Below are 144,179 nucleotides of genomic sequence, written 5' to 3' on the forward strand. Positions count from 1 at the left end.
AGGAACTTTCTTCAAAAATTTTGAGAAAATTCTAGCGAACATACGTAGAAAATTTAGTAGTGTAGTTATCTGCGGAGATATAAATACAGATTGGTTAAAGAATTCAACTGATAAATCTAAATTTCAAGATATGTTAAATTTATATGAACTACAAACTATTATTAACGTACCTACTCGTCAAGGAAACAAGCTATCGAGCAAATTATTATTCCAAAAAGTAATCTTAAATGTTTGTTTGAAGTTACTGAACTTGGATTTTCTGATCATGAAGCCATTATGATATGAACTAATATCTAAAGAAATAGAGAAATGTGAAAAGGTTAATGATAAATGTGAGAAAATATGGGGAAAAACAGTTCAGAATTACCAAGAACTTGAGGACATTAAGGTCGATTTGGGTAAATGTGAAGAAAAGGCGGACCGAGCTTTTGAGAAAATTGAAGCAATCGAGGGGTCAGTAAATAAAATTGAAGGTAATTTAAAAAATAAAGAAAAAATGCTAGTGGGATTAAGTGATACGACCCACAAGTTAGAAAGAAATGTAGCAGTATTGCATAGTAGGGTTGATACTTTGTCACACAACACTATCCCTCCTGGTATTTATATCATCAACATGAACCAAAATATTGCTTTAATAGGTGACAGGTTGTCAAGTTTAGAAATCAAAGTAGATGAAACCCAAACGAAGTTAACCTCATTAGCGGAGAGCGCTAGTAGAGAAGGGAGTGAGCGTAATTGGCGTAGATTAAGTATATCCGTTGATGATAGGAGTAGCCATAAGTTAAAATGCAGCAGTAAGGAAGAAACTAGTAGTACCAACCAAACAGATTGTAGTTCTTCGACAGCTAGTGAGACAACAAAACTAAAAAAGCGTATTAAAGTGAGAAAATCAGAGAGGGGTGACGTAAAAAGGGCTAAACGACGAATATTGCGTCATGGTGACATTGAAATGTTCCCCAAGTTTTCTGGTTTAGAGGATGATGAGTCACCAACTTCGTTTTTAGAGCAGTTTAAGATTGCAGCGCACGCTGTAGACGTACCTGAGTCCCAATATTTAGACGTACTAGGGTTTATTTTTACCGGTAACGCTCGTGAGTGGTACAAGTCAAAATTAGGTACATTTCGTTCATTTAAAGATTTCACTAAAGAATTTAAAGCTCAATTTGGTTCTGAACAAGTCATCGCAAGTAAACTTTCAGTGTTGCAATCGCAAGCGTTCAACCCAAAAACTGATGGTACCGTTACCGACTTTGTTCACAAAAGGTTTAATAAGATACGTGGTTTGTCACCTAGCATACCGGACACTTTCATTGTGAATACGATTAAACAGTTGATCCCTATTTCTTACCGACGACAATTAGCGTTGTTCCCAAATTTAGATTTCAGTTCATTTTTAACAGCCATACAAAATCTTGAAGCACTGTATTATGACAGCAGAAATATTAACGATAGGAGCAACTTTCATGGTAGAACTGTACGTGTCAACCAGGTAGATGAAGTGCAAGGGAATTATGAGAATTTTAATAAAAGGGGAAATTATGGTAATGAAAACCGCAAAAATTCAGGTAAAGGTAAGTTTGACGGACCCAGAAGGAAGGGAACTCCGAATAAGAGAAAGATCCATTGGAACAAAGGTAAGAATAATTATAGAAGAGATAATGATCGCAATGAAGGTCAAGGTAGTAATCGTAGTAATTACAAAGATGATCACGAGTATGAGAATTCAAACCAAAGCGAAAGGGTGAACTTTGTAAATAGTAACCATGATGAAGGTATGAATCGAACACAGCCAATGCCTACATATACTCAATCTGCACCACAATTTCCGTTTTATAGTCCAAGAGTTGTTTCCTCAAAACAAAGATCAAACTTTAAACTAAATGTGAACTCCAGCGCGAGTGCGGTTGGTAGAGTTGGTAATGTAAATGGTAATTTTGGTACTGAAAGTCAGAATGGACTCAAAAATGATTCGCAATGCGAGCTTGTTGTAATTGGAAAGAACGTAATGAATGTTGTAAGTTGGGACACTGATTCATCTGAAAGTAGTGATGAAGAACAGAAATTTAATAGTCAAGCTAGGTCAGCTGGAATAAAAGTACAGATTTTAAATCAACCAGTAGTAGCCTTGTGTGACTCTGGAGCTTCTGTTAGTATTTTGTCTTTAGAGACATGGAAACGTATAGCGTCAATCATTTCCCACCCTCACTTGCGACCAGCTCCACATATTTTGTTGGTGGATTTTTCAGGTAAGAAAAAGAAACAGGTGCAAGGTGAAACAATATTGTGTATTGAAATAGGGAAAGTTAGTTTTGACGTACGTGTGCTAGTTGTCTCTGACTTGAATACTGAATGCTTGTTGGGTAGAAATTTTCTCACACAATCCAAGGCAAAGATAGATTTTGGTGATAATTCCATTACGGTTGAAAAAGGAGAAATCGTTAACGTACCTATGCTAGGTAGTCAAGCTGACAATACGAAAGTCACAAAAATTCTAACTAAAGGTGATGTACAAAAAAAGGTAAATTTTGTATCCCAAGTTGGTATTGATTCTAAAATGAATGCTACTAACGACAGTGATGATGAATCAGAAATTCTATTTGAGATTGGAAAGGTGAACGTAGAGTGTCCCATAGTAAATAATTTGGTAAGTGAAAAGCAAAAATTAGAAAAGGAATGGGTTAACCATGTTGTTCTTTCTGATCAAGCTTATAATAAAATTCGTAATTCTTGTAGTAATGAAAAGGAAATGAAAGTGTTAAATTTAGAAGTTGCTAATGAAGATAAATTTTTGTTTGATTACTATTCACAGCAAATGTCAGAAATAGATTGTGAAATCGAAAAATCGCATTGTAAATCGTTAGATAGAGTTGCAGTCTGTAACACATTTAATAGTAAAATAGAAAGTGAATTTGTGCCAATTTCAGAAATACGAGAAAAGGTTAGGGAAGCTCAATTGTCTGATTTTGAGAAAGAGAAATTGTTCAAATTGTTGTTGAAACATAGGAAAATTTTTAAAAATATTCCCGGACGTTGTACCAAATTTGAATATGAAATTGAGGTAGACACTGATCAACCTTTGGTTAAAAGGCAATATACGTTACCATATAAATTCAAAGAGCATATTGATTCGCAAATCGATGAGTGGGTACAATGTGGCGTAATAGAATCTTGTGTATCAATCCATTCACACCCAATCTTCTGCGTACCAAAGAAAAATACTAGTAAAATGCGAGTAGTAGTCGATTTAACTGTTTTGAACAAGCATGTAAAAATAAAACAATTAAAGGTGAATAAAATTGATGCTTTGTTGTTAAAGTTTCAGGGTGCAGAGTACGTATCAAATATTGATTTGTTAGGAAGTTATACACAAGTTCCAATTTCTGAAAATTGTAGAGATTACACAGCATTCTCATGGAATGGAAAAATGTATAGATTTACATCTATACCTTTTGGATACGCAAACGGAGGCGTAGGATTAATGGCTTGTCTTTTGGTTGTGTTAGGTCTTGCATTGTTTGATAAATTAGTTACGTACATCGATGACATTTCTGTACCAACATTTTCTTTTGATGAACAGTTAGAAATTTTAAACCTATTGTTTGCAAAATTAGAAGAAGCCAATATGACTGTAAATTTAAAGAAATCCTCATTTTGCAATACGAGTTTTCAATTTCTTGGTTTCGTATTCAGACCTGAAGGCGTGAAAAAGGATCCGTCGTATGTAGAAACAATTCGAACATTGCCTCGTCCGAAAAATGTAAAGGAACTTAAGCGAGTGTTAGGTTTGTTCGAGTGGTGTTCAAAATTTGTGTATCATTTCGCTCATTTAGCCAATCCATTGTTTGAACTTCTGAAAAAGAATAAAAAATGGGTTTGGACTGACGAATGTGAGCAAAGTTTTGCCCAGTTAAAAGCATCGTTAGCTGAAGAAGTGTTATTAAATCATCCGCTGTTAGATAACGATTTTTGTTTAGTGACAGACAGTTCCTTGGTAGCAGTGGGAAGTATATTATTCCAAGAAGTTAACGGTGAAAAACACATACTTGGTTTTTACAGTAAAACTTTGAATAGTGCACAGCGAAATTTCACTATCACGGAATTAGAGGCGTATGCAATCGTTACAGCCGTACGTAAATGGGGACATTTATTATTTAGCCATCACGTGAAAGTTTACACGGACCATAACTCGTTAGTGTTTTTGAATAAAATTCGCCATTGGAACTCTCGTTTGGCACGGTGGAGTCTCTAACTACAGGGATTTAATCTAGAAATAATGCACATTTCAGGGAGTGAGAATGTTGCCAGTGATGCATTGTCCAGGATAGTTTTAGCCCCTCCTAGTGAAATTCTAGACATAAATAATTTAGAAGTACTTCCATCGTTCTTTAGAAACCTCACACCAGGAGAGTTAACCGAAAAACAAAAGAAACATCCTGAGTATAGTAAAATCATCAAATTTCTAGAGAAACCAAACGATCCCTACAGTAAGATGCAAAATAGAAATGTAGTGAAATTCTACAAACTAGAAAACGGTGTATTGTTGTATAAGAACTTTCACTTTCCCAATAGTTGGAAAATTTGCATCCCACCATCTTCAGTAAATCTGGTAATTGAAGAAATGCACAACAACCGTGGACATTTCGGGTGCGAAAGAAATGTGAACTTCATCAGCGAGATCTGTTATTGGAAATCTATGCGGCGAGACGTGATAAACTATATTAACAATTGTCTCGAGTATAAACGAACTAAAGTTGATACTCGACCCCCAGCTAGACCTTTAGAAACCATACAGGTGAAAGGCCCTAGGAAATTAATTTCGATTAATATCATCGGACCTCTTGTGCCATCTCCCTCAAAGTGTAAATTTATACTCTCTGTTTTGGATGTTTTTACTCGCTACCTTGTTCTTTATCCAATCCGGAGCGCTACTACGAAGTGCGTAGTTAAATGTTTGGAGACATTGTACTTTGTGCACTTAGGAATACCTTCAGCTATATTGGCGGACAATGGTAGTTGCTTTATCTCTAAAAATTTCAAACAAAAAATGGAAGAATATGGTGTTAAGATATTTTATTCAACGCCCTACCATCCGGCGTCGAACGCGGTGGAAAAAATCCATCGGGAGACGAACAGGTTGTTCAGATTGTTTTGTAAAAATGATCATGGTTCTTGGAAAAAATTTATACCACAAGAAGTTGTATTGCTGAACTATTCTATATCTAGCAGTCTGGGCGCGAGTCCAGCCAGTTTACATTTAAACATTCAGGCTGAAAAACCAATCTTCGAACATTTTGGCATTTTTACGAATGATACGAACGAACACAATAATGAAAGCTGGGACAATAAATTGGTAATGGCAAATTTAAAAAAAAATGATCCAAAAGCAAAATAAAAGGTATAACTCACAACAGGAGAGTAAACACAAAATACAGGTGAACGATCTGGTTTTTTTAAAACAGACAAACTTAAGTTCCGCAACAGACAAGAAAATTTCAAAATTTTTCAATGTGTTCAAAGGAGCCTATCTTTGTGCTAACAAACCATCCAATTCAGAAAAGGTGTTCAAATTGTTAGATCCTTTAACTGGTAAATTAATTGGGTCACATTCAATGGATAGACTTAAGGTGTAAAAACCTACGAAACAAACTCGTAAAATCTGGTTAGACCTAGCAGTAAAACATAGTTCTCAAAAGTACCATTATATGATTTCAAGCAAATTTAAAAATTCAGATTTAAAAAGTAGTGTTGAAACTGTTCTTTGCAATGCATTAACTACAACACCAGTATGTTTGTCTCAAAGTGTTCAATCAAGAAGTAATAACCAACGAATACATAAAATTTTAGAGAAATTGCTAGATGTTGACAAGTATTTAAATTTTCTGTACTGTAAAAATCTGTGTTCATCTGATGTGTTAAAACTTCCGTTGGTAAACTTACAAAACCCTTATGTGTTATTGAATAAAAGAGTACAAGGAGTATAAAAAGAAAAAAAAAAGGTTGTTTCATATGATTTCTGCAGGCATCTGTGACCCGCTATGCGGCTTCCAGATGGCCGTTGATATTTTCTTTTCCGAAGTAATGAAAAAACTAGCAAAAATATATGCCAAGTCATAAAAATGAGGTCCCCCCCTATGTGTATCGGGTAATGTAACATGTTTTTAATGCTTGGAGTAAGCTATTTTAATAAATCCCATTCTTTATTATTTTAAAATTTTAACCTTGTATTCTATAATTCGGCCTCATCTCGGGGTGGAAAAAACAAATAATTCATTGTGGGTAGGTTCCTTCAAAATTTAGCCAGGCAGATCCTGTCAAGTGATCAAAGAGAGTCATAACTAAATTATTACGTTGTAAAACTTTAGCTGTAAATCTTTAAGGCGCCAATAAATTTTATTAAATCTCAACAAAAACATATATTACTCAATATTGTATGAAAATAAAGTTTTTAATATATAGTATGTTTTAAAAAATTATTTACTAATGAAAAAATTCATTCCGTATACTCATGTCACTATATTATTGCATTATATTTAAAAATTAACTCGTAAGTTGATATATTGTTGCTTAAATGTTGTGTTTTAAATGTTTGAATAATAAAAATATTACATTATTAAAAGTTATTTTGAAAAATTAGTTATAAGTGAGTATATACGTATAAAAAAAGTTATTTTTGCATTTTATACTACATTCTGTTTAAAATATTGAAAATTTCATGTGTTTAGTATAATAAGCATATTTAGTATAAGATGTAATTACACGAGTCAGATACTTACAAACAAAAAAAAAGAAGGAGTGAAAGTTGAAATTTTATGATTTGTGTAGTGGTGTAAGAGATATATTAGTTATTTAATATAAATAAGTAAAATATGAAAGCTAAATATATATATAATATATAAAATGAAAATATAATATGTAATCAACATATTATTCAACTTATATTGAAATATTGTATTATAAGGATAAATGTAATCTTAAATTTACGTATTCAAAAAAAAAGAGCCTATTTAAAGTGAATAGCCCTTGAAAATAAAATAGCCCCTCTACGTTTGTATAAAGTATTAGTAAACCATTGTGAATCAAATATTAATACTGCAAGAAAGATGAGGAATAATAACCGGAGAAATAAACTTTTGGAAAGAGGATAATTTCAAGGTTCCAGGATTCTGATCATCTTCAAAGAAGATCATCGTCCACGTTCGCACGCCATTTGTGAGCGTGTGGATGTGTTGTGGTGATGTTACGAAATACAGTGCCTTAGTTTCAAAAGTAATCCTAAGACGTTTTTATTAATTTCAATATTTTAATTATGATATGTTAATGGCAAAATCATTTAACGCCTCATGATATATATATTTCTTGTAAACAATACTGCTTATGGATATTTTTTAAAATAATCCTCTGGTGTGACTGGAGCAAGCTTACCGACGCTAGAGAGAAAGAAGGCGGGAATGTGTGTGTGTGTTAAAAGACGCCATCAGAAAGAAATGATGTAAATGACTCAGAAAAGAAATCCGTCGTTTATTTGGTCATCACTTATGATATTGTGTTCAAATATGTACGAGTGAAGGGTAAAACTTATATTATTTCGACACATACATATGTCAATGAATTTTTAATAAAAACGCTTAAAAACAACTTAATTTGTCTACGAGTGAAGATGCCACGTCGTATAAGTTTCTTGTAAATCTTACTCTTTTAGAGCAAATACCAAATCCACTGCTGAGTTTTACTCATATTAACAATGAAGTTACGTAAGTAAAAAAAGTGATGAATTTACTTCTTCAATTGTTAATGAGCGCACCACAAATAACTTTACTGTCGACTATCCAGCCTCACAATGGAAATTGAAGTTATTCAAGAAAATTTGAAACCTATTCCAAATTGGGAAAAAGAATCCAATAAGTTATTGCCCTCCTAAATAGTCCACCAATCCTCCTCTTCTTGTTGTTTCCCCAAAACCAAAGTGTTAAGTAAGTAGTGCTCAGCCATTTAATGTGTGTAAAATAATCATTTCTATTGTCACGCAATAAGCCGGCTTCGTCGTCATATCATATTTTAAGTTGATCTTTTAAAATTCCTTTTTTTTATATTTATATTCTTCAATTAATAAATACAAGGGCTTAAATTCACTATGTTCATACGATAAAAGAAAATCTAAAATACAAAACTTCTAAAGGTGTAACGATAATCATATTAATAAAATGCAGTAATAAGTATGTATATAAAAAGTGTAACGTTTTGTGCTTGAGTAAAACCATTTCTATGTATATTTCTTGTTTTTAGTTGTAATCCATGTTTCTCGCATCGATCACTACCAAAACGGTAAGAATTCTGTACTTAATATTACAGCACTTGAGTGTATGCGAAGAAGGCGTGTCACTGAAGGTGGGTACGCGCGTATACAACTTTGGTTCAAACTGACCTCAAGTCGCAATCTGGCGCAGTTCCAAATACAAATTCTAACCACTAAAATCACTATTATTAAGGCGTACCGAACAAGATTCGAACTCAGAAGGTCATAAAATGGCCTTCCCGAACAAGAACACGAACCACTCGTGTTATAAAAATGGCTTTGCCAAACAGGGAAAACAGGAACCGAACCCGTCCTGTTATATTTGTAGACCGCTACTAGCTCAGTGTTCTGAAAGGTTGTGTATAAACTAGGGATAGCCAATTCCGGAATTATTACTTTCCGGACTCCCGAAGGTAAAACCGGACAAATTCCGGAATTCGGAAAATTCCCATTTTGGAATAATTCTGGAATTCGGAAAAATCCGGAATTTAGAAATTTCTGATTTCGTTAACATTTCGGAATTCGGAACAATCCGGATTTTCTCGAAATCCAGAGTTTTTCTCAATTCCGGAATTTTCTAAATTCCGGATCCTTCCCGAGTTCCGGAAATTTTCTGAATTATTGAGTTTAACTGAATTCCATAATTTTCCGAAATCCGAAAAGTGAAAGTTCCGCTTCCAAAAAAATGAATTTATTTTGGTTAATATGAATTGTGGCGGAAATAAGTCTTTGACCAGGTAATGGCAACTGCTTTGAAAGAAATGGGGTGTATGAGAATTCAATCTGTCATATTTGTAGTTTCGTGTGGAGAAAAAACGAACTTGTGAACCAGCGGTTTAAGAACAACTCAAGTTATTAATGTAAACTTTTCCGACATCATAAAAGAAATACGAAAGACATTTTTAATCGAAGCAATATAACATACAAGTTTGCAAGCGGAGACAAAGAAACCTAACGTAACCAGACTAAAGACGAATCGTTTACCGCGTAGCGATCAAGGTCAAGCTGTTTTCAAGGGCAAGTTTTGAGTTGAGTCGAGTTTGATAACGGCTCGCTCGCTCGTTCAGTTCGTTTTAACTCGTTTTGAAATAATGGCCTGATTAGACTGGAAAGCGAAAGCCATGAGAAATGTAAGCAGTAATGTGGAATACTTTAGTGTTGCTCACGACAGGGGTGCGTGTCGTCTCGTAATTTTAGTGCATCTCGTGGGGCAATTTTAGTGTAGCTCGTGGGGCAATTTTAGTGTATCTCGTCTCGTCTAGATAACGAGAAGACAAGTGTTTTTTTTTTACGAGACAGCCTCGAATGTCGTAATCACCAATATAAGTATATACTGTAGTTCTTAAAATCAAGGCTAAGGCCTGCACTGTCGAATTCTTGAGTCCATCCCAACTCGGGTAGTGATATCAACCGGCTCGGCTCGTATCAACTGAGCGAACAGCTCGACTCGGCTCGGTTGGGATGAGCCGATGACCCGAGCCGGCTGTTAGAACGAGCCATCGACTCAGCTCAATTGAGCCGATGGCTCGAGCTTTCTCGGTTGGGATGGGTCCCCTGCTCGGCTCATGTGAACCAGTTCAAGCCAGCTAAGTTGAAACCAGTCCGTCGGCACGTTTCGACTCAGCTCAACTAAGCCGATGGCTCAAATCGGCTCGGTTGTTGAGCTGTTTGCTTGGCTCCCTTCTCGGTTCGGTTAGATAGTGAATGAGCTGTAAGCTGAGCCACTCGAGCCGTTGAGAAGCCTAAACCCGGTCCCACCTGTTTTGAACATGTTTGGCTGAACCCTATAACTTTTAACAATTTTTGGCTCGAGCCCGAATACTTGCCCCTTCGGAACTCAAACCCAGAACGTGCCCGATGTCCTTCCCTCCTGAAGAGTTCTCGACAACCGAGATCGACAGTCAATTGGCTTTTACTATTGAGATCAAACCGTATATCTTTTAGAAATTATACACGGTGTTGATATAATAATAATAATAATAATAATAATAATAATAATAATAATAATAATAATAATAATAATAATAATAATAATAATAATAAAAGTTTTAAACTTACCGTTGAAATTTGGCAAAATTTACTTAAAAGTAGAGATTTCGGGGAAAGGGTTCCGTACCTTCAAGACACACTTCTGCAACTACCAACATCTTAAACTACAACGTTCCGTTGAGGTTTCATGTAGAAAGTATTCTACTGTATGTTTTAAGGAAAATAACTGTAATAAATATAAGTGAATATCACGCAACAGTAACGCATATAATAAACTAATTTTAGGATATGCAGAGATAAATATAAAAGCTTTGCTACAAAATGCCTACACAGAGCATAATTCAATGAGCTGTGAAATATAATGCAACGAAATAGGCTATGAGATTCAATCTACAGAGCAATTGTTACTTAAAGAATGGACATACACTATTTCCAGAATCGAGACAAGACGGGAAATGTTTACCATACTTTTCGTCTCGTCTCGATTCTCATCTCCAAAGAGAGACGAAAATTTTGAGTTAGCCTTGACCCGTCTCGAATGTAAAATGTTAATACTCATGTTATTTTATTTGTTTTAGAAACGAGATGAGAAACTCCTTTTCTCGTATGCAACATTAAACCAAACCCAAATATTCTTTCCAAATGTCACGTATCTGCTTGTAATGGTATGACCTGAGCGATAATTAGCTCCTAGCTTTTAATCTTCTACGAGATAATAATAATTATTATTAGTTTATTATTATTACTATTATTACTCCTGAAGATTTGATAGTTCAAGTATTGAAACATCCGAGTATTCAAATATCTGAATATAATAAAACGTATGTCATCGCCGACCAATCGCCATCAAAAATCCTAAAGTAAAAAAATACAATGTGCATTCGGACAAGCACCTTGACCACAAAACAGCGATCGCTACGCGGTAAAAGATTCATTTTTAGACTGGTTACGTTAGGTTCCTTTGTCTCCGCTTGCAAAATTGTATGTTATATTTCTTCCATTCAAAATGTCTTTCGTATTTCTTTTATGATGTCGGAAAAGTTTACATTAAAAACTTGAGTTGTTCTTAAACCGCTGGTTCACAGGTTTGTTTTTTCTCCACACGAAACTACAAATATGACAGATTGAATTCTCATACTTCCCATTTCTTTCAAAGCAGTCGCCATTACCTGGTCAAAGACTTATTTCCGCCACGATTCATATTAACCAAAATAAATTCATTTTTTGGCAGCGGAACTTTCATTTTTCGGATTTCGGAAAATTATGGAATTCACTTAAACTCCCTAATTTAGAAAAATTCCAGAACTCGGGAAGAATCCGGAATTTAGAAAAACTCTGGATTTAAAAAATACGGATTACTCCGAATTCCGGAATTATTCCAAAATGGGAATTTTCCGAATTCCGGAATTTGTCCGGTTTTACCTTCGGGAGTCCGGAAAGTAATAATTCCGGAATTGGCTATTCCTAGTATATGCACAACCTTTCAGAACATTAAGCTAGTAGCTGTCTACAAACAAACAAGTAATGCAAAGCATTTTGTATCCTGCAATACGTCATGTATTAAAATCCGACAGCAGTTTCAGTATCTAACCAGAAATTGCATGTATCTAGTTACTGGAAGCTTAGGTATGAAGAATTGTATTGTGTCTTATCTTTTTGTGTCTTATACAACCCTGCAAACCACAGAATATCTAAACGGCTTTCATTAAATCCAAGTTGTAGTTCTCACAGTTACATCCATTTGTGTCTATATGATCGTGTTACTAAAGCTTACTATATGACAGCGTTAGTAAGTCTTTCTCTGCTCTCCTGTAAAGTTGTGATACGATCTACTACAGAATAAAGAACCAATTATCAATTTAAGCAAGTTGTTGTATTACTACACATCGGCTTCCGTTTGTCAACTCTGATCAATCTCGTTGACGCGACATATTTGCTTTTCTACACCCCTTTCTTCGTTTACTGAACTAAACAGTAACTATTCTGAAATATACTACTGCGCATGCCTCGTAGATAAATATTTCTGATGCCAATAGTTTCCGTTTTGTCCAAGGAATGTTCTTTTTCTTATTCCCAGCATGACCCTTTTATTACCTCATTTGAAGAGCATGTAGGTCTAAATATTTCATCTATTACATAGAATGTAGGTTTAACTCTTCCAGCAAAGAAGGAATATGTGATCATAGTATACAACCCACAGAAGTGATAGCTGGCAATACAGTGGTCGAAATCCCTAACGACACAGAGGTGAGTAGTGCCCTCCCCTCTGGTCTAGTGGCTAGCACGTGCGACTTTGGTGTCTGGTGTCCTGGGTTCGATTCCCGGCGGGAGAGCATCTATGATTTTCAACTGTTCCTTATGTTTGTGTGTTCGTGTCTCTGTCGTTATAAATTAATAGAAAAAGCAAGTTGAACGAGTGAAGCAAGTAAAATTAGCAATAAGTAAGTTACTGAAACACGTTCTGTGAGTCAGTTAAAAGAAAAGTGGACAAAGCACTGACTTTTCACGGAGTCCATGCGATTTGGAAACTATCTCGGCTTGTTTTTTTTTTTTCATTTCAGAGAACGTATTGTTTCTTTTCGCTACAGCTAATCACTCTTTTCGTATTTTTCGCTGTCTTTCACAGTTAAAGTAACTGACTATTCTTATTCTTTCTACGAATGATGGATCTTCTCTTTGGCTTCATGTCAAACATGCACACGTAATGAAAAGACGCTTTCGATGATAATAATAATAATAATAATATCAAATATTACTAGCTAACTCGTGTGTGTATTTCGACAATATAATTTTATATTATTATGTGGAAATAAGTAAGGCTGGCTGGCGCCCCCCCCCCACTAAATTTTTTCGATGAGCCTTATGGGTCTACAGTGTCCAACGTTGGTCCCATCTCACTATCACCTCCTGTTCTCTCGATATAAGTTATCGACATTTTGCCTAAAGAGGGCTCTGCCGTGGCTCCATGACTACCCATGACAATGACTCTTCGTTCATTTTGCATTGAAATCACTTATATTTCTGATTACTATGAGTGCATACTGTCCAACGTTGCTCTCATCACTCTACAATTTCCCGTTCTCTCGATATAAATTGCTAATATATTGTTTGTAAGGGAGATATGACGTTACAATTATTACGTTTGAAGAAGAATTGAGGAAGATATTGCCTTGCCATAAACAAAACCTATTATTATTATTATTATTAATAATAATTTTCACCGATCTATAGCTCATTTTTTGGGATTTAAAAGAAATATAGGAAGAATAGATTTATTCTGAACTTTATTAACCAACCCTCGTATACTTCCAAACGTTCTAGAAACTCTTCTCATCGCTTTGGAATGTCTTTTCATCTGTGTTAGTAGACCAGTGAGATTTCGTAACCAAATATAGACATACGACGCAGAAACGATGACTCTCTTTGTGAACGCTCTCAGTCCGTAAAAAACGGGAAAGTTGCAAAGACATCTTACTTCTCGTCATAACCCAACGCTGATTCGATCATTTAAAATGTACGCACTCCTTCAGCCAAAGAGTGTGAATTTGTCATCATACGTCATCACCGGAGAGCTTCAGCCCAGAGAACATATACGCACTAGCTAACTGAACAAAGCGTGCAGTCGCCGTGTGCCTCATCGACAGCAAACGTGTCGACGTTTGCTCGCGCATATCGCGCCTTTTCTAAAAGCAGCATTCAGGCTGCCTGTAATTATGGTACTACTAGATGGTTACGCACATATAAACGTTCTGTGTTAAGTGAACCTTTCTATATACAAAAGTGACAATTTGTATTTTCTCACAGTGATTTTTACATAAGTGCACTTGTCTAATAGTACGTCGATAACGACCCCATGGAACAGGACCCATACTCATAACGCCAATTTGGGACTTCAACTTCAGAAACAGCGTATATATTCGAACACAGGACATCGAAGGAGCAACTTTGACACGCTAGCCGATGAAACACGTGAGTTACCTACCATTTTAAGCCACCACGTTACATACTATTTAAGCCACCACGTCGCTACGTTACTAATACTGAATCATTAATTGTAAATGTATTTGAAGCGTAGATGCCTGTAATACTTGTGTCTCTACAGTAATATTACATTCTTTCTACGAAGAGGTCAGTTTGTCATTTGCTATATATTTAATATTTAACACTATTGTATGTGTAGCTTAACAAAAATTTCACGTTGTCTACATTTTCATCTACCATGCTCCCAGTCATCGTAAGTTGAAATTGTAGGCATGGGCAGTAATCGTAACCGTCGTAGTGCAACTGGGAATCACAACTAAGAAAAGGGGGAATATATGAGAAATAAAAGTTATTCCGAACCACGACGTAAATAACGATTACACCGGAAATGGCGAAACCGTAAACAGGACATATTTCAATCTTCGGATAGAACTGCATTTAACTATTTCAGCGTTCATTTATTAAAATATGAAAATAGTAAACATTTGAATCACGAAACATTTTTATTTTCATTGTATGTATGCGCTTCTTGCGTAAACGTTCAATATAATTATGAAAATTGTTCAATAAACAAACAAACAAAAAGCACCAGTCACAATCATCGGGAAACGTCACATATGTAATAGTCTTTGTCAGCTCCAATACATTCAACATGTGCCCAGTCTGAACACATAAGACGCATAACTCACATTTCATTATTGTCTGAACAGAACATACATGAAACATCATTTTCTGGTGAAGCAGTGTATTCAATGAGAATTTCAAGTGTTGAAAAGAGAGCTGAATTCTGAGATACTGAGCGTTCTTTCATCACATTTCCTTCGATCTCACAGCAGTTATGGCTTAGTCATTATTTCTTTTGGCCAATTGTGATAATAGTGCGTGGTTTTCTTTCCGTTTCCCTAACTAAGGCGGCTTCTTTTCGGCGCTGCAACAATGAAAAACTCCCTCAGAACTCGAACAACTCTATGTCATTTTATATAGGACTATAGCCTATAAAGATTAGAAGCTATAGGGTCTACTAATGACATATATGCCATTAAAGAGGGTGCCGGTTTAGGACTCCAAAAGGGGTGCCGGATTAGGATTTCAGCACATGGCGGAAACAAACGTAATAGTTTCGCAATTAAAGCTTATAATGCATTACTAAACACGTATTTACTAACTTTGTAGTTCCTTAATTAGCTACTATAATGAAAATTTTGCCTACTCATACTCATTTATCGTGAAACTTCAGATTTCTCTGACACTATCAAAACTTGCAAGTCACTCAAATCACAATCCCTACTGATTCTCAGCCCCCAAACTGTGTAGGATTACTTTCTAATATCAGCGCCTTTTCTTAATCGGAGTAAGTAATGTGCCCAGCACAACACTTGGCTGTTTACGCTTCACAGAGACGCTAGAGACTGGGGCGCCGGATTAGGGATAGGGGGCTGATATTGGTAACTTTCCTCTCTCTCTCTCTCTCTCTCTGTATGTACGTATGCATGTATAATCTCCAACATATTTAAATTAGAAAAATGTTTCAGAAACATTTTCGGTAAAATTCATTTTAGGTATAACAAGGAATATGTACTTTTATTGTAACTGAATCATATATTATGAGAATAATGTAAAAGTATTTCTTTGATATATAATAAAATACTATCAGCTAAAAGCACAAACTATATTTCATAAACATGATAGTAAACAGTTTCTATTCATTTTTAATATCTGTTTTAACTTTTTAAATTAAACATTAGATAAAACATTCTGAAAATAATTCTAAAATACTGTATGAAAATATTTTATTTAACCCTAGGAAGTCCAAGGGAGGGGGCTTCTCGAACCCACTCGTTTGTATTTCTTGAAAGAAACCCGTCGTAAGTCTTGATTAAAATATTGAGAATTTTATTTGTTGTCTATTATTACTTCTGTGATAAATCCACATCATTGATGTGCGTTATTTAGTAACTTGTAAATTAAAAATTATTTCTAAGTAGTGGGCTCATCGAACCCCCCTCCTTGGACTTCCATGTGACATATTTTCTACAAGTATATTTCCTGACTTAGATTTTTTCGTTTGTATTTAACAAGGATTGTGTTCTTAAGTTGGGAAAAAACATATCAGCCACGAGTAAGTTCTGAATGCTTATTCTATATTCATTTGTTGTTAGATGGCATTATGTGAATTATAGTATGTTATACTGGGGGTTCGAGGAGCCTCCCCTTGGACAAAAAACATTCTTGGACTTCCTACGATTAAGTTACAGGAGAAGGTAACAAAAACATTTTCATGCAAAATTAATAGGCATTTTAAAAATATTTCTGGAAAATATTTCTCATATTACGAACGAATTTATTTTTAAAATATTCGAAACATTTTTAAAATTATATTTCATACGTTTTCTCGTAACAATAGAAAAGATTGCAAGTAACACGTTGGACAACATTTGTAAAATCTATGAAATATATTTCCTATTTTTTTAATATATATATATATATATATATATATATATATATATATATATATATATATATATATATATATATATATCATGTATGTAAAACATTTTCAGTATTACTTTGAAAACATTTTCTCTCTCAACATTGAAAACATATTACATTACATTCAACACAATAGTAGAATTTATGAAAATTTTCCTAATATACTTATTGTAATTCATAAAATGTTTTCCAAACATTTTTAAAAAATATTTCCGGTAAATATTTGGGATATTTCTCAGATATAACAAGGAATATAGTTTCTCCAGTAACGGAAGAGTATATTGTGAAAACAATGTAAAAATATTTCTATAATATATCAGAAAATGTTGTTCACTAAAAACACAAAATATTTTCTAAAACATAACATAAAACATTTTCTGTTTATTTTTAATATGTTTTCTTTTCCCTGTTTTAAAGTTTTATATTCAAAATTCGATAAAATATTCTGGAAATAAGACTAAAATATTGTAGGAAAATATTTCGTTTATGTTATAACAGAAGGTTACCAAAATACTTTGTTAAAATCAAGTAAACCTTTTTAAAACATTTTTGAAAAATATTTCTTATATTACGAAAGAATTTATTTTTAAAACATTCTAAACGTTTTAAAAATATATGTTCAATATATTGTCTTGTAAAAATAGAAAATATTGCATATAACCTATTAGAAAACATTTTTCAAATATATGGAATATATTTCCTTTCATTGTTTCCCATATCATATATTAAAACCATTTTTATTATCATTTCGAAAATATTTTCCTTTTCAACAGTGAAAACATATTAGATTACACCCAATAAAATATTTCTAATACATTTTGTGAATATTTTCCTAGATATACTTTCCAGCTAACATTCTCAAAATGTACTTTCGGTAATTTCTAAAATGTTTTCTAAACATTTTTGGGAAAATATTTTCCGGAAATATTCGGAATACATTAGGGAAACCAGCATGGAAATCTCCAGAGAAGGAAAACCTTTTGGAAACCAAGGAAAATATTTTCTTTTGGTTGAGAAAATATTCCTTGCTGTGTGGGCAAGGGGGTACAAAGGTACCCCATGCATATGCTTCTCTGTATGCTTTATGTCACAAACATCCGATGGCGACTAGCGTTCTTTACACTGTGGACCGGGCTGTAAGGGAAGTTATTTCCTCAATAACAATTATATAGTAAGGTGATCTGCTTATCTATGTGGCTAGAACTGCACTGGGCTACATTTGTACCCTCCTTGAGTACCAAGTGATGGGTAAATTCCCGGAGAGTTATTTTTCGGGAATACTCCCAGGAAAATTTCTAAAATGGGATTTTTCCGGGAATTTATGTACAATCACAAAGAAAATTCTATTCTATTACTATATTATGATTTCAAACTTAAATTCGTTTTTTATCACATTATATTATTACAGTTGTCTCCAGAGGATTCTTTAAAATGTATATTCTGAACGACATTATGTTATTTTATTAATATTTTATTATATTTAGAGAGTACGCATAAATGTAGATTTACTTACAAAATGTTATATGACTGTAAATATGTGGAAAAATGGTATAGTAAGTCCACACTGTTAAACAGTTAAATTTTAAAAATAAGTGGATTTTGTAAACTTTACTCTACCACAGATATTATAAACACACCGCCTTATGCAGTCGTTTTGACGTATGACTAGCGTCATACTAAAGCCTGTTATAAACAAATTAGATTGGGTGTCGTGCCAGAAGATACTTTTCTCACCAATTTATCAACATTTCCGCATAGATAATTATGTTTACAAAATTTGCATGATACTTATCTTTATATTTTAGCCCATAACATTGCTACACATGACCTTTCTTCCTACTTAATTCTCGAAATTTCATGCGTTAATTCACATATAAGAGAAATCCGAGCACCTCTTCAGAAATTCTAGTCAGACACAGGATACAAACCGACGTCTATTACTAACGGTGATTCGAGCTGTATTAATAATACTTCATCTCTATTTCTACATTACTTCACAAACTGGTTCCTTTTTATCATTTGTAATTTAGTACTTTGCTACTTTTAGCTCAAATGCAAATGGAACTAATAAATCATAGGATTAGTTATATAAAATACAGTCAACAAAATTTTATTTTTTAACTTCCAATTTATTTAAAACCTAGAAGTATATCATTATAAATGAAAATAAAGTAATTAGTCATGCAGCCCTGATAATTTGGAAGATAAAGAAATGGAAGTAAATTCTTTCCCGGGAATTTATATGCCATGGAAAAACCCAGGAATGTTCGAATTTTTTATTTTCCTTTCCAGCGGGAATATTCCCACTGTCCATCACTATGGGTACCTTTGTTGCTATTTTTGTTTCAAGTATTTTATTCTTTGATATTTGTTCAACGAAATATAGAATAGAGAACAGGTTATATTAGAGCCTATTCCAAAATATCATTGCAATTTTGCATTCATATTCTAATATTGCAACTTTTACTCCCGCAGAAAGATTACGAAATTAATGTAATACTATAGCGTATAAACATATTTTCGTTTCGCGTACCTATCCTATCTAAAGTTAACCTATATTAAACTACACTAAAAAAACCACAGCCCAACATATACTAACATACCAATATTATCGATGCCACAAATAGGGTATTTCTAATTGCAAAAATTTATGTTCAGTACGCTTGTACCCCTGTTGGGAATCTGGAGTTATAAAATAAAATGGCTATACGAGGGTTAAAATAGTTACCACACATGATGATGGATATTTAAGTTATTGGCGATGTCATGATTTTTTACACACGTCTTGCTCATTATTTCTCAGTATCACATAGTTTTGTGAGATTTTGCCTGTTGCCAGTAGCATTTTAGACATTGAAAGTTTCAGAACGAAAGCTACTGAAACATATTTTGATTCTTGCTTTCTGATAAACGATTTCCTTTTAGTAAACAATCTTCCCCATAAAGAGTAGAAATTTCTTCATGACACTTGAGTTCCAAAATTAAAATGTCGGAAATAAATGAGACCATTTTCATACATAAATTATCATCGCCATTGGATTGGCACTATTATAATGTTTCCTAGTTTAATAAATACTAATTGAATGTTGTAGTAGAAACGCGCCAAAGTTGCATTTCAGAGAATTATATCAGTGACATTGTATAAGCGATTCCCCTTAAATTGGAGCATTACTTCTTCTGAGCTCTCATTTCTGAAACTCTGTTGAAATATTCCAAAATCCAAAGCAAATCTTTGTGAAAATAGCAAGGAATGTCTAGCTCCAGAATTTGTAAACTGCGAAAGGAGGGCTTCAAATTAAGCTAGCAACGGACGATTCTGAGCAATTTTTGTAGGTTTACTTTCATAAGACCTTAAAGTTAATTGTCAATTTCATGCAAAGCTTTAAATTTCCAGATTGATATTTGAAGCATTTATGATTGATTTGGGTGACATAACAATTGGAGCAAAATATATTTTGTATAGCATTCATGAAAATCATAGTACCCTGACAACAGCAGTTCCATTTAATGTCGTAACTTGTTCCCCAGTTTCTTTGTGAAAATGGTTTACTTTCCTGTGGTCACGAAAGCCCACTACTGTGTCATACATTGGCTAAATGGGCATAACCGTTCCATACTCCGAAATTTATGTAGGCAAAATATTCGTGTGGCTCCTTTACTTCCGTAAACTGTCGAAAGTATTGCCGTAGACTGAGCCTCACAGCCACAAAGAAACGAATACGGAATCACAGAAAATGACCACGTGTAGCAGTATTCGAACTCAGGTAGCTGAATTGCTAGGTAAATGCCTTACTCACTACGCTATTGCACAGCTTTCAACAAAGCAAACCGTGTGTTGTGTTAGACTTACCGTATTACTACTATTTGTTGGAATGACTACTGGAAAACCGTAAATGGATGTAAACATAAAATTGTAGATACCATTGTAGTTAATTGTTAATAAAATGAGATTATTGAAGCGGTGGTTCATTCTCGATTTCTACCTGTCCTTATTCTAAATACGAAATAGCACTGGACATTGATGAAAGATCCATGTATTCAGAATCTGTATTCAATGGCGTAGCCAGAACCTCATTATAAAAGTATATTTATAAGTACAGTGCTTGAAAATTGGAAACTGGAAATACGACTCTGGCGTCTATATAATTCAAGCTCAAATTATGTACTACTATCCAAGGAATTGGTCATAAATCGGAACATTTCAATCGTCAGGTTGCCATTGGATACTTCACATTTTGGTATGCGGTAAAGCTTTTTGGTAAATTAAAATCTGTTAGATAAAATGGGGATGAAGGTTTCTGATCTGGCAACTCCCACAATATGGAGCAGAGCAATTTATAGACCTTTACACATATTGCCTGAGAAAGTCAGAAGTATAATGGTTGAAGCCAAAAGCTGACTACGTATACAAACAAATCAGCATACTCCGGCGCCCAAAGCTATGCTTCAGGACTCTTCCGTAAGAAAATGTACCTTTCTAAAATCAATTGTGATCGACATTCGATTTATGCAATCGCAGCAACGCAAAATCTCACTATCAACTGAACGTTTATAAGCAGGATCAGTAACAAAGCGAAAAGTGTTATTGCAGTATGCAATATTGAAAAGGCCATATGGCAATTTCAAGCACACGATACTAATTTGTTCGGTAATATTCAAATAGCTTAAATGAATATGTGGCCATAGGTTGCAAGTCAGCAAGTAACATCATTTCAGGTTTTGCAATCCAGCAAGATTGCCAACCGATATGATGCTCATTTTTAGTTAGTGTATATGCACAAAATTTGATAGAACCACGTTTCTAAAATCCAGCAAGAAATTATTTCCTTTTTTCCCCAGATGTTCCGGGTCTTGCCTAGTCACTATAGAGAAATTTTCCAACAGATAGATGGCAGTACTAAATGCTCTCTCGCAGTTCATGCAGATCTATGATGTTCAGTTGGATGATGTGTGGTCAGTCCATCGTCACTAAGTCTGGTTTTCTGGATTGTAATGCATTACATCTTAAATGAGATTGCTCACCAATTGTCTCATGATGCAGAATCAGCACGAAATGAATGTTTGATCTCAACGGAAGTAAGGAACGCTACATGCCGTGTTTTTGCAGATAAACAATTGTGCTAAACAGGAATTAATATTATATATTTAAGTATCCTTTTGCTTACTTACGATATATTTGCAAACACAGCTAGTAAATTTAGATAAAGCCAAGAGAAGAAATCGAATAATTTGAAAAACGCTGTGAATAATAAACTTAGAGTTTTTCTCTTAGCATTACTATATATTTTCTTGTGTTTGAATGTAATAAATTATAAGAACAGGAACACAACCAGTAACTCGAACTCAAAAGTTTTGGTGTAGAAAACTGAGGTAAACAGCCTCTCCGAACGGAGCCTGATTATGGCTCGGCACCCAAATATAGTGATCTTCATTGGTTAGAAAGTGTGCTTCTTGCCTATTGAATTTCGTTGGGATCTGGCCACTAGTTACCAAAAGATAAAGTATATCATGTACAAGCAGAGGCGAGGCAGACGTTGCCAAACAACTTACAAATATACTCAAATCTAACAAGTAATTACTAAGAAACAGAAAAGACATATGAATAGAGACGACCTGAGGTAAGTCTGTTCCTGTCCGAGTTCAGCCATCAAAAATAAAATCTATTTCCTAGACGATGTATTTGCTTATCAAATTTAGTTCAGAACCGGCCGGTAACTATTCTTCGTACACACACATCTATCTATCTATATATATTGAGGGGTGAATTCCTTATGGACAGACAAGCAAAAAAGTACATATGACCATGTGCCAGGAAATGCACCATTGCAGAGTTACGGCAATTGAACCGTCTAATGCTGTGAAATAATCAATTTCTGGTTGCCCCTTAATGTACCTCGATTTAAACCTCAATAGCTCATTCCCTAGTTAAGTTAGGAAAATAGTTATGGTACGAATGCGTTCTGAAGGATGAAGCTTTTGACTGACATGTATGTGGAGGGTACCATGGCAGAAAGGAGGGCAAATACGTGATGTCAAAAAAAAAAAAAAAAAAAAAACAACAACAACAACAACAAAACACGTAGTTTACCTGCTTCGTAGGCCGTGATACCCCCAAAACCATCAAAGACCTATGAGTGGAAAGCTTCGTCCTTCGCGAACACATTGATACAAAAACCTAGCTTTATTAGGGGGTGAACATTTAGGGGCGAACAGAAATTGACTATTTCACATTAGGAGTTTTAACGGCTGTAACACTGTAAAAATGCATTTTCTGGCAAATGGTCATATGAGCTTTTTCGCTTGTCTACCCATAAGAAATAAAATGGATAAGTAGGATTATATTTTTTTAAAGGAACTATCTTAGATTAATACATAGTTCAGAACATGTGAAACGAAAAATTTAAATAGCACATTTATAAAGAAAACAAAGAAAATTCTGTCACATTTTGTGGAGGTCTCTGTTCAATTTGCTCTCACACGGTCATTTGAATGGGAATAAGTTGCTGGTGGTATACCTAACATATCTGATTGTGGCCGTTCATTTAAACTGTGAACTTGCTTAAGGACTGGGTACATATGGGATTTTTATAGAGCTTCATAAGTGCTTGTACGTTGTAAGAGTTCAAACTTTGGCCAAACCCTGCTGCAGCAAGACGGAAAATATGTTTTGCCTTTGGTGAGGCTGTCGTGACTCTGCGGACAGTGGAGCGCAATTTTATCAAGTTTAAGAACGGTGACGAAACTCTTGAAGGCTCAATACGTGCCGGGAGACCAAGACATGTACAACATGAAGATTTTAAAACAGCAATTGAGACGAACAGTGCCCGACGTGAGGATTTGGGATTGCGACTCAGGGGAAGCACCTCTATCAAATTGGGAAACAGAAAAACTTGGACAGATTTGTCCAATATGATTTCACTCGAAGCCAAAAGGTAACCTTTGCAGACACCAATGTTTGTTCTGTTTTGTCTAAGGAAAAAGACATAACTGGACAAAGTGTTGACATGTGATGAGAAGTAAATGCTAAGTGTGTGCCAACAAACGCCTTACCAGGTTCAAATTACGTGTTAAATACTTACCAACCTTTTGCATGTGATTCTTTTTATGAGCGTATATTAAAATGTGACTTCCCAAAAGTAAACGTTGATAAATCTCTTTGCACATTTCTGGCACGCATAATGTGTATTTACCTGTGTGACTTAACACTTGCTTTAGTAAATTTGAGATCCAGCTAAATCCTCCACACTCTTGACAGGTATTTTATCACCCGTATATATTAAATGCTGCGTTGCAAGATATGAGCGTTGCGTAAATTTTTACACTTATTCTTGGCACGTATAGATTTTTCACCAGTGTGTATTCGCATGTGTCTCGCAAGGTTTGAACTGCGACTAAATGCCTTACCACACTCTTCACACTTATGAGGCTTTACACCTGTATGTATTAGCATGTGTTTTGCCAAAGCCGACCTTCGACTAAATGCTTTCTAACACTCTCCACACGTATAAGATTTTTCACCAGTATGTATTAACATGTGACTTGCCAATAGTGACCTTCGACTAAATGTTTTACCACACTCTTCGCACGTATAAGGCATTCCAACTGTATGTGTTAACATGTGACTTGCCAAATCCGACATTTGAATAAATTCTTTGCCACACTCTTCACACGTGTGAGAATTTTCACAATTATGTATTAACATGTGTTTTGCCAAATTCCACCTTCGAGTAAATGCCCTACCGCACTCTTCGCACATATGAGGCTTCTCACCTGTATGTATTAACATGTGTCTTGTCAAATGTGAACGCAGCCTAAATAAATTTCCACACTCTATGCAAGTATAACGTTTTTCACAATTATGTATTAACATGTGTCTTGCCAAATCAGACCTTTGAGTAAATGCTTTTCCACACACTCTACACGTATGAGCCTTTTCACCTGTATGTATTAACACGTGTCTTGCCAAATGTGAACGTTGCCTAAATACTTTCCCACACTCTAGGCAAGTATGATGTTTTTCATCTGTATGTATTAACATGTGTTTTTCCAAATCCGACCTTCGACTAAATGCTTTCCAACACTCTCCACACGTATGAGATTTTTCACAAGTATGTATTAACATGTGACTTGCCAAAACCGACCTTCGCCTAAATGCTTTACCACACTCTTCACACATATGAGGCCTTGCACCTGTATGTATTAACATATGATTTGCCAAATGTGAACGTAGCCTAAATACTTTTCCACACTCTGGGCAAGTATGATGTTTTTCATTAGTATGTATTAACATGTGTTTTGCCATATCCCATTTTCGACTAAATGCTTTTCCACACTCTAGGCAAGTATGAAACTTTTCACCTGTATGTATTAACATGTGTGTTGCCAAATTCCACCTTAGACTAAAAGCCCGACCGCACTCTCCACACGTATGAGCCTTTTCACCTGTATGTATTAACATGTGATTTGCCAAATGTGAACGTTGCCTAAATACTTTCCCACACTCTAGGCAAGTATGATGTTTTTCATCTGTATGTATTAACATGTGTTTTGCCAAATTGGACTTTCGAATAAATGCTTTCCAACACTGTCCACACGTATGAGATTTTTCACCAGTATGTATTAACATGTGACTTGCCAAAAGCGACCTTCGACTAAATGTTTTACCACACTCTTCACACGTATGAGGCCTTGCACCTGTATGTTTTAACATGTGTGTTTCCAAATACGAACTTCGACTAAATCCCAGGCCACACTCATAGCATGAACGAAGTTTTTCACCTGTAAGTGTCAACATGTGTCTTGCCGAAGTCAAAAGCTGCCAACATACCTTCTCGGACTTGTCGCATGTATGAGGTTTTGCACCTTTATGCGTTAAGGTGTGCGTTGAAAAATGTGACCGAGTATATGGTTTGTTGAACTCGTTCGAAGTGTGAGGTCTCTCAACTGAATGAAGAATTAAATCTTTTTGTAGAGTAACCGTTTTCGCTTTTCTGAAAAGACTATGTCTATGGAATCTGTAACAAATTCAATAAACAAGTAAATGGAGATAAATAATACGAAACGGCAAAAAAAAAAAAAAAAAGAAAAAAAAGAAAAGAAAAAAAAGAAAAGAAAAGAAAAGAAAGAAAGAAATACCCAGCTCTTGCACGGAAAATAGAGCAACAATGGGAAAATACTAGTTTTTTCTTATTATAGTTCTTAGATCGTAATTGTGAGGCTATTAGGCCGACATGTGTTATATTTCGTGATAAACTGAAGTTCGATGCTATTGTGATGTTAAAGAAATACGATACCGAGGACAATCGAGGTGTATAATTTCTAATGTAGAAAAAGAATGTCATTTGTTTCTTGTATGTCAAATCGTATATAAATTTATACGTATAATATCAGGTTTATCTTTAGTACATACCGATTTCCATCATCTACACTTATGTCCAAAATGATTGTCGCATATCTATAACGGTTTTCTTGTAAGAATATAATTTGATAATGCTGTTGGAGGGCACGTTTAATACTGATACTGTGAGTATAATCGTGAAATGTATATTTATAGTAAATTTCATAGGGAAAGAATTATATACACAACAATTATAATCAGTAAAACAAAATCTTCCTAAATAGAGAAGAAAGTTTCATTTTCGTTTTATTGTTTTCATTAACTGCTCTTTTGACATGAAATTTGTCACATACATGTCTTTGACAATTATATACACACTAACATGATGAGTTGAGTTGATTTTGAGTTTCACGTCCCGAGGTTCAGCAGCGAGGCTATATGAGATTTGGACCTAGTGATTAACGTGGAATCCGAACCACATGAGCTCCCGCCGAAAATCGAAGCCGAGTCTCCCACGCCAAAGGCACATATGCTAACCGGGTAGCCACACTAACATTATAAAAAATACCAGGCAAATTCGTTACCAAATTATATTGCTAGAACAACATATTTATAGACATTGGACGATAATTTAGCACATGTGTATACATATCTCACACTATGGGACGAAGAGTCATTAGTATACGGTTAGTATTACAGTACGAAGTCACTGAAGATGTTTTTGCATTATATCATCAATTATTATGCTAGAAAACTCAGTAATTGCGAGAACTTGTCCCAATTACAAGAAACAGGAACTCTTAGTATAATGACAAAGGATGGCTATAATAATTTTTAAAATTTTCACAAAATACGTTATTCCTAATTTTCTCGGAATACTTAGATATTAAAATTTTTGACCTTCAACACCAAAGGGAATAACTGAAAAAATTGAACTATTTAATCTCATATTTTGGTTCATTTTGCAATGAACATTTTAAGGTAAATAGACTTTTCTCTATGTCAGTAACTTACGGAGATATAGGGGTGTGCTGAATAAGATAAGTCAGAATACGTCAAATAGTTTTTAATATAAATGAATAACCCAAACTTATTCCTTTGTAGTCATAGGTAAAGGAAAAATAACCAGAAAATGAAGTTTGCGAAAAAATAATTCAAGTTTGGTTTCTTCATATTACGCACCTACCCTTCTCTTTCAAAAAAATTGTAGCGGCATTCCTGTGATTTAAAACAAAAGTAATGTATTTTAGTACTCTTCCATTTAACAATAGGATTTCTTTATCATTTTATCGGTTGTAAGATACAAACACACACTATAAGACGCAAATAGTAGAGCATTTCATGTTTTATTTTATTTTTAGTTGTTATTCATTCTGGACGAGCGTTCCTTTTTGATAAGTAGTTTAGATTTGCAGTGAGAATATTTAACATTCTGAAAGGAAATCTGTTGAATAAATACTTTATTGTTACTAGTTAGCATGAATTATTTTCGTTCAGAATGGAAAAAAAGCAAAATTTGTAATTCTTCCTGAAGTCTCAAATAGAAGTTTTAAAGACACATCTGCATTATAATCCAGTTACCATCCTGATAACACTGACATATCACTTCAAGCTCTCCCTGAACATTTCCTGAAGTCTAAGTGCAAATTTGGAAAGGTTGCTTTTTAACAGTATGTGGTATTGATGTAAAATATCCAAATAAAAAAAATTGAACAAAAAACGATCATGTCACACAGGAATAATACCAACGTGATAAAAGAGGTTTCAAAACGCAAAGGAACATGGCAAGGAATAAAGGTAACCAAGATAGTTGTGTCGCTTTTTCAGCCACCACCTTCGAACACCGATATGTCATCTAAGACATACCTGGAAGATCAAAAGTAGTACTCGTCAGCACGGACGACCTTCTGCCAACGTTCTCGAAGACCATGGATCCCATCGGAGTAGAAATTGGTAGGCCGTGAGGCAAAGAAAGTATCAAGTGCATTTTGCACCTCTACTAGGATTCCACCTGGCGTCCTCTAAGGTGAATGTCTAAGGAATGGAAAAGGTGATAATCAGATCGGTGCATAACCGTGAGTATCGAGGATGAAATATCGTTTTCCATCCAAGACTACAATGGTGTCCCGAGTAATCCTATGTATATGAAGCTTTGTGTTGTCCTGTAACAGGAGGACCGTTTTGCGACTCAGAATTGCTGCCTCCAGAGTCTGGTTTTCTTGAACACGGCTAAACTGTTGCATTAATCGCCTAAATGCCCGGCACGATACCAAGAGTAGTAAACTAAACACACAGAAGGACCTTCTTCTGTTTCACTGTTGATTTTAGTTGTTTTGGAACCGGTTCATGGGGATGATAACCAATGATGATGGCACCGTGGATCTTCGTACAAGACCGACTTCTCATCCGATATCAACACCCTGTAAAGAAATGGCTCCTTATTCAGACGAAAAAGCAAAGAAAGAAAGGTTTCTGGCCCAGAGTTAAACCATGAGGGAGCCATCGACCCAACATCTTGTGCTTCCCAATTTGATAGAGGTGCTGCGGATGGTTGCTCCACTCACACTGGAATGTAGTTCCAGTTCTTCACATGTGTGGCCATTACTCGCCTTAATTGCTGCCTGAAGATCTCCATTTTGTAAATGTTTTGCTCTCCCGGCACGACGTGCGTCTTTGAGTGCTTCGTGACCTCCCTTAATTTTGTTAAATCACCACTGCACTGTCTGGGTAGTCATGACACCCTCACCAAAAGCCTGTCGGATCTTCAGCGTCGGGTCACCCCACTGAGAACTCCGACACCATATGACCCTCATGACAATCTGTGAAGTTCCTACGCTCACTCTGTCCTTACGCAAGCTCACGGGGTAACTGAACTGTCACAACCAGATAGTATGTTATATATACCCATAAGAGCAACCGACCTTTTCCCTATTTCCATTCGCATTCAAGTCACGGCGTGAGGACCAATTAAACACAGATCTCCCAAAAAGCGACAAAACTTTCTTGGTTACTTTTATATCATTTTTACGTTCGAAATTCCAAAAAAATACCACATGCGGATCATAATACGCTGGTCCCAAGAGCAACAAAATTTTGCTAACTTATCTAAACAAGCATACGTTGTATGAAACATACAAAAAAAATACATTAAATGGGGAAACACCAGTTAGTTATACCTGTTACGGAGAGTTTATGAAGGAAGAATTAGGACGAAAACGTATCACAACTCCCAAAGTTGGGACACGCAATATGTGTGATACATTACACATGAAAATGAAGTGTGCTGAAGAAGAGGCTTTTCGTGTTCAAAGAAATATTAAAACATCAGTTGAAAGCAGAAAGCGCTTATGATATTAAAAGAAGAAATAAGGAAACGTGTACAAGTGAAAATGCTGAAGGCTGGAAATTTGACCTTCAACAGTGTCTGCCAACACCAAACCTTCTTACGAGTGTTGCATTTTACAAACAACTTCTGTGGACTTACAGCTTGACAGTACGTAAATTTAATTATAACACCACAACATGCTATGTTTGTCATAAAGGAACTGCAGGTCGGGGCTGTGATCAGATGGCATCTTGTATGTTTATATATATCATTGATTTGCCATCTTGTTTAAAGCATTTTCGATGTATTCAGATAAATGTAATCTACAGAAAAATAACATCACTTTCGCTGAAATGTGAACATACGCATTGATTCCAAAGAAAAATTTGCAGATGACCGACCATAAATTTCTGGAGTCTGCACATGATTTATGGCAGTAATAATGGTCGTGTAGAAAAAAAGGCGAAGAAAATTTCGAATATTGAAATACGGATCTCTCAAAATCAATACCAAATGGTTAGATTGGCTCGTTGAAGAAGACCATTTCATGTTGAAAACAACTGAAAATTTTCGATTATTTCTCAAGTGTTGAAACATCACTTGTTGAGCGTCATTATCACACTGTTGCACAGTGGGACGAAATTAGGAATTTTGTGCGCATAATTAATTTTGTGTAGGTACTGTCCAATGATTGTGATTCATTTTATATGTTCAAAAATCAAAAAAAATGAAGAAATATAGTGAATTAGATTGATTTATTGAAAATGTGGCATTTCAACCTGCAGAAAATCGGAGGAGATGGGGATGAAATATGTGACAATGACGATGTGTGAAATGATATATTTGAGTCAGTACTACATGGCAAATACATCAGTGCACTCTAGGGGTACAAAAATATATTACGAAAATATAAATTGAAAAATGTTTGAAATCTATGCTTTATGTGGTCAGACATAACACAATACCTTCACACAAATACAAGTGTTATGCAGGAGAAATGTGGATATGTAATTCTACACTATAAATTTATGTAAGTTAAACTGTACGTACCATATTGAATTATGCAAAGTTAATCACACGTATCAGCATGTTCTCACTATCAGTAGGTGTTATTTCAGTCAGTACTGTCTTCACTGTCACTGTCTTATGCTGCTTGTGCTGTAATGTGAGGTTACCCCAGAAGAGCTACCATTGCTGTTGAAAGTTTGTTTCTATTGCTTTGCAGATGTTTCATTAAAGAAATGACAGGGAAAAGCAGATCTTCGTTGGTAGCATATCCAGAGAATTTTCTGCAATGATGCTGTCTGAATCGACGCATGTCTTTATATCGTGCTTCCTGAGCTTCTCCGCTCAATACTCCAATGCGAAGTAATGCGACTAAAATTATAGGACCACGAAACAAAAATTTATGCACAGACGCAGGCATATAGTACCACGGATACTTCTCGATGAACATCTTGATAGTCTGAAGAGCATACTGATCGAATGTAGGAACATTTATGTGGAATTCGCGTGAAATAACTCTCAGCACAACCACTCAATAAGTACCTCGTCAATCCCAGTAATTGCTGGTGACAAAGTTGGATCTTGAAAAAACCTTCGTGCCACATTGCCATCATTAGATGTTTTACTTAGTCAGGTGTGGGTTTGTCCAACAAAAGACCCATTTTAGTTTTGAATTTTGCAAGTATCATTTCCTTTTTTATTCTGAATTTTTGTTTATCTGCTGCTCTGACTTTCCATTTTTTTGATATCAAACCGATACTAGACATCTACAAGATACTCAAAAAAGCGAATCCATGCATGGAGAGTCGATAATCCAGACTTAAAGCTATCAATAGTAATGGGTCTCTGTGCACTGCGTTCAGGAAATATCATCGTCCTCTGGAGCGACTGTTGCTCGCTTTCCATTTCTGAAACATTTTTAGGGAAAAAAAACTTTATAATAGGCAAACTATTGTCCTTAATTTCTTTATCTGCTTCTCCTATGCCTGGTACTTTCTTCTCACGACCTTGAAGGTACTATGTTTTAGTAGACTGAGAATGACTGCTTTCTCAAAGAGTATGTTGAAGAGGTTTCCATATGTCGGCTTATATTCCATATTTACACTTCTAAATATAAGAAACAAAATTAATTCCAAAGTTACAAGTCATATTATCTTTACACAGTGCATTACCATTATGTTATTTATGTAAAACTGGTCTTTACTACTGTTCCTGATTTCTTTCAAAACCATTTATTTTAGCATCCATCACCTCATGATACATTTTTCGTTGCTATTTGGGAATACAGGGGCAGCTATAATTTACACATGTTATACCTTACACACTGTAGACTTCAACAATTCTTGTTTTTTCAGGTGTACATCGTGGTACATATAATGAAAGGCAAACATTGTAACTACTGATCTTGATTGCGAGAATTTACACAGGTTCATTTCCATCATCTAGTATTTGTTCTGCAAATTTGGAATGTACATGATTAATATATGTAATAATAATAGCAACAATCAATAATAACCCATACTGATACTATATCCAAAGCTCGACTGAATTCCTTTTGTCATTTTCTTTTTGTTAGCTACTGAATATGACCTACGATTTTACTTACGTGAATTACATTCTTCATGTCATAGAAACACTAAAAAATGATTCACTGTAAATGCATACAGACATGGCAACTGCAAACCTACTGGGGAAATTCATATTGCATTTCTAGCCTTTTGGTTTGTCAAACTATGTCACTGTTACTTATTACAAAACATTCACTTTGAAAAATTATGTTATGCGAGACCTTTTAGGTTTTCTAACCCACTGTGTGTTGGACAGAAATAAAGTAGCATGATATCCAATGGCTGAGGTATGAAAAAGTCTTCGGTGAAATTCAGTATAAATTTTCCTTAGACGGAAACGATGTCTTTCACACGCTGCACTTACGTCGCCGTCGAAATTTTTTAGAACGAGGTACAGAAACACCGTGATCCAAATCCGACAAAGCATTAGAAATTGAGAGACCTGCTTCTATTGCTCCGTCCGATTGATCATATTTATCACGGATTTTTTTTTTTATCAAAATTTGACCACAGTGCAAAATGCTCATTTTACAGAATTTCATATTTCGAGTGCAGTTCAACACAGTTGTAGAGTGTTGTAAAACTGTTCAATCAATGGTACTGGAACGTTTTTTGAATGTTCTAATCTTAAAATGAAGGCTTTAAGACGCAATTTTCTTTTAATTTCAACTAAATTATTTATTCCTTTTGATATGAAATTTCTGATTATTAAAATGTTGCACTGTTAGGTAAATGTCATATTTTCCACCTATGTTAGAAAACAAACATATAGCATCAAAGTATCGATTTGACATCAATAATGTGTCAATCACGTTACGTAGAATTTTTAACGTTACATTCGAATTAGTTTAAGAATCATGAAACGTTAAAAATTCTTTAGAAAATTGAAATCCCTATACAGCAAAGTAGGATTTTTGACTTATTCTTTCTGACGTTGCAGGGCTAGAATTCTAATCTGTATTACGGTCTTTACGTGTATTCAAATATATCTATATGATTAGATTGATACATATCCACGCACTTTTCAGAATTAGAGTCTTCTGGAAACGCCGAGCTTTCCATACCTTGTAGTTTTCTACTGTATATAAGAGATACCTAATATTATGATTGTCGAAATCGACGTAGGATACTGACGATATGCATTAACATGTTCGACCAACACGTTATTACTGTTAGAAGCTAGCAGAAATTCAAAGGTTTCAGTGCTGTAACGTCCTTCTGGAATTTTCAGAATTAAGTATTGTACGTTTTCGCTTAACACTTACAATTTAAATTTGTAACAACCTGATGGAATGGTATGCGAAGAAAAACAAAATCGTTTACTGAATTTCTAACACTATAATTACAAGGAAAGTCAAAGAATATCTCTCGGATATTATTTGCATCGTGAAAACTTGTGCTTATTCTTTATTATTTTAAAAATAGAAAAAGACGTTTGAAGGAAATGCTCCTCTGTATATTAAAAAATGAAACAAATAAAAATTACATTAGAAAAGTAAGACAGAAACTGTTAGAAATACAGGTGATTGAAGAAAATGGGGAATTTTCAAAATAAAATAATTTTAATGAAAACACTTATATCTCACACTCTAATTATATTATTTAATAGAAAAAAATATTATCATTTTGGAATACACAAAGAGAAATCAGGGGAGCTAGGAGGTCATTAAATGTCAAAATTTTTCGAAATTACACATTCCAGAACAATTAACGTATAGCAGTCAACGATATTCGTGCTGTGTGGGACGTTAATCCATCTTGTTGAAACAAGGCAATGTCAATGTTTGAAATATCTGTAGTTGTTGCACAACAAAGGTTTCAAGAATGAAGAGGTAACGAATCAATGTGACAATAATCGCATGACTATTCTCGTTCTCAAAAAACGAGGACCCATCACACCGAAAACACCTTGAGGACCACTCCAATCATCCATGATAAGTAAATAGCAGGGAGTCGTTGACAGGCTTGCGTACGTTATTCAATGTTACAAAACAATCTTGTTGCCAAAAAAAATTCATTATTTCCCGTTTCTTTGAATCACCCTGTACATTTTCTAAAATCTTTAGTGCATACCTTCAACTGGGTCTCTATCATATTACATTTACCGGAACGGATATTAAAAGGAGAAGAGGAGGTTTAAAAATGTACGACAAAATCTCCTTAAGAATTTGTTTTATTACAGAGAGAGAAAATTTACCACAAAAGATTATCATTTAAAATAAACTCTTGCATGCATCAGTGTTTTGGGAAATACAGTATTTAAGAGGAAAAATCTGCATACTATTTCTCCACACGTAAGCTTGTCATACAGCTTGTTTATCAGTAGGTCAGAAAAAAGTAAATAACTTGATAATAAATTTTGCAATGCAGTTAGCACTCTCTCGCGCCTGGTCTTTTTCTACGTTATTTTCGGTAGAATGAGGGCGCTATTAGTAAAAGAACGAGTTTAAATCTATGCTTAAAATAGGCGTATTTGGAGACTGGATTATGTAAGGAGGTGAAATTTACTACATAAAATCTTTACCTAAAAACCATGGGCAAGAATCTACGCTTTAAGGAATGAGAAAAATGTGTGTACTTTTCTTACTAGATAAGTTTACGATATAGTATAAAATCAATATAATATACATTTATCATACATCATGTGATGCAGTTTAGTGATTACTGTTTTGCTAGCACAAATTAGATTTTCATGCAAATGTCATGAAATGTTATTCTGCAGTGAACATATGCATCTTAAACACAATATATAGACAAGTTTCGATATTCCAAAATGTGTAACGTCTAAAACCGGCAGGACTTGTCACATACGACTTTAGAAATATTTTCAGGAAAATAAAGTACTTCCACAATTTTCCTTCTAATTAAAACCATTTTACGGTTCTTCAGGTGACCTTTACTTATGTGAAGTATTTCACTTCTTGGGAAAAATACGCCACGGAATCACACTTTCTTCGTGTGTAATTCATACTAATATTAAGAGTTTCGTTTCCGAGTTATAACAATACAAAATTCGCGAAACAGAACTTTGAGGACACTCTTCACTAAGTATACCTACAGCTCAAGGGTTTCAAGTTGTTTCAAAGGCATCCTTAAAGGAGTAAAAATTACAAGGTAATATATGCTTTAAATTGTGTCGAAAATCAACATTTATAAACCGTTATATCGAAGAAACTAGAGAAGGACTTCAGATTTAAAATAAAACTTTGGGAAACATCATTTTTCTCCACCTTTACGAACGCATTTTATTTATATTACCTCTGTTAACGTCCTTTTCTGTGTAACAATGCTTCCTGGAACGGATGACCACTTCACTCCAGTAATAAAAGATCCATAACCTGCACAGATCTTGATCCGGAAACAATAGGGATTAACCTATGCCTGTTGTATTTACCGTACGATCTACGAAATTTAAATTTTGAAGTTATGCATGAGTTTATTGGGCATTCTATTGCAGAGATCGCATTTCGGTTATCAGGTGTGTGTTTTATGGCTACAAGGAGATAAAGAATTTATTGTGCATATGTTAGCAAAGTATGAACGAGTATTGAAAAGTGTTAAATTTTGCAACAGCCCTGATTTTGATTTGAAGTTTTGATAGTAATTTACACAGTGTAAGTTTAGCAGCAAATGTTCAACACTGAAGAGAATAGGATATATCCTTCACCGTCAACCATTAGTACACATTACGAAATATACATAATTCATTTCATCCTGCGAACAAACGAACCCAAAGGCTTATAGACATAGAAATAAAACTTTACTCCTTAATGTCATCCTGGAGTATAAAAGCCACCCTGGATTTCTATCACCCACTTTCACAGAATCCTGTTGTATAATATCCTCTTATCGTAATTACGACAACCAAAACGCTATATACCGTTATACTGAAGAAGAATTTTAGGATTCCCACGCAAGTGACGTGGCCCACCTTTCTCAGACATCTCGGTTACAGTATTTGTTTATTAATATTTGGTCTCTTCTTATTATATAGATCATCTATACCTACACCAACGTAAATTTTCTTTCATTTCACTTCACGCTAAGTAAGTTATTCGAAACTTTCTTTTCTAAATTCGTCAGTTCTCTCCTGTGTTAATAAGCAACTGTACACTACGATAGCCTGGACTTCTGAATAATCCATGTAATCCGGCTTAATTGAAGGTGAGATAAGTTTGTACACAATATTTTTCTCAACTTGGTAATTGTTTCCATTTAAGAAGAAATCTTGTGAACCTGGTCAAAACACAGTATCTCCTTTCTTCTCGATACCAAGTAGTGTTGACAGCTAATATCTTAAAAGATATATCAATAAATGCATCATAGACCTATACAAATATCTACATTAATGGCTATGATTACAGCTAAAACTATCACTCACTTAAGTATTTATAGGTTCTAAGCAAATTTCTCCTACAACGTGACATCATTCGTAATAAGCTTCAGGATTTCACGAGCTAGTAAACTTTGGTAATAGGTATATAAATAAAAGTTTACTAAACGGGAAGCAAGGATCATTGGCATATGTGGAATTGTTTTCTAGTTTCCAGATGTGTTTCTCTGAAGGAGGAAAAATGATACACAGCACCATCCTCAGATCCTACTTCAGAAAGATTCCACGAAACCTGTTTAGTTATTGTATATTTTATTTATTAATTTATATTCCAGATAAAGCGAAGTTTCAATAATCAACGGACAGTTAACAAAAAAATTAAGGGAAAAATTTCCTTAATAATGACAATGATCTCACGAAGGTCGGTAACTGAAACTGACCTCTTGGAAGAGTATACCGAACGAACATGCCTGCCGCTGCAAAATGTATATTTAATAGGGATTGGTAAGCATAAATTCCCCTGAGTCTAGCCACATCATATCAAAATTATCGAATGCCAAGACAATCTTTCAATTAAAACAACTTATCAATTAAAAAGAAAACCAAACGTTATTAACTTCTGAAAATTCTTTCTTCGACTATAAAATTGTTTCGACGATGCTGAAGCTGTCTTATTTTTAACGGGAAGATCCTTTCTTCAGTCTATGTCCAAGCGTCTTCTATTCTAAAACAGAGTGTTGCCAAATATCAGGTAAGTTTTCATACATTGAGTTCTTATATGAGATTGCCACTATTCATGCTACGTTGGTTTTTCTGTTCAGTTGTCTCGTTTTAAAAATATAAATAAATAGAATTCAGTTCTACTAACAAGGAAAGTGGTGTGGTGATAAACTGAGATCTGCATGTCTTACAAAAGTGTTTCGAAACAAAGCTGACAACGTTTCGGAGGTGATTCATGATACCAGGATAATACAGAAAGTATAGTTCAACCTTGGTGCACAAATGTTTCCTTTCGAAGTTAAAGGCTGCCAAAAACATGAAAGAATGAGATTTAAAAAACCTATTCTCTTTTCGGGTCAAGATTTTACTTAGGAGCTAGGATGTGCCGTATCCAAATATCCATGTTTCATAATCCTGCGGTACTTCCGCAACATTTTTTTTTTAGGTAGTTGGTAAGTCCTTTCCATTTTATGCCCGTAGCCAAACTTCCTCTATGACAATTGTTTCGTGAGTACCAGATGTTTTTGAAACATGGATTTTTGCATAGGGTACACATTAGTTCTTAAGTGTCTTTTTGACCCGAATACGCTAGATCCCATAGTTTTAGAGCTATATACTTTAAGTATATAGCTCGTGATCAGAAACGTTCGTTTCTTCACAAGATTCCGCTAATTTTTGAAACTTTTGTGTCACATCCAACTGAAGTTCATAGTTCACAACCTCGAGCGCAATTTTATATTTCTCATTAATAATTGTAGATATACTGCTATCTTCAGAAACACTACTGAGCAAGGAATCGTTTCTTGATTTGAAACACTTCGTATAATCAACGTTATTGGGCTCAAATGGGAAAAGTCAGCATTTTTGAAGGCATTTTTTATGACCTTTGGTGTTGCTCTACGTGGTATTACTTTCGAGAGAAGTGGACAAAAATATTGTTTAGATAAGACCTGGTTAGGTTTCTATCCTTGCCATTCATGAACAATTCGTTTCCACTCAGTTCTCAAGTCTCTGAAAACTCCTACATCAGAAGGTTGCAATATGTGTTTAGCATTAGGGTAAAGGACATACAAGATAATACAGTTATCCAAGCAGAACTGGCTTGTGTGAAGAGTTAAGTGTATCTTATGCCCATCCAAAGAAAAAAACAAAAAACGGGAAACATGGTTTGTTGTTCTTTCAACCATGGTAGAAGTAAATTTGCAACATACTCGTAAAAAGTTCCAGACTTCATCCATCCAGAATCGAATAGACCGAATCCTGCCGACTCCACGATGTTTTAGGAGGTTTTATATATGGAAATACAACCATCGTGTGTAAAGTTTTCCCAGCAGCAGTAAAACCAGCTACTAATGTGATAGTATCTTTTTTGAACTTGGTGCAATTTCGTAAAGATTTTTTCCATCATTTATTGCCCAATACAACTCCACTCTTTGGACAGATTTGGAAGTTCGTTTTGCCAACATTTAGTATACGTGTAGGATCTCCAAGTATGTTTTCACATCCTGATTCAGTCAGATAACCTTTCAGTTCACTAAATGAGTTTCTTATTCCTGTTTCAGATAGACACGCATGCGCTTTCGACACTATCTCAGGCGATCTCTCAGACAGATCGGGATGTCTTTTCAAACACGCATTATACCAGCCAACACCAGGACGCTCGTTTTTGAAAGGGGATGATCTAGGCCTACCACCAGAAGTAATAAGTTTCTGCACCGTGTTTAGAAGATATTTTTTTTCTAGGAAACCCTAATTTCGCCACAGCAGTAGTAGGGACCGACGTTGGCGCGAATGACTCATTCTCACTCTCTTTTATGACCGGGATTTTTGAAATTCGTTCCCTTTTACGACTAAGATGAGTGCTTTGGTACCTCGATTCTGATTGGCTGAGAGAGGTCACGTGACGTTAGGCCCCGCCCACGCGGGAAATTCAAATTTTCAGGTCACGTGGTATGACGTCATGAGTCACCCTGCGGGGAAATCCCTCACCAGAGATTTTTGAAATTTGTTCCCTTTTACGGGTAAGATGAGTACTTTGATACTTGATTCTGATTGGTTGACAAATGTCACGTGATCTTAGACCCTGGGATATTTGAAATTCGTTCCCTTTTACGTGTAAGATGAATGCTTTGGTACCACGATGTTGATTGGCTGACAGAGGTCACATGATCTTAAGCCCTGTGACTTTTGAAATTCGTTCCCTTTTACGAGTAAGATGAGTGCTTTGGTATCTCGATTCTGATTGGCCGACAGAGGTCACATGATCTTAGACCCGCCACACGGTGAACAGATTACATGGTATAACGTGGGAAAACCCCTCACTCATTTGTTTCCATTTTACGGGTAAGATGATTGCTTTGGTACCACGATGTTGATTGGTTGATAGAAATCGCATAATCTTACACCCCACTCCAATGCTAGACATTCAGAGTGCTATGACGACGATCCACCCTAGACCTGGATTTTAGAATTTTGTTCCCTTTTATGGTTATCCTTAAAGTTCCCATGGAGGGTTCAACCTCCTCCTTAAATAACCCTTTTTGGTATCATGATATTGTACTGAAGTTTACCTTAAATATTATCGTTCTCTTTGACAGATAAGATGATTACCAGCTTTTTTACCTTGATGGAGATCCTGTACCTGAATTAGTAGCCTATGTCTCTGGAAGTAACAATGGTGAAAGAGGGGTCCATCCTTGTCGCTTGTAGATTTCTTATAACACATTGTTGTGAGTTTAAGCGATTTTTTAAACGCTCAGTAAGCGCTTCATTAATGGAAACAGTGTGGCCAGATTTTTTCTTACCTAAACTGCTCCGATTCTTTTCGAAACGGTTCCGCAGAGTGCAAGAAATTTTAAACTAAAATTTTTTCGAACTAAAAAAAACTGTAACAAAAATTTTAAACAAAAATTTTCAAACAAAAAATTTTCGAACTAAAAATTTTGAAACAAAAATTTCAAAAAAATTTCGAACTAAAAAATTTAAACAAATTTTTCGAAAAAAATTTTTAAACAAAACTTTCGAACTAAATTTTCAAATCAAAAAATTTTCGAACTAATTTTTTTTAAATTTTCGAACCCAAAAAAATTGAAATAAAGTTTTAAACAAAAAACTTTCGAACTAAATTTTCAAATCAAAATTTTTCGACCCAAAAATTTTTTTTAAAAAAATTTCGAACCAATTTTTAAAAACAAAAGTTTCGAACTAAAGATGTAAATCACATCTAAAAATTTTCAAATCAAAATTTTTATCGAACTAAACTTTTAGAATTTTCGAACTAGAAATTTAAACCAAGTTTTAGAAAAATCCTAAGAAATGTTTCTCCAGGAATCGAACTCAGGTCTTTCAAACCAAAGACGTGTATGCTAACCGCTTAAATGAGATCTGATTTAATCATACTTGGTGGGTTTCGAACCATGGTCCTTGAAAAGGATACACATATACTTTAAGAAAATAAATCTGACAGTGTAACGCTTCCGTTCGTGGATTAAAATAAAATGCTGATAGACTTCTTTGTGTGTTGACATAGAAGCACATATGATTGAAAATGCAAACGTCAGCCGATCGTATTACTTTAGTTTTACTACGAACGTGTCAGCATGATTCATGAAAAAAGCAAACATTGACATTCTCGTATGGAATATGAGGAAAATGAAATGTCGTCACAGTTACGACAGGTAGTGACATGATCCTGACAGAAGGCATTTGGGATGATGTCATGATCGGAATTGCGATGCTAGATGTTGTAACTATTGAGAAACGTGAATGACGTCACGATCGATTGTTACACATCGTTTTGGTTCGTGATTCATGACAAAAGCAGCGAGCGTTTTGATTGGTTCGTTGTGATGTCATTTTATAAATTTCCTCGTTTCTGATTGGTTGATGATGACATCGTTTTCACAGCGACCTAAATAAAAATCTAACTTTCATTTTTCAAATCCTACACCGCTCTCAACTGTCAAGTGAGAAGGTCTACTTTTAAAAGTGTATTCATTTAAGTTTTACTGCACCGACTTTTTGTTCATTGAATTTGAGGTAAGTTCAGTGAGATTTTATTTTTCACACAAGATTCGAAAAATCATTTTTATTTTATATTTGTGGGGGTGGATCACTCATACAATGTTTTACTTTTAGTACGAAATATTTAGACTATGAAGGAATTAGTGGAATGGGAAAGTGGGAGTACGAATCAGGAACCCCCACACATTAAAACTAAGCACGATAAATGATATGGTTTAGCGTCCCTTCAGCTTAATGTTGAATGTGAACTCCCGTCGGGAATTGAACCATGGTCAAAGATGTGTGCGCTTAGTTTTGAAAAGAATGCATTACAAAATTTCAGAAACTATGCCTGAGAATAATATTGTTCGATACCCTTTGAAACCATTGTTTTAGTTTAGCGTCCCTTCAGCTTAACGTGATATTCGAACAACCACCCGGGATTGAACCTGGGCCAGAGGTGTGTACGTCAACTATTTAGCTTAGTTTTGAAAAGAATGTATGATAACGCGTGAGAATATTACATTTCAGAAAAGGCTTGACAGCGATCCGATGTGAAAAGCAAACCCCACCGAGGATTAAACCAGGGCCTTCCACGTTAGAAGCATGTACGCTAACCACTTAAATGAAAAAGAGTGCATGAATATTTGGTTAAAAGATTTACGCTATACAGATTTTGTTTTGACAATTACGTATGTGTAACGTTAATGGTTGGTGAATCTCTTCAACTTGCAAACGCATCATTTAAAGGTCGTTGTGAGTGGAAAAAATGCTTACGCGTGCTTTATCACATCTCAGTACTGTTGAAACACTCATTCATACATTCTTTTTATCACTATAGAATGGTAGGTCAGTTACATGCTGATGCAATGGTCTCGAGTTTGGTTTCCAGTATGACAGCAATAAAACACACATTTCAGTAACAATTATTTTTTAAAAAACTGATTTCTAGTACACGTGCTTTAATAATGAGATTCTGAACGCCACCGCCAGGGAATCAAACTCAGGACCTTTACATGAATTACTTAGTTAAGAATTTATCATGAATGTTATGATTTCCTGTTTATCAGATGATTAAGATTTTTCTTTCTTCTTTTCTTTTGTAATAAATTCACGCTGCTCAATTCCTTTTTTCCCATTACATATTTGTTTTACCGTACCTGTTTGTTTGTTTTCATTTTTAACCATGGCCGAATCGGGTTTTACTGTTTGTAATGAAATCACTCGTCATTATAGACGATTTATGTACGTTTATGTATTATGAGGTGTGTAGGTCAACCATTTAGCTTAGTTTTGAAAAGAATGTATGATAACGCGTGAGAATATTAAATTTCAGAAAAGGCTTGACATGCCCCAACGTGGAAAGCAAACCCACCAAGGATTGAACCAGGGCCTTCCACGTCCGAACCATGTACGCTAACCGCTTAAATAAAAAAAAGAGTGCATGAATATTTGGTTAAAAGTTTACGCTATACAGATTTTGTTTTGACAATTACGTATGTGTATCGTTAATGCTTGGTGAATCTCTTCAACTTGCAAACGCATCATTTAAAGGTCGTTGTGAGTGGAAAAAAATGCTTACGCGTACTTTGTCACATCTCAGTACTGATGAAACATTCATTCATTTCATGCATTCTTTTTATCACTATAGAATGATAGGTCAGTTAAATGCTGATGTAATGGTCTCGAGTTTGACAGCAATAAAACACTCATTTCAGTAACATAATTATTTAAAAAAAAAACTTTGATTTCTAGTACACGTGTTTTCATAATGAGATTCTGAACGCTACCGCCAGGAATCAAACTCAGGACCTTTACATGAATTACTTAGTTAAGAATTTATCATGAATGTTATGATTTCCTGTTTATCAGATGATTAAGATTTTTCTTTCTTCTTTTCTTTTGTAGTAAATTCACGCTGCACAATTCCTTTTTTCCCATTACATATTTGTTTTACCGTACCTGTTTGTTTGTTTTCATTTTTAACCATGGCCGAATCGGGTTTTACTGTTCGCAATGAAATCACTCGTAATTATAGACGATTTAACATTGAGGGCAGAATGCTCGAAATTCAATTCAACGCATCGCCCGTAGGAACCGATATTATCCAATACGTGCATAATAGTTTCCAAGCAATGCTGGACCATTTGTTAGTCAATGTCGACGATGAGGCGATGGTTGGTTTATCAGTAATATCGCCATGCAACACGAATAAACCATTTTGTGTGAGTTTTCGCCAAGCACGAAACCTAACACTGGAAACGATGTGGGCCTCGTTCGAAAGAGTTTTACAAAGTAACAATTCATTTCTCCTGCACGAGCCATTCACCGTGCATTTTCATCGTGTGGATATTCCACGTGGCTATGGCGGTTTGCGGCAAGGAGTACTTCAAAATGAAGAATTATTACGAAGCAAGCGAGGGATTGTACGTGTAAGAAATCAAGATTCAATATGTCTAGCGTACGCCCTTGTTATTGCTATTGGCCTGAAGGCATACAAGAATGTAGATATGCAACGATATTGGCAATATCAACGCCAATCGAAATGTGTTGTGGACGATGAAGTGAATGCGTTATGTTCAAATGCAGGAGTCACTTTGGATCATGGTGCCAGTGTAAATGAAATACGACAATTCCAGTCATACCTCAAAGAATATAAAATTACAGTGTATACCAGTTTCACAGGTCATGACATCATGTACGAGGGGCCCAACGATGAAAATCGCACTCCCATAAATTTGATTTGTTTGGCTGGCCATTTTGACATCATCCAATCCTTAACTGCTTGTTTTGCAACCAATTTCTACTGTGAAGCGTGACATAAAAAGTATAGTAAACGTAACAGACATGTGAAAAATTGTCCTGTAACGTGCTCCAAATGTTTACAAAGACCACTATGCGACAAGAATCAAACGCTGGTGCTGTGCAACGACTGCAATCGTCAATTTTACGGCGAAGAATGTTTTAATAATCATCGTAATGCTCCATATCATCAAGGGGAACCTGTATGCAAAATGGTGAAGCAATGTACTAAATGTTACAGAGTATATTCTTTTGTACGAAGTGGACAACGCATTCATGATTGTAATGAGATCTTTTGCAATGTTTGTAAGAAGATTGTTCCAGGATCACATCAATGTTTTATGCTTCCCGATCGACAATGCATGAAACCTGGTGTTCCTTCACTCATGCACGCAAAGAAAGCCTTGTTGATTTTCTACGATATAGAATCTATGCAGGACACGAATATTGGCGATAATACGTATGTACACGTTCCGAATTTATTGGTTGCACAACAAGTATGTTATGCATGTGTTGAAAACGATAATATCAAGCAGTCTTGCAGTACGTGTGGTCAGCGCCAGCATATTTTCCAAGGAGACGATCCAGTTTATGATTTTCTCCAGTACTTGCGGGAACGTCGTCCCAATATAAATAGGATTTTCTGTCTCGCTCACAACTCGAAGGGCTACGATGGACATTTTATTCTAAAGACCATGGTCGAACAATGCCAATGGAGACCTGACGTCATATTAAATGGGACCAAGATACTGAGTTTAACGTTGAATAATCTGACGTTCATTGACTCGTTGAACTTCCTGCCTATGGCATTAAGCAAATTGTCAAAAGCGTTCAATTTACCCGCAACCAAAGGCTACTTCCCGCATTTCTTCAACACCAAAGAAAATCAATCATATATTGGACCACTTCCAGAAACGAAGTATTATGGTGCAAATGAAATGACCGTCGAAGACAGGAACAAGTTCATGCAGTGGTACAACGATCATCATAATGACACGTTTGATTTCCAGAAAGAAATTCTCAAGTATTGTATTCAAGATGTCAATGTACTGCGACAAGCATGTGTTTCATTTATGACGTCATTTGAAGCAGAAATCAAAGTAAATCCCTTCTTGGAGACGATCACGATTGCCAGTGTTTCCAATTTAGTATTCCGCCGGAATTTCCTCAAACCCAACACCATTGGAATTCTACCGGCACATGGCTATCGATGGAGAAGTACGCAATCGATCGCTGCAATGCAATGGCTGGCCTACATTGAAAAAACCGAAGGAAAACAAATCTTACATGCGGCCCGACAAAAAGAAGTGTTTATTGCGGGATTCCATGTTGATGGCTACTACCAAGATCCTGAGACGTTAGAGGAGCACGTCTACGAGCATGCCGGCTGTTTTTATCACGGGTGTAAAGTATGTATTACTACAGGCCGTAATCAGCCCATCTACGGCAATCCAGAAGACACCATGGAATTCCGTTATGAACGAACGCAACGAAAAAATGCAAGACTGCGTGAATTGGGGTACATTGTACATGAAATGTGGGAGTGCGAATTTAATCAGTTCTTAAAACAAAATCCAGCAATGGCGACGTATCTGAAGAATCACCCGTACATGAACCGCAGACCATTAAATCCAAGAGATAGCTTTTTTGGAGGAAGGACCAATTGTGTGAAATTGTACCACCAAGTCGACGAAAAAGCAGGAGAAAAAATAAAATATTTCGATATTGTCTCGCTTTATCCTTACATAAATAAGTGTGCTAAATACCCTGTAGGTCATCCTAGAATTTATCTACAGGGTGATGAAAATATACCACCAATAAATAAAGTCAATGGTCTGATCAAAATGACGATATTACCAAGTCGCCATCTTTATCATGGTCTCCTGCCTTACCGATGTAACAAGAAACTACTATTTCCACTGTGTGCTGCGTGTGCCGAAGAAATGAACCCAGAACCTACAGCAACGTGTACGCACAACGATCAGGAGCGATGCCTCACTGGAACTTGGGTATCATATGAAAAACAGAAGGCAGTAGAATTAGGATATCAACCGGTGGAAATTTTTGAAATTTGGGATTATGACATTGAACAATATGATCCCATCACGAAAACAGGTGGCTTGTTCACGGAATATATCAATACGTTTTTGAAATCGAAAATGGAAGCGTCTGGCTGGCCCAGTTCCTGTGTCAGCGAAGACAAAACAAAATTTATACAAACCGTCCTGGAGCGTGAAGGTATTGCATTGGATCCGTCCAAAATTGAAAATAATCCTGCACGAAGAAGTTTATCTAAGCTTTGTGTTAATTCTCTATGGGGAAAGCTTTGTCAGCGTTCAAACTTTAGCCAGACCACAATTATTGATCGGCCGGAAGAATTTTATGAGAACTCACTTCCCCCGACATTAAACTCCATCAAATTGTACCCATCAATGATACCATGTTATATGCGTTCTGGGAGTACAATGAACATGTGCCTGTTCAAAACCGAAACACCAATGTCGTGTTAGGTGCATTTACAACATGTCAGGCACGTCTGGAACTGTACAAGTACCTGGAAATGTTGCAGGAACGTGTTTTATATTTCGACACGGATTCTGTGATTTTTACAGAAAAGCCTGGGGAGCCAACCATTGAACCTTCTACGTACTTGGGATGCTTATCGGATGAGATGGAGTCTTACGGCCAACGAGCTCTACATCAAGACATTTGTTAGTGGAGGACCAAAAAATTACAGCCTAGAAATATACAATCCAGATACCAACGTCACCAGCCGCATATGTAAAATTAGAGGATTTACATTAAACTACAATGCAGGACAGCAATTAAATTTCAACACGCTAAAAGAAATGATTACAAATCAATGCCGTGGACAAGTCACCATTACCATCCCCCATAAGATATGCAGGACCAAAGACCATACCATCGTCACACGCAAAGAAGAAAAAATGTACAGCATCCAGTACACAAAACGTCGATTTAAAGAACTCAATTCTTATGATACGGTTCCGTACGGGTACGTTAAAAAACGGAAGTTGGAACTGGAAAAAGAAGATGAAGAAGAAAAAACTGTAAATACCCAATAAGGCCGCCATTTCTTTTTTCCTTTTCCTTTTTCCACTCCTTAACCACAAAGCAGCAACACCAAGAAGAAAAAAACGCAGTACCCAGAAGAGTTCATAAACCATCAACACCATCAGTGGAAGAAATGTAGTCATCTCGTACCCAAGGGGGAACTTTGACCATAAAGCAGCAACACCAAGAAAAATGCAGTACCCAGAAGAGTTCGTAAACCACCATCAGTGGTAGAAATGCTGTCATCTCGTACCCGAGGAGGAAGATGAGCCTAAACAGATCCATCTTTTACAAGTAAGTTTTATTTCTCTCTTATCAATATTGACTCGTTTTTATTGTTTCAGGAAAAAAAAAGAAATTCATAAAGTAATCCGTTGTTTCTTCTTTTTCTTTACAGGATACGTCTACAACATTCGAAGTAGATGATACGTCCAACATATTCATTAAACTAGATCCTCTATTTATTATGTTAATAAACTTGTATGAGAAGAGCACATACCTTTCGTTAAAATACAACAAGTTGAAAAAAAATATGTTTTATTATTTCTTGAAACCCTGAACACTTGTTTTCAAATAAATGGTAATCTTGAAAATTTAAGGTGGAAAATATATCCAAGATTTGGTTTAAATGATGTTTGAAATTATTTTGTTCGAAAAATTAAAGAATTTTTATTGTCCAAAATTTGGTTTTTAATTTAGTTCAAAAAATTGATTTGAAAACTTTCAAATGTGGTTTACAACTCTAGTTCGAAACTTGTTTTTAAAAATTGGTTCGAAAATTTTTTGTTTAATTTTTTTTTCGTTCGAAAAATTTTTGTTTAATTTTTTAGTTTGAAATTTTTTTGTAATTTTTGTTTCGAAATTTTTTTGTAATTTTTGTTTCGAAATTTTTGTTTGAAATTTTTGTTTCAAAATTTTTTGTTTGAAACTTTGGTTTGAAATATTTAGTAACAAACTTTTTTGGTTCGAAAATTTTTAGTTTTGAAATTTTTTTAGTTCGAAAAAATTTTAGTTTAAAATTTCTTGCACTCTGCGGAACAGTTTCGAAAAGAATCGGAGCAGTTTAGGTAAGAAAAAATCTGGCAACACTGTTTCCATTAATGAAGCGCTTACTGAGCGTTTAAAAAATCGTGTAAACTCACAACAATGTGTTATAAGAAATCTACAAGCGACAAGGATGGACCCCTCTTTCACCATTGTTACTTCCAGAGACATAGGCTACTAATTCAAGTACAGGATCTCCATCAAGGTAAGAAAGCTGGTAATCATCTTATCTGTCAAAGAGAATGATAATATTTAATGTAAACTTCAGTACAATATCATGATACCAAAAAGGGTTATTTAAGAGGAGGTTGAACCCTCCATGGGAACTTTAAGGATAACCATAAAAGGGAACAAAATTCTAAAATCCAGGTCTAGGGTGGATCGTCGTCATAGCACTCTGAATGTCTAGCATTGGAGTGGGGTGTAAGATTATGCGATTTCTATCAACCAATCAACATCGTGGTACCAAAGCAATCATCTTACCCGTAAAATGGAAACAAATGAGTGAGGGGTTTTCCCACGTTATACCATGTAATCTGTTCACCGTGTGGCGGGTCTAAGATCATGTGACCTCTGTCGGCCAATCAGAATCGAGGTACCAAAGCACTCATCTTACTCGTAAAAGGGAACGAATTTCAAAAGTCACAGGGCTTAAGATCATGTGACCTCTGTCAGCCAATCAACATCGTGGTACCAAAGCATTCATCTTACACGTAAAAGGGAACGAATTTCAAATATCCCAGGGTCTAAGATCACGTGACATTTGTCAACCAATCAGAATCAAGTATCAAAGTACTCATCTTACCCGTAAAAGGGAACAAATTTCAAAAATCTCTGGTGAGGGATTTCCCCGCAGGGTGACTCATGACGTCATACCACGTGACCTGAAAATTTGAATTTCCCGCGTGGGCGGGGCCTAACGTCACGTGACCTCTCTCAGCCAATCAGAATCGAGGTACCAAAGCACTCATCTTAGTCGTAAAAGGGAACGAATTTCAAAAATCCCGGTCATAAAAGAGAGTGAGAATGAGTCATTCGCGCCAACGTCGGTCCCTACTACTCACAGCAATCAACCAATCTGCAAGTTATTTCTCTTCTTTCTCTGACAATATAGTTTAGGGACCCACTTTTCTTCCTTCTGGCGGCCTGCTGTTTTAAATTTATGTAAAAGTGTTGTTTTTGGCACACCAAACGTTCTAGAGGCTTTCCGCGCACTCATTCCCTTTGATCTTACGACTTTCAAAGCATTCTTCATAGCATCTTCAGTGTAGTTAAAAAACATTTCTGGTTGACTGGAGCCATGGGAGCTTTGACTTATACCGTTTTGAATGAAAACAAGAGAGAGATATTGTTTTAGGTTTTCGGTCATGATAAGAGTGGTAAGTACAATTACACAGCAAGAAAACTATTAGTGTCTGTACACATCATTCGACTTTTATCGTGCGCTAATTGTCGTACTACAAGGTTATCCTACATTGATTTAAATAAGGTTGTTCCCATTCATTGCATTACGATTCGGAATCGAATGAAACTAACAAAGTAATTACTACATCTGGCTTATTAAATGTAATTCGTGTGAGTCATACGAGAAAAATCGAATGGTGTGTACAATCACTTAGGGGAAACAGGCAAGCGAACATAATGAAAAATGAATAATTTTTTTCCTGCCTAAAGAAATATGGCGAATTTTGAGCCTAACACTTAACACTTTTGAACTCAGCAACTATGCGTGATCAAACGTAAACTGAATATCGGCTTAAAGTTGGCTACGTTAGAGAGTATTGTCCCTAATTTAAATGAATGGAAAGGTAGGGTCTTTCATGAAAATGATGGGTATGAACTAAGCTACAACATCATTTAATGATGTGTTTACCGCTAAAAATACTTTCAATCTCATTACTTTCTAAGTTTATATATTAAATTGCCTTTTTTCTAAAATAAATAATTAAATCAAGACGTAAAGTGTTTAATGAAATGCCTTACGGGACAATTCATGACGATAACCAGTAACAATTGATGATTAGGAAATTATTTACCACTATTTTTCAAACCAGGCTTTCAATAATTAGCTCAAATACAGTAGTCGACCACGAAGATACAGAAGTCGACCACCCAAAGTCGATTACTGTTTTCATTCAAAAGTTAACAATATTTCCTTTATATGCTTTATTATTTCTTTCGCGGAACCTTGAGGCAAGAATTGTATCAATATCTAATGTCTATCGGAAAACACAGTAGTCGACCAGGGTGGTCGACTTCAAAATATGCATTCACATCGTCAATACAGTGGTCGACCACCCCCTAATATACATAACAAAAATGTTCTAACAATAAAACTTTAATTAATACAATCTTTAATGATTATATATTGCCGCGTCAGAAATTCAAATTGATCAGTTCATTTTAATGTAATAAAATTAAAGCATGCTTACCTGTTTCCAAGATCCTCAAAAAATATCTTGTTATTGTGCTCTCCAGCTACAATTGCATACGACTTCACGAACAATCACATTCCCGCCAAATCGCAAGGACAGTAATCTTACACAAAAACCTGAATAACCACAATACTTGGGTGCGTTCGAAAATGCAGTCCTAGACACTGAGCGGTAATAAATAGTGATCTTACGAGTAATTCTTTTTGGGGTGGCCGATTACTATAGGTAGGTCGACTATAGTCGCAACTACCCTACGTAATATACATTTCTCTACATTTCATTGATCTTGATTATTCCCGTCTATAGGTAAAAGAAATATCAAAATATAAACGTAAGCAATACGTTGTAACACGTGGAAGGTGTTCAATTCATTTCCTTTTATAGGACACGTATATTTAATGCTTTTTTTTCGAAATTTGTTGCCGTATAAAGGAATACTTCTTAATTTTGGGAGTTACAAAGTAATAAAATTCGGTAAGCTTGCTAGATTACAGCTGTTTCTGCTTATTTCCTTCCAAGGTAAACAATTGCCGGACGTTATTAGCCTAACCGATGTTTTTAGATGAGACTTTACTACAGCATATAACTACATGGTTAAACAAATGGTTAACTCAAGACTTAGGCATATTGATACACTTTGGAAGAGTTACGTAAGATTATTCATTACATTTTGGATTTGTGGTAAACAGAATTTTAGTATAAGGCGCCAAATTTGAATGATATACTTAAAGTTCAGTTTTCGATTCACATGAAACAATACTTTGAACTTTAGTCACAACTCATAACCTAAGATCATTGGTGGAAGTTATCTTTACTGAAATTGGATTGTCTGATTTTTACCTCGAGCTTCATAACTTATAGACTTGGAACATAATTAGGTGAAGCAATCTAATTGGCTGATAACTAACTTTGATGCAATCTGATTGGTTGATCAATTTAAAATCTTTGTTACATAAGTTAAAAAGTGTAGGTTAACATTTTATCGAATACTGTTTAAATATTTATTTCAAAATTTTGATTTGAAAAGTTTGTTTTTTGAGTGCATTTTAGTTGAAAATTTTGTTTTTGAACTTTCTGCTAGAAATATTACAGTTTGAAAACCTTTTGTTTCAGGAATTTGTTTGCAAATTCTTAGTTTCAAAATTTTTGTTTGATTTAATTTTAAAAAATTGATTGAAAAAAATATTTTTTAAAATTTTCTTTTCAATTTTTTTTAAAAATTCAGTTTGAAAATTTTATTTTGAAAATTTTTAATTTGTAAATTTTTTTAAATTATTTTGGTTAAAAAAATTTCGAAAGTTTTCTACTTTAATTTTTTTTAAGTTTGAAAATTTAGGATTTTTTAGTTTTCTGGGCTTTCGGCATCTAAGGCCATTTAGCCCTTTACGTTTTGAGGGATGACGTCCCTCGGTGAGCACATAATCCGGGGGAAAAAGAAGGAAGAAAGGATGGGGAAAGGAAGTAAGCGGCCTGGGAGCTATAAATTAGGTACCATCCCGGCATTTGCCTGGTGTGAATGAGGAAAACCCAGGAAAACCTCATTCAGGATGGCTGGCCTGAAAAAGCCTTTTTACACTTTTTCGGTCGAGTGTCCCCACCGGGAAACGAACCGGGACCGCTCGCACCGAAGACGAAAAGTTTGGAAATTATTCTACTCATTGGTAAAGAACCGTTTTGAAAAGAACTGTTTAGAACGAAAAGTTCTGGCGACATTCCTTCATCATGATGCAACAGTACACGACAGAACAAGTTAATGCAACGTCTTCAGTTTTGGATCACATTATTTTATATATAAATATCGATCGAGAGAGTACTCATGATAACGTCATCATGGCTACTTGTCTACAGTTTCTACAGTGTCGACTTGTCTACAAACACACGTGATTTGATGAAATCATTTAACAAGATTACTGATTTACAGCAGAATATACCTTATAGAATCTTATTTTGCCAAATAATTCCTACAAAGTTTGGATTAAGGATCGTAGTGAAGCTTGAAAATTATAAGAATATTATTCTACCAGCAAGATATTTACCCATGGAAGCTCCAAAACAAGAATTATTGCGCTTGTTAAACACTGAATATGTAATATATTTTAAAGGATTCTTGGGCCAGAGTCATAAATTTGAAAAAAAAATGAAATGAAATCTTTGAGTTTTACGTCCCACGGTTGTGATGGTTAGGCTAAAGGAGACGGTGATGATGAGTAATGAATGAAATGGTGGAATGAAGAAAGTGGGAGGAAACGGGAGAACCCCGAGAAAACCCATGCACACGGTGTTTGTCCACCACAAAGTTCACTTGGCGGGGGCTGGGATCGAACCCGGGACCCCAAGCACCAGAGGTGAACGCTCTACCACTGAGCCACCGCGGCCCCAGTCATCAATTTGAATTTAATACGCAGCGTGATCTTGATGTCTAGTAGATCTGGTTTGATCAGCGAATTACATGTCAGTATGACGGTAGGAATAGCTCAATGATGTGATAAAATCATCAATTCTATGTATCACACAATGCGATTTGTCAATTTGGTTTGGTATTCTTACGTCGGCAAATTCCATTCCAACGACGTGACAGCATGTAAGCAATAATCCTAAAATAAATTGTATCAACAATATCCAGATCCTTGTGCAGTGTAATAAAATTATCAATTTGAGTGATTTAAGTTTTTCATTTCAAGTACAACCTAAAGGAAATATCATGTTGTATTATGAACTATTGCATTATGATAAAGAAGCGTGTCCAGATGTTTCTGTTCTGAACAGTTCAGGCTGTTTTCGAAACAGTTCTTTACCAGTGAGTGCAAGACTTTGTTAACTGAAAAAAATGTCAAACCAAAAACTTTGAAAAAACTTTTCCAAACTAAAAAAGTTAAAAGAAAATTCAGAAATTAACATTTTTTAAAAGAAAATTTTGAAACTAAAAATTTTTGAAACAAAAATCTTCAAAGAAAATTTGAAAAGAAAAAAAAACTTTTCGAAATTTTCAAACAAAAAATTTCTACAAAAATTCTGAAATTATTTTTTATACAAAATCTTTAAACTAAAAAATTTCAAAGAAAAATTTTACAACTAAAATTTCATAACTAAAAATTATCAAAAAATTGAAACTATTCAAATAAAAATATCAAAACTAAAAATATGGAAAGAAAATTTTGAAGCGAAAGGTTTTCAAAAATTAATTGTTCAAACAAAAATTTCAGAAACATAATTTCCAATTAAAATGCAACAAAAATAACTAAAATTTTTCAAACCAAGTCTCTCAAATAAATATTTAAACAGCAATCGATAAAACGTGAAGCAAAATTGTGTGCAGCAAAGATTTTAAAGTGATCATCCAATGAGATTCCACCTATTCAAGTGGTCAACCAATCAGGCTGCATCAACAATAATTTTGTCAGTGACTAGCCAATCGGATTGCATCACCTTTGACAGTGAGTTGTAATTAAAGTTCAATGTGTTGTTGCACATCAGATATTGTGTGTTAAAATATTGGCTTTAGACTATGAGTCATAACTACAACTCTTAAGATTCAAAGTGTGAAATTGTTAAGGATACATATCAGATTTCAAGTCCACAATTTTAAGCTCGAGGGAAAAATCAACCAATCAAATTTCAATAAAGATAACTTTCCACCAATGATCTTAGACTATAAGTTATGACTGAAGTTTAAAGTATTGTTTCATATCAATCGAGTATTCAAAATTAAGCACATCATTGAAATTTCGCATTGAATTTTGTTTATCACAATTACCAAATTTAAGGAATGGTCCCACGTACCTGTCCTGAAGTACATCAATATACCTAAGTATAAGATTAATCATGTGTTAAACAATATAATTATGTTGTAGTTAAGTCTTATTTAATAACATCAAATACATCTGTAACCTCGGGCAATTGTTTACCTTAGAAGGAAATACGCAGAACCAGGTGGGATCTAGAAAAGTTTTATTTGGTAACTCCCAAACATAAGAAGTGTTCTTAGTTACCGGAAAAAAATGTTATAAAGGAGCATTAAAATATGCACGTCCAATAAAAGGAAATGAATCCCTGTACAGTGCATATATTCATATAACGTGTTAAACATCAGCAATGACAATAACATGACTCGAACACCTTCCAGGTGGTACAAAGTATTGCTTAATTCTATATTTTTGAATTTCTTTTATCCATAGGCAGAAAAAATCAGAATCAATGAAATGTACAGAAATGTATATTACGTAATTCCATTTTGACAATTCTCAAATTTAGGCAGAGTAATCCTAAGTACTCCTCCCAAAGTTTAAGAGAAACACATCAATGTACTAATGTCATGGACCCTTATATAACCATATAACATAATAAAGTCTCATCAAAGAAGATAAATGAAAATGAGACCAAATTAATATTTGACAATTATTTACCCAAAGAATGGGATAAGCTGAACCACTCATTTTCTACAATGATACATATTCATATTCTAAGAGAAATTACCAATTATTGACTTGAAAATTCCCAAAGTGTAATGCTGAAGGAATGTACCCTTACCAGAATTTAAGATTGGTGCAAAAATATACTTATGTCTTATGAAATGTAATAAACCAATACTCAATCATTTAATCATATAAGATAATAAAGTCGTATCCAAAAAGATAAAATAGGTCAATAACTTCGAAATTTGAATTATTGCCATTTTATACCCATAAGGGGGTACAAGATAAAGAACAAAATTTACAAAGGGGCCCAGAGAACGTTTACCGAATTTTCCAAACGTAACAAATAGTCTTACTTACCCCAACAAAATTTATAATGGAATATCAAAGTAAGCCTCTACTATATAGGATATGAAACCTTGTACAGAACTTTATAACATGTTAAATCCTTATCAAAGGAAATAAATGAGGTCAATAACTTCCGAAATTTACACTTTTGACAATTTTCTACCCATCAAGGGAAACGAAATAATTCACTGAAATTTATAATGATATTTATTAGGGCCCTATATTATTATAACAAATTTTCAAATTGGAGAAATTTTAAAATTTAAGCGGTTGGCCAAAGTACCCCCTTAAACTTAGAAAGGGCGGACTTACGTACCTATATCTTACGAAAGAAAACAGACCTCTGTACACGTCCATATAATTATATAAGGCAACTTTTTAGTCGTAAAATCGAACGAAATCGACCACCGAATAACATAGATTGTTATCATATAATACTATTCTAATGAATTTTTAAATTCAGCAATTTTCAGAATTTGAAGCGTGAGACAATGTGTCTCTCCCTAATTTTCAAAGGGATGCATCAATATACTGTCTGTCAGAAAACTGAATGCACACCTGGTTTTTGAGTTTGACATTCCTGCGCTCTAATCGTGAAGAATATGAGAATTAAATCAACCAAAAGTGTAGTGAAGGGTAAGAAGAAACGCCTAATCTGAATAAGACAGAAGAGGGGCACAAGCTGTGAACGCGAATAGTGCATGGTGTAAATAGAGAACGACATCGAAAGAGAAAGCCAGTAACAGATAGTAAACGAAGAAAAGAGTAGAAATTGTCAAAGTGGAAAAGTAAAAAAAAAAAAAAAAAGCGAAAAAATATGTCAACAACTAAGCGCTTACCAAGCAGCGATCTTGGTGTACTGATTAATTCGCTAAATTGCAAATCCAAAGCACGTCAGTCTGAATCTATTCCAACAAGTATATATATAACAAGTTTTTAAATAACGCATGCAGCAGATGGGAGGTGGTAAAGAAGAGTGTATTATCCGTTTAATATGTTAAGTGAAAACGAGTATAAAATTCCGGTAAAATTTACTAGAGAAGTGAAACAATGTAAACGAGGAAGCAGGAGCGTTAAGTTTCGCAATGGGTGGCTCAGTGTCAGAGTGTTCTCCTCTGTTGCATAGAGTCCCTGGTCGATCCCAGTTCGCGCCAAGTGAACTTTGTGGTTGACGAACACCTTGTGAGAGGGTTTTCTTGGGGTTCTGCCGTTTCCTACTATTTTCCTTCATTCCACCATTTCAGTCATTTCTCATCATCACTGTCTCCTTTAGATCAAGCGACATAAATCCAAAGTTTCCTTTTATTTTTAATGTATTATTAGAATGAGCAGACAAATGGTGTGAAATATCGCTTCGATATCCAGAACCTAATAAAATTGTTATCATGAGGTTTTTAGTTTCTGATGAAAACCTCGGAGAGAATAAAATTATAGGAGCTCTGCATTAACCATTATTTCCGAAAGGAAGATTTTCAATGTGATAATTTTCATATTTTTATAAATATATGAGAAACTCCGAACAAAATTTCGTTATAGACTTATTTTCGCGAGGTTACACTACTATATATCATATATGGAAAACTAATTTCGATAAACACATTCCTCAACGATTAAATTAAACCAGTATATTGAATTAAATTTGTTCTGACAAATCTCGGTGTATATATACTAAAAACATTGAATTAATAATTTACTTTTATGTATAATCTTCCTTTTAGCTTTCCATGATTGCTTATTCAAAAAGTAGATTCATAAATTGGCTATTTTTAAAGTTAATACTAATTTTTATATGAGAGCTTAGACATGACATTTAATAACAACTGGTGAAGTAAATCTATTTCCAATATTTGATTTGGACATAATAAATAAGTGAGTCACACCCAAATACTAACTCACCTAACGATTTTAAAAGCAACAACAAAATAGCTAACTACAAAACCTCCCAACCTCGCTCTTTCCTTTCCCATTGTTTATACACTCTGGTATTGAGATTATACAGAAGCTGAACCTAGATCGTGAAAGATTTATATGAATTACTCTATCCATAAAATTTCTTAAGGTCTTTATTAATTTGGGTTTTTGTTTACTTCAGTTTCTAAATAATTTTCCTCGAAATATGACTGAATATCTAAAAGGGAGAATGTATAGTATACTGGATTTAAAATGGTATAATAGCGCTAAGTATGGTATCACTGCTGCTGAGTGAGAAACCCGCAGGCAGATGGACGCGTCACTCTCAAGTGGATTCGTTTCAGCCGCGTTGAGACACATTTCTTGTTGTCTCGCTGCAGCGTGTTTGACGGAGATAGAACTTTTCCTCCCGTTTTGAAAACTAAAATTACTTAGAAATTTGACTCTGACACTATTGTTAATAACCATGCTATCGCTGACCCTATTATTTCTATATTTTTGTTCAACATGAAATGATATTAGCTCTTATTAATAAGGACATTCAAAAGCTTTTTTTTTTTTTAAATTTGAAAGGGTACACAGTGTCTCAATATATCATAGCACTATACGGTACCGGAAGCAGGTATATTTAATCAAGGGTACGTATCAAAGGGCGGTGGTCGGAAAAACTGGAAATTTTCCCGAATTTCACATCTGTGAGACTCTCTAATAGGCAAATTTCTTCAGAAATGTGCCTATTGCAGAGACTATCACGTTAGATATGCCGTAAAAATATCTATGCACTTTTTCTGATGATGACGCTCTGAGACGAAAATCACCATCAGGTTCAAAGTTTCTCTCTCTGCCCTCTCTCTCTCTCTCTCTCATATATATATACCCTGCTTGCGGAAGTTTAGTGGGTAAGAAAGGTATACATGGCCTATCATGTGTTCACAGTGCTGGCAGATACTCCCGACACTCCACTGTTAACGATCTCATTATGAGAGCCCTCATATCCTCTGGAACGCCTTCCGTGAGAGAGCCAATGGGGTGTAGTCGCTCTGATGGCAAGAGACCTGATGGAATGTCTTTGGTGCCTTGGAAACGATGGAAGGCTTTAATATGGGATTTCACTTGTACCGATACCCTAGCCCCCTCTAATCTTCCTTCATCTTCGACAAATCTGGGACGGTTGCAACTCGCAGAGAATATGAAAAGAGACGAAAGTATAGCAACCTGTTGGACAAATACCACTTCGTCACCATAGCCATTGAAACTTGTGGGTCCTGGGGTCAGGAAGGTCTTAACTTCATTAATGAAGTTGGACACCGTATAGCTATTAACACAGGAGACACCCGAGCTTCATCCTACCTTATACAAAGGATAAGTATGGCTGTGCAAAGAGGGAACGTAGCAGCGATGCTAGGAACTCTCCCTCCGGGAAAAGCTTTGGACGAAATTTTCCTTTTGTAATCACTCTCCTCTCACCAAACTCTCGAAAAAAAATATATTATTGTGTATTTAATGACTTTAGATTTCTGGAAACAATGTGTGCAGAATAAAGTGATTATAGTATCAAATATATATATATATATATATATTAACAACTTATTATCATGTCGTGCCTATAATGTAGAATGCTCTTCGACACGATATTAGTTGCTTCTGTCTATTATCCGGAAAAGACAGGAATTATATAGCTAACATGCGAGAGGTTGAATTATAAATCATGAGCTAAACACTTACTCTTAATTAGTCGTTTATTATCATTAATAGATGTTGAATTATGTGTATTGTGTGTTTATGAAACGTTAGTTAGATTGCTTGATCACTTCAGATAGACTGTTGGTTATTCATTCATCTGAGAGAAACCAGAGATGTAATATCACATACCTTGACGTCGATGGAGTCGAACTCATGGACTCTGAGTTAGATGTCAGCGATGAACCACAGTGGTAGGATTTCTACTGAGAACGCGAAGTAAATCCTCTTACGGGTCTCCAGGAACTGATCCTGACTAACGGATTCCCAGCTACTGATCACGAGAACTGATCTCCAGCTACTGCTCCCGATTTTCTTTGATATTACCTTTTTATATCGTTTACTAGACGATGATCTCGTGGTTTCTTTCCTTACCAAATTTCGATGTTATTACATCTCTTTGCTGAAACTGAAGTTTCTACATTGTCTCTCAGTGACCAAATCTCCAAACAGTCTACGTTTCCGATTTCCACAATTTTACCCAACTTTCAGAATGTGTTGGTGTGAACATAAAATTTACAAAGGTTTACAATTTCATCTTGCTTCAATGTTTGTTTACATGGTGTTGACACGTGCAGACTCGTGTCTGTATCGTTACTTCATTCAAAACAAACAACCATAAGCATAATGTAATCATATTATTTGTTAACTCGTCTGTCTGCATGATTTCTCATTTCTGAATGTAAGCCAATTTTAAAATATAATTTAATTTTCATCTTTAGCCAAATAAATGAAATTAACATAGAAATTTATATCTGAAATTAGCGTTCCTTGAACGCTCTTTAAACTGAGGCATCTCCGATGACGTTTAGATCTTATCCTTAAGATCGTTTTTCAGACAACATCCTGTATAAGAATTTACACATTTATTATCTTATTATTTGATAGCACTGACTACACATATAAATTTCACATATATAATTTCAAAATGAAAGCCAAAAATTTTAATGTTGAATTTGGAAAAAGAAAAATTTTAGCTATTAATTCTCTTTTCATAATACTGAAAAAATACTCTAGATAGCATTCATCTACATTCATCTGCTATTTAGCGTCAAAACACATAACTGCGTGCGTCTCTTATGATTTATCGCATTCATCTGACACTTTACAATTCTATCCAACCTAAGTATTTTCTTAGTACATTTTTAAAACGCACACACACGAAATTTTGTATTCACAAACATTTAATATGTTAAACACACTTTTCACTTTTATATTGATTTTTATGATGTAATTGATCACTTGAACACTAAACTTGCACTATTGTTTTAAAAATCTTGACTCACTTCGAGCTACCTGGTTGGCAACTCTGTGTCAACGTTTTTTGTGTCAATGATGACTTTACAGATTGAATTATTTCTTTTTTTTCGTTTCCGATTAACCTTGACTTACGTGTTCACTTCCTTTCCGCGTCTCTAAATGAGTACGTCCTTCCAATCACATTTTGTTACAGTGTATGTTAAATACAATTCCGTCACCAAGTTAAGTCGTGATAAACCGGTTTTCCAACACTTTTTGATGTTATCAATCACTACTGTGATATTACTATCCAGATTACTCTTATTATGTAACAAAAAATTTCCAATGTGATCTTAATATTAGTGCAATTATGTGTGTGTTTTCTAATAATGTGTGTGTGTGACAATGTTGAGTGCTTTTTTCCAACTATTTCTAGTATGTATACATCATCTAAAAGTTATTAGGTGAGTACCTAACACTATTTTTATAACTATTTTTATCACTATTAGTTACTATTTACTATTTACATGCTTATTTATCAGTTTACATATTTTATTACACATCTACATGTTTACGTTAATATTTTTATGTATATCCCGACACCTATCCGTTTATTTTATTATTATTATTTTAAATATTTTTCTTTTTATATATTATCACAATTAACTGTAATCAAAATACATTTACCGATTGAGGAGTTTCCACTGAAGAAGATCCGCATTTACTCAGATCTCGGATTAGGCTTTTGTTGTTCAACTGCGGCCCTGCTCGCAGTTCATCAATAAATCAATTTTTCTTACAGTTACCTAAATTTCCCTATATACTAAACATTTAATTTACTGCCATAATTATTATTATTTTTTTCAAAGTATTATTTTATTTATTGCTATATTTATTATTATTGAGATTTTTTTCGAAATCACGATCTTCTTGTTACTTCAAAATGTGTCATTTTTTTCGACAAAATCGCGTTTTTTCTTTATCAATAAGGTTGATAACCTATACCGTATAGATCTTACATTTCTAATCACTATGTAGAGTAATTAGTATATACGTCCTTATTTTCGGTATATGTCATAATCATGGTTAATCAACTTCAATGTTCTTGGTCGACGGCCTATTAACTCAAAAACGATTCAAGTTGGTGTTAAAATCTGTTCATAATTAATAATCATAATATAATCTTAATAATAAAATATATTGCCAAATGGCCTAACTTTTGAAACGGAGTCCTTGATCAGTTGCATAAACTTGATATTTTACCCGTCCCCTATTGTTCTATATTTCTTGAGGGTACCTTCGACTGGTGGTTCCCAAGTCTTATTTTTTCCCTAAACTTATTTATTTGTAAGCTTACTTAATATTCTTCATCTATAACTTATTTATACATCTCTCTATCGTTTACTTATGTTTATATATATAACATATACTAGCTAGCTTATTCTATTCTACTTAATATTCACATTTATAAAATATAATTATTGTCATAATCCAGGTATAATATATTAATTCAAAATTTGTTATATTCTTATTAGTCAAATCCTTGTTAAAATTCTCATTATACTATTTATTTCTTAAGGTGCTATCTATTGATCTATCATTGTATCTATTTGCCTACTCTCTCTTTCCAGATCTTCCCTTCTCTCCTCTTTCCGTCTCTTCTCTCATTCCTTAATTAAGCGTTTAAGATTAGCATTATATTTTTTTACTCCTTAACCTATTCCTAGGTCTTTACTAGTCTAACGTGCTGCTAGATTGAAAAACCTATTTTATATATTTCTCTTTTTATTTAACCTTTATTTTTCTTAATGTCTAAAACTCTTTTCTCAACTACTATACCTAATCTTATCATGTAAATCTAATTTTAATCAGAATTTTGTTCTTGCTAGACTTTACGCTAAACAGGCTAGATTCACAGAAAAAAATATTTCCATTGCTTTACGAAACGACAAATGGGTAACACTTTTCCTATCTTGTACCTCTTTAATGCCGCCGAAGACTTATGTGCTTTTTATTAAATAAAAATTCTCTTGAGAGGTTCGGTAATCACCAAATTCAAATTCAAGAGAATATGACTTCCTACCTACTTAGATCTAGATCTTTTGAGATGTTGGCCTAATTTCTCTATTACGTCATTAATTATACTAATTTTATATCTTACTAATCGATAAACCTTTGTTTCATCAATCATTCAATTACTTCATTTTATCCCGCCTGTTTCTGATGTTATTCTCCTGTTAGCATACTTCTTATATTGTTCATTGTTCTGCATGATCACATTTCTTAGTATTATTAATTTTACTTTCCTTAAAGCATAATGTCTTAATTATTGTTAATTAATAATTCAATGTAGTTTATGTTCTGTATGACATAAAGACATAGTAATTTCTATGTTTATCTCGAAATATTTATTTCTTTTTCTTTAACTTACCTATTTTACTACTAATCGGAAATTGTCAAATATATTTTAATACTAATAAGAAATTACCTTCACCATTACTTAACCTATAATTATATCTTAATACTAATCTTAAACTAATTAACCTATTTATCTATACTACGTACTTATATCTATAACTATTTATCTGGATGGTAGAAGTGAGATTAGTACTTTTAAAGATGTCACTAACGCGTCATTGTTGTCACCATTGTTATTTATCCAGCGAAATGCTTGGATGTTTTGATAAATATTCAACGCATTTAGATATGTAAATAAGCATGTAACAAAGTAGGCGAAAAGATCATCCAAATGTATATAATCTTTGGTAGTTATAATTTTAGATAGTAGTTAAGGGATAGGTAAATACATATATTTAAATAGTTATAGATTTAAGGACGTAGTTAAGATTAGTATTAAGATATACGATTAATAAATGGCGAAGGTAATTTATAGTAGTATTAAAATGTATAAGATAATTTTTTATTAGCATTAAAATAATTTCTTATTAGTATTAAAATATGTAAATTATAGAAAAAGAAATAAATATTTCGATATAAATATAGAAATTACTGTCTTCATGGCATACAGAACATAAACTACATTGAATTATTAATTAACAATAATTAAGACATTAAATTTTAAGGAAAGTTAAATTAATAATACTAAGAAATGTGACCATGGAGAAGAATGAACAATATAAAAAGAAGTACGCTATCAGGAAAATAACATCAGAAAGAGGAAAGATAGAATGAAGTTATTGAATGATTGATGAAATTAAGGTTTATCGATTAGTATAATATAAAATTAGTAAAATTAATGACGTAATTAGGGCAACATCTCAAAAAATCAAGATCTAACTAGGTAGGAAGTCACATTCTCTGGAAGTTGAATTGGGTGATTACCGAACCTCTCAAGAGAGTTTTTATTTATAAAAAGCACATAAGTATTCGGCGGCATTAAAGAGGTACAAGATAGGAAAAGTGTTACCCGTTTGTCGTTTCGTAAAGCAGTGGATTTTTTCTGTGAATCTAGCCTACTTAGCGTAGTCTAGCGAGAACAAAATTCTGATTAAAATTAGATTTAGATAATAAGATTAGGTATAGTAGTAAAGAAAAAAGTTTTAGACATTAAGAAAAATAAAGATTAAATAAAAAGCTGAATATATAAAATAGGTTTTTCAATCTAGCAGCACGTTAGTCTAGTAAAGACCTAGGAAAAGGTTAAGGAGTAAAAAAAATAATGCTAATCATAAACGCTTAATTAACCCATATATTCCCAAGATATTTTTTTATCGAATTTTAAATTCTTCTTTGGTTTTATCTATTCATCAGGTCTCATGTAACATGAAAAATGTTGTTATTTATTTTCCTGACCATAAACCTTTGCGCGGTAAGGCCGCCCCAAAAATGGGGCAGTGGGAACTGCAGGGTACGTGTCACCTGATACAATATAGTTCCAGAAATGGGACAGTGGGAAATGGAGGGTAGGATAAAATTAATACCAGATAGACGAATGTTTCTGTGAACTCAATTTGTTTTATGCATAATATGTGCTTTATTGAATTTAGTGTTAATATTATCCTTAAAGATCTAATGAAGTGCTTTAACAATTTTAGACATACAGGCATGGAATCTGCCTTTAAACAAACATAATTAAACATTTTTCAGGCATTCAAAAATGTCTGCAAATAAAAAAGAATATCTAAAAGTCAGACAACTCTTTGTGCTACTATCATTATGAGTGGAATGCAAGAAAACACTTAGCATGAAGTCCAACTTCAAATTTCACACATATTTTTTTGTATTCTTGTGACATTGTCCACATCTTCTCTGTTTCACTCGAACCAATACCATGTCCTTTTCCGTCCAGTCGAGCTCTTTCTGGAACACGTTTCTCTGCTGGCACTGATTGAGGTGTTCTATCCATTGGTAGGCGTACAGTATACATTGCCATTTACGATCAAACCACTATTCTAGTAAAATCCAAAAACCTCATGCAATTTTTTTGCCTACCACTCGGAGTTAGCCTATAAAGGTGATATGCATTGCACATTGATGCATTCAAAGGGTACATCAGTAGCTGCCAAAACCATTTCTTCATTCGAATAGACACCCTATATGCGGCAATATTTTCATTTAACCTGTCCACGCCACCCATATAAATATTGTATTCTGCCACGCATGCTGGTTGATCAACATCAATTTTCTTTTTCGCTGCTTCACCCGAGCGTTTAGTTTTCCCTAGCAGAGCTACGCCTACCTCGTTTGAAGGAATAGTTACAACATTATTGCCTTTGTACCTGACAATAGTTAAACCTGACGAAATGACTGTAACTTGATCATACAATCCACAAGGCAGTTTCTTCATTTCTTCCGGTTGTTTTAGAGGTGCTTTTTCCACTCTATTCATCCGCACAGTCCCTGTTCCATCATGACCTTTAATTTCCAGTGTTTCCAACAGACGCACGGATGTAAAAAAGTTATCCATTTAAATGCTGTATCCTTCTTCTGCTGGGAGCCTTTCAAATAGATTTAAAACAACTGAACCTCCCACCCGACTTCAGGATTTGTTTCCCATTGAAGCACCCTGATAAGGTTCTGCAGAAATTAAATATCCTAAACGTGTACACTTGGCCCATATTTTAAACCCAAATCTTATCGGTTTTCCTTGAAGATGTTGCTTACAACCATGGTGCCCGAAGTATGGTACCATGGATTCATCAATTCTCACATATGACTCTTTAGGAAGATACTTTAACCAACGTTCATTTAACATGGTCCATAGTGGGCGAATTTTACTGAATTTAACACTGCACTCAAGCTTAGTATTATCACAAACATGTAGATAACGCAATATTTCTTCAAATCAATGTGATGGGTATCTACACCTAGGACCCAATACAAACGATGCCTGAAAACCATACAATAACCACTAAGCAAAACAATCGCGAAAAATACTCGCATTTCGTTAGAAGTAACATCAAATTGTTTCCCATCTTTCTGAACAGCGTAAAGTCTCGAATAGTTAACGAAGAGAGAAATAGCGTCATCGTCGAAGAATAGTTCGAAAAGATCAACAGGAGACACATCTTCTTGTAATATTTCTGGCCTTTCCCAGATTCGTGAAGGTTTCGTAGGAATATCGACCCTCTCCCATTTCCTAATTGGAAGTGAATTACGTTTTACTTTTTTTAGAGCACTGTGAGCTGCTGACACTAGCAGTAGGTGGTTCAAGTTCACTTTCCTCTTCCAACCCTCTTCTGTCCATAACATTTCCGTTGCTCGTAATTCTTCTAATTTCAAGCTCAGCGCTTGCACTAAGCTGGTTACCAGATAGGTTGTTTATTGTTGCACTTTGGCAATCCTCGTCCCCGCTCTTTGTCACTCAATTGTGAGTTCTCAGGAGGAGTGATATAAATATTCGCATCTAGGAGGTTGTCCTCTGCTTCAAGGATGGAAGCAATTTCGTTAAGAGTCAATCTGAAGAAAAATAATATATAAAGGATATATTTTGGTGTGGGTAGAAAATATTGTTCAAAATTTGGAAAACCTATTTTATACACTTCAAAAAGAATATGTTCTGTAAGTTAAACTTTAAAACAAGTAAAACATCATAACAACCCATAATGTTTGCAGAGCCGAATCACAATGTGATCAATAATTCTATAATTCATATGGGATGCTGTCGTACTTGAAGAAACAAAAAGAAGGTAGTCTTTTACACATCCGGTTTTGAAATCTGCATCGTTTCATATGCTAGAACAATTACTATATGAATTACTTATTGTGCACATTACAAAAGATGAATGTTTCAACCCAAGATAGCAGAAAGAAAATACCATACTTGAAAGATTATAAATGTATTACTTTTTATGTAGAATATTTTAAAAGTTTGTATAACTAAAATGTGTTAGTTGATGAAAATATTCATTTCAGACTGTTATTGTATCATTTAAGTTTCTGTCGCATGCTTAGAAACACATAGTTTAGCTAAAAATCCTATTTCTGTTTGACTCTCCTATATTTTTCCTAAACTTATTCGTACAACCGATAATTATACATATATAATATCCTTACCACCTGTTGAAGCTGATAGAAGCAAGAGAAGGTTAGGCAGAACTACGAATAGCGATAGTTCTTTCGCTTAAATCAGTGCTACTGACAGAACTAGGAATATACCCAAAGTGTAATATGCACAAATGTTAACCATCTCTGGTGTTCCCAGTGCCCCAATAATTGGGCAGCAGGCTTCTTACAATAGGCATGCCTACAGTTCCCACTGCCCAATTTTTGGGGCACTAAAGTTTTGGTTGAAAAACAGTGGATTATAATAATAATCGCCAATTATATAATTATACCCAAATTAAAAAAGTTCGAAAACAACAAATCAATAAAAACAAATGAAAAAATCAAAATATTAGTACTTCAATATCTTACCTTTTCTGCTCTGACATCATGTCTTGTTCTTGAGGAAAGTCTTCACTATAAAACACACAAAGGAAACATAAGACATTCACCAACCGAATGTTGCAATGTAGCCAGACATTCCAACTAATCATCCATAAATAATAGAGTTTTAAAAAGTTTTTACATTTGTTATTAAAAAATCGGAAATATATCGCCCAATTTTTGGGGCAGTGGGAATATATGGGTTAAGGAATGAGAGAAAAAGATGGAAAGAGGAAAGAAGGAAAGATCTGGAAAGAAAATGAGAATAGGAGAAATAGATACAAAGATAGATGAATAGATAGCACATTAACAGACGAATAGTATAGTGTCAATTTTAACAAGGATTAGACTATTAAGAGTATAACTAATTTTGAATTAATATATTATACCTGCAAATTGACAATTATATTTTATAAATATGAATATTAACAAGAATAGAATAAGCTTGCTAGTATATGTTATATATATAAATATAAGTAAACGATAGAGATATATATAAATAAGATGTGGATGAAGAATATTAAGCTTACAAATAATAAGTTTAGGGAAAAAATAAGACTTGGGAACCTCCAGTCGATAAAGGTACCCTAAAGAAATATAGAACAATCGGAGACGGGTAAAATATCAAGTTTATAAAACTGATCAAGGACGCCGTTTCAAAAGTTGGGCCATTCGGCAATATATTTTATTATTAAAGTTTATATTATGATTATTAATAATAGAACAGATTTTGACACTAACTTGTAACGTTTTTGAGTTGATAGGCCTTCGATCAAAAACATTAAAGTATATTAACCATGATTATGACATATATACCGAAAATAAGGACGTATATACTAATTGCTCGATATAGTGATTAGAAATGTAAGATCTATACGGTACAGGTTATCAACCTTGTTGATAAAGTGAAAACCCGATTTTGTAGAAAAGCGAAAGAAAAATGACACAATTTGAAGTATTGAGAAGATCGTGATTTTGAAAATAATAATAATAATAATAATAATAATAATAATAATAATAATAATAAATATAGCAATAAATAAAATAATACTTTGAAAAAAATAATAATAATTATGGCAGTAAATCAAATAAATGTTTAGTATATAGGGAAATTTAGGTAACTGTAAACAAAATGGATTTATTGATGACCTACGAGCAGGGCCGCAGTTGAACAACAAAAGCCTAATCCGAGATCTGAGTAAATGCGGATCTTCTTCAGTGGAAACCCCTGAATCGGTAAATGTATTTAGATTACAGTTAATAGTGATAATATATAAAAAGAAAAATAATTAAAAATAATAATAATAAAATAAACGGACAAGTGTTGGGATATACATAAAAAATATTAACGTAAACATGTAGATATGTAATAAAATATGTAAACTGATAAATAAGCATATATATAGTAAATAGTAAATAGTAACTAATAGTGATAAAAATAGTTATAAAAATAGTGTTAGGTACTCACCTAATAACGTTTAGATGATGTATACCTAGTAGAAATACTTGAAAAAACACACTCAACACTGTAACACACATTATTGAAAAAAAAAACAAATAATTGCACTAAAATTTAGATCACATTGGAGATTTTTGGTTACATAATAAGAGTAATGGGGATAGTAATATATCAATAGTGATTGATAACATCAAAAAGTGTTGAAAAACCGATTTATCACGACTTAACTTGGTGACGGAATTGTATTTAACATACACTGTAAAAAATGTGATTAGAAGGACGTATTCATTTAGAGACGCGGAAAGGAAGTGAACACGTAAGTCAAGGTTAATCGGAAACGAAAAAAAATAAGTCAATCTGTAAAGTCAGCATTGACACGAAAAACGTTGACACAGAGTTGCCAACCAGGTAGCTCGAAATGAGTCAAGATTTTTAAAACAATAGTGCAACTTTAGTGTTCAAGTGATCAATTACATCATCAAAGTTTAACATATTAAATGTTTGTGAATACAAAATTTCGTGTGTGTGCGTTTTAAAAAATCTACTAAGAAAATACTCAGGTTGGATAGAATTTTAAAGTGTCAGATGAATGCGAGATATCATAACAGAGGCACGTAGTTATGTGTTTCGACGCTAGATGGCAGATGAATGTTAATTAGAATAATTCTTTTAGAAAAGACTGATTGAACTTTGAAAAAAATCAGAGAGTATTAATAACTAAAAGTTTTGCTTTTTCCAAATTCAACATTAAAATTTTTGGCTTTCGTTTTGAAATTATCTGTGAAATTTATATGTGTAATCAGTGCTATGAAATAATAAGATTATAAATATGTAGATTCTTATACAGGATGTTATCTGAAAAACGATCTTAAGGATAAGATCTAAACTTCATCGGAGATGCCTCAGTTTAAAGAGCGTTCAAGGAACGCTAATTTCAGATATAAATTTCTGTTAATTTCATTTATTTGGCTAAAAATGAAAATTAAATTTTATTTTAAAATTGGCTTACATTCAGAAATGAGAAATCATGCAGACAGACGAGTTAACAAATAATATGATTACATTATGCTTATGGTTGTTTGTTTTGAATGAAGTAACGATACAGACACGAGTCTGCACGTGTCAACACCATGTAAACAAACATTGAAGCAAGATGAAATTGTAAACCTTTGTAAATTTTATGTTCACAAAAACACATTCTGAAAGTTGGGTAAAATTGTGGAAATCGCAAACGTAGACTGTTTGGAGATTTGGTCAATGTAGAATTACGGTTTCAGCAAAGAGATGTAATAACACCAAAATTTGGTAAGGAAAGAAACCACAAGATCATCGTCTAGTGAATGACATAAAAAGGTAATGTCAAAGAGGATCAGGATCAGTTGCAGGCGATCAGTTCTCTGAATGTGTTGCTGGGGATCCGTTAGTCGGGATCAGTTCCTGGAGATCCGTAAGAGGATCTACTTCACGTTCTGAGTGGAAATCCTTCCACTGTAGTTCATCGCTGACGTCTAACTCAGAGTCCATGAGTTCGACTCCCTCAACGTCGAGGTATGTGATATTACATCTCTGGTTTCTCTCAGATGAATGAATAACCAACAGTCTATCTGATGTGATCAAGCAATCTAACTAACGTTTCACACACATCACACTTAAATCATCATCAATGTTTTACAATAAATGCCTAATTAAATAAGACGCATGTTTCATGTTTTATTTAATTCATAAACTGATAGAACTAAATATCGGGAAATCTAATATAAAGTTGTTTGGTAGAGAGACAGTGAGACTTATGTCGGGTAACGGTTCCCGGACATTCTGGAAAATTGTTCGGATGACAATCTCCTTGGGTCATCGAGCTACGCACTTGCATTAAAGGCACACTCAAGGGGCTGGCATGCTAAAATTAACAACTAATAACGATGGCGAGCCTACAATGGGATGTAGAATGCTCTTTGACACGATATTAGTTGCTTCTGTCTATTACCCGGAATAGACAGGAATTATATAACTAACATGCGAGAGAATGAATTATAAATCATGAGCTGAACACTTACTCTTAATTAGTCGTTTATTGGTATTAATAGATGTTGACTTATGTGTACTGTGTATGTTTATGAATGTTAGTTATATTGCTTGATCACATCAGATAGACTGTTGGTTATTCATTCATCTGAGAGAACTCAGAGATGTAATATCACATACCTTGACGTCGATGGAGTCGAACTCATGGACTCTGAATTAGATGTCAGCGATGAACCACAGTGGAAGGATTTCCACTGAGAACGCGAAGTAGATCCTCTTACGGGTTTCCAGGAACTGATCCCAACTAACGGATCCCCAGCAACTGATCCAGAGAACTGATCGCCAGCAACTGATCCTGATCCTCTTTGATATTACCTTTTTATGTCATTCACTAGACGATGATCTTGTGATTTCTTTCCTTACCAAATTCTTTTCGCTTCGAGTTTCCTGCTTCGAGATGAATCATATTTGATTTACAAAAATTTTCTCACTCCAGCTTGATTGGCCGTTCTTGCAACAACAATCTTGTTTACTGCATCTTTTCTTACTTCAATGTCTGGATCTGCAAGAGCTGCAAGAAGAATATTTTCACTCTGGGCAAAATAACAATTTAACTTTAGAGATCTTATTGCAGCTTCCTTCATCTCACTATCGGGTAAACTTCTAACATTCTCTAAAATAAAATAGAAGTTATGTGATCCATCAGTGCAGTTGGAATAGGTTTTTATCTCGAACCAACTTTGAGCACACACTCTAACGATGTAGGTTACTAGCTGCAATAGGTTTTTGGATGGATTTCTTGTGCTCATGAACAAACGAAGGGTTCGATTGGCGAGCGTGAACCACCTGGCGTGATTAAGGGCACCTGGAGAAGCAGTTTGTAAAAGTTTTATAAGAACAGCATCAGCGTTGTCCTTTCCCTTTTGTACTGCGATAAAAGCCTTCAAGAAACACTTTTGATAAGCGCTAAAATGTTTTGTGCTATTCACACAAAATTCCTTGACATTTCCAGTGACGGGCTGGAAATCAACTATTGGAACATCCCGTGGATCAAAACTTCGCATCTTTCCGATATGCCCCGGAAATCTCTTTGGACCAGCTCTTTTGCCATCAACATTATAAAAAATTTATCTTAGTGGAAGCTCATTCAGATCCAATATACAAATGAGCCACTGTAAAGGTCGATTTAAAGCTGTTTCCAGTCGACGTATAATTCCAGAATGTTCGCCGGTGTTTGTATTTGTTCCATCACATACCACAGCACGCAAAGTAGCTGTCGAATCCGTTTCACGTATAACAGAGAGTATTTCATTTGAAATTATCTTCTGCTTTGCCGCTTTGTGGAGCAATATGATCCTCGTATTGCTCACTAGGATATGCAATAATAACGTAGTGATCCTCCTACTTTATTAGTTGTCCTCCATCTGGTCCAAATAGTCTGATTTCATCTATGCGCCCATCAAAACCAACACAAATTAGTCTGCGCAAGTCAAACGAACGAGATTCTGCTCCCTTGTCTCTCCAATAAATTCGCTGTCTCCGCAACTTTGTTGGTTGTAATATATTTTCCGGTTTCAGGTCTTTCAGGCATGCATTAATTAATTTGCAAGCGTCTCGGTTACTAACGCCAGTTCTTTCCATCATTTGGCTTAAGTTTGGGTACTGATGCCTATTTTGTGCTGGCCGTTTCTCGGAATCTGTCTTCAGAGTCGGATGTGTGTGCTTCATAAGGTGATTCATCTTCCAAGGCCACACCACTTGCTTCATTTTCTTCCATAAAGTTCAACTGAGAGGCAGTAGTTTTAGTCGTAGTTAGGCTTTGCAAATGCTTTTTCCTAAACCGCTCTTCCTGGTCCTTCCTCTCTGCTTTTTTCTGAAGTGAACTAGAAACAATCTTGTCAATCGAACCGATTACAATTTCCGACCCGAAGTCTGATCTACCCGGAAATGCCACTCAATTTGTGGTACTTTTATGGCGCATTAACAGAACTGTCTGTCCATTATTTTGTTTCTAACACACTTGCAAGTACAGATATCAAATACTTGTTTGAAATTACTGAAGTCCGCTTTGAATGTAAGTGATGTGCACGTTGCTGGTGGATATTTTTGGAGCTGTTGGGCAAGTCGTATGAGCTTTGAAAGTTTGCCCAAAACGCTGGAATATTCAATGACTGGAATGCTAGCTTTGTTCCAGATACTGACAAGATCATTCGCCACATATTTTAAAACATATCTCGTAGAAGGTCTTTTTTTCCCCTCTTCAGGTAGCATTTTTCTGTAGAACAGGTAGCATTTAAGTACTTCTTCCTTCGTCGGGAGTTGTCTTCCAGAAAATGCTTCAGTCTGACCAAATAAAGAATGGTGAGACTCTGATTGAGTCAGTGGCCCTCTCGAAGATGAAGCCATACTCACTGTTAGTTTGCTATACTGAAATACATACAATTTCACAAAATCGTGTACTCGGTAGGGAAAATTTAAAAATAAATATGAATGTAATAGATTAAGAGATATACTTCACGCCCACTGGGGATGAGAAGTCCGTTTTTTCTGAGATGGCTCACCCTCTTAGATATTTGATGATAGCGTGATGTATTCCCACTTACAGTGAGAACCCGTTTTCTATTGAGGCGGGTGTCCTCAAATCGAAAGTATAGATGATTATTAAATTGTTCAGCTCCCACTAAAAATGAGAACCCGTTTATTAATGAGGCGGGTGTCCTCAAGTCGAATATATAAAGCTAGCTGTGACTCCCCTGTGCTCTCAATAAGAGAAAAGCATGGTGATGTCGATCTTACGATCCTTCACAGTGTAAGCTCCTTCAAAAATATAGATTTTCTTGTGGCTCCCCTGTGGTCTCAGACGAAAAACACGGTGATGTCGACCAGAGACTGATCCTCCACAAAGTGAAATTTTCATCTCATTAAAAATAACGGCGTACAGATATAAATGCAAGATTTGGTAAAACCTTCTGGCACGTCTTAGGATAAAACTGCGTTAATTACATCAAACAAACATTTACTTTAAGCAAAACAAGAGAAAAATGAAAACATGTATAAACTATAATTAAAATATGTGGTAAGCAAATTCTGCAACTAGACGCAAAACCTTTTGTTTTACAAAAATACACTGATATTTGTGGTGCAATCTAGCGAGAAATTGCAAAATTACAAAATAATAAAATTACTAAATCAAATTCCAGTTGCGACTAGTAGAAGTTTGATTCTTTTAGAAATCATACTGAAAGTGTGCTTAGCACATGCAAGAGCAGCGATCCTCATTGAATTTGCATCAATTAATTTTTTTGCCCCGCCTTAGTGTCTACCTATTAAAATTTCTGCATTTGCTTACGTTTGAGGTGTGAAATTTGGCTTTCACTTCATAACTAACAATAATTGAACGTATGTTTCCGGAAATTCCCCTCTTAAAGATGGAGAAAAGAGACGATTTCTATAATATTAAAATGTACCACTATTTATTCAGAAAATATTATGAAATGTGAAATTCGCTTAAATTCGAAATGTGAAATTTGGTATATACACTTTGAACTAAAAAGAATGGAATACGTATTTCAGTTTTCGAAATTCTCCTTTTAAGCAGAAGGAGGGGGTAATTAATTCATTTAATTCTCGACATTCAAATCGGCGTTCGCTGTCTCATCATCATAGAATGTCCGAGGAGAATTACTGAACATATTTAGAACTATTCTAGAGCATGGTTTCAGCATGTCACTTTCACTGAAATGCGTATCCTAAGGGAGAGGGGGTCAAGGTCTAAAATATTTGTTAAAAATACAGTATATTACAAATCTCTCATGAAGATGAAATTTAATATAAAAACCAAGTAGACACGCAACACAGCGTTCTAGAAAATCCCACTTCCGTCTCATCTCATGAAAAATGACTGAGAATTTTAGAACATAGCAATTGGCTGAAGCCAGGTTTTAACCGTGTCAGCTTCATCAAAATTCGTATCCTAAGAGGGGTGGAGGAGTTAATATATACGTCGAAAATTAAATATCTTCCAAGCGAAAGAGATGAAACTAGGCATATAAATTTTTTACTTAACGAAGTCACCATGTGGACATGCCTCTGAGTTTTCAAAAATTATGTTTCCAAAAAAGGTTACAGGGCCATTTCTAAAACTTTTAACTTGGAGTTTTGTATTCACAAAATGACTAACATGGCAAACTGTTTGAAACGTCTGAAAAAATTTTTAAACATATTTAGCCCGTGGGACATTTCTATTTTATCAACTCACTTTGAAAAAAAGGATCGTAAAAGCGAAAGAGAATTTAGATTTCTTGCAAAGAATAAATACTGCATTGTATGAAACACATTTTTGAACATGGTGGAGCTAGGGGTTTTATTTCACGTTTGTTCAAGTAAGTTACGTAACGGGAAAAGGGTAATCAAATATATGTTTCAAATATTTCCCATAAACCTATTCTATCCGAACGAAGAACAAGCTTGCATATAATAATAATAAATAATAATTGCCATATTCTCACAAATTTATATTTATTTCCAGCAAGACTCCTGCATAGCATTGGAGTGCAGCGGAATATTATATTTTACCAGTTTTGTCCTTAATGAAACCATAGTTCTTACGCAATAGTTATTTCGTGTTTAAATGTTATTTAATTTAATGTGTGTTACAACATTCGTAATATTTGTAATTTTGAATTTAATTCTGTCAGAGACTCGCACCCCTAGATTAGGAACCACTGCTCCAGGGACTACCTAGAAACTTTGAATTTACTCCTACATAGAATTTGTGACGTAGGGTACCACTAAGAAAAATTTTTGAAAATTCACGAAAAGAGGAAGAATTGGAGTAAGAGTTATTTTAATATGATACCCTTATCTCCGAAACGTATAGGACTGAATAAAATTTGATATTTGGATTTCCAATTTAAAATAATTCAACACGTGTTTCAGCATTCCTTTTATATCTTACTCGTTAGTAATAAAGGGGAAGGAAAAATGTGAGAATAGCAATTATTACTCATATAATAGCATGTCGGTATCTCAGAATCTGTGAAAGTTAGAAACATGAAATTTGGCTCTAGAAGTTCTCATTTAACACAAAATTTCTTAAAAACAATAAGCAAGACCACCCAATATTTTTTCAATTAAAATTGAAACCAGAAGTTGAAGTAGATATCTACAACTTAGTGTTATAGGCTAGTAATTAGAGTGGAGATCGAATATATTCTAGTGACCTTAATGGAATACAAAAACCGTGTCGCGCTATGTATTGCCGTTTGTCATATAGAGTCTTGTTCAAGAAAACAGCCACTCACCTCTTTCTGAAAAGCCTGTAGTGTTACCTACAGTTAAAATTAAATCAAATAAATGTAGAGATGCAAGGGCTCGAAAAAACCGGCTTTTTTGGAAAAAACTCGTTTTTTTCTGCTTCGCTTTTTTACTTGGGAAATTTTGGGCTTTTTTGAAAATTTTGCTTTAAACTGATAAAGCAAACTTTGTTTCGCTTCTCTACAACAAAAAAACTCATTTAAATAGTGGTTGATGCAGATAATAATATGAAACCTCGAAAATAAACCATGTATTTCAAAAAGATTTTTTAAAATTCTTAACATATTTACATTATGAATTCCAAAGGATTAACCAATATATATTATAATATTTCAACCTCTTATATACAATAAGTACTTTTAAAAATTATACACAAATAACTAGCAAAATTGTATGTAGTATTTTTACTTCAAAATATCACACACCCTCTTTTTGAAGAAAGAAAAACAAATGAGAGAAATCTGCAAATCAAGAGCTTTGTTTCGGATGGTTCTGTACATTCTTGAAATTTTTCAGTTAAGTTTTACCTTTCATATGCATTGTATGAATATTTCGAACAAATTTTTCACTGATTGATCTCATACGTAATAATCTGTTACCACCTATCAGGTGCTTCGGATCTGCAAAATCGGTAAACCCCCACATTCTGTAATGCACTGACTGCTCCTTAAGCTTGTTCAGAATCGGGAAAGTATCGAATTTTCTGTTCATGGATCATATACGTAATAGACGGTTCACCTGAGCGTATGGTTTCCTAGGCTGTAGAATATATAACCACCATCACGGTTTACCCAATGCTGAAGGTTTCTGAATTTTTAACAAGAAAATTTAACATATGGTTACGAAACTTCTTTTTTTTTATAAAAAAGAAAAATTATGGAATACATTTAAAAAGAGTGGAAGAATCAATCACTGTTCCAATTGACAAGAAAGACGACAAATTTGATTGTGATAATTATCGAGGCATTTCTCTTAACATTCTATTAATAAGATTGACCCCATACGTAGATGAAATTATTGGAGATTATCAGTGTGAATTTAGTTGAAATCGACCAGATATTTACCATTCGACAAATACTCGAAAAGAAATGGGCATATATTACCCAGTACATCAACTGTTTATTGATTTTAGAAAGGCTTACAACTCGGTAAGGAGGGAAATATTGTACAACATTCTTACAGAATTTGGAATACCGAAAAAGCTAGATTTATTAAGTGTTTAAATGAATTCCAGAGTAAAGTCCGAGTAGAAAAATGCGAGCTTCCACGTCGAGATTGGCCTGCAACAAGGATATGCGTTATCGCCGTTATTATTCAGCTTTGTTCCGGAGTACGCTATAACAAAAATCAAAGATAGGAATCAGGGCCTAGAGTTGAATGGTATTCAGCAGGTTATGGTGTATGCTAATGATGTAAATCTGATAGAAGGATCGAAAGAAATGCAGAGGCCTTATTAAACGCTTGCAGGGACATGAAATGCAGAGAAATCTAAATACAAGGAAGTTAAGGCAAATAATGAATACCTAAAATATCAATTAATACTTTCGACACATTGGATACTTTCAAATATCTTGGATCAGTATTACCAGACCAAAATCATACTCACAAAGAAATTAAATGTCGACAAAAATCAGGAAATTCTTGATATTATTCAGTTCAAAATATTTTGTAGTCGCGAATTCTGTCAAGGAATTTAAAGCTTAAAATATATAAAATGATAATCATTCTTGTTATGCTTTATGGTTGTGAAACATGGTCGCTAATGCTGAGGGAAGAACGCAGACTGGAATTATTTGAGAATAAAATTCTGAGATGAATATTTGGACCCAAGAGGAACGGGAATGGGAAATGGCGGAAACTTCATAAGGAGGAACTACATAATTTATACGGTTTACCAAACTTCGTTAGAGTCATCGAGTCTAGGAGGCTCAGGTGAGCAGGTCATGTAGCAAGAATGGAAGAAAATAGGAACGCTTTCAAAGTTTTAACTGGAAATCCAATCGGGAAACGTCCATTAGGAAAACCTAGGCCCAGATGGGAGGACAATATTAAGATGGATCTAGCAGAAATAGGAATACAGAGTAGAAACTGGATTGAATTGGATAAAGACAGAAGTCAATGAAGAGCTTTTGTGGCCATAGAGAAAGAGAGAGAGAGAATTAAGTTCAGCACAGATGCACAACAAACATGAGTGAGTGGTTATATTTCGCGCTTCTATCGTGAAGTCCAGGATTCAACTCCGCATTCGACCATTTTGACAAAAGTTTTTCTTAATTCCATCTGTGAATGTAAAGATATTGCGTGTTCTGTGAATCCTGGCCGACTTACTTTCTAATCGTTTTTAAATCTTTGTTATTATTAATTATCAGCAGTGATGGGTTTGTGAACAGGGTTAGGGTAGGGGTGTCTTTCGGATTGAAGCCACTATCCCGAAATTACGGAATTTCTAAAACAAACTAAATATTAGTTTTGCCTTTACTCATAAACTTCAAGCTGTCCTCAAATAAAAAATTGGAATTTTTAGAAAAACTAAGCATTGATAAGAAAAGCCCTTCCCAAAATACATTTCTAAATCCGCCACTGATTATCAGTATAAAATGGTCTTCAAGGTTGTATCTGGAAGACTATAGCTCAATGTATAAACGAAATGAAATATTTGTTATGCCTGTACTCATTAACTTAAGCTCCTCTTAAATAAAAGTTAGGAATTTTTAGAATAAACAAATATTATTCAAAAAAAAAAAAAAAACTCCCAAATATTTTTCTAAATCCGATACTGATTATTTCTATCAAATGGTTTTCAAGGTTGTGTCCGGAAGATAATTGTTAAATCATTGCACAGCTACAGTATAACGGAAATGCGGAAGTACGCTCTGATGGATATATTGAAAAACATAAGTTTAATTTGTGCTAGAAACTAGAGTACTAAGCTCTAAAAAGTGAAACACGAATGACTAAAAAGAAATGATCTAGAGAAGAAAAAATGTCGATAATTCAGAAGTTAAAATAAAGTTAAATAGCTTCTAAAATTACCTTCAAATACTACGTACTTTATGTTTACTTTAATTCATAAACCATGTGCTCCATCCATTATGATGGTGAATTCCAGAGCGAAATATGGCATTCAGGTCATGTAATCTTATTTAACTTTAGAGTATACTATAAGAAAGCTATTAAAACAGAAGGATCATGAAAATGAAAAAAGCCAAAATTTCCAAAATTCTCATTTTTTCCCCAAAAAGCCGGCTTTTTATGTGCAAAAAAACCATGCACATACAGGAAGTATTTTCAATATTATTATTAACATAAAAGGAATTTCGGAATAAAACTAACTATTTGATGTCGATTTAATACCTATTAGCAAAATGCCAGTACGTTATGGAGGTTCTCCTTCGGAGAACAACCTGGCCAGAGATATACAAATATGAATCTCTAGGTTTCACCCATAACATAGGAAACAGAGGATTTCTTTTTTGGGGAAATCAACATGGCCCACCGTCAGTTAGGTTTCAGCTGTTTGTAAGATAGATTATTAATGTGAATTAATTTTTTTGAAATGAAGTTGTAGTTTTGAAAAAAAAATGTTAGAAGGAAAGAATAAATAAATAAGAGAAGCTAAGCGAGCAGTCATTAATATGAGTCAATTAACGAAATGAGTTTTATTTCACAGCATACCAATTGCTTGATGATAGTAAGAACTTTTGATATATCGAAAATTCGAAAATTTAGGCCCTTCCAGTATTTTAATGACCATCTGATCTAGTCCAAAACTATATAACAATGTGTTTCAAATCAATGTCAGTAGCCGAGATTTATGATTTGTATAACAGCAATAAAGGAAGAAAATGAATGTTTTATGAAAAGGAAAAGTTAAGAAAGATCATATAAGGCAAAAAGGCAGATAATTGATAACAGATATTCATGTATGGGTTAAAAGAATTATTGCGTATATGCCCTGTTGACAACGTATGTCCGGGACGAATATATTGTGAAATGTTTAATGGTTTTAGGCTATGCTCAGATAGCTGCAACAAATAAATGTCTTTGTGAAGGCAGTGAATTCCGAGGTAGATGTTCTGCCCTCGATGTAGTTAGACCAATTCCGAGGTGGACGTTGTGCCCTCGATGTAATTGTATGTATTAATGGTATAAAGGTTTTTAAAAGAAACGTTTGTTGCGAATATTTTCTGGATACCCATATGAATGATGTTGATATTTGTGAAGCCTTGTGTAGATACTGTTGAATAATTTCAAATAATTGTCTTCCGGATTAATCTCAAAGTAATTAGATCACATGACAATAAAAATGAAATTATGCTGTAATATGAAATGATCCGTAATTTTTGGAATTGTTATGAATTTCATTGAAAGTAGTAATGATTGAAATGTTTTAAGATGAATAGTTTTAAAGTTTGAAAAAAAAACGAAATCTGTTTAATAAAATGCTCCTTATAACTCTTGTTTCAATTATATTGGTTGTTTAAAATAATAAGTAAATGACAAAAGGTTTTTCTGTCTTGCGAGATATATTATATGAAATTTATTTTGGGTATTTAATGTAAAATATATGCTATTATCATAAAGTAATGCACAAATGTTGCGATTCCGTTCCGTTCCGAAAAAAAAGAATACTTATATTCGTTCGTTTACGTATAGTTCCTTGGAATTCTAAAAACATTTGATTTTTGTTTGTTAATTACTTGATCCAATAAGATTACATACATATATATGTCGTAGTATTTTGTAATATTATTGTAAATTTCACCATTGTTATTATTTTGAAAATTTGAAGAATGGGTAAATCATGAAAAACGTATACATAGGAATACTAAGTGAGAAATAATGATAAAAAGAAGAAAACATATATATATATATATATATATATATATATATATATATATATAAAGAAAAAGAAATAATATAAATGAAAGGACATTTAAAGACAGAACAACAATTGATATATATAAAAGTGGCTTTAAATGTAAATGGCTTAACATGCAGGTGAAAAGACCAGCTGGCTAAGTGAATGGAAAAAAAAAAGCAATGGATAAGGTGTGCAATAATAGTGAATGATGTTACCAATAGTATTTTATAAAAAGTACAAAGTGAATAACTTTCCTTATATATATGTATACATTTAGATATATATTTTCAGTGCTTCTAATTCATCGTTGGTATTTCTCAAAAGTGTTTCAGTGGAGTATCCTTCAACACGCTACTATTTTATCCCAATCTTCATCAACTTGATTGAAGTGAGCTATATACAGCGTGTGCTTAAATTCATGGACGTCCAGTAACGGTCCAGGTTTTTTGACAATATCGCCAGTGCAATATTGCCAATTCTCTGTGGACGCCATTTGCTATTGACAGCGGGACGCTCATCGAAGCAAGAAAATTAAAACGTTTATTTTATTAAGTTTTCCAACTAATTTTAGTGAAAAGGACGCTGGTTCGCAACAGTGAACTCAGTCTTATCGTCGAACCCCGACTTGGAGACGACGAAATTAACTTTATTTCTATATGTGTGTGTGCGTAGAACAATAACTCTTTGTTCAAAAGGTTGCTGAGAGACTTTTTCTACTTCAGTTCCCATGATAACGAAAATCAGCAAGTCACCCCAAGTGTCTAAGTGACATCTAAGCTAATTTGTGATCGGACAATATTTGGCCATCAACCAATAGTGGACAATGGTATATTCGGTGAGTGGTTGCTATTCACGTGACCCACGCTGACCAGGAGAAGCACAAGTTTGTCTGGCGACGAACATCGAAACTCCCATCACGGCAGAGAGTCGGGTGAAGTAATTGAGGCGATACAAACTGATGTCCCCATAACGCAGTGGTTATGTGAAGAATAACCCTACAAACAATCAGCAAATAATTGGGAGTTAATCATTTCAATCGGATGGCAGGTTGTGCCTAACAATTGTGATCAGAAGAAGTTACACCCATTGGTCAGTGAACAGAAGACACTAGGTAGTAATCCTTAAGTGCAAAGAACTTTTTATACGGAGGGCACCAAAAACCGATCGGAGGACTCCTGAGTCGAAAAACTTAATGGAGTATGTCGTCTCGTGGAAGCCTATTTAGTTTGAATTGTAAGTAAAACAAATTTGTTCTGTGGCGGCGGCAGGAATATTCTAAGTGAAAATTATTTTTCGCAAAAGTTACATTTCTTTAACGACGTTGAAACCTGATATTCAGTGCATAGTCAGCACGCCTATTATGTATTTGTGTGAAAAAAAATAGTTACACAATTTTCTTGAACAAGCCACTTCCATTAAAAGAAATTAAAAGTATACATGTTTCTTTGGTCGACCTTGGAGTATTAAAGAAAAGGGGGAAACGAATTAGCTAGGTTAATAGGATCTGTTTAATGTTTTGCACGGCCGCATAATCTGTTTGCATTGTAAAGATAGTGTGATATATTTTTGTGTAGTGTTTTTATGTGCCCATAGCATCATATAATCTAAATTAACTGTAGAGACGTGTAACGTAGATATTTTTAGAGTGGAAATATGATCATTTGATCATTTAAATATATAAATAACTATCATAATTATTTAACACTAAATTTAACAATCCTTTCACATCGCGAGGACGTAGGTCGTGATATGTGCTTCCAATAGCTTACCAGAAGCAGTTGAGCTATCCCTCGCCTCGAGTCCAAAAGGTAAAGAGAGGACTTAATAGTGTTCATCATCACATGCAGATAACTCGAACACGACCGACCACGTTGCGTACCAACTTTCACTCAAATCCTCTCAAGTTTGAGTGACAGTTGGCAAAGCATGTTATGTATCTCGGTGGAGGAAGATGATTGGGAGAAATACAATGTATGTCGGTTATTGAGTACAAGGACAAATAGAAGCGACCTTCCACACCAGCAATAACAACATGATTGCCTGTTTCGTATCGTCTTGTGAAATTGTTTCATTTTAGCGACGCGAGAAAAAGCCCATGTCTAGTCTCGTGGCTATCTCTGTGTCATCTCCTGTTTCCAAAACGAGAAAGATTGTTATCTCTTCTGCTTTCGTCTACTTTTCTTTCGGGAACCTTATAATAATAGAAGTAAAATTGGAAGCCATTCGAGTTCGAAATGTAACGAAGATTATCAGTTAGAATTGATAATCAGACAAGAGATGGCTACGGAATGCTTTTGAGACATTTTAGTCGCGACAAGGAAAACGAGACGTTTCATGTTATCAAAATGTTACCTATTTCGTAAGTATATTGATATCACTAGCTGTATTACGCTTACCACAGTCGTTATGAAAAAATTTTCTTGACGCTTCGTGTGGACGGTGTGCGAATTGCAAGGGGGATAATTCGGATATCCCGTTTGGCTATAGCATACATCTAGTATTCCCAAGCGGATTTTCCCTCAACCCTCTTGCAATTCACACACTGTCCACAGATATAGACACGAAACGTGAAGAACATTTTAAAATAACGACTGTGGTAAGCGTAATACAGCTAGTGATATCAATATATTTAGGAAATTGGTAACATTTTGGTAACATGGCTAGTTAACACGAAACACTGAAAAGTTTTACAACTGATTTTAAAATTTCTATTGTTTTACGCATTATAAACATATGGGGAATTAACATTTTACTTGTAGTTACAAAAGGCTACTTTATTGGTAAAAACAAAAAAAAATAAGAAATCTTGCTCGAGCGGGAATCCAACCTTAGACCCTCCGCATGAGAGATGCTCTCCAATTTTCCACACCGCCACTTGATATTGTTAGGCGTCATATCATCTATACGGCGAGTCGAAACTTTAAGACGCTTTTTCTAGGGTATTTCTAGCTATTGCTTTCCTCCAGTTTGTAATATTAACACTTTATATACGAATACCTTGCCAAAGACGGCCTGAAGTTCTTTTAGAAAAGTCTCCTTTTCCTTGTTAGATATACTCATCTCAGATAAGTAATAGAAACAAATGCAAAAAAGGAAGAAAATAAAAAAGAAAGAAAAAATGGAGACTCTAAAAATAAAATGTAGACAAATTCACCATTGGTTAGAGGATGCTAAATACAATGCACTGAGCAAAGTGTGTTGGTGAGTCGTAGTGGGTCTGCAGGTTATGGTTGGTAACGCTGAGTGGTGTTACAGTGAGTCACGTCGTACTGACCCACAACCAACTGACCCAGTTATAAATCTTAACCCTCATGTCCCACTTGGCCCACGACTCTTCATGCCGTAAAAGTCGTTGGTGGCCATTTGCCAGTAAATGACGATCGTCGATATAGCGACGCGTGCAAGAAATCCCACTAGTGTGCCACTGGAAGCAGAGTTTCGTCGATTGGGAAGATATATCTAGAGTCGGGGTATTGGAGTTATCACCGCGTAGCAGCGAGAACTTCATTTTGATACTCGCTCCTTCCATTCGTCGCGGACAATCGCGAAGTGACCAACACAAACTATGGCCAGTCATGTGCATGCGGTTATTATTATATATTACTTTTTCCTGACGACTTGTTCCGAAAGCGAGCTCTAGGGCCAAGAGTAACTCCTGCCTCTACATCATTAAGTGAAAAACCATGAGATGAGTGCGTATAATTATATGGATTTAGATAGTAACTGTCACCGATGATTTGAGAGTGAATATTGGAAAACAATGAAATAAAGTAAATAGACAAGCATCATTTTTTATAAAATTACGTGGAGAACGCATTTTATCTGATCCCAAACAGTTACCATCGAATATACACTGCTAAAGAAGAACTCTGATAAGCGAAATTAAAAAGACCTCTAACATTTATTTATCTACAAGCGACATATTCTTCAACGCCTCCGTGGCGAGGTAGGAAGAACAAGGTCCAAGTAATTAAAAGTTTGATGGTTCGAGCCCCTACCTCTCCAAAGATTTTTTAATTTTTTTAGTGTTTTTTTAGAATCACGTTAATTTAAACAAATTACGCAGATAGACGATTTAACATATTTTGTGGTCCATTGGCCTTTCGTCGTGTTTGCACTGCTGGATGGCAGCTGGTGGTATAATTTCCAAAACGGCAGTGGGGCCACCGCTGATCATCGCTGCGGAGCCACAAATGCTTGGCGAGATATCGCTAGTTGCCCACCGGTAGTCCACCGACGCTTACGGCATGGGGCTACTTCATCTCTCCTGAGAGGTTTCAATTCAGGATAGCTGAGACAAGATAGGTTTTTGTTAAGTCCGAGACGACGCGAGACAAAGAGTCTGTCTCGTCTCGCTTTCCTTGTCTCGACTATTCGCGATTTAAATGTCTCTAAAGCATTCCATAGCCATCTCTTGTCCCATTATCAATTCTAACTGGTAAACTTCGTTACATTTTGAACCTGGATGGCTTCCAATTTTACTTCTAGTACTATGACCTTCCCGAAAGAAAAGTAGACGAAAGGAGACGCGATAACAATCTGTCTTGATTCGGAAACACGAGATGACGTATAGGAAGCCAGGAGACTAGACATGGGATTTGTCTCGCCTTCCAAAAATGAGACAAATTCACAAGACTAGACGAAACAGGCAATCATGTTGTGTCTAGTGCATCATAATAATTTCTTTTATAAAGTTCTGTTCTCATGTCATTATCAAATTACTTTTCCAAGTCCGGCATCGGATCTTCTTTCCATTCAGCGTAATAGTTTCGGAACCTTAGGTGATAATGCTTGCAATCATCCCTTTGATGTTTTATAGCTGTTTGTATTAGACATTATGTAAGCGTCTATTTGTCATCTCGTTGATTTGAAGGGAAGAATCCCACACTGTTTCGGGAGCATCTCTCTCTCTCCCTCTTTATGCATATCTATATTAACGAGAAGAAAAGTCTTATCTCCGTCAAACACGATGCATAGAGACAACAAGAAATATGTTTCAACGCGGGTGAAACAAATCCACTTGAAAGCGACAAGATCATGTGGCTGCGGACTTCTCGCTCAGCAGCAGTAATACCATACTTAGCGCTATTATACCATTTCAAATCCAGTATACTTTTCATTCTTCCTTTTAGATATTCAATTATATTTCAAGGAAAATTATTTAGAAATAGAAGGAAACTAAGACCTAAATTAATAAAGACCTTAAGAAAGTTTTATGGATAGAGTATTTCATATAAATCTTTCACGATCTAGGTTCAGCTTCTGTATAATCTCAATACCAGAGTGTATCAAGAATCGGAAAGGCAAAAGCGAGGATGGGAGATTTTGCAGTTAGCTATTTTGTTGTTGCTTTTAAAATCGTTAGGTAAGTTAGTATTTGGGTGTGACTCAGTTATTTATTATGTGCAAGTCAAATCATTGGAAATAGATTTCCTTCACCAGTTGTTATTAAATGTCATGTCTAAGCTCTCATATAAAAGTTAGTATTAACTTTAAAAAATAGCCAATTTATGAATCTACTTTTTGAAAAAGCAATCATGCAAAGCTAATAGGAAGATTATACATAAAAGTAAATAATTAATTCACGTTAATGTATTTAGTGTATATATCGAGATTTGTCACAATAAATTTATTTCAATATACTGGTTTAATTAAATCCTTAAGGAATATGTTTATCGAAATTAGTTTTCCGTACATTACATACTCACACCCACACCTACTTCCCCCCTATATATATCCTCACGGCATTGTCAAGGCTTTGTATTTTACATTTAAAATTGCAACCGGGTGTTTCTGGCTACCGTATACGGTCGCCCGATCATCATCCTTGTTCTTTGCACTCACAGTCATTCGAAGATCTAAAAACGTACTCTGTACACAAACAGTTTATGGTTGTGAACTCGGAAAGCCTGGTACTTCTGCTTGTCAAGGTCAAAAAGTAGGAGAAAATAGCATGTGTAAAATGTATACAGGGTACAACAGTGACTGATACTTGTAAGAAACATAGTAATTTGTAGTTCGTGCACATTCCGCCAGTAGCGCTACTGTGGCACAACGTATATTGTAACTGTATAACTCTTGTACACCGCTTGTAGTTCTAGCGGTGTAAGTGGCGACCGAAACTATGTTGTCAGCACTGACTGCGATAAGGCAATGCTGTGCTGTTTTTGCGTTTCTTTTTTTCCTTTGTCATTTCTGAGACGCCAAACCATTTTTTTTTTGCTTCTTGCACACGCTGAAGGGGTTCCTGTGGACGAAATGTTTAAGAATTTGACTACATATTCTTAATTACGATAGAAATATGATAAGTATTTTGAATTATAATACAGTTTTAAATTGGCTAACTGTTGAAAAATACGAAAATAAAGCTCTACTTGTATATTAGTCGAGGACATAGCTACTGACATTGTTGATTACAGATTTTCCAGTGGAAGAATTTTATTACACTAGAGATGAAAATCAGTACTGCATAAATACTTGTAATTAATATTGAGCACGATAGGAGGCAATGTTCATTTCAGATTTTCCCGGGCGGTGGGATTGAATAAACGATGGGTGAATATAGTCTTGCGAAAATTCTGGTAACTCAGATTGAGCACGCTTGGGAAATGTCCTGGAGAGAGTTTCGAATTTATATGCCCCCAAGCCACCTCTATAATCATCACTGACTGCCATTTTAAAAATGCGTTTTATAGTCTTTATGACCATGTTCCAATCCTTTTCCTCCCCCTTAAACTGGACACTTGATCCATTTTCTATGCCAAAATTTTGTGTTAGTTTTCTGCCGAAACCTTAAGTTTTGTGCTCTCATCTGTTTCGAGTTAGTTAATTATTTAAGTTTCGGATTCCATTTCTGCATCGAGATTCTATGAGACGTTGAATCAAATATTAAGAAGAAATTAGAACACAGTAATCGTTCAAATTTTGTAAGAGACTCCCACCGGAAATCGAATGTGGGATCCCGTGCACGAAAGGCGCGCGTGCTACTTACTAGAACAACGGAAAGGGCGTCACCATTATCGAGTCTCTTCAAAATTAGGTTGTCTTTACATCTTAAAAGTTGTGTGTACTTGCACTGAACGTACAGCAGACGCATAACTGAAAACGTATGTTTTATAATACGTTCAGTATGTGTTCTATGTTTACGTACTTTCTGTATGAAACAATATAGGCGGTCAGGATCTCACATACAAATGGATGTATATAACATATAGCTGATAAAGGTAACATAAATATATGCATGCGATATACGGAAAACTGTTAGATGTCAGACATCTTGCAACGGCATGATGTAACATCTAAGGGCAGTGCCTATGTAGCATACGGATAAAGGATGCTCCGTACTGATTTCTGTAGTAAGCAAGAGGATACCGTATATTTGTAAAGTATACCGCTTTCCGGAGAACGGATTTTTCTCTGTGTGCAATATAAGAAACAAACATAAATTTAAATTATAAGAAAATCTTAACAAAATCCTTATAAACGTTTAAGAACATGTTGAAAGGACAGAAATCTCTCACTCAATCTCCCTCCCATGTCATCGTGCTATTTAAAAAGTATATACTAAAAATATTTTTAAAAACTCTACAGTCGCACCTACAACTTTGGATGGCAAATAGTCTAGTTTTTCTTAAAGCACAAGTTTACATTAATAAAACTCAAAAGTTGCATTTTAACTTCTTTTTAAATGTATCAAAAGTGCTACTAATGAAAACTATGGATTAGCCATTAATACCCGTCATTTTCGATTACTTTTAAAATGTCACCCTTCTCGATTCCTCAGGGATGAACTCGAACGGCATGGAAAGTCATTATCCATATCAGCGACTGACCCGAAAACTATGGATTCAACACGAATATCGATCATTACAATTATTTTTAAAACGTCAGCTCTCCAATCCCCACTCTTTGGGATGCTAGGGGTACCTTACCCTCCCGAGTATTTCTTTCCAGATTGTAAGACATATATGTATCAAGTTTAGTTGGAATGAAACCAAGTGCTACATAATTATGTAGGGAAAAATGATTTTAAATTAATGGATTTAAATTAATTTACACCACTGAAAAAATCCTAAGATCTTTTCCAATATTTTTATAGTTGTTGGCCTTGGCAATGATTTAGCTATATCCACGTACTCTGGATTTTTCGCTATTTCTACCGGTGTTACCACAAAACCTAAGAAATTTGCCTCAGATACCATAAATGTGCATTTCTTTAATTTACTGTCATATTTGCTTCCTCTAACTTATACAAAACTTGATCTAACAACTCGATATGAGCTACTGGATCAGTCCCTGGAATTAAAATATCATCTATATACAGTAAGATCTTTTCAAGAATAGCAACTCCCAACACTCTCTGCAATGCTGCTATTAAACAACCTCCACCATTCTTGTAACCAAAGGGTACTCTGCAATACCGGTACATCTGGCCTTAAAAAGAGAATGCTATAAGATCCGCACAATCTTCAGTTAATTCGATCTGGCAGTAGGAATGCACCAGGTCAAGGGACGTTGCACAGGTCATCCCATTAAATCTTGCAAAGAGGTCATCGGGGCGTTCGATCTTCAGATTTGTTAAAGATACGAATTTATTAAGTTGGACCAAATCAAGACAGACTCTAACCTCATCCGAGTTCTTCTTTCTGACTATTACCAGGGGATGATGATGTTTTGACATCGCAGGCTCAATGATACCTTCACGCAACCATTTTTGGATCTGCTCCCTCGCCTTATCTCGATAACACAGTGGAACTAGGTAAGGTTGTTTCACAATTGCATCTTCAGTGGTAACCTGGATTGTATACTTAAACTTGTTACATTTTCCTGGGAAATGGGCGAAAACTTTTTTTCTCTTCATCAGCACATTGAACAACACTTCCTTGTGTTCCGGAGCAATAGGAGTTTTCTCCACCACTTCTCTCATTTCTTCTGGGGTAGCGTACAAACTCTTTTCAGTCGCTTTTTCCCTGACTTCCCTGACTTCCACTCTCTTTGGACAGCAAGCCGAACATTGAATCTCCTGAACATGCGGATCATACAAAGATTCCACAAGAGCTTGATCCTTTATTTGTGCCAGCGTAATTCGTCTCAGGTTCCACTCATCTCTTTGCCTTGACCTAGCTTCATCATACGAATCTTCGTGTTGCATCAATACGCTGTTCCACTGACTTAAAACTTCTTTCAGATCTTCATGATCGCATCCACATACCTGTGAGCTGCATACTTCCTGTGGATGGCATTCGCATTCACTCCATTCTTCTATGACGTTTACAGGGAGATGGTAATCCACACTCAACTCATTAATCATATTATTACACGTATTTTCTTCCTCCTTCGCTTGAACCATGGGTACTACGACTTCTTGTTTTCCAGTTTGAATGGTTACAATGCCATTTCCAAAATTCATTCTGACTTGAAACTTGCTCATGTAATCACCACCCAGTAGATCTTGGTTGAGTCCGTCGACCACAAAAGCTCGAACATTCGTTTGTATTCCACTAATTGTCACAGGAAGATATACTTCTCCTTTCACCATTTTCTTCCTGGTTCCACTATAATCGACAAGAACTACGTGGGGTGCTGGTTTCAATTTTGGAAGTGATATAATCTTCGTAACCTTTCTCCACAACTCTAGACTACACAACGTCACCTCCGCACCGCTATCAACAAGTGCTTGCACAACTTCATCCAACACACTTACTCGTATGATACCAGACCATTCTTTTACTCGTTCAAAGTAAGTCTTCACGTCATCAATATTCTCATAATCTGTGTTATACTCCCACTCTTGTCCAGCTATACACTGAAATTTAACTCGAAAAATATTCACCTCATTCCTACACTCTTACTCATGTACAAATAAAGGACTATATACACCACTATTCACTTCCTCAGGTATATCCTCACTTACACCTTTCTCATGGGTCTTCACACAACACAAATCGTACCTACCTCCGACCCGCGAGGTGGATACTTCATTTAGTTTTTTGAATCTGGACTTCCTCGAGGATCCCAACGGTGTTGAATATCCTCTTGGGAGAATCTTGGGTCATCTCTTTCATATTCTTCGTGTGTGTGCCATTTCCTTCCTGGTCGTCTACTCCCCCTCCAAGAACGTGCACGACCAACTCGTCTGCCGCCTCGATAATTCTCGCGTTCTCGTGCACCATCTCGTTCTTCGTACGGTGATTCTTCTCTTGTGTTCGCAGGCTCTGTCTTGTTATCCTCCTGGTCCTTCGATATAGTTCCTACTTTAGCTTTACGAGTAATCACCTCTTCACCGTCCTCCAATCTTTTAGCGCCATCTCTTCCTGTCTTCCGTCTTGCTTCCCATGTGTCGTGAATCAGTTCAAGTCGTCGGACTGTTTCAAGAATTTCTGCTAACCACTGGCTTCGTGACGAAACCAACTGTCTCTGATACTGAACTGGTAGCAAGGTTATGATAGTGTTGCAAATCTGGGCTTCACTGCTCTGTGAATCCAAGTCCCTAATCTGACAGAATCTATTTGTAACAAAACGTTCAACACTCCCATCAACCTTAGGATTGAATGGTACAGTCTTAAGGCGCGTTAGCCTAGCACATGTCACGTCTTCGGAATGATAATGTCTTAAGAACATTTGCTTGAAGTCGGCACACGTGAGGAATTTGTTCACATTGGAATAATACCATGATAGCACTGCGTCTCTTAGTACGAATGATAATACTTTAAGCGCCTGACTAGGTCGCACACCCATTAGAGCACACTTTCGTTCAAACTGTACGATAAACGCTTGAGCTGACAAATCACCTCTCTCTGGTGGATATTGCGTGAACAATTTTATATCCGTTAATCGCATTTTCAATTCCTCTTCGTCTTCTTCCTTTTCGATTTCCTCCCTATAGTTCTGAGCTGCTTCCGATACGCTCCGCGAAGGGTCGTTAGTCTTCTGGCGTTTTCATTCTCGTTGCCATTAGAAGGAAGCTGTCTTCTTTGTCGGTTTCTTCTTCTTCTTTCCGTCTTCGGAGACCATCGATCTTCTTCTGAATACCCACTCTCATCAGACGAACTGGTCTTGATCCGTCTCCTTCGTCTTTTTCGATAATTTGGGTGCACCTCAGGTTCCTTGCTCCGAGAAGCCGCCGTACTATTGAGGGCACTTCTTCCACAGCAGGTACCACAGGAATCACTTCTGTTGCGCCTTCCATCTAAGCTTGGAGATTGAGCACGATTGTATAGCCGCTTCACTTCTGTTTCCTCTTCTACGCCTGAACTATGTCTTCGCCATTCCTCCTCGATCCTTTGTTGAAGTGACGCGATTGCTACCTCATGACAAGCCAATTTTTGTTGTACTTTCCACAGTTCCGTAGTGTTTTGCCACATGACAGCCTTCGACTGACTCACTTCCGCGCGACACACTTGCAGTTGATTATTCATCACCGCGTTGGCTCTAATCATTCTTCCAGAAACCTCTTCTATCACCTTTCTACATTCATCAGTCTTCTGCAGGACTTTTACCTCTTCTTTGGCCAACCGATCTTCTATCTGTGCGGTAGTCATCTGTAACACCTCATCCTTCACATCTGCAATCTCATCCTGCATCCTGTCCTGAGATTGTGCCATACCTGATACACAGCTCTTCGATACCTGATCGATTCTCCTATTTACTTCTTCAAATTGTTGACTCACCTTTTCTCTGTTAGTATTGCCACTTCCTCGAGTTTACAGACAGTATTCTTCAAATCTTGAATCTCCTGCTGGGTTCCGTCCATCTTTCGTGACAATTCATTTACCTCTTGAGTTAACAAAGCGCTCGTCCTGTCACACTTCTTGCTAACTTCTTCAATCTTGTTCTCCAATTGCTCCCTACTATCCCATAAATCCTCTTGAATACCTTCATCTTCATCTGAAAATCTTCCTTGATTTTCCACCTCAACTCACATTGTCCCTTTTCATTATAGTTCTCAAACATTCGGATAAGCATCTGTTCCATCGCATCCAAAGACAGGCTTCGTTCTCCCTTCTCCATCAACTTATGTGGTTCGCACTGTCCGCACTTCCATAATGCTTCAACGGGTACATCATCCTCGAGTTCATTTTGGCCATTCCATTGTTCTTCTGTCATTTGACTACACACGCGGTGATACAAGCGATCACACAGACAACATTGTACATGATACTCATCTCTAGCTGGGTCCGCACAACACACTACTTTATCTAAGTCTGATATGGCCGCACCACCAGATGCACTTGCACTGTCTCTTTGTCGATTACGCCGATTTCCACCCATGTTCTTTCTTTTTTTTTTACGACGAAGTAAACTACAAAACTAGCAGTCAAGGAAATTCATACTCTTAATTGCAACTATTTTTCACAAGCGTGTGAGTCTCATAATCTAAAATGTAACGGTGACGGTAACGGTGGAGGGTATTAATGGTTAAAATAAGAAACAAATCTTTAATAACCTCCAGTTATCCGGAATCTCGGTAGCAGGAGCGCACGCTCCGAAAACAGTGTATCAAGAAATAGTGAACTCAAATAAGAATACCAATATTAATACTACAACACTCTTGGTTCGTAATCGACAACTTACCATTCAAGCCTTCAATATAAGTCTCCACACTGATGTTATTCACGAAGTTGTAAGACGTAGCTGGAGGTAGAGAGATGATGCAATCTAGATTCAGAATTCTCAGAATACAATTGCGTAAACTTGCTATTAAAAACCATATGTGTTTATTTACTATATTTGTTTCTATAATACCACATTATATCACAAAAAAAGTATTCATATACACAACAGATAATGCTCACCACAAACGAACAATATTTTGACGTAAACAGTCGCTTTAATAATGATTTGATAACGTCACTGATTTTAATTATTGATAGTGTTCAACATAAAACTGAGATTGACAACTACTCAAAAGAAATAAGATATATAAAACAAGGAAATATACAAAATACTAATAATACATGCAATAGGATTTCCCTACTAGATTTCTAAAAGTCTTTTCAGAATAAATGAAAGTTCAGACGACAGTAGCAAATTATGTTATTTCATAAGTCCAGAAAGAATTGTTTTAGAGAAACTTGATCTCTTATTTATTTTTATACTTATTATTTATTTATTATTTTTAATTATTTCCTTTTTACGGATGCACTAAACTATTATATTATACTTCCCACTTTGATATAATTGTTTCTATCTTCAGTTCTGTGTTTGCCTGAACAGACGATTCCTTAGTGTAATACTGCTTTACATACAAAGAGACTAACTAAATGACACTTGATGGTCGCGACTGGCAAACTTTTATTTAAATTGAATTCAACTTATTACTGATATTTCAAACATTCTTCACAGAGAAATATGTTAGCTAGCACAGTTTTCAGAAATGATACACTTATGTAACGATGTTATATCACTACTGTGGTTGTTAGATATTTTTATAGCTATAATTTGAAGTAATATTCCGCTATTATATAGGCCTATATCAAATATAGATTGAATTTCTTTCAAGCGCTTTTTGTGGATATATGTTTCAAACTTGAGCTTAAGACTAAAAGAATTCAATGCAAAGTAATGCGTTCATATTGTGCGCTCATTATATACATGACGTTTTATATTTACTAATCCTCCAGAGTGTATACAAGTTATTAACTTTTACTAATATTGACTGGCGCAAGAAACTTAATTATTTACTTTTTGTAGCACTGATATGCAGTATCCAATAAAGTAGGTTAGGTTATGAGTGAAGTATTTGAAATGAATATTATTATATCGGCTTACATAAATAATGTATCAATATTGTAGATTTACTTTTTATATGCGCATATGCTTCTACGGTTATATCAAAAGAATTCTATAAGATTACGAGTGCAAAGCATGCTTTAGTGTGTCGTATACAGTATACACATATCACTTATTTTAATTCTTTTCGTTGACATTAGTACATGACATGCGATGTTTACTTGCAGTGTTTTACTTCTTCACGAACACGGCTTACTTGTTATTTTCGAGCACATTCAGTTTTCTTACCTTTACCGGCAGGTTACAACAAAACAAGTCCTTAAACGCTTCTTATTTATTAATTCACTTAAAATCTTCATCGCTACATTCTTCTTTTATTATTCTCCTTCAACCTGCCCACTTGCTGTCGATTCACAATGCTGCTCCCTGATCATGTGTTGTCAATGTTGCCAGTCTAGTTTAGACAGCTAAGGTAGAGATCAGAAGGTTATTGAGCGGAGCGCTCAGTCACACCGCTCGAAGTGAGCGAAACGCAAAACTCGCGAAAACAACGGGTGCACAAATGCTGATGTAGTAGCGTGTCCTGTCACATTAATACATATCAGCTTAATACATATCGCATTCACTAAGGTACAGTTATACTGAATTAGTTCATCTGGTTATTCTCGTTTGGCTCTTGAGCTCCCACGTAGATGGCGTACGGCCATTGGTGTCAGAGGTTTGAGATCTAGTGCCGGTCGTATATTATATGGTTCTGATAACAGGTTAAGCTGTAGGTACAAGTGTCAAACACCCTCGCTGCTCAACCGGACGCTAGACTCGAATCTAATCCAACACAGTCTTCGTTGGACTCATTCATTGCGTTTACAGAAGGACAGTTTCTCTCAGTTAATCACACATGTTGGTATATTGTCTCATTACGCGCATGCGCAACAGATATTGAAACGAGTTTTACTAACATTATCAGATTTGTTTTGCGCATGTATTAAACATACTAATATCGGAAAAGTATTTTTGACTTAATCCGAAACAGACGAAGAATTCTTTAAACATGCAAGTGCTTCTGAAATGTCCAGAACAGAAGTGTCCTTAGTAGTACTTTAAAATGATGTACTTTTGCCTTTTGTGTGAAAGATGCTGTGTAATTACCGGCAAAAACCGTGTTTTTATTGAAAAAAACAAAAAAGCAGATTTTTGCTTTAAACTTTTTTTTTTTTTTTGTTTAAACCAGGTTTTTTGGTTTAAATAATTTCCTTTATGTATTTACATCACATACAGACAGAAATAACTTTGTGTCACCTTGGTGTTACCTTACAACAACCGGATAATGCTGGAAGGAGTCACAAACTTGGAGCGGAATCCAAACTGCTTCTCAGCTTACATCTGAGAGAAATTGTTCCTCCATTTGAACTCGAAACCGAGAATATTCGGCCACAAATGCGATATATCTGGCGACTCACTCACGAAGGACTCCTGATAAAAATACGTTGTACTGATCTTAACATACTTGTCAATATAATTGTCAAGAGTCATTTCACAAATACAAAAAATAAACAATTGCACAAGTGAAACCATTATACAGAATTACATATTGACAATTTCAAAGTACTAAAGAGTACAGAAGGACTAATTTAGTCGAAGTTAGTACACTACGACTTTTATTAGTCAAAGATAATGAAACACGACTTAATTTGCATATCAGTAAGAAGAGTGAATAAAGATACGAATTATTTGAGTCCACTTTGTTTCTGATCTATTTACACATAAATAGATAAAAAAAATACTTCCGATTTCAATAAATGCCTCTCGTGGGGTTTGTATGGTCCTCTTCCCCAAAAGTACGGCATTTCGAGGTATTTTATCAATAGTAAATATTATTTAAACGAAACAATATTTAGAATTTTCCTTTGATTGCAGTTGCATAACAGAAACAATAAACTACAAAAATCACAAAAGAAACATTCTTAAACCTATATAGAAAATAAGGTTTCTTTGACTAATGAATGGGAAATTTAGGTCTGAATATACGAATAATGTACGGGAATGAAACGTTATAACCCACAAATGTGTATCATCAAGACTTTACAAACACTTAAACTTTTACGAACATTTTTCGTTTTTTGGTTTAAACCACTTGGTTTTTTTTTTTTTTAAAAAAAAAAAGCAGCTGGTTTAAACCAAGGTTTAAAAAACCTTGGTTTAAACCAGCCAACTCTAGTAATTACTATCAGTAAAAGTGGGGAATCAAGTTGGAGAATTACAAATGAAACAGCAACGAAGATAAATTTGAAAGACATCTAATAGCTTATGTTCCACCATACATTCACACTTTAGCTTTATTACTGAAGAAGTGTGCAAACTTACTGATGAACTATAATGCCATTTTCTGTTGGTTTGGTTTGTTTGTGTGACGTAAATGTTGGTCAAATGACGGGGAACACGGTGAGTTTCTTACACAGAGATGTTTCCAATTATTTTGTCTTACTTGTTACTGTACGCAACATTGTCGCATTGTCAACAACATTGTCGCACCCAGTTCCACAAACTCAGTCATATATTTTAAGGTTTTTTTTTTTTTTTCAGAATTGGGGATCAAAATCACCCCATTTACCTTGAACTTCCTATCTAACAAGACAAAATGTTTTTCCTTACTTTCGTTTGATTGGTTAGTGTTCAGTAACTAAGAATTGTGATACTTATGAAGTGAGAAGTTTCGTGCTTCAGCTCAAATATTTGGCCTCAAGAAATTTCAATCATTTTTCTGGCGGCATGAAAAGAAATTGATCTAATAACAAACATGGTAAGTAAATGGTAACGAGTCCAGTCCAGTAACATCACAAATATCGGTGTAAAAACATTACTGCTACAAAAATCGGTGCAAACTCATATGATGAGACCCGCCATCATATGGTGCCCAACCTCCTATTGCACTTAGTATTTCGGAATACTTTTATTAAGTAGTCTTTGGACTTGGCAGCTGTTTATATCTCGTTTAAATTAATGCTGAGCGATCGTTTTACGTGCAAGCACCCGTTTATAAAAAGAATCGCTCTTGACATTACTCAAAAGCTTGTGAGTATAATCCGAACACTCAAGGTTGGAGCAAGGAGAAGGTTGATATTAATTTACCGCTACGTTAGAATACTTACTTCATGGCTACTCATTAGGTTGTTTTCCTTTATGTGTTCAAATATTTGCAATACCAATAACTCAGTTTAAGGTAAACGATAAACTTCTATTTACCCTATTATTGCAGCTGTTGAAAAAATATTTATACAAGATATTTTTGAAAAAAAAAAATTATACGTACCTTAGGGTCTGAGCATTGCTACCTGCTTCTCGATTATTTCCTTGAACGTCCTTTTCGTTATCCTTTTCACCTCCAATGGTGGCAGACTCTTCCGTATAGTGTGTACGATCGGCGGATTTTGTTTTGATATTATTATGAAAACGTTTGGCATTTAATTCAGCAGTTGAGAAAGGCTTGACCCAACATATTGCTCTTGAAGTTAGTTTCCAATCTGATACTGTTTCATCGACATTAGTTTCTGATGCGATGTTCTCTCCTTCCGTCGTTCTCTCTTCTTCCTTACAATCTGGACGTATTTTTAGAGGATCTTTAAGATCATTAGTGCTACTAGTACACAGTTTATAATTACATTCTTCAGATGACTCGATCTCTGCTTTCATTTCGACTTTAACAGGAACATTTTCTGTCTTGATTTCAACTTTATTACAAGCAAGGTCAAAATAATGTAAAGCCATTTCGCTAACAGAAAAAGTGTTCAAATTAGAAATTTGAAACCTTCAGCATTTCATGTTCAAGCGAAGCAAACAAACCTGAAAGCAATAACAAAACTATAATTCGTTTTAACTAAATTTTTAAGCTGACCTGGGGAAGAAAATTGTTAAGTGCAACTTCTTGTGAAACTGAGTTAGTGGGTGAAATGGTTTGGCATTAGACAGGGAACGTAAAAGATATTGAAACCAGTATTTTAAATATCGAAATTTTGCTACTTGTGATAATACAGAACCATACCGAAATATCGAAATATTCATACTGTAAACACATCCATGCAATATATTACAGAATTGCCATTTTGATATACCTAAGTACATTTTATCAAAGTACGATTCTTCGTTTTTTGTTCTTAAATAGTTACAAGTTCACAACGTACGATCAATGTTGCATAAGGAGAGAAAGCGCAAAACTAAGTTTTCCTCTGCTACATTACTAATTTTAATTTCATAAATAAAATGTAATAAGTAATGTTATAGGAATTTTTTACTTAAAAAGGGATAACATTTCCAAGGCGGAGTGCAATATTTTAAAGAAAAATTTACTCGTTCTTCCCAGCTTTTCGTCTTTACTTAAATACATGTAGCGCAAGCAATTTCTAGTTAAATTTATTTTGTGGTCGTTGCTGCGTATTTTCATTTGCTGGTCTTGCTTTTATAGCTTAGTTGTATTGATGTTTAGCGTCCATTTTAGTACGAATGTTATATACAACAAGGACCTACTGGCTAACGTTGGAAATGAACCGATCTCTCACACACACGGCGCTCAGGCTAACCACAGAGCAGCTAGAGAGTTATATAAGAAAGTAATGGGGAATATACCTACTTAATGTTTGATAGAGCAGCGCATATGTACCTTAAACTTAAGAATGATCAAACGTATCACTAGCAACATACGGTATATTTGACTGAAATATTTTATTATGAGATATCCGCTCTCATGGTATTTTTGTTTTGCGGTATAATGATGTTTTTCGATATTTAAAAGATGAAAATCATATCACAATATTTTAACTGTGAACAGTTTTATCGGCATATATGTTAACGACAAATTAATTTCTTTTGTAAATTAAGGTAAAATAAAAGGGTGAGAGAAGTAATTTGTCTTTTTGTTTAACCAATTTTTAAAATTAAACGCCTTCTCATATTATGCCACTTTCTCAGATCTTAAATGGTTATTTTTTTTAATTAATAGCAGAAAAAATATTTTTTTTTTTTTTTACTTTAGAAATTAACAATAGTGTATAATTTTCTCCTTCTTTTATAAATATTGGCTTGACTCAAACGTGACTATAGGTATTTATATCATAGTTGCCAAACAATCTCCTCCTAAACTGTCAAAGGAGTTTCTTCTACGACACCGAATCTCTTTTCTTGGGATTCCCCCTTACAGAATTACGAAATTCTCTCGGATTATTTTACCGATAGAACTCAAATAGGTTAACCAGTGCTTTCGTAGTAATACTTTTACTCTCCGAAATGAAATCATCTGAACCCATCTCTGCTACAGTTAATTAAACGAACCATGTATTAATACTTTGGGTGCTAACCACATGTACATACAGAGTAGCCAACTTACGGAGACTGTGATAAACTATAAAGACGTGCTTCAAATCAAAAATTATTTTGTTTTACTTCATACTTGTACGAAGTTAGGAATATTGGATTATACCCTGAGATACATAAACCAAATTTAGTTACTAGACGATGTGCAAATGTATTTGTGTTCGTTATTTTTCATACATTAAATCTAAGGCACAAGTCATTAAATTAGAAACACAAAAGTAAAAGAAAAAGTAATGATGTAAATTACATACTCTAGGTTAACAATGATGCTTTACATTCTGTATCATTATTATACCTTATTTTTTGCATGATATTATTAAAAATAAAGCTTCAATAAATAATTATTATTTGCAGTGTATGTAGAAATCTTAGCATATATATCTAACGCTAAAAACAAGTGACGATACTATTTTTGTATATATAATGTGAAATTTTATGCAGTTAGCAATTCATGTATCCCTCTACCGACTAAAAGAATTGATGTTACATATATATATTAATTTAGCAACAGGGTACTGAGTATTTATATGTTTGGGAAGTTTGTTCTCAAGTATAATACCCTCGTATTTACACCCTTTTTCATATAATATAGTTGTTTGTTCTTTACAGATTTTTTTGATTGTTTCTTGTATCATGATTACGTTCTTCTTCGATCCGATGTCTAAGTGTCTCTTTACAAGTATCAGTAAATTTAAGATATACAAACAGGGTAGTGGAAGTATAAGAAGTTTTTTTTTTTTTTTTTTTAATTTAAATATTGGCTTGCAGCGATCTTTTGCTTTAGTATTTGCCATAATTCTTATTATTCTTTTCTATATTGCAAAAAAATATTTTGGCTTTGTGCGCATTTCCCTAAAATATAATGCTATATGTTTAACTCGATTTGAATAATCCAAAGTAAATTGTTTTTAAAGCAGAATGTTTTAATACGGTCTTAACTACTTTCATTGAAAAATAAATCTGGTTTATTTTTACTAACCTTAATTATATGCACATCCCAGGAGAGATTTTTACCTATCCACATTACTAAAAATCCGGTTGAATTAACATAGTCCCAATGCACAGTCGACCGCATGTGAGTCCCCTAGACGAATCGTACCTGTGGGATACCTCAACCTTCTCCTTGACAGTGCAATATATAAAGCTTCCAAGTGATCCCTTAGCTACGGTTAACACTGAGGGCTGGTTGATGTAGCCACATATTGGGCGAGGCTAAAATGTTGTCATGAAAAAGGTGAAAGAATATTACGAAGCTAAACTTTACTGTGATAATGCATTAGCATCGAAAGTAACAACTGCATAGATAATATGTATGCCGTATCCAGAAAACGGATTAATTATTTGGAAATATGTTTTTGAAATATAAAAACGTGGGGGAGAAATAAACGGTGTAGATTAGGAATACAGTTCTTTTTTCTTTTATATTTCAGGTAAATTCGGTTAAATCGTAAAAAGTAATAAGAAAGATATCTAAGTACTAAACCTGTGAACCTGTAGCTCTTCAATAGAAATCCCAGCAGAAATAAATTTTATGTACTGAGCATTTTTTTTTTTTTTCAAAATCAGCTCTAGTATTTTGAGAATGTATTTTCTAAACAATTTCCCAATAAGCTTAACCTTGGGACGGCATAAAAGATATGATTCTAAATACAATATTTTGTTGGGAAAATTCCTGGAAACAGCGTGATCCTTCACATCTACTTTTTCCTAGAATGCCATCAACCAGGTGCGTAGTTAGCTACATACAGTGAAAGCCAAACGTCTCAAAACCACGCATCAAACATTGCAAGCTGCTCACTGCAAGTTATTTTTGCATTTATTACGGTATATGCCAATGTGAAGCTTAGGGTTATAGTCGTGGAGCGTCCGCAGGGAACACGCGAATTTAGGATGGTGTGCATACGCGTAAGAGAATAAGTACGAAAAATACGCATTATGTCTATTGTGCTGGAAAAATATCTTGCGCTGTGGTGAAAGGGAAGACTAGGTGTGGTATATTTATAGCAGGTGTTCCCTACAAAGTAGCTTTGCATAATATTATAATAATTATGATCACACCTTTCAACGCTACAATCAGATTACTTACATGAATAACGAATGTACTTTGAGCAATTGCAGTGCAAAGGAGGAGATTAATGTTTACCACACTTGTCATTCTTTATACATACACCAGTAACCAGGCAGCTTAAGCGGACCAAACCACGCGCGATCCCTCGAATTGTGGCCTGCCAGGAATCGGAATAAAAACCAACTAAGATTCTGTTGACCAATAAGCAGATTCCTGCGCGGTTTTTAGCACTTTTTGTATTTAAAACATATAAGTTTGACAACATATCACAAATGTATACGAAGGTGGTAAACAGGTAAGAAACTAAGACTGCACAAGACGTTAGAAAGTCATAGGTGGATAAACGGATATTAGAATAACATTTTCACGATGATATATGTACAACTGTGTAATAAATTTTCTCTATCAGTGAGGATTAGAGAAACTTGTTTACTGGTGGTTGGAGATTTAATATTCTGGACATGAAATATATTAGTAACGAAAATACTGGGGATCCACACTGAGCACAGTAGGATATATGATCCCGAGGAAATTTGGGGGAAAATTTCGCCCGGCCGCCATGGCTCTTGGGGAGAACCCCCCTTAGCCGACCCCTGATATAACCATTGGCCTTCGTAATTCTTATCGACAATTTAATCGCTAATCGAAAATTTAATTTAAGATATACTACCAATATTGTAACACAAAGCACCACTCGCTTATTTATTTTTTTTTAGATAGGATATATTAGTTCAGTTTTCAATCTAGTACTCAATATTTCCACTAGCGGAAGTGAAATATACTACAATCTTCTTTCCAGGATCGGTATATAATTTTAAATTGACTGCCATCAAAATATGCCGATTCAAAAAACTCATTAACATTCAAATATTTGCTTTGCACAAAGCATATGCATTTATGCAACAGGAGCTGCTAGCAAAGGATACATTGAAACATGCGAAGCCATCCGGTGAACTTACGGGGAAGTTGTGGGCTTGTTTAACCCTGCATGAGAACTCTGCAAAACAAATTATCAATTGTCCAATACGTAGCCCTTAGGAAGTTCGCAAAATAACTATGCATACGGCCTATAGTCTATTTCGTTCTTTTCAATCAAAATATTCACATGCTGTGCACAATTGTTCCGCACGCAAGTGGTGGAAGTTTACTGTGTCTTCTCAATGTTTATTTTAGACTTTTTTTCTTGAATCCAATGAGATAATTTAGAAAGAATTACATTTGCACTACCTTCAACATCCTCATTTGCTCTCTCTTTTATTATAACATTAGCATCATCTATATACAGAAATAGCTCTGCTGGAGCAATATTACTTGGTAGGTCGTTAATATTTATCAAAAATACCTGCCCTAGTAAAGATAATTGTGGCACTCCACATGATATTCCTTGTTTCTCGTATATTTGGTCTGTAGTTTGGTTTGTCTCCCTCTGTTACTGGATGTAATTTCTACTACTTGCTACCTGTTTTCGAACTACGATTTAGGGTCATATGCATAGCTATTTTGCGGGCTACTTACGGTCATGTACGGCATGCTTGATAATATGCGTTGCAGAGTTTTCCCACAAGCTCCAACTAGTCCGCAACATCCTCGTAAGTCAAGCGGATGGCAGCGAGAGCTTCAAAGTACTTCTTGCTAGCAGGTTACAGTGTGTTTTCCTATAGAAGATGGATGTGCTTGGTGTAAAAGATACATTTTATAATAATTTTGAAGATTTTATTGACTTCTCTGAACAAGCGGACGAAATATCTAAAAGATATGTTACGTCGAGAATGTTATATTTCCACTAGTACATCGATTGAGTACAAGACATGAAATGCAACTGCTATATACTCCAATTCCAGAGTACTGATAAATACCAGGTGAGTGTTATGATCATTTTCTAAAAATATTCACAATATTGTGCAGCAATCATGCAGAAACTTACGATCATTGTTAGACCAATATTACTTTTTATCATGAAAATAAGTTTTCAATACCTTTACATTGTACTATATCATTTCTTTTTAGCAGTTAGGTATTTGTAAACTTTAAAGGAAAGATATGTTTGTGAAGTGATTACAATAACATGTCGAATATAAAATATATAAATTAAAAGGAAAATGGATGCCGATAGAAACTATCAGGAATAAAAGGAAAATATCACTTCTAAAATCTGTAACCAAACTGAATAAATTTAGGTAGAAATGCGAGTGGAGATTAAGAATATGGACCCAATTTTGAAAAAGAAGAGTAAAATGTGTTAATTCACAAAGGAAGAGTGACGTTAAGCGTAAATAGGGAACATGTGAGTCATCTCCAGAGACAGAAATAGCATTAAATATGTCGTTGAGTACTATGGAATTATAATATAAATCTAGCTATATTGATCACTTAACATAAGTTGATCCTTGGTTTTCACATTTGTTTACGTTTATGCGCATATCCATCTTCACTGACGTTTGCGTTCCCAAATGTCGCAGCGCTGAGAAGGTCGTTCAAGCTCGCCTTGATCTGATCCGAAGTAGAAGAAATATTAGCTTCTACTTGGCACCTAGCATAGGTTAGTGCGTGCTTTTGCACTTGTCTTTTTTCATATAATAAGTTTGCAAGTATAGAATAAATCCGTGTGCACTTAGTGGGTAGTCGCGAAGAAAATAAAAGAGTAGAAAGTATTCGAAGGTAAGTAGTAAAAGACTCGTAAAAAAGTGGCTGCCCTTGACAGAAGTACAACAGTAAAAATAAAATTCTTATCGGTTTAGATTAAGAGAAGAAAATATACCGAATTTACTAACCACTGTATACTATACATAATCAGAACATTAGGCAAGATTGTTAAGTTGAACTCAAACGATGGAACTGTAATTTTAACCGATGTGACTTTCAAGTGTAATTTTAAGAGTTGACGGCAAACAGCGCCACTCTGTCCTCCTGAGTCCCAAAGGAAGAGTGACTACATTCTTATCATCATCTATCCAGTAGGTTAGGTAATATATCATTATTCAGGCATAGGTAGAAAAGTAAAAATGTGTACTAATATATAAAGGCATTAAAATACAAACTTTTGATAATGTACACTACCGATGTTCGGACCGTTTTCCTAATAAAAAACAATTGACATCTGGCTGATAGTTCGTTCTTGAAACTAGCAAAGAAGTTTGTCACTTAAAAACCGTATGTGAGAACAAGGTATTAAGAATATTTCAAGTAATGCCTTTTTATTAAATTTAATACGTAACCAAGCATATATATGTAAACACGTAAGGAGCTATTTTAAAAGCTAAGGAAAACTGCCCAAACCTAAGGGCAACTAACGTAATCCAATTGATAAGCATTACTGAGCAAAATGTGTAGGCAGTAGCTGTAGACATCGAAATTAAAAATGTTAGTAAGCATACTGACAAAGTAAGTTGTTTGCAATTATCAGGTTCTCTAAAAATAACGAGCCTTTGTAGGTTAGATTTGGGAGTACATCAATTGTGATTAGAAAACATGAAACCACATTTGCACCAGTTTAGTCGACGCCTTTTTGTCATTTCTCCCGTTACACCGTGATCTTGTTGCTACAGAGCTTCTGTAATTCCTGGTAAAAATTGTGACTCATAGTTTCAACAGGCTTCTTTTATAATCTAACTTAACACCGTCCAAGGGGTTCGTCAGATACCGAAACTAACAATAGTCTGAAAGTGACATGTCCGTGATATGCGGTAGATAAATCCGCATGTAGCAAGAAAGTTTTCGGCCAGTTAACACGTGCTTGGCCTTTTGGCTTTCTACGCTTGCTCTCTTAAAGCGTGACTTCAGACGATCTGTCTTTTGCTGTACTTGCGATCAATACTTAGGAAAAAATTCACAGAGCGTCATAACATCAATGGTCGTTCATAGACTATTGTCTTCAAAATAGCATAAAATGCTTGAGTCAAGGTTAAATAGTTCTGAATACAAGGTTGCCCTCACGTAACTTCATTACCGCAATCCAGTTTACAGCATGCTTGCACGCATTCCAGTCAACCCAGATGGAAGCTTGCCGACTTCGAGTGCAAGTTTACAGCAAGCATATTCCAACTTGTCTCTGCTATTAGGGTCATATCTTCTGAACCGAATTCTCTCAGTTTCTGACAGGTTGTCAAGTATGTATCAGGTCTGATGCTGTTAGCTTGGAATATCACAGTTTTTCTGTTTATAAGGTCTGCCTAGCAACAGCAGTTCGTGGAGCAAGATGCCCTTTTAGTTCCACCAAACTCACAATTTAATCTACTGGGGCACAGTGTAGATTATAGAACTTCTGGTCGACTCGACTTCAATCATTCCCGTACTTCGGTATATTTTGTCTACTTTTCAAACCAAGAGATCAACCTCTTCAGAAATGGCTACAATTTGTTAAACTTCAGTAAGATTCTCAGACGGAAATTTAATCGTGTGTATCTCTTTGAATAGGATCATATGCCACCCAAGTGTCGAGTTCCTTTTCTACCCAGATTTTTCCAAATGGTTTAATACTGTCTGTGGATGAATGTTAGGTCATTGGCGATGCCATTACTGGTTACATGCCGATCTTGTCCCGAGACGTTGAGAGACTATCATTCCCTGTCTCTGATGGTCGCTCACCCTAGTAGCATTGGGGACGTCAAAATTTCTAGAACGAAAATCGACAGAACTGTGTTATGGCTGTTTTTTTATAGCATATCTTCTTAACAAACAACAATAATTTCTTCGCAGGCCTTCCGCATTATTTACATCTTAACAGCAATAAAATCGAAAGATGTAGTGCTGATTTGCGGCTTCCTCAGTCATTTTCACGGCATAATCGTATGTCTGAATGCGAGAATTTCAATATGTCTTACATCTACTAGCTTCAGCTGTGGGCTAACGAACGATTCTAAGATTTACACGTTGAGACTCATTATGTGCAAAAGGCTCACTAGTTTTGATAGTGAGGAAACGCTACTATTGCGTCCTAGCACTTGAGATTGCTAATATCAAACTGGTTTATGTCTTCCCTTAATTTTTTTCAATGCATTTTCTACTACTATACCGCTCACTAAAACTTTTCAATGAGCTTCGTCAAACTACAAAATTATCTCGTTTAATATCAGGCTATTGTAGAGAGACATTAGATCAATTCACTTTTTATTACAATTATTTTGGTACTAGGTCACATGGAAAGTTGTTATAAAGCAGAGATTTTCTTCACACTTGAAGTAATTATTCATTCCGGTAGCCACAATGATTATAAAATGTAAAAATAAAAAAAAATGTTATTATGTACTTACAAATATATACATAACCCTTGCATTTCTGTTAGAGATAAACTCTCACTTAAAGGTAAGAAATTAACTTTGATTTTCAATGTACTGAAATCGATTTTGAGGCCACAGGTATAGGTATTAACAGTTTTAAGTTGGTTTTCGTATCACTATACAGATCCCCAAACGGTAACTCAAAAGTCTTTCTAGTTCGACTCGATGAAGTGCTAAACTTTTTGAGTAGCCTTCGTTTCGGAAATTGGTTAAAAGTGGTGATCCTAATTTTGATTTTGACGTAACAACAAAGAACAGTATAGATGAATTAAAAGATCTGATAAGGCAATTTAATTATACTATTACAAATGTGAAGCCAACACGAGGTCTAGCTTGTCTTGATAATATATTTATAAATTTCAATTTATGTCAAACTCCTTGTGATGTATCCTCATTTCAATTTTCTGATAATGACTGTGTATAGATAAAATTGGATAAAGCACTATTAATAAAGGAGGTTGATGCCTTGTCCACAATGTAAAATAGCAATCTCTAGGCTAATCACTGATGGTAAAATATCTGAGTTTAAGAATTCGCTCTGCACACGAATTGGTTTTAACTGCTTTCGAATTACAATACCTCTAAAGAACATTTTGAACGCTTCCTGAACCTATTTCTTTATAACTTTGACATGTTAATTCTACAACGAATTTGCACGGTCAATCATAGCCTACTTAGAAAGCCACATAAAGAAAATAATTCCCACTGTTATACTAGTCAACTATACTCAATGACGAGTGAGGTGATGTTACATTGAAACATATATAACATAGACAAAAATGAAGCGACTACGTCAGCCTATCTGAAAGCTAGGAAAACATATAAGCAAACTGTTAATGAAGCGAGAAAGCAGTATACTGCGGCAAAAATTTAATCGTCTGTTAATAAGTGTAAACAAGCTTGAAATGTAATTAAAACTATAGTTAAGAGTTGTCACGGGCTAAGTTTCGTGACCATTCTATATACTCCTAGGTTCCTGATTCAATTCTCATTAACTTTATTGGAAACAAAATTTTATCATTACTTTGTTTGTTCTACATATGCATTGCTTATAGGAATAACAATCTTAATGTTTGATTGCTATTACCCTTAAAATGTCCAATTTACCTCAAGGAGTGAGTGATTCAAGAAGAGAGGAAATAGAGAGATAACGGTTGGTTGACTAATGCATTCTAGTTTCATCCAAACCTGGAAATTATGTAAACACTTCGTTTTCTTTTTGACGCAAAGACATCGGATGATTAGTCAAGAAAACGCAAACAACAAACAACTCAAGGTTATGTTGCACGACCAGTGCATACGTGACCTAGTTTGAAAAAAAACAGGACATTGGCTCGATATGAATCAAGTAGTGCCACAATTCAGGAAATGTCAGTATGATAATGTCATAAAGTTTGGGATAAGAGTGATGTGAAGCTTCCGATCAAGTGAGATACCATCTCCCGAATATCCGACTCCTCCCTCTCCCTCCTTAGACAATCACTTATTTTGATTGTTGAAGAACACAGATTCCGGATAAGCAATTGTGTATGTCTCTTGTACTATCTTCCTTCCCTCCTCACACTGACACGTGAAGAGGAGACTCATCCTGCATTCTGGAAAAATCCAGAATATCACACCACCACATGCGTCACCAATGACGGAGTCGGGTATAATAAAATGACCAAACTCGTGAAACATAGTGAGATAGTTGAGTGCGATTGAAAGTATAGTGTTCGTCAAGTGTCAACACCTTGCACGAAGCCTACCATCAGTGTTCAGGTAAATATGTTTCTGTTTTAAGTTATTTTTGTTTTCGGCAGGCAGCCTCGGAACAAATTCAATATGGCAAAGTTCTAGTGGAGAACTCTCAACTAAATACATTATCTGTCAAATGTTGGAATAATTTAACTCTTTAATTGATTGCAAACGATTTCAATTAATATCTGTCATTGTAATTTGTAATTTTGATTTTTGCTTTATTCTGTTATTACTTAAACTTAGACAGACAAGATGTCATAATTTGTCAAGGCTTTTAAAATATTGTCTCAGTACTCCTCTAATATATTCTGAGTTTTGCAAACTATGTTTTCTTCTTTCTTTTTTTTTCTTGTTATTTTTATTTTATTTTAATAAATTGTATATTGTTAAATGAAGAAAGAGTTCTTCCTTTATACTAGAACTAAACCCATCCTTTCTAGGATAGCAGTGTAGGGTACAACTAGATGGGTGTATCTTGATCACTATATCCCTAGACAAAATCTAACCTGTAGTATCTCATGTTTCTCTGCCTTCTGGCCGGGAAAACAGAGCCGTGAGATCTTAATCAGGACTACTTTTACCCCCATCCATAAGATTTTAGTAATAATTTCGTGAACTCTGGAGACGAGGTGCACAATAATATTGTCAAGCCTCATGTAACGACAGTCAATCTAATGGAGCAATCTGTAAATCTTGTGCGGGACAATTTTCTGTTCAGAAATATATCTCCCCAAGTAGTTCTCAACATTGTAAATAACATTTAAGTCTTCAAAAAGTATTGATGTTTAAGGATTATCGACTAATGTAATTAAAAACTTATTGACTGTATTGTTCTGCCGCTTACCGATTGCAATAACCAATATCTAAGAAGGGAATCCACCCGTAGTTTTAAAATTATCACGAGTAATGTCTGCCTATAAAAAGGGGCCTGAACATCGACTTATTTCTCTGGAGGCGCTCCTCTGAAAATTTCTTGAAACTGATATATATATATATATACAGTTGCGTTATTATCTTGATAAGCATAACGTAATTTTTGATTCACAGTTTGGTTTCGTAAAGTGTAGATCTACTGTTCGAGCGATCGATTCGTTAGTAAAAAGGTTATTGGAGGCTTTGAAAACAAGAATTTTGTTCAGGCAATATTTGTTGTATGATGAAGAACAGGAAAATTGAAAACTGGTATAAGGAATAGAATGGAGAAGGCTTGAAGTTTTTTGCGGGACAATAGCTTCTGCAAGATAAGCGACAGGATATTGAAAATGAAAGATGGGTTAAGCATTGATTCGTGTGTAAGCCAAGAAATAGCGGATCTACTAATGAATGAATGGGAGAAAACCGTGACGGAAAAGGGTGGTGATAAATTACTAGTGTTTTTTAGATACGTGGATGATTGTTTTGGAGTGTGGAAAGGCACTAGAAGGCAATTCGAGAGGTTTATTAGAGAATTGATTGATGAAAGAAAGGGTATTATTTTGGAGAGGAAATAGAAGAAAATGGTGTGATAAATTCTTACATATGAAAGTAACGAGAACAAGGAAAAGCAATTTTGTAACGTAGTGGTTCCAAAAAGACTGTGCAGCAGGCGTACACTGCAATAAGAGAAGTGATGAGGGAACAAAGCTGAATTTCATTAGGAATATGGATGAGAGGATTAGGATGATAAATATGGAGGAAGATCAAAAGAAGAAGGATAATGAAATGCTACGGGAACCGCTGATTGGGAACGGTTACGGTGACAAGGAAAGGAAATAGAGTAGGAACAGAAGGAAGAAAAGCGAGAGAGAAGAGATAGAAGAGGACAAGGAAAAACGATGGCACGCCATTGAAAGTGGAGGGGTGATCACAGAGAAGATCAGAAGAATTCTGAGGAGAGAAGACATTAAGACTTACAGGACGGGCGGAATGAAGATACTGGATATTAGAAAAAAGATTAGAGTGTCAGCGGATTCGTGTAAAAGCGGGGTTTTATATGAAGTGCCGTCTGGGATGTGCGATATGGTGTACGGAGGGGAAATCAAGAAGAGGATGCAAGAATGTTTAAAGCAACATAAAGGTGATGTTAGATTGAAGAGACACTAATGCTATTTTCAAGCACGTCAGTGAAACCGGCCACGAAGTGAACTGGGAAGGAGAAACGGTAGTGAAGTATGAGTGGAGACAACTGGTTAGGAAGTGGAAAGAAGCAAAGAGGATAAGAAAGGTAGCCAAAAAAGCTAAGAACTGGAACAGTGGTTATAGTACTAATGAAGTGTTGGGTGACATTTGAAAAAGGTAGAACAGAGAAAGAAGAGGGGTAAAATATAAGGACAATATAAGGTTTGTTTGATCTATGTATTCTTTTATATACCTTTTTATTTTGTTACTTATTTACTTATATTTTATGCTTTCATTACTTACTTATGGTTTCCTGCATTTTGTTAATGATTTAAAATGGTCACACGCATTATATGTTTAGATTCTGTTTACTTCTTTATTTCAAGCAAGTGTTTCCAAGGTCTTGTTTTCACGAATTTTATTCATAGGAAGCTGTTGTCGGCTATTATCAGTTCATAGTTTTTTTGTTATGTTGTTACTGGTCAATTCTGCCAGGTAAAAGGCAGTTACGCTCGCACTCGGAGGGTAGGTAGCGTTTTTTTTTCTTTTTTTTAAGTAAATTTTTAATGAGGAGTGATTCCTGATTGGTGGGAAAAAACTAATGATCTCCTTTCTTTATTGTATAAAATAATATTTCTGATTTCAGTTGTAGAGTGTAGTCTGAGGAAGGAAGCGCTATACTTACGAAACCGTTACTTTTTTAGTTTATTTTTGATAATAAATATTCTAGCCTGCCTTGTAAGAAAGGTTTTTTTTCCTTTTAAAAAATATTGCAGAATAGTTCATCTACTGATGCGACAGCAGAAAGGTAATACTGAAGAATTCACACAGAAACACGAACACTATGTACAACGAAACCTTCACAGAAGTAGCAATTGTGAACTGTCAAGAATGAAGGTTCTTTCCATTCTTTTCGTAGGTGGTGTTCTTACCTTTAGGCTTCAACCTAAAACGTGCCAATTTAGGAAGGAACAACAATATTAAGAGAAATTATGTTGCTCACCTGTAAAGATAGAAACGGTTCATTGGTTCCAATTGTAGCTAAAACAAGATTGTAGTGTCCACCTTTAACAAATTAGCAACATATCTTATATATAATTGAGTTTTATGTCCCACGCTTTGCCGGGAAGGCTAAAGGAAACGGTAACAAATTAATAAGTCTTTATCGACCACGTCTTAATAAAGCTGCATACTCACCACCGCTAACGCGCCACTTCTCTATGGACAAACATGTGCTGGTTGATAGCAACTTAATAAAAGTCATATAACAGTTTTAAAGAATTTGAATCAAAATTTATAAAGAAACTGTTGTGTTTATACCTATGGGTTAACAGCTGTTTCACCGGATCAATTTTAGATGGTTTAAAACATGCATTGCAGAATTTAGTTTGGTTTCTGAAGAAGAGTAAATGAATGTCGGACAAACGGAATAGTTGAATTTAAGAAAATACTTGTTGCTTTTAGTTGTTTTTGATGTTGCATGCAGCACTATACGTGGAAGCGGAAGGGACTTGTGTGGAAATGTTGCCTAAATGACAAGATTGTCACATATAATAAATAAGTATTCTCGAGTTGTACAAAAATAAGGAGTGTCTGTTATTGAAATTGTGTGAAAAGCATGCTCTACTAAACACGCGAACGGTCTGCGTAAATATGGAAACGAAATTACGAAACAGAAGAGAAACATCCAACCAAATCTAATCTAACCAAATTTAGTACATTTTCGTACTTTTTCGATGGCATTCAATATCTCATTCAACGCTGTTGAATCCACATAAACCAGGCATTTTATGACATATAAAATGTTTTTCTACTATCCTCGTTTATACGTATACCCACCGCCGCTGACGTAATCAATCCTCATCTGTCGGGACCCCGTGCTGCACTCCTGCTCTGACTCGGTTAGAGGGTATACGTGCTTTTTACTTGGCAACGAGCACAAGTTGGTTCGTGCTTCATGCACTAGACCTAGCTTTTATGTCATACGTCCTTAATTTACTTCAAACAATCATCACTACCAACTGAGCCAAGGTCACAACCTAGCACCTTGGGTGAGAAACTATATAATATCCCTATCTTTTTTTTTTTTTTTTTCGTAAGGTTCAGCGATACAGTTGTAATGCCATAGCTATTGAACTTGAACTCTCCTAAAGTTAACCTGTAACTTAAAATGTAATTTCTTTTATAAAATATGATCCTGGGAATTATTAGCAGACGATTCGTAACAAAAAATTACTGCATATATGATTTGATTATATGGGTGCTCTTATTGTAAATCTTTGTACGTGTTCCTCTCGTAACTTCACTATTATTATTTTTTTTTTTTTATGTTTAAGATCTTATCTCAAAAACAAACTAAAAAATACTGTATTTCTAATTTGCTGCATTTATTATCTTTATTTCCTGGTACAGTTTTTCTCAATAACTTCATGAAAATTTCTTTCCTTTGTTGTATGTGGCATGCATTTTATCATTGTGAGTGCTGCGTGCGATGTTTACACATTATCAGAGAACAACTGAGCTTCGGAGCATAACTTTTTTTTTTCTTTCTTGTCAAAATATTAGGGTTGCTCGACGTGTAGCTACACCAACAAGCTTTCAGTGTTAACCGGTCAACAGTTCACTTTGTTTAGAGCAGTCTTTAATTTGCCCATTTTATGTCGACAACAGAACCCAACGAACTCCTGCTGGGCTTCTAACCCATTCCTACTGCTACCCGTCCTACTACTGCTCCCCTACTCCTACTATTACTTATACTATGGGATACTGGTACCAAGCACTGTTCGGCACAAAGTAAACCCTTACTGGTAACCGTACCTGAGGGATCACCTTGGAAGGTTTGTGCAATGCATAGTCAAAGGGATGGTTGGGGTACCCCACACGTAGAGTTGGTCTAGGTAACCTTTACGAGATTCACTGCCTTAAACCATTTGGAAGTAGGTAAAATGATTCATATTCCATAATTTTAGAGTTTTGAAAAGATCAAGGAAAACACCTACGTATTTCGCCATACTATCTAAACTTCAATGCACAATAAAAAAAAAAAAAAAATTATATTGTTTTTTTCTTAATGCAGAGGTATTTCACAGGTTTCAATGATTTCTGTCAGTTTCTGCATAGTGTACAACAAAACTACCAGCAACAAACTGTTACTTTTGATTGAAGGAAATTAACTGCAAGCGAATGATTGTACTGAAAGGGGCCGATGCGGGAAAATTTCTAGGCTATACAATTACTAGACTCACTTTAGGATAACATTTTTATGCACAAAATTCCATCACACAAGACGCACTTTGCAAAGAAAACTGCTTCTAATTCTTGCATTTTCGAAAAGATTCATTTCTACATTTACTGCGATTCCAATCATGATTCACACACATAAATGAACTACAATACCCTTAATACAACTCACTGTTTCTGTAAACTTGTATTATTTACGTAGGGGTACTTCTCGACCGCTCCACTTAAACCACAGACAAAGGATATATCCTTTGTCTGTGACTTAAACATTCACCCTAGCTCTTCTGACCTAATTGTGTTAATATAGGAAAAGTATTCCGTTTCGATGAAGGCGGACAGAAAAAAATGAAATTGCTGTATTCTTTTTCAAGTCTAAAAAAGGATGGTCTTCATCAACTAAACATTAAGCTACGAAGAAAGCTCAGCACTCGAGTCACTGCTCCTACGGAAGAATATTCGATCTGCAACTCTGTTCCAGTATATTTGCCCTGCCTGACCCAGTAACATAGCCTTCGTGTAAATCTGTTGTGAGTTTAAGTTAGGTTCGCTTGTGTGTTTTGCATTGCTTTTTTTTTTTTTTTTTTTTTTTTTACTGGACCAAATAATAACAATTCCTTCTGGTGGATACCGCAAACTTCATCTATGCCAAGTAGGATGTTGTCGTGTGACCCAGGGAAAATATTCTGGAGAACAATGAGGAGGACCGGTAGGCGAAAAAAATATTTTGCGTGAAACACTAACCTCATTTATAAATACATAGAGATCCACGCTAGCACTTACTGAATATATAATTCATATAAACTCACGATTCAGGTAATAGTTTACAACAGCTACTTCTCATCTCCCGTGCACGTGGATACTTCTTACTGTTGCACTATCTACAGAAGTGATTCTATATCATGTACAAATGGTAATGGAAGACACAACAAACCCAGATCATGTTGTGTTCACACTCCAACATGAAGTGTGAATACAGCGTGATCTGCGTTTGTTATGTGTTGTATTACCACTTGTACATCAAATAGGATCATTTTTGTAGGTAATGCAACAGTAAGCAGTATACACGTGCACGGAACATGTGATACATGTTTTTAAATCCCTCCACACATACTCATACAGTAAGTACAAGGGCACATTATTCTTCCCGTTATAAAAAGAGAGATTCCTGGAAAAACATCTTAAGTACAAGGGCAAATTTCAATAATGCACGCTGTGTTACCTACTTTTTAACATCGTAGATAATCAATGAATAATTCCTAAAAGTATGACGTTTCCCCTCCTTCCCAAACGGGAAGTAGCTGTCGTATACTTCAACCACAAAAAATTGTCTTATATATATCAGAAGGAGGATTTTTGAAATTAAACATTAATCTTCGGCATGTTAATCGTTGCTACCACTATGTCTTGTCTTATGACTATTATCAGTCAAATAGGTAGGTACACCAGCTCACTAGTCATATGTGCTACAATTTCTAAATGGTCAAATGTGTACCACAAACAGAGGATTTATGATTCAAAATCAAAATAGAATAAAATACAGGACACAATCGGGAAGAAATGACACAAGTCAGGAAAAAAGTCAAAGTCAAGGAAAGGTCAAAATCGGGAAAAAACCTCAGACAGGGAAACAGGGCGAAAAGTCAAGATGAACAGGGCAAAAAATTCAGGGTAATTGGGGAGAATAGAATGGAAAAAGAAAGCGTATGAAAAAGAAGGGAATGTATGTATGTGGAAATGTAACAGAAACTGTAAGTGTAGTGTAGGTGGATAACAAGGCCCACTTAACCTTTTTCCTCACGGAGCACCACCAGACATGAAACACCCACTATAACAGCTACAGCCGAACTCCTTCCAGTGTTGCCAACAAGTTCATACATAAAGTCGCTAAATAGGAGATGAAATGACTCCAATTTTGGGTGTAAAGTCGCTAAAAAAATTATCGGGTGGTGTGCAAAAGATGTTAAGTCACAAAATGTTACTTTTGAGAAAACTCAATTTGAAAGTTTGAAAATTCGACAAAAATCAGAAACTACATTATATGATCTTTTGTATATCTTATTTCAATTAATATTCCTTCGTGCACATTATACTCAGTTTTTAGTGCTTAACACCTCATAATAAGAAAGTTCTAGATTTGTCTTTAGGACTATGTTTCAGGACTTGTGGACTTATCTCACTTTGCACTTAATACAACTTACAGCACTTGTGGACTTATCTCACTTTGCACTTAATACAACTTACAGCACTTGTGGACATATCTGTTTTTGCACTGAATGTATATACTTATATTGTACATAATGCTATAACATTATTTTAATGGAAAAATATTACCAAATTATTATTAATAACTAAAGAAAGTAAATAAAAAGAAATAATATAAGATATTATGTTGGCGGTCATGGTTAATGTCACAAAGTCATTTTGGTAAGTTTAGCAAATATAGATTTAATCTTAGCAAAACACACAAAGATTAATTTTGGTAAAAATATATTACATTTCTGTTACAGCTTCGACAGATTAGCTCTGTCTTCTATAGACAAACATTACATACTCAAGTAAGCGAGTTATGTTTGACTGTAGAAGACTGAGCTAATCTGTCGAAATTGTAACAGAAATATAATATATTTTTACCAAAATTAATCCCTGTTTTTTCTCAGATTAATTCTATAATATGGTTAATGTCAGTTTACTAATCGTCTTCATTTGGACTGCTTTCTGTTTTATCAGCAAATACATTTCGAACAGAAGATGCAGTTTTAATGACCTGTAAAACTCATGAAAAAAGGGGATACAAACGGAAGCTGGTCCAAAAGATCCTTCTTCTTTTCGTTGCTGATTGCTATCAGTCCATTGTAGAGACGTTTTCGCATCAAAACACTTGGCTTTCCCCTTCTTGAAACATCCATAGTTTTGGAATTTTCACAACTATTGTGTGTTGTCTTGTAAAATAATACACCTGGCTTTTGTTTCTCATAGCGTAACCACCTAATATGTCTCCACAGAAAACGTTCACCAGCACTGTCACTCTTGCGAAATTGAATAGTTTCTGTTAACACAGAAAGAAAAATCGTAGAAATCTCCAAACATTTCACGTACTACAAATTGGTTTTTCTTCCCTGCTTGACGAATTAATTGAGCCAAGTCTTGGGGATGCTCGACATTACCATTAAACTTTTCCTTCTTTTTCTCTATAAAAGTATGATCTGTATCACATTCCATGTGTGTATGACCTGGTATTAGAAATTTGTGGTCAATAGTTTCAAGGTTCGTAGACTTCTGTAAAACTGTAAACCACATGGCTGCAAAGTGGGAATTGCGATTCTGTCCAGCACATGAATAGGAGTACATAACTACTTGTTTCACTTCTGGATTCATATTTTCTAATAGAAAATGATAAACACATGAGGCGATATTATTTGCTCCTCCTCCACCGATTCCCTCATGCCACACAAAACAAAGAACAGTTTGATTGTCACAATCGTGAACTGTAAGATTAAATGTCCATAACTGTATTTTGTAATATGATACTGAGTTCTGTAAAAAGGGAGTTGGAAGACATTGTTGTAAGTCAATTGTGATGGTCTTGCGTGTAATATCATTCCTAGACAGGTCTTTGTCGGAAGCTTTAGAGTTATATTCTACTTCAGCCTCATCATGATGTTTACCCAACTGTGTTTTTATGGAAGGATCTCCGAACACTTTAAGTTGAAGAAATAACTTATCACAGACTTGACATGTATCTACGTGCGGTTTCTTTATTTTCAAGTTCATTTTGTGGAATTCACTCTCATACAGACGTCTACGTACGGGAATCCCATTGCATATTCCCTTATACTCCTCATATTGTCCCGAAAGTGTCACGTATGGCGGTAAATACTTTTTACTGGAGTCTCGTCGGTAATTATGACTTTCATATGAGGGAACTGATTGAATGTGTTTGCGAACCTCTTCCAGTTCATTTTCGGACTTGGTGTTGGAAGGTTTGTGGGTTTCTCGGCTACTAATGTCTATAACAGTAGAGAGAGAAGCACGCTTCTTTTGAATTACAGACTCTATGAAGCTTTTGCTTTTACCAAAAATACACAGGAAGCAACTTTTACACACTCCATGTCTTTTACCCTACACTTCGATGTGATACAAAACTGTCACTTGGCGATAGTGCTGCTTTTCAAAATCTTTCTGTCTGATTCTGGTTCTCTGCTTATTAGCAATAATCAGCAAACTAGAGATATACATAACTCTTCGATTATAATCACCAAGAGCCTAGTAATTGTCAAATATATTTCTAAACACTTCTTCTGAACACAACATTTTACATTTTTTTCTACACTCTCCGGGAAGCTGAAATGTACGAGCTAGAACGCATTTCCCTTTCGAAGTAACATATGATTGACCTGTATTTCTGAGACATTTTCTCGTTTCACGAATTTTTCGTGTATCGCCTTTCAAACCTCGTGATTCCTTCCGTCCTCTACTTTCACGGGACCTATCTTCCACAGGTACCTCGCGTTCGATGTCAGATGTTCCTAGTTTCTCTGATAAATTGTGCAGATCTGTACACTGGCCGAGCACAGTAATAGATGTTTTCCCCCCTCTCTCACTACTATCTTCTTTCATAACTTTTCTCTTACCAGTCTGTTTCTTGCGTCTAGTAGTAGGGGTCCCGTTATGGCTCGCTGAGTCAGCAAGAATTTTTGTGACGTCATAGGTCAAAGGTCAATAACCTTGGCCCGGGGTCAATGCCCTAGGGGTACCTAGGACCACCCCCTCTAAATTTTGGCAGGGGTACCATGGCCCACCTCCTAAATTTTGGCAGGGGTACCTAGGACCAACCCCCTTAAATTTTGGAAATTGCCAAATCTAAAAATTTGGTATGGTAGCCAAGGACCACAGTATGTACCCTATCAGTATTGGGTATCTATGTCGTTCCCTTTTATGAGTAAAAAATTGCCAAAAATTGAAATTTCGGGTTTTTTGACCTAATTTATCCCCTTTGATGAGGTGTTATTACCTTATATGGTTATATGGGCGTATATAGGGGTCCATTACCTTTCATAAGACATGGGTATATTAATGCACCTCTTGAAAAATTTGGGAGGGGTACCTTGGCCCACCCCTTAAATTTTAGAAATTGCCCAATTTAAACATTTGGTATTATAGTATAGGACCCTAATATGTATTATGATAAATTTGGATGGTCCACCTCGTTCCCTTTGAGGGGTATCAAATTGCAAAATATAAACGTAAGCAATACGCAGTACCACGTGTTTGGTTTTGACCTAAGTTATCCCCTTGGATGAGGTCCTATTACCTTATATGGTTATATGGTAATGTATAGGTGTTCATTACCTATCATAAGACATGGGTATATTGGTGCACCCCTTGAAAAATTTGGGATGGGTACCTTGGCCCACCCCTTAAATTTTGGAAATTGCCCAATTTAAACATTGGGTATTATAGTACAGGACCCTAATATGTATCATGATAAATTTGGGTGGTCCACCTCGTCCCCTTTTAGGGGTACAAAATTGCCAAAAATATAAACGTAAGCAATACGTTATACCACGTGTTTGGTTTTCGGCCTAATTTATCTCCTTGGATGAGGTCCTATTACCTTATATAGTTATATGGGCGTATACAGGGGTCCATTCCCTTTCATAAGACATAGGTATATTAATGCACCCCTTGAAAAAATTTGGGAAGGGTACCTTGGCCCGCCCCTTAAATTTTGGAAATTGCCAAATGTAAAAATTGGGTGTGGTAGCCTAGGACCATAGTATGTACCTCTATCAGTATTGGGTGTCTATGTCGTTCCCTTTCATGTGTAAAAAATTGCCAAAAATTCAAATTTCGGAGGTTTTTGACCTAATTTATCCCCTTTGATGAGGTGTTATTACCTTATATGGTTATATGGTCGTATATAGGGGTCCATTACCTTTCATAAGACATGGGTATATTAATGCACCTCTTGAAAAATTTGGGAGGGTACCTTGGCCCACCCCTTAAATTTTAGAAATTGCCCAATTTAGACATTTGGTATTATAGTATAGGACCCTAATATGTATCATGATAAATTTGGATGGTCCACCTCGTTCCCTTTTAGGGGTATCAAATTGCCAAAATATAAACGTAAGTAATACGTAGTACCACGTGTTTGGTTTTGACCTAAGTTATCCCCTTGGATGAGGTCCTATTACCTTATATGGTTATATGGTTATGTATAGGGGTTTATTTCCTTTCATAAGACATAAGTACATTTGTGCACCCGGGAGGGGTACTTTGACCCACCCCTTTAATTTTGGAAATTGTCCCTTTTATATGTTTGGTATTATAGTATAGGACCCTAATATAAATTACTATAAATTTTGGTGGTTCACCTCGTTTCGTTTCATGGGTACGAAATTGCCAAATTTTAGTACAACCACGTGTTTGGTTTTGGCTCAATTCATCCCCTTGGATGAGGTCCTATTACCTTATATGGTTATATGGTCATGTATATATTGGTCCATTTCCTATTATAAGACATGGGTACATTGATGCACCCCGGGAGGGGTACCATGGCCAACCCCCGTAAATTTTGGAAATTTTCCAATTTGAGCATTCGGTATCATAGTACATGCCTCAACATGTATCATGATAAATTTGGGTGGTCCATCTTGTTCCCTTTCATGGGTAAAAATTGCTAAAATATAAACATAAGCAATATGTTGTACCATGTGTTTCGTTTTTGGCCCAATTTCTCCCCTTTGATGAGGTTCTATTACCTTATATGGTTATATGGTCATGTATATGGGTTCATTTCCTATCATAAGACATGGGTACATTGACGCACCCTTTAAAAATTTTGGGAGGGGTATCTTGGCTCATCCACTCGGTTTTAGAAATTGTTTAATATAAGCATTTGGTATCATAGTACAGGACTTCAATATGTACCACTATAAATTTGGATGGTCCACATCGTTCCCTTTCATGGGTAAAGAACTACCAAAAATCAAATTTCGGAAGTTATTGACCCCTATTTAGCACGTTATATGGTTTATTACCTTTATATATGTATGTTCCCTTTTAAATTTGGGAATTATCAAATAACAAAATTCGGTAAACATTTTCTGGGACCCATTGGTGTTCCTCTTATGACCAAATATTCAAAATTTAAAGGTTATTGACCGGCTTTATTATTGAATAACTACAGGATTTATTACTTTTTCATAAGACACAGGTGTATTTGTGTACCAATCTTAAATTTTGGGAGGGGTACATTTCTTATTGTCATATCAATAATTGGTAATTGTTCTTAAAATTGGATAGTATCTCATTCATTGGGTAAATCATTATGATCACGTGATCGGTTATTGACCTATGATGGGATTAGGAGTCCAGGACATTGGTACATTGAAACTTTGTAGGATAATTTGATAATGCGTCATTGGTTTTTATTATTCCCGGCAAATATAAACGTAAGCAAGACGTTGTACCACGTGATTGTCCTTGATGAGGTAGTGTACAGGGATTCATTTCCTTTGTTGTGGTACTTCTTAAGTTTGAGTACACACACACTTCTAGAAAACAGTTGGTTCTACTCAGGTAAACAATTGACGGACATTATTGACCTTATTGAACATATAATGATATGATTAACTCTAAGACTTAGGTATATCAAGAGAAGTATTCTTTAAATTTGGGAATGGTGATAAACAGAATTTTAATATAAGGTGCGAAATTTGAAACAATACATTGAACTTTAGTCACAGCTCATAGTCTAAGATCATTGGTGGTGATTGATTTGACCTTGAGCTTTAGAAATCTGATAGTTAACCTTATTGAATCTTATGACTCATAGACGAACGGCAATACATGCTACAACAGTTTAAAATTTAATCATAAGGTGATGTAATCTGACACTAGCAAAGTTATTGTTAATGCAATTTGATTGGATGATCACTATCTTTCCTGCAATCTGATTGGTTGATCACTATCTTTCGTGCAATCTGATTGGTTGATGATTTACAAATCTTTGCTGTATTCAGTTTTAAGTTTTGTTTAACATTCAAAAATCTTGGTTTCGTTCAACATTTTGCACTCACTGATAAATATGATCAAAACCGTTTATTTGTTAATCGAATAGTTAAAAACCGGATAAAGTTTGACGGTTAACCGTGAAACGTAAAATTTTTAGTTTGAAATTTTTTTGTTTGAAACTTTGTTTGAAAAATCTTGCTTTCAAATTTTTGTTTGAATTTTTTGTTTCAAAATTTTGTTTGAGATTTTTTTGTTTAAAAATTTTTCGTTTGAAATTTTTTTCGTTTCAAAATTTTGTTTAAAATTTTTGTTTGAAATTTTTCGTTTCCAAATTTTTTGTTTGAAATATTTTGTTTCAAAATTTTGTTTGAAATTTTTTCGTTTGAAATTTTTGTTTGAAAATTTTTTCGTTTGAAATTTTTTGTTTGAAAATTTTTGTTCAAAAATTTTGTTTAAAATTTTTTGTTTGAAATTTTTCGTTTCCAAATTTTTTGTTTGAAATTTTTTGTTTCAAATTTTGTTTGAAATTTTTCTTTTGCTTCAAAATTTTGTTTAAAATTTTTTGTTTGAATTTTTTTGGTTCAAAATTTTGTTTCGACATTGGCCTCTGGCAACATTATGGTGCAATAGTACACGTCAGAACATGATAATGCAACGTCATCAGTTTTTCATCATATATAAGTATCGTTCGAGTTAGTATTCATGATAACATCATCATGGCTACTTGTCTGCAGTTTCTAAACACGCGTGATGTGATGAAATCATTTACCAAGATTACTGATTTACAACAGAATGTACCTTATAGAATCTTAGCTAGCCAAATGATCCCTACAAAGTTTGGATTAAGAATCGTAGTGAAGCTTGAAAATGATAAGAATATAATTTTACCAGCAAGATATTTACCCATGGAAGCATCAAAACAAGAAGAACTGCTGCGTTTCTTAAATACTCGATCTGTATCTTTATGTTACAAAGGATTCTTGACTCGAAGTCATCAATTTGAATTTAGTACACAGCCAGATTCGTCAGCAATTGTGATGAAATCATGAATTCAAACGTCAGCACATTAATTTGACGTTAGACATAGTTGTATGAATGTGGTTGGTCAGCATGACGTCAGCAACTGTGATGAAACCATAAATTCAAACGTCAGCACATTCCTTTCCAATGACGTCAGCCGTAGTTCTATAAATCAACCAATACACTGTCATTACACGAAATCATTTGAGCAAGTGCTTTTCAGGAGGAAAGATGTGTACTTCTAACGATAAAGAGTTCATCTTCGCAAGCTATTATTCAATAAATATATTTCAAACAAAACATGTGATGATTGGTATCAGTGCTAGAACATTTGAACCAGTAATTCGATTGGGCAAAGCAGAACAATTTGGTGTACAACTGACCTTTGAAGAATGGCACGAATCGATCAAATAAATGACTATTTTCATGATGAGCTAAATGTGACCATAGTCAAATCATTAGGCTCAAATCATGAAGTGGTGCTGCGTACAGTCCTCGAAGAGAAGAAGATGCTGTTACGTAAAAAGAGTACATTCCATGTCCCTCGCAACATGGTGTATCTAACACAAACGGAATGGAACAAATTCATCAGCGTATTTCAGTGTGTTAAACATGCAGTGGAAGTGTGCAACAAAACAAGTATATTCCTCAAAAAGTACTATTTTGAAAAATGTGTTATGCATATTGTACAACATGTATCTAGATATTGTGATGGTTGTCAACATCGTTCGTGGGTGCATACCTGTATTGATAAACAGTTTATTTGTGATCAAATGGACATTGAGCTTCCACCAATTGATATTGCAATAGACCTTAAAAGACTTCAACTGGAATTAAAATTATACGCTAAAGACAAACTAGTGCAAGAAGTTCAAAATACATTGTATCGACAATATCCAGAACCACTATCTGGTATGGATATATGTGGAGTGTAATAAAATGATCCATTTCAATGATTTGTGTTTTTCCATTTCAAGTACAGCCCCATATTCTGACGTGTACTATTGCACCACAATGTTGTCAAAGATTTTTGTTCTAAACAGTCCCGGTTCTTTACTAATGAGTGCACAAACTTAAAAAATGTCAAACCAAAATTTGAAACAAAAATTTCAAACAAAAATTTCGAACAAAAATCTTTGAAACAAAAGTTTGAAAAAAAATTTTGAAACGATAAAACTTGGAAACGAAAAAAAATTCAAACAAAAAAATTTCAAACGAAAAAAATTCAAACAAAATTTTGAAACAAAAAATTTCAAACAAAAAATTTGGAAACGAAAAAATTTCAAATAAAAAATTTTAAACAAAGTTTTGAAAGGAAATTTTTTTTTAAATTTCAAACGAAAAATTTCTAAACAAAAAATTTTGAAACAAAAGTTGTCAGAAAAAATTTCAAATAAAATTCTGAAACAAAAAATTCAAACAAAAATTTGAAAGCAAGAATTTTCAAACAAAAAGTTTCAAAAAATTTTACGTTTCACGGTTAACCGTCAAACTTTATCCGGTTTTTAACTATTCGATTAACAAATAAACGGTTTTGATAATATTTATCAGTGAGTGCAAAATGTTGAACGAAACCAAGATTTTTAAATGTTAAACTAAACTTAAAACTGAATGCAGCAAAGATTTGAAAATCATCAACCAATCAGATTGCACGAAAGATAGTGATCAACCAATCAGATTGCAGGAAAGATAGTGATCAGCCAATCAAATTGCATTAACAATAACTTTGCTAGTGTCAGATTACATCACCTTATGATTAAATTTCAAACTGTTGTAACATGTATTGCCTTTCGTCTATGAGTAATAAGATTCAATAAGGTTAGCTATCAGATTTCAAATCAATCACCACCAATGATCTTAGACTATGAGCTGTGACTAAAGTTCAATGTATTGTTTCAAATTTCGCGCCTTATGTTAAAATTCTGTTTATCACCATTCCCAAATTTAAAGAATACTTCTCTTGATATACCTAAGTCTTAGAATTATTCATATCATTATATGTTCAATAAGGTCAATAATGTCCGTCAATTGTTTACCTGGGTAGAACCAACTGTTTTATAAAAGTGTGTGTACTCAAACTTAAGAAGTACCACAACAAAGGAAATGAATCCCTGTACACTACCTCATCAAGGACAATCACGTGGTACAACGTCTTGCTTACGTTTATATTTGGCGGGAATAATCAAAACCAATGACGCATTCTCAAATTATCCTACAAAGTTTCAATGTACCAATGTTCTGGACTCCTAATCCCATCATAGGTTAATAACTGATCACGTGATCATACTCATATTTGACAATGATTTACCCAATGAATGAGATACTATCCAATTACCAATTATTGATATGAGAATAAGAAATGTACCCCTCCCAAAATTTAAGATTGGTACACAAATACACCTGTGTCTTATGAAAAAGTAATAAATCCTGTAGTTATTCAATAATAAAGCCGGTCAATAACCTTTAAATTTTGAATATTTGGTCATAAGAGGAATACCAATGGGTCCCAGAAAATGTTTACCGAATTTTGTTATTTGATAATTCCCAAATTTAAAAGGGAACATACATATATAAAGGTAATAAACCGTATAACGTGCTAAATAGGGGTCAATAACTTCCGAAATTTGATTTTTGGTAGTTCTTTACCCATGAAAGGGAACGATGTGGACCATCCAAATTTATAATGGTACATATTGAAGTCCTGTACTATGATACCAAATGCTTATATTAAACAATTTCTAAAACCGAGTGGATGAGCCAAGATACCCCTCCCAAAATTTTTAAAGGGTGCGTCAATGTACCCATGTCTTATGATAGGAAATGAACCCATATACATGACCATATAACCATATAAGGTAATAGAACCTCATCAAAGGGGAGAAATTGGGCCAAAAACGAAACACATGGTACAACATATTGCTTATGTTTATATTTTAGCAATTTTTACCCATGAAAGGGAACAAGATGGACCACCCAAATTTATCATGATACATGTTGAGGCATGTACTATGATACCGAATGCTCAAATTGGAAAATTTCCAAAATTTACGGGGGTTGGCCATGGTACCCCTCCCGGGGTGCATCAATGTACCCATGTCTTATAATAGGAAATGGACCAATATATACATGACCATATAACCATATAAGGTAATAGGACCTCATCCAAGGGGATGAATTGAGCCAAAACCAAACACGTGGTTGTACTAAAATTTGGCAATTTCGTACCCATGAAACGAAACGAGGTGAACCACCAAAATTTATAGTAATTTATATTAGGGTCCTATACTATAATACCAAACATATAAAAGGGACAATTTCCAAAATTAAAGGGGTGGGTCAAAGTACCCCTCCCGGGTGCACAAATGTACCTATGTCTTATGATAGGAAATGAATCCCCATACGTGACCATATAACGTATAAGGTAATAGGACCTCATCCAATGGAATAGATTAGGTAAAAAACGAAACACATGGTACAACGTATTGCTTACGTTTATATTTTGGCAATTTTGTACCCCTAAAAGGGAACGAAGCTACAGTAATATATATTAGGGTCCTATACTATTATACCAAATGTTTAAATTGGGCAATTTCCAAAATTTAAGGGGTGGGCCAAGGTACCCCTCCCGGGGTGCACAAATGTACCTATGTCTTATGAAAGGAAATAAACCCCTATACATAACCATATAACCATATAAGGTAATAGGACCTCATCCAAGGAGATAAATTAGGTCAAAAAACCAAACACGTGGTATAACGTATTGCTTACGTTTATATTTTGGCAATTTTGTACCCCTAAAAGGGAACGAGGTGGACCACCCAAATTTATCATAATACATGTTAGGGTCCAGTACTATAATACCAAATGTTAAAATTGAGCAATTTTCAAAATTTAAGGGTGGGCTAAGGTTCCCCTCCCGGGTGCACCAATATACCCATATCTTATGAAAGGGAATGGAACCCTGTATACGTCCATATAACCATATAGGGTAATAACACCTCATCAAAGGGGATAAATTAGGTCAAAAACCTCCGAAATTTGAATTTTTGGCAATTTTTTACACATGAAAGGGAACGACATAGACACCCAATACTGATAGAGGTACATACTATGGTCCTAGGCTACCACACCCAATTTTTAGATTTGGCAATTTCCAAAATTTAAGGGGTGGGCCAAGGTACCCCTCCCAAATTTTTTCAAGGGGTGCATTAATATACCTATGTCTTATGAAAGGGAATGGACCCCTGTATACGCCCATATAACTATATAAGGTAATAGGACCTCATCCAAGGAGATAAATTAGGCCGAAAACCAAACACGTGGTATAACGTATTGCTTACGTTTATATTTTTGGCAATTTTGTACCCCTAAAAGGGGACGAGGTGGACCACCCAAATTTATCATGATACATATTAGGGTCCTGTACTATAATACCCAATGTTTAAATTGGGCAATTTCCAAAATTTAAGGGGTGGGCCAAGGTACCCATCCCAAATTTTTCAAGGGGTGCACCAATATACCCATGTCTTATGATAGGTAATGAACACCTATACATTACCATATAACCATATAAGGTAATAGGACCTCATCCAAGAGGATAACTTAGGTCAAAACCAAACACGTGGTACTACGTATTGTTTACGTTTATATTTTGGCAATTTGATACCCCTTAAATGGAACGAGGTGGACCATCCAAATTTATCATAATACATATTAGGGTCCTATGCTATAATACCAAATGTTTAAATTGGGCAATTTCTAAAATTTAAGGGGTGGGCCAAGGTACCCCTCCCAAATTTTTCAAGAGGTGCATTAATATATTCATGTCTTATGAAAGGTAATGGACCCCTATATACGCCCATATAACCATATAAGGTAATAACACCTCATCAAAGGGGATAAATTAGGTCAAAAAACCCGAAATTTCAATTTTTGGCAATTTTTTACTCATAAAAGGGTACGACATAGACATCCAATACTGATAGGGGTACATACTGTGGTCCTAGGCTACCATACCAAATTTTTAGATTTGGCAATTTCCAAAATTTAAGGGGGGTGGTCCTAGGTACCCCTGCCAAAATTTAGGGGGTGGGCCATGGTACCCCTGCCAAAATTTAGAGGGGGTGGTCCTAGGTACCCCTAGGTCATTGACCCCGGGCCAAGGTTATTGACCTTCGACCTATGACGTCACAAAAATTTTTGCTGACTCAGCGAGCCATAACGGGACCCCTACTACTCGTCTCGTCCTATGACTCTTAAGCTTCTCTTCTGTTTCGGATTGTTAATTCGGATGCAGAATCATTCCCATCGAAATCCGGGTCTATTTCTATTGTTGCGCATTTGTGTTGTTCATAAAAATATTCAAAGAGAGATAGAAAACAGAAACAGAGTAAAATGATTGTATTTGTTTCAAACAAATACTACTTAACCTCTGAATAATATGAAAAACCAAAATAATTCGAATAGTAACTAAGCAAATAATTTACAAACTCGTTTCTCCTTAACATATTTCACATAACTTTATTGTTTGCATTTGTTTCATTCACACGATGGAAATGTTTCCAACAATTAAGTGCAGTGCAAAACATGTTAAGTCACATTTTAGAGGACTTACCTTTCTTTTCACACTCATATATGAATGAACAAAGTTGGGAAAAACATGTTAAGTTCACTTACTACGGACTTAACTTGTTTTGCACGAAATAGAATCAGTATGTCAAACATGACTGAAAACGCACGGGTTTGTAACATCTTTAAAAAACCTGTTAGGACTTAGCCGAGCATACAGAATTGTAGAGAAAAATTTTTTTATTCAGGTAGCGTGAAAAGCTCATTTTTGACCATTTTGGACTTAGCATGTTTTGCACACCCACCCGATATATATATATATATATATATATATATATATATATATATATGTGTGTGTGTGTGTGTGTGTGTGCGTGTGTGTGTGTGTGTGTGTAAAATACGTGATCAATTCAAGCCATAATACTATATACACTAAAAGAATGTATATGTAAGACTTACATCCAGGCCGGATTTAGGGGGTGCAAAGGTACACATGCACTCCCCCCCTTCGTTGTAACTATACACTAACTAAAGTAAGAAGGTAGCAGAAGAAAATAGCAACACTTTCCAAAAATTCTTCTGTCATGTTTCCGTCTGGACTTAAAACAAAGGGAAGTTTTGCAAAATCGATAGTTTAAGTAAGTTTTCTAAAACTTGAAAGAAAAGGATTTACCGAGAACAGACACTTAGGTCATGGCTAATCATGAGCGTTCGCCAAGCGTTTTTATTACTCATGCGTACGCTTGGAATACGCTGGCCATGTATTTAAATGTGGGTGGCTAGTCACAAAGCCGAAAGCAACAAAAACGCGGAGAAAACGTCAGCTCAAGCGTATTTGGTGCGTTTTGGAACAATAGACCGCCTGCTGTTTAAAAGATGCCTAAGGGAGGGAAAAAAGGAAAGACGTGATGCTAGACAAGGGTATTTTAACAAGAAACAGCTGCTTGGAAGATGCTTTGTGCAGAGTATTGGAACTTTGCTATTATAGACCTGGACTTGGCAAAAAGACCTGGAAACCCTGATTGGTTTGCAGTATGATTTATAGCGCTGGAGGAAGTAAAATTACCGAATAGCCACTTTGGTCGCGTTCGCTACGGAGGGTAACGCTTCGAAAACACATTCTCAATTAGCCTAACCCCTAGCATTTCCAGGGCATTTCCTCACTCACACTACAGATGCCTAAAGGCACTTAAAAACTTCGAACTGAATTCAAATGTACTGCTAGTTATCGGTGCACTTTCCACTCAGGAAATTCTAGATCCGACCCTGCTTATATATAACTAACAATGATTTCACTTATGTATATTTAACTTTCTGATCAATTTTGCTTCAACGAAATTAAAAGTAACTTTAGAAAAACGAACAAAATTCAATGTCAAGGAAAAATCTTACTTCACTTCTACTCACGCTTCTACAGATAATCTGTTTGCTATAAATAATGTATTATTTGTGCCTCTAAACGGAAGCTCTGTAAACTAAAGGACATTAAAAGCTGGAGTTGGTCCCCGTTAGAATGTAAGAGATAACAGTAATCAAAGCGGGAATATAGAGATAAATGTTACGTACTTTCCCAGTTCGTCAACATTTGCACTGGTTCAAATAAGCAAAAGAAAAATAAACATATATCTGAACTGATTCGAGTTAATAGTACTTATTTTATGATAAGTTGTTCGCAGTACAAAAGTCGCTAAATTTGTAAATAAGTCGCCAAACCGTCATTCCAAAATCACCAAAAAAGTCGCTAATCGGAAAAATTATTTTTTGTCGCTATCCTGGAATGCTAATCCCCTAGATTTAGCGAATTTTCCCTCAAATTGGCAACACTGACTCCTTGCTATCACTATCAATAACATCTTTCCTTCAATGTTGCCAACCAATTTTTCTAAAAATCTGGAAAATGGTTATCCAAAATCCAGGGAAAATCCAGGAGATACAACTTAATATCTAAAGATGTTAATTAGGATGATTATTTTTTACAAGGCAAACAGTGGACCCATCAATGATTATACTTACCAATAAAAGGCTAATCATATGTATACGCGCACATGTCAACATTTACTCTGATGGTCAGAGAGCGATCCACAGGAGATCTTAGCATGACTTGTTAGAAGTGATCCTTCTTGTGTGCAGCAATCCTTGCAAAGTTTGAATATCAAGTCTGTCTGTTTCGCCTTCATCAAATTTACGATTGAAAACACTTTTTGTACAGTGACACTTGATGAAGGCAGAGCAAAGACAACAAATGTGAATAAATTAGGAAATATTAACTAGTCAGGCTATCTACTTCTTTTTTTTTTTTTTTTTTTTTTTTTTTTTTTTTACTAAACAGCATGAAAGGCATCATTTAGGGAAGGGCGGAGAGAGGCAATTGCCCTCCCAGAGTTGGAGATTGATATTGATGTTATCAATAGAATAGTAATGAATCAACGAAATGTCCAAAATTTTACTTATATCAAAGGGTCTTATGCCTGTAACGGACCATTTTGGCACATAGTCCTTACAGTATATGTATGCTTTAATGTAAATTTGATTTTGTCAATTCCTGAATTAGCTACTTATCTGAAAGTTTTAAATAGTTTGTTTATTTAATCGATTATATCATTGAGTCAAAGATTATTTATATAAAGATATTCAATTTGTTAGTATATATGCAGATTTGGAATTATGAATTATATAATAAATTTCAATTTTCTATTTAAATATTTAACAAAATTATGTAACAAAATAACATGATACATTTTCCTTCCTAATCTATTGTAAATTTAATTTAGAACTCTTTCTCATACATGAACTCTTAAATTTGTTTATGAAATGTTCTGGAAGAAGAAGAAGAAAAGTAGTAGATACAGAATGTACTAAAAAAATAGATTATTGATGTATTAAGTTCCTGTCATGAAAATTGTTATTGATGCCTTATAATTGAAACAAGGTGAAAAGAATACATAATATTATTACAGTAATAGTGTTAAATCATTTGGTGCACTGTACTGTGAAATTTTATATAATAATATTTATATTTTACTGCAGGTGATATAAATATGAACATGTATGAGTAAATAGTTAGGATCCCTGACAATATTTCATCACCTGAATACGTCGTACTTCTCTGTCGTAGGTGAAAATAGGTATCGTAGTTGTTCTTGGCAGATGATCTATAGTTATGAAGCGTACTGATGGTGGATATGGCCGGGTACCATAGTAACACAACATTAGTCGCTAATGCATATTCGTCAGGAAACTGTAATGAGTAATGATCACGGTGAAGCTAAATACTTGAGGCAATGCTGCAATATGTAAATGCATGGTGCCAATAGAGCCCTATCTAGTTTGCATGTAGCGTATTGCCCTCTTTGAAGACTTCACGTCTGTGGTATTTAAATAAGTTTACAGCCTGATTGAGACATGTAACGTTAAGCGGCGTTATAATGAAATGTACGTACTTCTTTCCCATACCATCATCTGGTCTTTCCTTCCTACAAGTCACACTGATAAATCTGTTAACTGCCAATCCAGCTATATTTAATAATTATCATTATGCCACGAAGACCATCTGGAGATTCCCAATCCCGACCACATTGCTACGCACCACGACCAAAGGACTTGGCAGCGTACCTATCGATATCCAGGCCAACATAAATTCTAAATCTATTTGGAACCGTCTCGTGTTGCCTTGGTGATGTTAATAGTCGCGACCAGGCAATGGGAAGGGGCGGCTACAGTAGAGAATGGCGACCCAGTCAGGATGTCGCTAGAGGGCGTTAGTGTCTCTGTTTGGCATCTGGTTGTGATTGCGAGAGCCTGTGGAGGTGTTTTGTGGAGAGAAGTTATCCAACATCAATCGACGAAGGTGTAGAAATTGTTGGGGAACCGTTGTGTGAAAATATGACTAAATCAAAGAACAAAAGAAATGTTACGGGAAATACAGACTCCCAAGTGAAATATGGATGTGGTTGTGAGCCAAAGGAGGGCGAAAGTGAACCCACAGTGAAATGCGAAGAATGTGAGACCGTGTTCCACGTTGAGTGTTTGGACCTTGAACCGGAACAATATGAAGCGATTTGTAGTCCTGAAAATAAGTGGACATGCAAGAAATGTTTAGAAAAAGAGACTGAAGTAGCGGTTTTGGAACATCATCAACTCTGGACTGTGCCGAAAGTGTCGACAGTGGAACTGAAGTGGCTCAAATGTCTCCGAAAATGCAATTTATGCTGAGAGAGTTTCGAGACCTGTTGCAACGGGACAAAGAGGATAGGAAGAAGGAAATGACAGATCTCAAGGCAACCATGATTCTTTTAAATAGCGAGTTGAGAATGGAGGTGTATGATGACCTTTCTCAAATGAAGACGGTAATAGCGGGAATCCAAGTTGCAGAGACCAAACAGAAGGATGAAATGCTGCAGATACAAGAGAAAATTGTATCAGAGGAGGAGAACTTGAAAACTCTGAAAGCTACAGTGGACTGTCATAGTAAATTACTTTCGGAGTTGAGTACTCAGGTAGAAAGACAAAAGAATAATTATGAATTATTGCCTCAGCGAATTACAGGTAAAACTAACTATAACAATGTTGTTATGTTAAACCTTTATTGTAATGTTAACCCTATGATGCTATGTTAACCCTTTGTTGCCCAACGTTAATGGATGTTACGATATTTTGTGAAAAATTTTAAAACCACCATTTTAAAATTTTTCTTTGATGGGCCGGCAAAACTGCAACGGACCATTTTGACACATGGTCCTTACAGTATATGAGTAGTAGGGGCCCCGTTATGGCGAACTGAGTCAGCAAAAATTATTTGTGACGTCATAGGTCAAAGGTCAATGACCTTGGCCCAGGGTCAATGACCTAGGGGTACCTAGGACCACCCCCTCTAAATTTTGGCAGGGGTACCATGGCCCACCCCCTAAATTTTGGCAGGGGTACATAGGACCACCCCCCTTAAATTTTGGAAATTGCCAAATCTAAAAATTTGGTATGGTAGCATAGGACCATAGTATGTACCTCTATCAGTATTGGGTGTCTATGTCGTTCCCTTTCATGGGTAAAAAATTGCCAAAAAGTCAAATTTCGGGGGTTTTTGACCTAATTTATCCCCTTTGATGAGGTATTATTACCCTATATAGTTATATGGGCGTATACAGGGGTCCATTACCTTTCATAAGACATGGGTATATTAATGCACCCATTGAAAAATTTGGGAGGGGTACCTTGGCCCACCCCTTAAATTTTGGAAATTGACCAATTTAAACATTGGGTATTATAGTACAGGACCCTAATATGTATTATGATAAATTTGGGCGGTCCACCTTGTTTCCTTCTAGGGGTACAAAATTGCCAAAAATATAAACGTAAGCAATTCGTTGTACCACGTGTTTGGTTTTCGACCTAATTTATCTCCTTGGATGAGGTCCTATTACCTTATATAGTTATATGGTCATGTATAGTGGTCCATTATCTATCATAAGACATGGGTACATCGGCCCACCCCCTAAATTTTAGCAGGGGTACATAGGACCACCTCCTTAAATTTTGGAAATTGCCAAATCTAAAAATTTGGTGTGGTAGCCTAGGACCATAGTATGTACCTCTATCAGTATTGGGTGTCTATGTCGTTCCCTTTCATGGGTAAAAAATTGCCAAAAAGTCAAATTTCGGGGGTTTTTGACCTAATTTATCCCCTTTGATGATGTATTATTACCCTATATAGTTATATGGGCGTATACAGGGGTTCATTACCTTTCATAAGGCATGGCTATATTAATGCACCCCTTGAAAAATTTGGGAGGGGTACCTTGGCCCACCCCTTAAATTTTGGAAATTGACCAATTTAAACATTGGGTATTATAGTACAGGACCCTAATATGTATTATGATAAATTTGGGCGGTCCACCTTGTTTCCTTCTAGGGGTACAAAATTGCCAAAAATATAAACGTAAGCAATACGTTGTACCATGTTTTTGGTATTTTGGCCCAATTTATTTCCTTGGATGAAGTCCTATTACCTTATATGGTTATGTATAGGGGTCTATTCCCTATCATAAGACATAGGTACATTTGTGCACCCCCGGGAGGGGTACCTTGGCCCACCCCTTAAATTTTGGAAATTGCTTAATTTCAGCATGTGGTGTCATAGTACTGGACTCTAACATGTATTATGATAAATTTGGGTGGTCCACCTAGTGATGGGTAAATTCCCAGGAAGATATTTTTCGGGAATATTCCCTGGGAATATTCCCGGGAAGATTCCCAAAATGGGAATTTATCTGGGAATTTATGTACAAATAGAAAGAAAATTCCATTCTATTACTATATTATGATTTCAGAGTGGAATTAATTTTTATATCAAAGTATATTATTACTGTTGTCCACAGAGGGTTCTTTAAAATGTATATTCTGAACGGTACTATGTTACTTTCAGGGTTTATTAATAGCACTTCATCTCTATTTCTACATAATTCTAAATTACTTTACAAAATGTTTCCTTTTCATCATTTGTAAATTAGTACATTGCTAATTTTGGCTGTTCTTTAGCATTGGGGGCCAGCTTTTGCACCTACTTTTTAGCGATATTCTATTTCGATTCGGTTGTTTTATTTTTTCATACGTTAAATTACGTTACCAACATTAAATTCAGTTAGCATGGCAGAGCGAGCGTTAGCGAATGAAGGCGGGTTAGAGCCGCCCATGGCACGTTGTTTTCTATCCAAATTCTTTAAAACCTAGAAGTAAATCATAATATATTAAAATAAAGTAATTAGTCATATGGTTCTTATAATTTGGAAGATAAAGTAAAGAAATGGAAATAAATTCCTTCCCGGGAATTTATAGGCCAGGGAAAAAACCCGGGAATATTCCCATTTTTAAATTCCTTCCCACCGGGAATATTCCCACTGCCCATCACTAGGTCCACCTCGTTTCCTTCTAGGGGTACAAAATTGCCAAAATATAAACGTAAGCAATACGTTATATCGTGTGTTTGGTTTTTGGTCGATTTTATCCCCTTTGATGAGGTGTTATTATCCTATTTAGTTATATGGTCATGTATAGGGGTCCATTACCATTCATAAGATATGGCTATATTTGTGCACCCCCGGGAGGGGTACTTTGGCCCACCCCTTAAATTTTGGAAATTGCCCAATTTAAACATTTGGTATTATAGTACAAGACCCTAATATGTATTATGATAAATTTGGGTGGTTCACCTCGTTCCCTTTTAGGGGTACAAAATTGACAAAATATAAACGTAAGCATTACGTTGTACCACGTGTTTGGGTTTTGACCTAATTTATTCCTTTGGATGAGGTCCTATTACCTTATATGGTAATGTATAGGTGTTCATTCCCTATCATAAGACATAGGTACATTGATGCACCCGGGAGGGGATTCGGTATCATAGTACATGACTCAACATGTATCATGATAAATTTGGGTGGTCCACATCGTTCTCTTTTAGGGGTACAAAATTGGTAAAATATAAACATAAGCAATATGTTGTACCATGTGTTTGGTTTTTGGCCCAATTTCTCCCCTTTGATGAGGTTTTATTACCTTATATGGTTATATGGTCATGTATATAAGTTCATTTCCTATCATAAGATATGGGTACATTGATGCATCCTTTAAAAATTTGGGAGGGGTATTTTGGCTCATCCACTCGGTTTTAGAAATTGTTTAATATAAGCATTTGGTATCATAGTACAGGTCTCCAATATGTACCACTATAAATTTGGATGGCCACATCGTTCCCTTTTCATAGGTAAAGAACTACCAAAAATCAAATTTTGGAGGGGGGCCGCGGTGGCTCAGTGGTAGAGCGTTCACCTCTGGTGCTTGGGGTCCCGGGTTCGATCCCAGCCCCCGCCAAGTGAACTTTGTGGTGGACAAACACCGTGTGCGTGGGTTTTCTCGGGGTTCTCCCGTTTCCTCCCACTTTCTTCATTCCACCATTTCATTCATCACTCATCATCTCCGTCTCCTTTAGCCTAACCGGCATAACCGTGGGACGTAAAACTTAAAGATTTCATTTCATTTTCATTTCAAATTTTGGAGGTTATTGACCCCTATTTATCATGTTATATGGTTTATTACCTTTATATGTTTATGTTCCCTTTTAAATTTGGGAATTATCAAATAACAAAATTCGTTAAACGTTTTCTAGGACCCATTGTAGATGTTGATGTTCCTCTTATGGCCAAATATTCAAAATTTAAATGTTATTGACCGGCTTTATTATTGAATAAGTACAGGATTTACTACTTTTTTCATAAGACACAGGTGTATTTGTGTACCAATCTTAAATTTTGGAAGGGGTACATTTCTTATTGTCGTATCAATAATTGGTAATTGTTCTTTGGGTAAATCATTATGATCACGTGATCGGTTATTGACCTATGATGGGATTAGGAGTCCAGAACATTGGTACATTGAAACTTTATAGGATAATTTGAGAATGCGTCATTGGTTTTGATTATTCCCGCCAAATATAAACGTAAGCAAGACGTTGTACCACGTGATTGTCCTTGATGAGGTAGTGTACAGGGATTCATTTCCTTTGTTGTGGTACTTCTTAAGTTTGAGTACACACACACTTCTAGAAAACAGTTGGTTCTACTCAGGTAAATAATTGACGGACATTATTGACCTTATTGAACATATAACGATATTATTAACTCTAAGACTTAGGTATATCAAGAGAAGTATTCTTTAAATTTGGGAATGGTGATAAACAGAATTTTAACATAAGGTGCGAAATTTGAAACAATACATTGAACTTTAGTCACAGCTCATAGTCTAAGATCATTGGTGGTGATTGATTTGAAATCTGATAGCTAACCTTATTGAATCTTATGACTCATAGACGAAAGGCAATACATGCTACAACAGTTCAAAATTTAATCATAAGGTGATGTAATCTGACACTAGCAAAGTTATTGTTAATGCAATTTGATTGGATGATCACTATCTTTCCAGCAATCTGATTGGTTGATCACTATCTTTCGTGCAATCTGATTGGTTGATGATTTACAAATCTTTGCTGTATTCAGTTTTAAGTTTTGTTTAACATTTAAAAATCTTGGTTTCGTTCAACATTTTGCACTCACTGATAAATATGATCAAAACCGTTTATTTGTTAATCGAATAGTTAAAAACCGGATAAAGTTTGACGGTTAACCGTGGAACGTAAAATTTTTAGTTTGAAATTTTTTTGTTTCAAACTTTTTGTTTGAAAATTCTTGCTTTCAAATTTTTGTTTGAAGTTTTTGTTTCAAAATTTTGTTTGACATTTTTTTTGACAACTTTTGTTTCAAAATTTTTTTGCTTAAAAATTTTTCATTTGAAATTTTTAAAAATTTTTTCGTTTCAAAATTTTGTTTCGAGACCTGTTGCAACGGGACAAAGAGGATAGGAAGAAGGAAATGACAGATCTCAAGGCAACCATGATTCTTTTAAATAGCGAGTTGAGAATGGAGGTGTATGATGACCTTTCTCAAATGAAGACGGTAATAGCGGGAATCCAAGTTGCAGAGACCAAACAGAAGGATGAAATGCTGCAGATACAAGAGAAAATTGTATCAGAGGAGGAGAACTTGAAAACTCTGAAAGCTACAGTGGACTGTCATAGTAAATTACTTTCGGAGTTGAGTACTCAGGTAGAAAGACAAAAGAATAATTATGAATTATTGCCTCAGCGAATTACAGGTAAAACTAACTATAACAATGCTGATATTTCAAGTGTTAAAGTTGATAATCCTGTTATAATTCATGATTCTGTTTCAGGTATAAATGCATCTTCCGAAATACAAATGGTTGCGACATCTGTTTCGTTAAGTACCGCCACGGTAACAACAGTTACTAGTCAATTGGGGTATGATTGCTGTAAATGTATTAGACATGTAAATTCGGGAACATCACAGACGAACACGAACCCTACCATGTTGAATGTAGGACGTCCAATACAATCACATCGCGAGGATAATTCGAGTGAGGAGTGGAAAAAATATTTAGTTCCATATCGATATTCCACAGTTAGAAAGTGTTTCGACTATTCTGATCGTGAGAACGCTATATGCTTAGCCGAGTTGCGGAAAGGTTTACCTGTTGATGATGAATATCGAGATAGTACTTGTTGTATGAAACCTTATCGAGATAATACTTGTTGTATGAAACCTGGTGATTTAAGAGATATCCCTAAATATGGGGGTCACGTTACACCAGGGGCGGCTCGGATGTTCCTTGATGAGTTCGAACGATATCCTGCGATGTTCAAAATAACTGGGGATGACAAATTATTATTATTAACGCGCTGTTTAGTCAAGTCTGCAGGCGCCTGGTTACGAAACGTATCTAGTTCCATTTACAGCTATGATGATTTCTTGTATATGTTCAGAAAACATTATTTGTCTCCTAAGACGGAGAGATCTCAGAAGCGTCAACTCCTGCAGGAACGGTATGACAAGTCTCGTCACGCGTCGATGATAGAATTTGCGTGGGGATTGGTGGACAAAACAGGATGATTGTAGAAGAGTATGATGAGGATGAAGCCATTGATATTGTTCTATCTTGTCTTCCTCCCGAGGATTCAAGATTGTTACGCGCCGCTCCTTGTCGTTCAGTAGAGGATCTATTATTTCGTCTGGCGGATATAAAGAGATGTCCTAATTATCCCCCGAGACAAACGTCTGTCGTAAGAACTGTCTTTAACAGAACTTCGCGAAACAAACAAATGGCAAATTCGGCGGTACAAACAAGTTCTATGGAATTTAATACAGGACAACGTCGATTTCAACGTTATCGGAACTATAATGGTAGTCGCTTCCGTAGAAGAAATTGTAATTATTCAAATGATGATAACGAAAGGCAGAGATGTTGTCACACTAGTTGTCCTGTCCATAGTAATGTAGCTAATAATCCTGAAATGGAAGATAATTGTGTGGGATCTAACTTTAACGAAACAAACACTACCATTAATGCAATTACGAGTCAGGAAAACTAAGTGTGCACTCTGTGTTAACAGAAAAGAGAACAATGCTTATTGTTTTATTAATTTTTTGTGTTTAGTTATTGTAGATGTTATGTTAAACCTTTATTGTAATGTTAACCCTATGATGCTATGTTAACCCTTTGTTGCCCAACGTTAATGGATGTTACGATATTTTGTGAAAAATTTTAAAACCACCATTTTAAAATTTTTCTTTGATGGGCCGGCAAAACTGCAACGGACCATTTTGACACATGGTCCTTACAGTATATGTATGCTTTAATGTAAATTTGATTTTGTCAATTCCTGAATTAGCTACTTATCTGAAAGTTTTAAATAGTTTGTTTATTTAATCGATTATATCATTGAGTCAAAGATTATTTATATAAAGATGTTCAATTTGTTAGTATATATGCAGATTTGGAATTATGAATTATATAATAAATTTCAATTTTCTATTTAAGTATTTAACAATTTATGTAACAAAATAACATGATACATTTCCTTCCTAACCTATTGTAAATTTAATTTAGAACTCTTTCTCATACATGAACTCTTAAATTTGTTTATGAAATGTTCTGGAAGAAGAAGAAGAAAAGTAGTAGATACAGAATGTACTAAAAAAATAGATTATTGATGTATTAAGTTCCTGTCATGAAAATTGTTATTGATGCTTTATAATTGAAACAAGGTGAAAAGAATACATAATATTATTACAGTAATAGTGTTAAATCATTTGGTGCACTGTACTGTGAAATTTTATATAATAATATTTATATTTTACTGCAGGTGATATAAATATGAACATGTATGAGTAAATAGTTATAATCCCTGACAATATTTGGATGGTCTCACACCAAAGTGAACTAACTCCAATTTCTATTTTTTGAGTTAAACATGGGAAAAAGTTGTAAATTATGTAGTCTTTCTTATGCCAAAATGAACCAAGCAATTTTGTAAAATGATATTTTTTTACGATAGGATTTTTGTTTGGCATGAGGTTAACAACACTGGGTTTAGGGCGACAGAACGAACTATCTACACAAACAAGATGGCTTCTCCGGGAGTTAGTTCAAAACGAACGCTGAGAAATGTTCGCGTTAATTATGTAGATGAAGACGGTTCTGACATAAGTTGTGGATCCTCAGATGTCTATAAACCAGATTCTAATGCGGGAACGTCTGAAACAGGCAGGCATATTTTGTTTATTGGTCAAATTAGATCAACAGAGTAATATTGTGTTTCTTATCCTGTGTTATGAATTCGAGTTAAACTCTTCATGTGCCAAAGTGAACTAACTTTAAAAAACAGTTTGCGAACGCTCGCGTGAGTGGCATATTAGATGTATAACAGTATGGCAAATCTCGCAAGTATATTACACACTAAATGTTAAAATTATTGAGTATTAGTGACCAAATACGGAATAGTATACTTATTTTCAGAGCAATTTGTATTTAGTTCATTTTGGCATGTCAAGAGTATTATCACTTTTCATCAGTTCGAACGAAAAGAGATGGATCATAGCAATAAATAGAACTCTGAGAATCCTGATGTTTGAGCAACAGACGAAACAATAAAAGTATTACAAGGCTGAACCCAACCCATGACCCGAGTAGCTGTTTGACCCGACTCGAAGCTTAAAAGCTTGACCTGACCCGTAACACGAGTACATCTGACCCAACCCGACCCGTGACCCGAGTTACTCTGGCCCAACCCGTGATCCGAGTTAGAAAGACCAGATCCGTGACCCGAGTTTCCCTGACCCGATTCGACCCGTTTGAAAGCAGTAATAGTACACAGGGAACGCTGACAGTATTCTACTTTCTGTGAAAAGGTAAATTAAATGAAATCTTTGTTTAACGCCCCACGGTTATGCCAGTTAGGCTAAAGGAGACGATGATAACAAGAAATGATTGAAATGATGAAAGTGGGAGGAAACGAAGAACCCCGAGAAAACCCAGAAGCACGGTGTTTGTCCACCACAAAGTCCACACGGCGCGAGCTGGGATCGAACCAGGGACCCCAAGCACCGGAGGTGAACGCTCTACCACTGAGCCACCGCGCCCCCATTACTTCCTGCGAATTACAACAGACTTTTGAAAATATAACTCGCACAAACTGTCAGCGTTCTGTCTTCGTATCAATGGCTAATCAAATACCAAAGTCTTATGCCATAGTGAACTAAGTTACAATTTTACTAATATTATTGTATTTTGCACTATTATTTTGTTGTTACCCACTTAATATTCATCGTAGTTAAAAGATCAATATTTGTAACAAAAGATAGAAATAAAGCTATATTTTCAAGTGTTATGTAGATTTTTTGAAACAACTAAAACTTTAAGCCTCGATTTCGCGAAAAGCTGTTTTTGGCGGGGGGATCACTTTGGAATGAGACCATCCATTTCATCACCTGAATACGTCGTACTTCTCTGTCGTAGGTGAAAATAGGTATCGTAGTTGTTCTTGGCAGATGATCTATAGTTATGAAGCGTACTGATGGTGGATATGGCCGGGTACCATAGTAACACAACATTAGTCGCTAATGCATATTCGTCAGGAAACTGTAATGAGTAATGATCACGGTGAAGCTAAATACTTGAGGCAATGCTGCAATATGTAAATGCATGGTGCCAATAGAGCCCTATCTAGTTTGCATGTAGCGTATTGCCCTCTTTGAAGACTTCACGTCTGTGGTATTTAAATAAGTTTACAGCCTGATTGAGACATGTAACATTAAGCGGCGTTATAGTGAAATGTACGTACTTCCTTCCCATACCATCATCTGGTCTTTCCTTCCTACAAGTCACACTGATAAATCTGTTAACTGCGAATCCAGCTATATTTAATAATTATCATTATGCCACGAAGACCATCTGGAGATTCCCAATCCCGACCACATTGCTACGCACCACGACCAAAGGACTTGGCAGCGTACCTATCGATATCCAGGCCAACATAAATTCTAAATCTATTTGGAAACGTCTCGTGTTGCCTTGGTGATGTTAATAGTCGTGACCCGGCAATGTAAAGGGGCGGCTACAGTAGATCCCCCTAAGCAAAATCTGAAATCACGCTCCTCACAAGCATCCAAAAATCTTGAACAGAAACATCATTTTCAGTTATAAATCTGTGTTTCGCGATAACCGCCATTCTGTGTCTACTTGTTGCAATTTACTCTATTCTATATCATTAGGAAACTCAGCTACGAGAGGAGCAATTGATTGTGCCGATTTCTTTATCTCATTTGATAAGCTAATCATCTCTAAATTTTTCATGACAGGATCATAAAGCGTATCTCTCTCTCTCGAGTTGAGTTGAGTTGAGTTTAACGTCCCGTTCAACGACGAGTCTATATGAGACGTGGGCCAACTGATTAACGTGGAATCCGAACCACATAAGGTCCTACCGGGAACTGAACGCGGTCCTTCCTCGCCAAAATCGTGTACGCTAATGCTTAACCAGGGAGGAGTTCATATCTCTCTTGAATTTGATGTACTGCGTCAATATATAATTCAAGACACCTGAGTTTAAAATCTTGTAGTCCATAATTTGGTAGATTTCTTGATGCTATGGATAGGGAAACTTTGCTGGAAAGTACATTTCATCTGTAGACACGAACTTCTTTTGGTTTCTGAAGTCTACTTTACTAAGAGCTTTTGGATGATGAGCAAAACCAGTAGTTTTTAACATTTTTTAAAGAAAAATCAGTAGACCAGGAGATAACTTGAAAAACCAGGAAATCTCCTGGAATATCAGAAGACCGGGCAACACTGCTTTCCTTGACTTGTGGTAGACCATTACCGGTCACATAGACAGATGTACCCGCTCGCTAGGCATGTGTGCTAATAATTGAAAAACTGTCAATGTCACACGGAGGATTTATGATTCGGAAACAAAATTGTATAAAATACAGGACACAATTGGGAAAAAAGGACAAAATCGGGAAAATGGAAAAATTCGGGACAAGGTTAAAATTACGAAACAAGTGCAGACAGTGTAAAAGGGCTGGAAGCCAAGTTGAACAGGGTAAAATGTAAGAGGAAAATGTAAAATGAAAAATGAACAAAGAGTAGAAAAAAGAAGGGGTTTTACGTACGTGTAAATGTGAAAGAAAATGTAAGTGTAGCGTAGGTGTATAGTAGATCCCACTCAATTCTCTTCCACACCGAGCACCACCATATACCAGGATCTCGCCGTAACGACCACTGTCGAACTCCCAAACACACTTGCCAATAACGTCACATAAATTAAGAACATTTTTACAGTGTTGCCAGACACGGTACGCAAAATTGCACACACCTTCCGTCCAAATTCCACAATTTTACACACAATGCTAGGTATTCTAATTTTTAATACTGATTCAAAGGCTTCTGTAACATTCTTAGACCACTCTTATCTTTACCAGGAACAGCATACGCATATTTCGAGGATACATCAATAATCGTTAGCAAATACTTATAGCCTTTGTTTAATTTGG

The 144,179-nt window shown here is 35.2% G+C and overlaps 1 protein-coding gene across 1 annotated transcript; it reads right to left on the reverse strand.

Annotated features, from left to right (window-relative positions):
- Nucleotides 1-17,394: 17,394 nt before the first annotated feature.
- LOC145673568 (uncharacterized) lies at nt 17,395-115,085 on the reverse strand. The gene is made up of 3 exons (XM_081743405.1): nt 114,856-115,085; nt 97,640-98,169; nt 17,395-25,767 (listed from the first exon to the last, which is right to left on the reverse strand). Exons 2-3 carry the CDS (start codon nt 98,092-98,094, stop codon nt 24,240-24,242), a joined length of 1,983 nt encoding a protein of 660 aa, XP_081599531.1. The 5' UTR covers nt 98,095-98,169; nt 114,856-115,085; the 3' UTR covers nt 17,395-24,239.
- Between the last annotated feature and the right edge of the window lie 29,094 nt (nt 115,086-144,179).

This window comes from Thermobia domestica, chromosome 16 (genome assembly GCF_964235325.1).
Source record: "Thermobia domestica chromosome 16, izTheDome1.hap1.1, whole genome shotgun sequence".
In the NCBI taxonomy this organism is placed as follows: Eukaryota; Metazoa; Arthropoda; class Insecta; order Zygentoma; family Lepismatidae; genus Thermobia; species Thermobia domestica.

What these genes read in the sequence shown, in the direction of transcription:
- LOC145673568 (XM_081743405.1), bottom strand. Translation starts at nt 98,094, where the DNA reads ATGGCTTTACATTATTTTGACCTTGCTTGTAATAAAGTTGAAATCAAG. An exon ending in AGCAATGCTCAGACCCTAAG is followed by an intron (nt 25,768 to 97,639) that starts GTACGTATAATT and finishes AATTTGTTACAG; the next exon opens with ATTCCATAGACATAGTCTTT.